At 41.1% G+C, this 144,179-nt stretch overlaps 2 protein-coding genes across 3 annotated transcripts; one reads left to right on the top strand and one right to left on the bottom strand.

Annotated features, from left to right (window-relative positions):
• Window positions 1-47,400: 47,400 nt before the first annotated feature.
• On the bottom strand, window positions 47,401-83,064 carry Abhd17b (abhydrolase domain containing 17B, depalmitoylase). Its single transcript, XM_006985404.4, has 4 exons — window positions 82,621-83,064; window positions 54,574-55,043; window positions 51,183-51,362; window positions 47,401-48,938 (listed from the first exon to the last, which is right to left on the bottom strand). Exons 2-4 carry the CDS (start codon window positions 55,038-55,040, stop codon window positions 48,719-48,721), a joined length of 867 nt encoding a protein of 288 aa, XP_006985466.1. The 5' UTR covers window positions 55,041-55,043; window positions 82,621-83,064; the 3' UTR covers window positions 47,401-48,718.
• Window positions 83,065-83,330: 266 nt separating this feature from the next.
• On the top strand, window positions 83,331-140,437 carry C1H9orf85 (chromosome 1 C9orf85 homolog). 2 transcript variants are annotated; one of them, XM_006985405.4, is made up of 4 exons: window positions 83,331-83,697; window positions 115,176-115,282; window positions 138,254-138,367; window positions 138,824-140,437. In XM_006985405.4, the coding sequence occupies exons 1-4, from the start codon at window positions 83,596-83,598 to the stop codon at window positions 138,960-138,962; spliced, it is 462 nt and encodes a 153-aa protein (XP_006985467.1). In that variant the 5' UTR covers window positions 83,331-83,595; the 3' UTR covers window positions 138,963-140,437. The 2 variants fall into 2 exon arrangements, with proteins under 2 accessions (XP_006985467.1, XP_076417301.1); XM_076561186.1 differs by lacking the exons at window positions 138,254-138,367; window positions 138,824-140,437 and adding an exon at window positions 117,995-120,277 and having other exon boundaries at window positions 83,476-83,697.
• The last annotated feature ends 3,742 nt before the right edge of the window (window positions 140,438-144,179 follow it).

The following is a 144,179-nucleotide window of genomic DNA, read 5'->3' as shown; positions in this document are numbered from 1 at the left end:
ATAAGTGTGCACCAAGTGCTTGGGACCCAGTGCTACCAATGTGTTAACTTCCTTCCCCATCATGAAATAACGAGGGAAGAGTGAGTACTCAAGTTAGTATGGAGCTATGGCTGTCGTTAACAAACATGTAACCTGTACACTGTCTCAGTTAACTGACTATGCAGGTGTCAGTGAGTGGCTACTGTCTGTCTAATATTTTGGTAATGGATGAATAGCTTCACCCTCACAGATGGAACCTCAGAGCCAGATCCCTGGAGATTTTTTTCTGGACCACACCACGTACTACACAAGAATGAAGTTACAGAAACTAGGAAGATGGCTGAGTGAATAGGAGTGACTGCTGCACATGCGTGAAGACCTCTAGCATCCACATAAGATAAGCCAGGCGTGGCCATAGGTGTTTGTAATCCCAGCACTGGATGGTTGGAGGGGTTGAGACAAGAAATACTGGGGTCGGCTAGTCAGCCAACCCAACTGAAAAACAAACTCCAGGTTCAGTAATAGACAGGTCTTGGAGGAATAAGGTAGAAAGTAAGAGATCAGAAACCTGATATTCCCCTTCTGGAATCTGCAGGCACATGCCTGGACAAGTGCACCTATACACACATGCACACACAAGCATATACCACACACAAACACTCATGCACCACCACACATACGCCAAAATGAAAAGAAAACAGAAAACTAATGGAGTTACAGATATGTCACTCTGAGCTAGTAAAATGTTTAATAAATAATGACAATGTGACTCTTTCTGCCAGCTTGGTACTTAAGGCCATTCATACTCTCTGTTTCTGCTGAGTCATCATTGAGCTGGAGACTATGATTTCCTAAAGCTACCTGGAAGGCTGGCTATGTCATCTCTGGGTATAATGGATCCCAAATATATATCCCACCCCCCAGGGGCCAGGAAGGAGAGGACTGAACTCCTGGGAAGTAAGACAGTGTTTTGTTCTAGTTTACGAAAAATAGCATTAGATTTCATTCCCAGAAACCGTCCCCTGAATGACTCAAGACAGAGCTAAGGAAACAGAATGCATATTTTTAATTGATTATTTTGTTGAGCCAAATCCCAAGGTGCCTGATAAATTTTTAAATTCTCAATGAGCTACTTGCATTCAGAATAACTCCAAAAATGATATTCTAATTTAGAATGCTACGGCATGATAGCCATAAATTATTGCACATCAAATTGCTGTTTTGACTAATTGTGGTCTGTATGAAAGGTGTCTTCTGCATCCTTCCTATCTGCTTTCTCCTTCTTTATTGTATATCGGTTCTCAAAATTAGGGACAGGATTCTAACCTTTCCTCCCATTAATAATTCCAACACTTAGGTCATAGAAATTCGGAGGTAGAGACTAAGCTGGTGTCTGCATTCCCCAAGATCTTAGGTTTTAGCTAATAGTTTTGTAACTGCAAGTATGCATCAGAATCAGCTGGACATTTGTAAAACACAGGCCACTGGTCTTCAGTCCTGGAGTTTCTGATGTAGTATGTGTAGGGTCTAGAATTTGTACTTGGAGCAAGTTTACAGATGTTATTGATGCTTTTGGTTCAGAAATCATACTGTAAGAACCAAGTATCTTAGTTCATTGTAGGGCGAGATGCAGTGGTCTATCCTTAGGTAACTCAGTAGGTTTTCCAGAGGGCTGCTCTCTAGAGCAGGGCTTCTTAAGCCTTGTGTGTTTTTCCTTTCTATTGTGTCCAGGTATGTTTTGTATGCTGAATGTATCCCCCACAACACACTATCCCCCTTATTCTTTCCTTTGTTCACCTAGACAGTTTACTTATATTTTTATGTATATGTGTATAATTTTACAAGGCTATATAAAACCTGGGCAACACAAATGAGAGAACACATGATATTGCCTTTCTGAGTGTGCTGGCTAGCTTTGAATGCCCATATGGCACAGGTAGAGTTATTTCAGAAGAGGAAAACTCAGTTGAAAAACTGTCCCTACCAGAAGAGCCCAGATCTCTGTGAGTGGGAACACCCCTGGGGCTGTGGTCCTGGGTGCTATAAGAAAGCAGGCTGAGCAAGGCATGAGGAATAAATCAGTAAACAGCATTCCTCCACAGCCTCTGCTTTCAGATTTTTGCTTTGAGTTCCTACCTTCAATGCTCTGCTGTGGGATGTCTTTCTGTACGCTGTGAATATGTTTTATTACCATTGGTTAATAAAGAAGCTGCTTTGGCCTATAGCAAGGCAGGATAGAACCAGGAAGGAAATCCAAGCAGAGATATAAGGAGAAGAAGGACAGAGTCGGGGGCAGACACCAGCCAACTGCTGGAGAAGCAAGATGTATTAGGACACAGGTAAAGACACAAGACACGTGGCAACGCATAGATGAATAGAAATGGGTTCATTTAAGTTGCAAGAGCTAGTTAGTAATAAGCCTGAGCCATAGGCCAAGCAGTTGTAATTAATAATAAGGCTCTGAGTAATTATTTTAAAGGTGGCTGCAGGACCAGGCAGCACAGACAAGCTTCCGTTTACAATGCCCTCAGTGATGGAGTGTAACCCGAGAGTTGTAAGCCAAAATAAACTCTTTCCTCCCCAAGCTATTTCTGGTCATGTTGTTTTAGCACAGCAATAGAAATAGTAACCAAGATACTGAGGCAATCTTAATTTCTGTGATATAATTGTCTTCAGTTATATCCACTTTTCTATGAACAATATAACTTCATTCCTCTTATTGCTGAAAACATCTATTGTGCATTGTACTGGTAAGTTTTTGTTCATTTGACACAAATTAGAACCACCTGAGTAGGGAGCCTCAACTAAAGAATTGTCCTGATTGCTAACTTTTATAGGAGGGCCCCCTACAATGAGGACAGAGCCATCCCTAGGCTGCCTATGGCCTGGACTGCCTGAGACAGCTGAAAAAGCCAGAGGGAATAATCAAATAAGCAGCCTTGTTCCTCGGCTGCTGCTTCGGTTACTGCCTCTCTGTTCCTGCCTTAGCTCCCCTTGATGAGGGACTGTCACTTGGATGTATACAATGAAATAAACCCTTTCAAGTCGCTTTCGGTCATGGTGTTTATCAAAGCAACAGAAAGCAAACTAAGGCATGCATATATACCACTCTTGCTTTATTCAGTCCTCTGTTGTTGGACACCTGGGTAGGTTCCATAACTTAGCAACTATGAACAGAGTTACAATAAACATTGATGTGCAGTGTCTCTGTGATACGTTGAATTGGAGTCCTTTGGATAAATACCCAGGAGTGGTATAGCTGGGTCATATAATAGATAGATCTATTTTTGTTTTATTTTGAGGACTCTCCATGCTAGCTTCTATAGGGGCTGAACTAATTTACTTTCCTGCCAGGGTGTGAAAGGGTTCTTCTTTTCCTGGCCAAATATGATTTCTGTGCTTGAGATCATTTATGTGATGTATTACATCTGTAGATTTGCAAATATTGAACCATCCTTGCATCTCTGGAATGAAGCCAACTTAATCATAGTGAATGATCTTTTTAATGTGTTCTTGAATTTGGCTTTTAAGTATTTTATTAAGAATTTTTGTGTGCATGTTTATTAGGGAGCTTGCCTTATCTTTGTGTGTGTGTGTGTGTGTGTGTGTGTGTGTGTGTGTGTGTGTGTGTGTGTGTATCAGGTTTTGGTACCAGAGTGATTTCAACTGCATAAAAAGAGTTTGGTAGTATTTTTTCCTTTGCTATTTCATGGAATATTTGGAGATTTGGTGTTAGTTCTCCTTTCTTATGGAATTCAGCGGTAAATTTATATTGACTTGGATAGTTTTGCTTTGAGAAACTTTAAAAATTATTGCTTCAATCTGAACATTTGTTATATTGTTGTATTTAAATTATCTTGTTTTAAATTTTTTTGGGGGGGGGCTAGTTTTGAGATAGTGTTTCTCTGTGTAACAGCCTTAGCTGTCCTGGAAATCACTCCGTAGACCAGGCAGGTTCAAACTCACAGAGATCTGCCTGCCTCTGCCTCCCAAGTGCTGGGATTAAAGGAGTGCACCACCACCACCCAGCTTGGTTTAATTTTTATAGGTCATATGAATCTAAAAATTTGCCAGGCGGTGGTGTAGGCACATATAGCTATAACTTTCCTCTTAGGGTTGTTTTCATTGTGTTCCATAGATTTATTGTGTTGTGTTTTATTTTCATGCCAATCTAGGAATTTTTAATTTTCTTCTTGATTTCTTCAGTGACACATTTGCTATCCCATAGTGGCCTGTTTAACCTCCATGAGTTTGTGTATGTTCCATAGTTTCTCCTGCTGTTGAGTTGTAGTTCTATTCCATTGTGACTGGACATTATCCTATATTCATTAAGACTCGACTTGTGTCCTGATATATAGTCTATTTTAAAGAAAGTTCCATGGGCTGCTGAGACTTGTATGTGTTCTTCAGTGCTTGCAACATTTGTTAAGTCCATTGATGTTATTTGAATAAGAATGGCCTCATAGGTTCATATATTTAAATGATTAGTCACCAGGGAGGGAGTGGTACTATTTAAAAGATTTGGAGTTGTGGCCTTGTTGGAGGAACTGTGTCACTGGGGGTGGGCTTTGAGGTATCAGAAGGGCCATGCCAGGCCCAAGCTGTCTTGCTCTCTCTCGGTCTGCTGCCTGAAGATCAGGATGTAGTTCTTAGTTACAGATTCATTGCCAGGGCTGCTGCCATGGCACCAGCCATGATGATAGCAGATAAGCCTCTGAAATTGTGAGCAAGCTCTCACTTAAATGTTTTCTTTTATAAGAGTTGCCTTGGTCATGTGTCTTTTCACAGCAAAAGAACAGTGCCTAGAGCAATTAACCTATGACATCATCTAACTGGTGAGAGTGGGGTATCAAAGTCCCCACTACTATGTTGCTTGGGTTAGTCAGTGACTTGATATCTTGTAGCATTTGTATCATGAAATTAAGTACACCTGTGTTCAGTGAATATAAGTTTAGAATCATGAAGTCCTCTTGGTGGATATTTCACTAATCATTACGAAGTGACCATCTTTTCCTTTTCTAAGTAGCTTTAGTTTGAAGTTTACTTTGTCAGATATTAGAACAAAGATATATACTTGTTTCCTGGGTTTGCTTGGAAGTTTTGTTTTGTTTTGTTTTCTATCCTTTTGCCCTAAGGTAGTGTCTGTATTTTGTTTCTTGGTGGCAAAAAGAAAGAAAGAAGGAAAGAAAGAAAGAAAGAAAGAAAGAAAGAAAGAAAGAAAGAAAGAAAGAAAGAAAGGAAGGAAGGAAGGAAGGAAGGAAGGAAGGAAGGAAGGAAGAAAGAAAGAAAGAAAGAAAGAAAGAAAGAAAGAAAGAAAGAAAGAAAGAAAGAAAGAAAGAAAGAAAGAAAGAAAGAAAGATGGATGCTGCCTTTTAATCCATTCTGTTAGTCTTGTGCTGCAGGAGAATTGTTCATACGGCCATTCCACTGTGCCAATAAAGCCACCTTGAGTCAGAGGACAGAGTCAGCAATTTCCATGGAATCCTTTGTCTCTCTTCTGTCTCTCTCTAGGAGTCCTCCTCAGTCCTCCAGCAACTCTACGGCTGGTCCTGGTCAGTCAATTGCTGACTCTGTCCTCTGATTCAAGGTGGCTTTATTGGCACAGTGGGGAGAAGGTCAGGCAATTGACTCTCTGCTATTCCTTGGATGTATCAGGTCTTTATCTCAATTCCTAACTTCTGAGTTTTTATTATACTGGAACAATTTAGGTAGTCATTTCATCTGGCATGGAACTTGGGGCCTTAGATCACACCCCAGGCCCCCCACCCATCCACCTGCACCAGCCATTTCTGATTGCTGGGCCTCCTGTGCACTAGCATGCCATCATCCTTGCCTCAGCCCCACGGCTGCATGGGTGGGTGTCTTCAGCCTGGCCACCAGCCTTGCAGAGCAGCGATAGCCAGCAGAGTACACTCCCAGCCATCCATGCCAACACTGCTCCTTGCAGGGCAGATTGGTTTTCTCTCACACTGTGTCCTGCCCTCCACCACTAGCTGCAGGCAGGGCAGTCCCAGCCCACACTGCATCCCAGCTGTGCCGATTTCTCCTATCAGTTTCCTTATGTTAGCTCCTCAGACAGCTCAACCCCTCCCCACAGGGTGCAGGAGCAGCCACAGTGGCCCACAGCTCAAGCCTGTGTTGTTACCTATGTTGTGAAACCCCTAGAGACCACCAAGGAGCCGGTTTCCAATGCAAGCACACAAGGGTCTTTTTAATGTCAGGTTTGAACCTATTTCCAGTGGAAATGATTCAGCAGTCCCAGGGCTCAGGGGTAGGAGGGTTTTTAAGGGGAAAAAAAAAACCACAAGTCAGAAATTACATGCCTTGGCACTTTAGGATTGGGTGAAAGGGATATGGAGCAAGGTGATTTTTTGAAACCATTGGTCTAGATTTTCAGCACAAAACCACATTTGAAACTATTGGGTTAGACATTTGGTGTGAAACCACAACCTGCTGACAGGATATCTGGATATCTGCAAGGGCCATAAACTGCCAACAGGATGTCTGCAGGAGCATCTGGATCTTGTTAAACTTTACTGCCCTGTTTCTTAATTGGCTGCTTCTAGGGTATCTGTTGGAGTTGTCATGGCACATTTCTGAGGTTCTTCCTGGAAGTGAGTACAGCCCCCAGTCTCTAGGTGGTCTCAGATGGTGGCCCTTACCTGAGATGAAATCTGCAAAGTCACATCTAGGCCTTCATATTGCCTTCACATGTGCAATTAGCATGGCTTGGGGCACCCTGTCACACCTGCCCTCTGTGCCAATATAGTCAAACATTATCACTGCAGCTGATTACCCTCCCATAGATTTGCCTATGCTGTCAGCATCATCAGATCTGGTAAGACACTTGAGTATTTTTAAACAGGCAATTAGATTTTCAAAAAAGGGGAAGGGGTCTTTCCCATGTTAAGAATCATAAATATTACAACACAGGGTGATTCAGACAATAGGCTCTTTGCAGCCTAGAGTTCCTTTGCCTTTTACCTAAATGATGGTCTAGAATGGTAATTGATTTAAAAGACTGCTTTTTTACTATACCTTTGAAAGAACAGGATAGAGAAAACTTTGCCTTCACAATGCCTACTTATAATAATTCCCAGTCTGTTAAAAGGTATCACTGGAAAGTTCTTCCATGAGGGATGTTAAACAGCCCCACCTTATGTCAATATTTTATACAACAGCCATTGGAAATAATTTGTAAACAGTTTCCTTAAATCTATAACTTACCATTATATGGATGATATCTAACTAGATGATTCAGATGTAGATACCTTAGAAAAATGTTTCAAGAAATAAAGAAAATTTTGCCTGTTGGGGATTACAAATTGAAAAAATACAAAGAGGAGATTCTATTAATTGCCTAGGATATAATATAGTTTTATAAGAAATTAAGTCACAGAAAGTACAAATCAGGAGAGATCAATTACAAACTCTTGATGATTTTCAAAAATAAAGAAAGATCTAATCACACTTTAAAAGATATACTTAATAAACAGAAAATGGGTAATAAAGACCCCTCCCAGAGATATATTACACAATGCTTTATTAACCCAAATGTTTTAAATGCTAATGATAAAGGAACAACAGCTGTGGAGAGACATTGGATAGAGAAAAAACTCCCTGAATTAAATCAGCCTGTATACTTTAAAAATGTATTGAACTCAGAATGGAAACCAAGATATGTGTTACATTGGGAAAGAGGTTTTGCTTTTGTTTCTACAGGAGAAGAAAAGCTATGGATACCATCAAAATTAATAAAGATTAGATTCAAATATGAAAGACTCTTGATTAGAAGAGGTGACAGGTCATCAAACAGTGTGGCCATTCAACTTGCCAAGAAGGGAAACTCCCTAAAGTTAAGGTTGGGACAGAGTTTTATTTTTGGAGTAGAATGAAAGCATCCAACTAGGGAATCTGAATTCCACTGGATAAATGAGACATTTGAAGAAGAAGGATGAATCATCCAGAGAAAATGTCCCAAGAAAAAGAGTAAATTGGCCGGGCGTTGGTGGCGCACGCCTTTAATCCCAGCACTCGGGAGGCAGAGCCAGGCGGATCTCTGTGAGTTCGAGGCCAGCCTGGGCTACCAAGTGAGCTCCAGGAAAGGCGCAAAGCTACACAGAGAAACCCTGTCTCGAAAAACCAAAAAAAAAAAAAAAAAAAAAAAAAAAAAAAAAAAAAGAAAAAGAGTAAATTGGCCTAATGGTATAGCACACTTCCAACAAGATAGAATTTCATAAACCTTTCCAAATGTTTGTTTCTGCTGTTCTCTACAGACACATAATGCAAATGATCTTTTTGTAATCCCAAATCAATTAAAAATTAAAGCTGGCATTGGAGTTGGAGCATGTCTCTCTCCTTCTCTAAACTCAACCATGCTTGTTAAAGGAAAATTGAAAATCTCTGTCTCATGGCAGAAGAGCCACCTGGTATGGGACAGAAGAAAAACCAAAATTAGGCAATATTCTGTGGCTACTAATCTCATAATCCTTTGTTTTTTGACTCTTTAAAACTTAAGGTATAAATATTATCTCAAAATTTATAAGATTAATAGATTATATATTCAAACCTTCTGTCATAATATTAATGGCTATATAGAACACTAACTAATTCTAGATATAGACTTCATCTAGCTTCCTGTATGTGATCTTGGGCTTGAGTCCAAAGCAGGTAATTAGGAACTAAATTTATGTATCCCAGATGTATTTAATAGATTTGTGTAACAGATCTGCTATCTGCTACATATGACATTTAAAATGTTTAAGTTTTCTGAAATGAACCATGACCATTCCTAACAGCAAACTTGAAAGTCTCCAAAAGGATGTTGGGGTCCCATAATGATGAATCCACCTGAATTGTGGTAACACCACTAAGCTGACAAACACCAAAGACTGCAAACTTCTCAGGACAACTTCAAAGCAATTAGCTAAGATGGTCCAGCCTTGTAGACTACTCTAGTCAGGACTTCAGATAAGCCTTGCACTCTCCCATCACACCAAGACTTAATCTATTTTAATAGTGAGTTTTTTTGGTTTACTTACTGCTTTATATTTCGAGTATTTCAGTGGTTTTTCTCCAATATTTCTATTTCTTTAATTCATGTTTCATACCCTGTATGGACTTTCTTATTTCATTCAGCTATTTGTATTCTCTTAGAATTCAAGAGTTTGTGTCTTCTTTAAAGTTTTTGAACATATTCATAAATTCGTTTGAATTCTTTAGTATTTCATATAATGTAATCTCATTGGAGGTGATTCCTGTGGGATTAGTCACTTCTGAGGGGCTGTTGGTTGCATAATTATACTAGGGATTTGTGCATCTGAGGTTTTCTCTTGGTTGAAATTCTTTGTTTCTTTTTGTATGTCTATGTGTATACATTCTTCTCTCTCTGTCTCTTTCTCTCTGTCTCTCTGTCTCTGTGTGTGTGTGTGTGTGTGTGTTTATATTTGACACTGAGTTGTAGATGGGTTTTTCTTTGGGCTACCAGCTCACAAAAAACCAACATGGAGAGATTTATTGATTATGAAAGATTGGCCTTAGCTTAGGCTTGTTTTTAACTACCTTTCATAACTTAAATTAACCCATATATATTAGTCTATGTTCTATCATATGGCATTATCTCTCTTCTATCATGCACCTCCTGTTTCCTCTCCTTGTCTCCTGGTGGCTCCACCTTTCTTCCCAGAATCCTCTCTGTCCCTGGAAGTCCCGCTTAACCTCTTTCTAGCTATTGGATGTTCAGCTTTTTATTACACCAATCACAGCAATACATTTTCATAAGGTGTACAAACATCTCATAACATTGAGTGTCTTCTTCTATTGTTCTCTACTATTTTTTTTTCTGGATGTAGTAAACTTTATTGATGGTATTTGTGAGAGTAGGGCTCCTTGGCCCTTCCCCATCTCCTGGAGGTCTGAGATAGAAACTGTGCAGAGAGATGTTCATTTGTGTTGAGTGCTGGGTTGAGGCAAGGACTCCACAGCAGTTGAGGATCCCTTTCTTCCTCTCATGTTCTTGCTGAGCAGAATGTCAGATCCTCATGTACACTGGCAGTGGGAACCTGGAAGGCTTCCCATTCAGCTCTCCAGTGACCTTGCCCAAAGATCTGAAGTATGAGTGGATACTGGGATGATGTTCTGGGCCATACAACACAATTTCCAAGAGAAGCAATTCACAGTCTTCTGGGTATTGATGATGATATAAACTATGGTCATGAGTCCCACAATGATGCCAAAGTTGCCATGGATGACCTTGGTCAGGGGAGATAAAAGTAGTTGTTGGTACAGGAGGCATTGCAGAAGATTTTCAGTGAGTCATTGTACCACTCCTGGTACATGCCCATCACAAACATAGGGCAATTAGAAGAAGGGGAAGAGACGTTGACCCTTTTGGCTTAACCTTTCAAGTGGACTTAGCCTTTTCTATGGATGTGAAAACACCAGTAGATTCCACAATATATTCTGCACTGGCATCACCCCATTTGATATTGGCAAAATCTCAGTCCAGGAAGAAGAAAATAGTCTTCCCATTGACAACAAGTTCCTTTTTATCTCTCTTTACTGTGTTACAGAACTTGTGGGTAGAATCATACCTGATTAAGGTCAATGAAGGGAACCTTGCTGACCAGGTATCCAATTCACTTCAACCTTCACTATCATGTCTCAGGGATGAACTGGTACTTCATGAGAAGATGCAGTTGTTCCAGGGAGAACAGAGCCTCTACCTTAATTTTTTGAGACAATATCTCTATTGGTGTAATTATTAAGGCCACTCCACATAGTTAAATGGGAGGTTTATTTAGTGGTGTAACTTACAAGTGAAGGGATAGGTGCTGTGGATATCATTCTATATAAATAAAACACTGATGGCCAGTGACCAGGCAGGAAGTAGGTGGGACAAGGAGAGAGGAGAATTCTGGGAAGCGGAAGGCTGGGAGAGAGACACTGCAGCCACCGCCAGGACAAGCAGCATGTGAAGACTCTGGTAAGCCACCAGCCACGTGGCAAGGTATAGATTTATAGAAATGGGTTAATTTAAGATAAAAGGACAGTTAACAAGAAGCCTGCCACGGCCATACACTTTATAAGTGATATAAGTGTCTGAGTGATTATTTTATAAGTGGATTGTAGGACTGCGGGGCTTGGGGAACCTGGAGAGAAGCTCTCCAGCAACAGATAGGTAGGTTGCAGGGTCTGGGAAAGGCATAGCACAGCTTCTCTAGAGAGCTCTGCTCAGTCTACCTCCAGCATCCAGGGTCCAGGAACCAAGAGATCCATCTGGATCTCGGGTCTTCAGGTCCCTCTCTTGGCCCTGCCTTGTAGATATGACAGTTAACGTAGCCTCATTGAGGTTTGGAACTTCTAGATCAAAGCTGGAATGACTACCCACTACATATCTCATTGTACCAAGCCACAGGAATCTTCTTTTCTTTACCTCCCCAGTTCTGGGTACACACCTGTATTGCCATGCCTGGATTTTTAACATGGATTTGGGAGATCAGAACTTGTCTTCATGCCTGTCAGCAAGCACCCCACCAACTAAGTCATCTCCTCAGCCCCTGGATTCATTTATTTTTTAATATTTTAAGTCAATCTTAGTCTTTCAGATGAAGTATTTTCAATATTGAAGAGGAACTAGGCTGTTACAGCATTGAGATGCTGTTTTTCACTGCTATAGTGGTGGCTGGGGAACAAGGCTCAATTCCCAGTACTCTTTTGAAGTTAGAATACCATCTGCAAACATGACTATTACAATGAAAGTACAATAATAATCATACAAAAAAATAATCATCCCAAAGCACCATTATTTTAGGAAATAAAGGGGTGATGATAATAGTATACAATATTAATATATTAGTTACTGTGGGTATGAGTGGGAAGGAAAAGAGGAAAAATAAAACAAAGCAATATAAAACAAACAAAGAAACAAACCACTGGGACTCAGAGCAAGACTAGTAGTGATTAGTATTGAATTGAGAGAAAAGCTTGGAAGCGGGACATGCATTTAGAAGAGGGAACAAGCCGGGTGGTGGTGGCACACGCCTTTAATCCCAGCACTAGGGAAGCAGAGGCAGGCAGATCTCTGTGAGTTTGAGGCCAGCCTGGTCTACAGAGTGAGATCCAGGATAGCCAGGACTGTTTCACAGAGAAACCCTGTCTCAAAACAACAACAACAACAACAAAAAAAAAAAAAAAAAAAGAAAAAAAAAGAAAAGAAAAGGGAACAATAGTGTGAAAGAAAAGTGTGGTCAGGCAGTTTGGGTAGAAGGTTGACAGGAAGGGGAGAGTGATATAAAAATGCTATCAAATGACAAAAGTCATTCCCGGCTTTCAGGAGGCGAAGACATAAAGACTCATAACCTGGTTAGCCTGGGGATTTGGGGAATGGAAAATGAAAAGGGAAGGAGTAGGGAGGGAGGGAGAGGGGGTGGGATGGGGGTGGGGAAGGACAGAACAGCCCAGAACTGGCCTGCTAAATTGGCACTGAGTTATTAAACAAAGGAAGCATAAATTGGAGGGAGAGAGAGCTCAATGGAGTGAAGGGTACCGAGGCAAGCTGGCCTTTGTCAACACAAAAACACAACTCTCATCTCAAAGAGACTAAGAGCTAGTTTATTCTGGAGCCAATTTTTAGTGACCATGTCCCAGGAACATAGATTTAGGTCTCCCCCAAATACCATGTTCCAATGTGGAAGCAGTTTCATCAAGTTTTTATAGCCACAAAACAAAGGAAAGTTATAAATCAAGGAAGCTTTCAAGCACATTGGTGGAAACATTAAGTAGTTAAAGCACAGTGGAGAAATCTCAGCTACAGGCCTCAGATATTATCTCAGCCCTTTGATTTGTAGAGAATAGGGTTTTGTTAATACATTCCAAAGGGTTTTATCTGCTTATCAGGGTTTTAGCGCCAACACAGAGGTGGGCAAGGAATGGCTCTTAGACCAAGAAAAAGTGTAATTAGCCCCTAGAACCGCAACATTCCAAACTCTCCACAGTCCTTGAAGTTTTAATCGGTTAGCTGGCCTTTGTGGAGACAGCTCCTTTCCAGGGTTGCTTGTTTACAGCCTGTTTCTTACTTTGCTGGATTCCATCTCAAATCTGAGTCTCTGGGCATCCTTTCCCTGGCTCCCAGGAGTCTGCGGTGCAGACGTTCCTACTCTCATTTCAGGGTCTCCCTGTGGGGGATCTGTTCACATCTGTGGCCTGGTCACCAGTCAGTGCTTCCCAGGTGGCTTCTCAGATGCTGGCCACATGTCCAGGTGCCTGTCAGACCACTGGGTGCCGGTGATGGTCCTGTTCTAACGTGATCTTTTGTTCATTCAGTGTTGCAATCCCTCTGCCTGAGAATTTTACACAACCTTGGGTAGACAGTATATGAAATATGTATGTAAGTCAAACCTTTACCGATGACAAATCATACAGTTATGTATATTATGTATCAATTTTTCTTTATTCTTGGGAATTTCATACAATGAAACATAGTCATATTCATGCGGAATCCCTCCAATATAGCTCCTTTCAGTTTCATGTCTAATTTTTTTCCTTTCTTTTTATTTTTTCGATAATTCACTAAGTCCAGTTACTGTTTCCAGTGTTTATATTATTATGGGGCCATTTATATTAAAGCAATTCTTTGGTATGCATATAATTTTACCTTGTATTAAAAGATAGAATCAAATTTCCATGGTTAATGTTTGGTTATTTCTATATAAAAAATAAATTATGGCTGAACATTTGATACTAAAGGATGTAGAGTAATATCAGTGTTTTTCACAGTTGACCTATATTTTTACTGTATAATTGTCAATGCTGAAAACCACACTTCCTGTAAACACAAAATGGCAGAAGTATGTTTGGCGCCATTTCAGAAACTGTTGAAAATTTTGTCCTAATCCCAAACAAAATTTACTTGATGTCCTTTTTATGAAACTCCTGTCAGCAACTCCAACAGCATCCCTACATAATACAATCCAAAGGCAAATGAACCTTACACATGCTGAGAATTGATGATAGGAAAGGATTAAGTGCTTTGATTTTTCTGTAAAAGCCATCGTGTTTCTATAAGAGTGGGAAACTGTATGTACAGTGAAAATGCTGCTATTTATAACATGTAATCATCTCAAACCCAAGCTGAGGTGCTTTAGGCCCAGCTCATCGGAGCTGTGTTGCCTGATGGCATGCACAAAGCAAAGTGCACATGTCATATGCTTAGTAAAAGGCTCCAGTGAAGTCGCATGATGCCACTTGGGCAAGCATTGCCAGAAGCACCTCAGATGCACGACATATTTGGTTTTGAATTCATTTTTAGCCGCACATTGCAAAATCTTTTGCCATTGCCCAATTTGTTGCAAGCCCTACATTCAGTTACACATTGCCATACGGGGTCATGACCCACAGCTTAAGAAGCTGGATTTTAGGGTATAGGTGGTTTCCCCTTTGTTGTTCTCTTTTCTAGTTCTAGAGATCAAACCCAGAGTCTCGTCAGTGCTAGCTGCCACTGAGCCAAACCACAGTTCTAGTCCATGCATTTTAAGTTCAGGTCGCGGAAGCCATGGGCTCATCTTTGCAATAAGGCGGCTTTTTCTCCACTAGGCCTGCTGAGAGGGGAGGGTTTCACTGGAGAAGCATGGGCTTTCCTATCAAACAGATCTGGAACAGGATCAGGTGACCCACAGGCTGGCCTTGAGATGGAAGGTAAATTACTTAAGCCCTGCTTTCTTCATCTGTAAGTTAGAAATCATCGTTGAAGATCTGAGGCTGCTGAAGCATAATGCAAAAACTACTTGACACTGAGACTCGAGAGTCCAAACTTCTAATTAACGCAACATCTCATTTGGCTTCTTTATTTTCAGATATGGAAACAAAGGTCCAGGGAAAGTATCTTTCTTAGCCCAGCTCTTGTGGCATGTAGCAAAGTGTGGACCAGAACTTGGCCCTCTACACAGGTGCTGGGAAGTGAATCCTGTGAATGCTAAACATGCACTCTACCGCTGTGTTCCATCTCCACCAGAACCCGCTGCTGGTTAAGCGGTGGCGCTGGCAGCCATGCCAACAGAAGAGAGCGCTGGATGCTGAGGTAGAGGAAGAATCACGAGCCATGGTTATTTTTCTAGAGCTTTATTAGGAGGGAGAGAGAGAGAGGAGAGAGAGAGAGAGAGAGAGAGAGAGAGAGAGAGAGAGAGAGAGAGAGAGAGAGAGAGAGAGAGACTGACTGCGTGGAGGACAGAGGGAATACGGGGTGGGGGGAGTACGGAAAGAGAGAGCACAGAGAGGACACGCCAGGGCGTCGGCGCAGGCTGGTGACGTAATGAGGACATACTCTTTACACCTGCTATTTTTGTTTTCTGTTATGAGGGATCGAACACAGGGCTCACAGGTGAGTACCCTAAGCTGTACCCCTAACTTCTCAGAGCCTGTTTAATTGTTTTTTGTTTTTATTTTTGTTTTTCCTCAAGTAAGACTTGTTTTACTTTAATCCCTTACATTGGGAAATATCTCTTAACATGTTTCAAAACTCAACATTTTAGTACTGAAAACTGATTTCTACAGCAATATAGAAATGGAGGTTTATGAAAAGCATTTCAAAGGGCCATTTTAGTCAAATGTGATTTAATCTACCTTTCAAGATAACCATTCTTGACCTGGGCCATGGAATCTCAGGACACAGAAGGCTGAGGCAGGAAAATGAAAAGCTCCAATCCGGTCTGGATTGCCAAACAAAGTGGCTCAAAAAACACACAAAGTAATTCAGCAGTCAACCGTCCATTTTGGCCCAGTGGGGCCGCCTGTCATCCCAGCACTTGGGAGGCTGAGGCAGGAGAAACCAGGGTTTCAGGCCAGCCTGGGCAACACAGCATGACAGTATCCAAAAACAAGACCAACAAAGTGAGGCTGGAGAGATTGCTCAGTGGTTAAGGGTGCTCACTGTTTTTGCAGGGGACCTAGGTTGAGTTCTTAGCACCCATATTACGGCTCCCATCTGTAACTCCAGTATCAGAGGAACTGATGCTTTCTTCTGATCTTCATAGGCTTCTGCATGCTCATGGTGCTCATAAACTCTCACAAGAACACATGAGTACACATAAAAATAAATAAATAAATCTAAAAAACAAAAACAACAACAACAAAAAAAAACACCCAAAACTCAAAACACAAAGCCTCTAGACATGGTGGCAGACACCTTTAATCCTAGTACTCAGAAGGCAAAGGCAGGTGGATCTCTATGAGTTTGAGGCTAGTATGGTCTACATAGGGAGTTCTAGAACTTTCAGAGCTATGTAGTGAAACCCTATCTCAAAACAAACAAAGCCACTCCTTATATAATGTTGGGAAGAAGCATCGTAAGTAGAATCAAAGTATAAAATTACAACCACTTAGCTTTAAAACTTAAGATCCCCGCTGGGATTCCTATTTGTTCTAGAACTGAGTGACACTGCTAAGTAGGAAGAGTGTTTGAAGGAGGTTGAAGACAGCTGAAATAAAGAGTAAAAAGTGGCCCCATCCAGGGGAAGGGCTGTGGTCCTGGCTAGTTGTAGTTCTGGCCCTGGGGAGACTGAGGCAGGAGGGATTCTGTGTAGGCGTTTGAACCCAGCCTGGGCTGTATACCAAGACCCTGCCTCAAAACAGAAGTGTAGGGGTCACTTTCATGTTACTTTCCTTGTAAGGAAAGGACAAATAACTGATTGGTGAACACGGAGTTGCTTTGGGTGACCTTTCTATGTAAAGATAAAAGCAGAGGGAACTTCACAACCATTCCCTTCGAGTCTGTCCTGTAGGGGAAGCTTGCCGCCTCTCACTTCTCCCATTTTTGAAAATCAAATGACAATGTTATTATGCATTTAGATCGATGGCTTCTCACAACTCTTTAGCTACTGTTTGAAGCTTAAGTACCCAGATTTCGTCAATGATGCTGAAAGTCATCCCACACAGCAGAGATTTTCACTTGCCTTAGAAGGACTTACTGAAATGTAATGAGTCTGTATGGTAAAGGAGATGTATTTACAGTCATTGGGGAGAGTGCTGAATGAATCAGAAAGCCCAGGGTATCTACCCAGTTGCTGATAATCTACAGGCCTCATAGATGGGAAGGTGCCTTCCCAGGGGGGCAATGGGAAATCCCCTTGAAGAGCCATTTTGATTGCGGCTACAGCTTGCAATGTGTCCTACTTCTGATGATTTTGAGCTTACTTTAGTAGGCCTGAACACTCCAAAAACAAATGATTTTGACACGATGACATAAATTATGCATGAGTATCAATTGAATATTCAAGCATAATGAGTTTATGGAATCCAAGAGAATGTTTCCTTTGAGATGCTGCAATGCTGCTATTGTTAGGTTCAGGGCCCAGCTGATCCCGTATAGGGAGCCTTTGTGCGAATCTGAAAGAGGCACCCCCTCTGGGTGATGCAGTCCTGTGGGTACATGACTTGGCAAGCAGAGCCTGGGCTGAATCTTAGCTCCCTTTTGTCCCCCTGGCCGGACGCCTTTGTGCAATGCACCAACTGCGCCCCTCTAAGCGGCAGTCCCCATTGCTGTTGGAGCCCTGGGCCAGCAGAAGAGGTTTACAGGCTTAGAAGTGCCTGTGCGGCTTGTCCCAGAGGGCATCAGGAAACTGCAGAAGTGACAGGCATTTTCCCTTAGCCTACCCCTGAAGGCATTTGCAAGCCCTAAAGTGCCAGGTTCAAACATCCTCTGAAAGTTGGTGAAGCCTTCATGATGGAGAACCGGGTTAGAATCCTTTACCCAGTCTTGGTGGACTGAGCCTGAGGGTTGTGCATGGTAGACGTGAAAAGAATACGGGCTTCGGTGTCCGCTGTGGCTCCTAGAATTGCTGCTTCATGGTGCCACAGCAGTGAGAGCAAAAAACTTGCACGGGGCTGGGGGTGGGGCGAAGAAAAAAAAAAGAAAAGTGATGGTAAAAATCATAGGAATTGGAGAGCACTTCCGGTTCCAAGACACAAAGGAGTAAATGTATATCTTCCCGTGTCTCCTGGTCATTTTGTGTCCAACAGTGCTAGCGAAAAGATGAGTTTGACTAAAAGAACACGGAAGCCTGGGACCCCCACCCCCAGCCCCCGCCCCCACCCCCACCCCACTTTGCCTAATAAAATCTCGACTGGGTGCTAGGAAGCAGGCAGTGTGAGAATGCTAACAGGTGCAGACAAGCAGCCCTAACAAAAGCCAGTTCTTTCTAGCTACAGGACAAGGAAAGGGGTGGCCTTGCAGAACACCTCAGTTTGAATTGCCCTCTGCTCTAGTTAAATACCACAGCATTAAATGTACCCTATCACTACTCACTACAGCAGAGCTGAGGAAAGAGCCTAAGCTTATGTCCTTGCTCAGCTGCTGCAAGGGCCTCTTCTCCGCAGCTCACCCCGTGAGATTAAGGAAGAACCAGTGGGGAGTCAGGAGTTTTTCAGGCGTCTGGCAGAAATGAGCCTCCAGCAACTTCTACCCCAGATGTTAGGGGATATGTGGGGAGTCAGGTCTTCTGCACTCAGCATTGAGTAGGTGCTGTTCCCAAAGCGGTGCTATCAGAGAGGACAGGGTGGGAAGCCAGTAAATCCTAACTATGTAAACGTCCTGGTTGTTGTTTTTGCCAACCCTACACAAGCTAGAGTTGTCTGGGCAGAGGAACCTCAATTGAGAAAAATGTCTCTTTACAGATTGTCCGTAGGCGAGTCTGTCTGACGTTTTCTTGATGGATGATTGATGTGGAAGGATCCAGCCCACTGTGGGTGGTTCCGTCCCTGGGCAGATGATCCTGAGCAAGCCATGGAGAGCAAGCCAATAAGCATCATTCCTTCACCGGCCCCAGCTTCTTTCAGTTTCTGCCTCCAGTTTCTGCTCTGACTTCCTTCAGTGATGGAGTGTGACCTGAGCCTTGTAAGATGAAACCTTTCCTCTCCAAGTTGCTTTTGGCCATGCTGTTTTATCACAGTAATAGAAACTCTAAGGCAGTGTCCTGTCCTGTCCTGTGCTACATGTACACTCCACTCCACTGTGCTGTCCTGCCCTACCCTGTACAATACTACACTATGCTATAATCTGGTGGCAGAGGCCTCAGGGTAGGGACTTGAACTTACTGCGCCCAGCAACAATGTGATATTCCTCTGCTTTTGTGCTTCAATGGAAGCCAAACAAGCAAGCCATATTCCACATCACCTGACGATAACAATGTGTCACAATGCCCCAGGATCTGAGAATGCTAGCAAGGGTGCTCAAGATACAGTGGAGAATCACTAATTTCATGAGTCAGGAAAAGCCAGGCATGGTGGCACTTCCTTGCAAGGCTGGGGAAGAATGACCAGGAGTTTCGGGCCAGTCTGAGCTACATAGCAAGACAAAATATTGTCTCAAAAAACACAAAAAAATGGGTGGTGGTGGCACACACCTTTAATCCCAGCACTCAGGAGGCAGAGGCAGGCGGATCTCTGTGAGTTCGAGGCCAGCCTGGTCTACAAAGTGAGTTCCAGGAAAGGTGCAAAACTACACAGAGAAACCCTGTCTCAAAAAAAAAAAACCACAAAACAAAAAACAAAACAACAACAACAACAACAACAAAAACCTAAACCAACCTGGTAAGTATTTTGAAAATCCCCACAGTGGGTAACTCCACTGATGCAATAAGCCAAATTAAAAGTCCAGATTTAATGAGCAAAGCACTCCTAGGAGGGCTCAGGGGAAGAGGAGAAACCTCATGGAAGGTCTGTGGACCAGACCTTAAATACCCTGTAGGCGGTCTTGAGGGGGTTGGGGAAGGGGTTAGATGCTGCTTGGCGGATTTCTGAGGGTGGGGTTTAGAATGGGAGGACTAGGGGCAGGTTCCTAGCCAAACATCTGGGCAGGGTTTGGAATGGGGCCGGAGCTGGAGATTCCCAACACAACCAACAACAACAGCAAAACAAAGAACCAGGAAAACTAGAAGAGACAACTAACAGAGACCAATTCCAAGATGATACAAATGCTCAAATTATCTGACAAGGGTTTAAGAGCTGTCGTCATAAAAATACTTTCACTAAGTAACCAAAACCCACTTAAAACAAATGGAAAAAGTGACCATTTTAGACAAAGGTAGTTGATATAGAGAGGAGCCAAATAGGGATTAGAGAGAAGGTTCAGCAATTAAGAGTATTGCTGCTCTTGCAAAGGACCTAAGCTGGATTCCCAGCACATGCATAGTAGCTTACAACCATCTGTAACAACAGTTCCAAGGGTCCAATGCCCCCTCTCTGTCTTTGGAGGGTACCAGTCATGCAAACAGTCTCAAGATGCACATACATACAGGTAGGCAAAGCGCTCAGACACATAAAATAAATAAAAAAGAAAAAAATTACAAAAGCCAAATAGAGCCAGGCAGTGGTGGTACAGGCCTTTAGTCCCAGCACTCAGGAGGCAGAGGCAGGTGGATCTCTGAGTTACACAGAGTCTGTCTGGTCTAGTCTACAGAGTTAATTCCAGGACAGCCAGAGCTGTTACACAGAGAATCCCTGTCTTGAAAACAAAAACAAAAACAAACAAACAAAAAAAGAAATGCTGGGACTCATGCCTTTACTCCCAGCACTCAGGAGGCAGAGAGAGGCAGGAAGATCTCTGTGAGTTTAAGGCCAGCATTTTCTACAAAGAGTCACAGGACAGCCAGGACTGTTATACAGAGAAACCCTGTCTCAAAACAAACAAACAAACAAACAAACAAACAAACAAACAAAGCAAACCAAAACAAAAAAACACTTCCATCAATGAGATCATGAGCAGAATGTAGAGGTCATAGTAAAGAAAATCAATGAACCTGAAGACAGAACATTAGAAGTTAAATTGTGTGATCTGAACAACAGAAAAAATAATAAGTTGGAAAAATAATGAACAGAAGCTTAGGGTGTATGAAACTATAAAACAGGTACAATATTCATGAGGGTTGGGCTTAATTAAAAGGTGTTTAAGGAGATTATTGTCAGGTGGGCATGGTGATGCAGTCAGAACTCTTGGGAGATGGAAACAACAGGATTCTGAGTTTCAGGACAGCCTAGGCTACATAGCAAAGTCTGTCTGAAAAACAGAAATAGAAAGTTTGCCTAAATTTCCCAAAACACAAAAATATTTAAGAAACAGAGGCTAAAACCCCAAACAGAAAAATGAGCTTTCTCTCTCTTTAGAAAGAGCTGAACACCAAGATCAACCATGAAGTCAGGTGAGTCACATTAAAAATAAATAAAACATGTGGTAACATGTAGCTAGAGTTTTCCTGCCTTGCCCACAGTCAGGACAAATCTTTGTCACCAGCCAGTCCCACAGCCGCTCAGACCCAACCAAGTAAACACAGAGACTTATATTGCTTACAAACTGTATGGCCGTGGCAGGCTTCTTGCTGACTGTTCTTATAGCTTAAATTAATCCATTTCTATAAATCTATACCTTGCCACGTGGCTTGTGGCTTACCGGCATCTTCACATGCGGTTTGTCATGGTGGCAGTGACTCCTTCTGCCTCCCTGTTCTTTCTTTTTTCTCCTCTCTGTTAGTCCCATCTATACTTCCTGCCCAGCCACTGGCCAATCAGTGTTTTATTTATTGACCAATCAGAGCAACACATTTGCCATACAGAACATCCCACAGCAGTAACACTGTATTACAGGTCAGTGTCATAGTACATTAGGTCACACTCACACCCCACTTGGGCATTCACAGCTGAGTTTCAGGAACGGTCATATACTACTCTAGTTTGGATCTTGGATATCCCCCAAAGGCTTATTCATTGAAGGTTTGGTCTCCACCCTGTGCCACTTTTGGGAGGTAATGGGTCCTTTAAGAAGTGGGCCTACAGCCAGGTGGTGGTGGCACATACCTTTAATCCCAGCACTTGGAGGCAGAGGCAGGGGGAATCCCTGGGTTTGAGGTCACCCTTGTCTACAAAGTGAGTTCTAGGCTGGCCAGAGCTGCACAGAGAACCCTTATCTCAAAAAGAAAAAGAGGAGGAAGAGGAAGAGGAGGAGAAAGAGGAGGAGGAAGAAAAAGAGGAGAAGGAGGGGCCTAGAGGCTGGAGAGATGGCCCAGCATTGGCTCCTCTTCCAGAGGGCGTGGGTTCAGTTCCCAGAACCCACATGGCAACACACAGCCATTTGTAACTTCAGTTCTAGGGAATCCAACACCCTCTTCTGGCCTCCACAGGCTGTAAGTGGTACAAAGACATAGAAGCAAAACACTCATACACATCATGCAATAGGGGAACTGCCAACATGGCCGCTCCATTACTGGGAAGGTTTTCATGGTGGGTAAGAGGGAGAGAAGACCCAGAGGACTCTGGAGGAGTCCAGAGCAGAGAGAAAAGAAGATTGGGTATGGCCAAGGCTAGGGAAAGAGTAGTGGAGACAGCAAGATAGAGTACAGGAGAGCACAAAGGATAGAAAGGAGTAAGTGGTGTCAGGATAGCCTGAGAGTGAGAGGTGTGGACAAATCATGCCGATGAGGAGGAGGACGAGTAGCTGGGGGGAGGGGACTACTTCTGGGGATGGTTTCACAATTTCCTAAGGAATGCTGGCTTCTAGCTAACTGTCAGAAATCCTATGGTCCAGCTTGAGCTCATTTCTAGATATACAGAGGGCCTGCGACCTAACACACGAAATAACATAAGATGGAAGAAATGAAGTGTGCCTAGAGAAAGAAAATTTTGTAGGTGGAGATATGTCCTTCAAGGTGCTGATTGGGCCCCTGTCCTTATTTGTCCTTTCTACTTCCTGGCAATTATAAGATATACAGGCCTTCTCTACCATAGGCTACTGCCATGACATTCTGTGCCAACACAGGCTCCAACCAACAGGGAAAAGGAACCAAGGGCTGAGACTGTGAGCCAGAACAAACCTTCCTTCCTTAAAAGGTGATCATCTCAGGTACCTTTGTCACAGTGATGGAAAACTAACACACATATGCCAATCCAATGCACGGTTATATAATTCATTCAACTGTCCAATCACTGAAGTTGTTTGGGGAGATGAACTTTGTATGGATGAACTTCATATGGGTATTTTGTCTGCATGCATGTCTGTGTACCACATGTGTGCCTGGTGTCTTGCAGGGGCCAGGAGAGGGCATCAGATCCCCAGTGGTTGGGGTTACAGACAGTTGTGAGTTGCCATGTGGGTGCTGGGAGTTGAACCCGTGTCCTCTGGAAGAGCAGCCAGTGCTCTTAACCTCTGCATCATCTCTCCAGCCCAGGAGATGAACGTTAAGAACCTTTGATTTTCATAATCTAACGACACGCCTATTCACAAACCTCACATGGATACATTTTTTTCCCCTCTGCAAAGCTTGGCAGCAAAATTAGGATGTGGGCGTTTAAAAATAAAGTCATTGTTTTAATGTGTGTATTATTTAAAGTTATTTAAATTAACATTCTAGTGAGAGTAACCTCCAGAAGTATTTCCAACAAAATACAATAACCACACAAATCACAATTTCCAACTGGAAATGGGCCAGCTCCCTCATCAGCTGGTGGAGCCAAATAACCGAAATGAATGAGATTCCGTGGACAAGCTATTTGAATGCTTTTCTGTATAGCAAGGAATGTTGCTAACTTTCCCATTCAAAATGGTAAGTATTTTTGGATCCCCAGCAGTAGGTTTCTCCATCGACGCAATAAGCCAGGTCAAGCCGAATCAAAATGACCAGGTTTAATGAGCAAAAGTACCCCCAGGTGACTCTTAAGCCTCCCAGAAGTGAGGGGGGGCGGCGAATCACAGGGCAGGTCTAGGGACCGGAGCTTAAATACCATAAGCAAGGTCTTGAGTAGCTGTCGGGGAGGAGCCACCGCTTGATGGGCTTTCTGAGAGGAACAGGGTTTGGAGAGGGAGGAGGTGGGGCTGAAGCAGAGCTCCCAACTGAACAGAAATGACATGTGAAAAACTCTTTCTTTACTGAAGTGTTTATTGAGTCGTCCCCTGTGGTCCTTGAAACAAACGGGAAGATATTAGCCTCCTTACGGAGAATGACAAAAGAGACCTCAGGAGGGGGATTTATGTTGGAGACCCCCAGCCTAGGGCAAGAGCAAACACAAATCTGATTACAATTCTGTTCTGGCCTTTTAAAGAGTGTACAGACTATTTTATTCTGGTCATAGCTATAGATTTATGATGGAGAATATCATCTATTTTAACTAAAATAAAATACTTTGTTCTTTGGCAGATCTATGTCTTTGACCAATCGAAATCATTTTAAAATTTGCATTTCTTGGTTATTTTTACTCATTTTAACAAATATTTGTGGCCCTATGTGCCAAGTACAAGATTGCTTCCTACTTTTGAAGAGAATGGGAGGGTTGTGAAACACTATTTGTTGTATTTTTGTACACAAGTCTATTATCAGTTTAATGTCATTAATCAGAGCTTTATTCCATGTTTCCAGGCCTTTGGATAATGTTCTTTGTTTTCCAGTTTAAGCCACAGAAATCAGCTATTCATTATTCAATTCTCATCTTAGTATCTAGAATACTCCTAAATATTTCAAACATGAAGTTAAAAACACCAAGTACCCTTCGTTCTTATAGTGTCTAACCTTCTGGGAAAGAACCTGTATTCCCCACCCTTCCATCCCGGTGAGATACAATGATACAGCTGGAAACTGTCAGAGCACAAATATAGCAATGTCAATAAGTGATGACTCAGCAGTTTAGAGCACTGGCTGCTCACGCAGATGACCCGGTTCAGTTCCCAGAACCAACTGTGACTCCAGTTCCTGGGGATCATCTGGCCTCTGTGGGCACCAGGCACACGTGTATACATACATCCATGTGGACCAAATACTCATACACATAAAATAAAAGTAAATATTTTTCTTTCAAAAAAGAATATATCAATCAACTAATATCCTCTCTCCTTCCCCTCCCCAGAAATCACAAGAACCAAAACAACCCCTTTTCTAATGAGTTTTCTTCATCCTTTTCTCCTCACATTTTTTCTACAGTCTGAACGTGTTTTACATTTAGTATCTTTCTGCCCCACACCCGCACTCCATTTGGTCACAGGAATTTTAAGAACAAGCTACAGTCCCAGGGGTATGCTCAGCTCTTTTCTGTTTTGTCCACCTGAGACAATCTAGGACAGCGGTTTGTCCCTTCTGACCCACGTCAGCCTGAACCTGGTCAGGCCTTAGCCGACGGTTTCACTGGAATGTCATTTGATGGGCTGGCATCTTCTTCAGAGACTACTGGCTGTCTATTTCGGAATGCTAGGGCTTGCGCGTAGCTAACCGTGTCTGAATGAGAAATATGTCATGAGTAATGGCTACGGTAGTGGAAAGGAACTGTTCCTGCACGTCCTCTTACTTTACTTGTAGACAGAGTTGAAGTTTGGCACTAAAAGAAAATTGATTCTCTTGGGACTGTGCCTAGCACACGCTTCCAGTGAGTGTTCCAGGGTGGGAAGCAAATTTAGGCAGTGAATTTAAACCAACAAAACCCGGATGAGCCCATCTCAACCAACTGTGTCTGAGCAGGTCAGTTTCTGCTCATTCCCATAATGAATCCACAAATCAATGCTTTCCGGACACCAGAGATTTTACATTTCATCCTAAGACAGTGACACTGGTTGCTTACTTGTGTGCTGGTTCATTTTTTGTTTCTTTTTGTCAACGGGACACAAACTGGACATACCTGGGTAAAGAGACCACCAGGTGAGAATTATCTCTAACAGACTGCCCTGTAGGCAAGTCTATGGGGACATTTTCATGATTAATGCTTGATATTTGAGGATGCTGGCACCCCTGGGCAGAATGGTTCAGAGCTGCATAAGAAAGGAGGCTGAGAAAGCCAGGTAGAGCAAATCAGGCTTCTGTTTCAGTTCCTGCCTCCAGATTCCTGCCCTGGGATCCCTTAAAGACGGACTGTAAGATGTGTGCTGAATAAACCCTCTCCTCCCTAAGTTGTTTTTGGCCACAGTATTGATCACAGTAACAGAAAGCAAACTGGAACAGTGGTTACTGTTTGCTTTGCTTTTCCCAGTTAGGATGCTATAACGGCTTGGTTAAGTATCCATCTTTCACAGAGAACGGGAAATACTGAATGGAACACAAGAGAGGAGAGGAAAAAGGAAGAAAGGGAGAGATAAGAAAAATGAGAGGCCAAAGATAAAACACATGTGGGAGGAAGACTATTCAGATACAAAGAACCACACAGAACCAATGCCCACACCACCTGGATACAAATTCATTTCTTTAAGTGGCAAAAATATGTTTCCCTTTTTTAGGTTTTCTAGACAGGGTTTCTCTGCATAGCTCTGGCTGTCCTAGAACTTGATCTGTAGACCAGGCTAGCCTCCTGGAATTCAGAGATCCTCCTGCCTCTGCCTCTCAAGTGCCAGGAATAAAGGCTTGCACCACCAGGTTAGGATTCCTTTCTTATTCTTATTAAATAGCACTAACCTTCTCTTAATATGCAAATAAAATGGTGGACTAATCGCGAATGCAAATCAGTACATTTGCATGCATCATATTGCTGAACACAGTCACAAACTCACCTGCAGGGTGGTGTGCAGCTCATCCATTAGCAGAGTCCTTACCTGGTGTGCTTGAGGCCTGTGCTTGATCATCACATCACAGAGAAAAACAAAAAGCCCAGGTGTAGCACAACTCTTAACAGTTCTTATTAATAAAATCAAACCCGGAGCCAGGTATTGGGGTGAATGCTGGAAGATCAGAGAAGCAGAACAAGCCACAGCTACCTTGCCTCACCAGTTCCTCAGCTGATCCTGTTTCCTCAGACTGGAAGCCTCTGAGTCCTCATACAAATGAATCTCAGATGAACTGCTTCTCAAAAGCCTGAATGCTTAACCAGCTAAAAGCTTCTAGTTTCTGGTCTTCACGCCTTATATACCTTTCTGCTTTCTGCCATCACTCCCTGGGATTAAAGGTGTGAGTCACCATGCCTGACTGTTTCCAGTGTGGCCTTGAACTCACAGAGATCTGTATGGCTCTCTTTCTCCAGAAGGCTAGGATTAAAGGTGTGAGTGCCACCATTTTCTGGCCTTCATGTTTGTCTAGTGGCTGTTCTGTTCTCTGACCCCAGATAAATTTATTAGGGTGCATGATATATTGGGGAACACAATACCACCACACCCAGGTATACTATACTTGATGAAATCCTATTCTCCTCACTTCCCCTGGACTCATGACTTCAGTTAGGTTCTGTAGTCAGCGATCTCCATTTCCAGGATGTAGTGGATTAGGGCAAAAGCTTGCATTCTAGACCAGTATTTACTGGATTGACTTACTCTAAGAATTGATTAATTTCTCATACCTGAAAATGAACTCTTCAGGTGAAAATCAGTCTTTTCTGGATCTCCCCACCCCTTTTCAATGGATGTCTCCTGGGAAAGGGTGAGCCAGAATTTCTTCCTGCCTCCATGTGTGTTTGTTGCATGCTGTGTTAGCCTGAAGTGAAGTGCCATTAGGAAGATATTCGTTTTCTGTCTTTTGATTTGTTTTTTCAGACAGGGTGTTGATGCTGTGTAGGGGTACAGGCTTAGGTCAGTTTTCTCTGCCAGTTAATGAATAGACAGGTAAGAAGTATTTCTGAAAATCTTGAGGAGTCCCAGCAGAGCCATCATGTGATACCTGGAAGTCTTGTCGTGGGCATCTTACTTATATTAATAAAAAGAATTACAAACAGACTCAAAGGCAAGATCAAGAACAATTTATAAGAGATTAAAATGAGGGGCTGGAGAGGTGGCTCAGTCCTTAAGAGCACTGACTGCTCTTCCAGAGGACCCGGGTTCAATTCCCAGCACCCACATAGCAGCTTACAACTGTCTGTAACTCCTGTTCCAGGGAGTCTGACACCCTCATACACATATACCTGCAGGCAAAACACCAATGCAAATGAAAAAAAAAGAGAGATTAAAATGAAAGCTCCAGGACAGGCAGGCTGTAAATCTCACAGCTGCCTGGGAGGAAGGAGAAGAATGGAGCAGAGAAGGAACACAAACCCTGCTGCTTGAGATAAAGTGGCATGGAGGTTGGCTACCTGGTGACAGGTGGAGGTCAGGTTTGCTTAGGAAAAGAATGAGACAACGCGAAGCATTAGTTAGAGAATTGGTTATTGTTCTATTGCTGTGATAAGACGCCTGACCAAAGGAAACTTCCAGAAGAGTTTACCAGCACTCACGGTTTAAGAAGGTTAGTGTCCATAATGGCAGAAAGGAGGAGGAAGCAGGCAACTGGAGCGGCTGCTCCATCTTGGAATGCAAGCAGGAGGCAGAGAGAGAGAATTTAAAATGGCAAGTCCTTTGAAACCTCAAATCACCCACTTATACTTCTTCTGGCAAGGCTGCACCTCCTCGTCTTCCCCTAAATAGCCACCAACTGGGGGCCACGCATTCAAATGTATGAGCCTGTGGGGGCCAATCTCATTCAAAGCACCATGGCTAGGCAGTGTTGAAGCCTACTTAGGCTCTGGCCAGTGTCGGAAAGAAAAAGACAAGAAAGAGAAATAGTTAAACCCGGAGATGGAGATAGGTGGCTACAGAACCTAATTAATGTCATGAGTCCAGGGAGGTAAAGAGAATGGGATTTCATCAAGTAAAGTGCACCTGGGTGTGGGAGTCTGTCGGAGTCCAGCTCCAACCTGCTGAAGGGTTCTTTGGGGGAGGAGAGAGGAATGAGGAAGAATTAGATGGAAATATAGGCAGAGATAGAGAGGAAGACAGAGACACAAAGACAGAGACACAGAATAGCTTCGGGAGGGTCCTGGGTCAATACCCAGCCACCTCAAGGTTTATTCCGAAGGACTTTTTATACAATACCAAGGGGCAAGGCAAAAGACCTCCCCCTTTCAAGATCAAAGCACAATGTACAGCCAAGTGTTGACCCGTCAAAACACCTGGTAACCATGCCTGTGACCAAATCATCCCATTATGTAGCCCTCCTGGGTAAAGCAAGCCCAGATTCGCTGACCTTGAGTAAGGTCTTACTAGGGAGCCCCTGTGGGCCCCCACACCTGGGCTTTTTGTTTTTCTCTGTGATGCTGATGATCAAACCCAGGCCTCAAGCACACCAGGTAGGACTCCACTAATGGATGAGCTGCACACCACCCCGCAGGTGAGTTTGTGACTGTGTTCACCAGTATGTTGCCGGCAAATGTATTGATTTGCATTGGATATTTATGGCTCAGGGACATGTAGGGACTGTATTAGGAGTGAGAATTCTGAGAAGGAAAAGTATATTATCATAAGAGGAACCTGCCTTCCTAGGGTTGGTCACCTAACCAGGTCCCTGATCTCTTCCACCATTAAGAGACAAAAGCATCTCTCTACCTAGCGGTGGATTCCATTTTTTACATCATTGCCCTGTAGTTCTGACTGGCCTGGAGCTTGCTGGGTAAACAAGGTTGCTTCAAGATTGCAGAGGTTTTCCTGCTTTGACTTCCTAAGTGGCAGATTATAGTGAGTATCATCACCCCCACTTTATGTCTTTATAGTTTTCATCTTATATTATTTCCCTTTAAATATTTTTGTTTGATTTTTTGCAGTAGTGAGAACTGTCTTAGTTAGGGTTTCTATTGTTGTAAAGACACCGTGATCATGGCTACTCTTATAAAAGAAAACATTTAATTGAGTTTGCTTATAATTTCAGAGGTTTAGTCCATTATCATGGCAGGAAGCAGGGCAGCACACAAGCAGACAAGGTGCTGGAGAAGGAGCTGAGAGTTCTACATCTGGGTCCACAGGCAGAGGAAGAGAGAGTGAACCACTGGGCCTGGCTTGAGCTTCTAAAACCTTAAAGCCCACCCCCATGACACACTTCCTCCAATGAGGCCACATCTACTCTAACAAGGCCACACCTCCTAATAGGGCCACTCCCTATGGATCTTTGGGGGCCATTTTTCATTCAAACTACCACAGGAACTGAACCCAGAACTTTGTGTCTGCTAGACAAGTGTGCTGCCATTGAGCTACATCCTTAGGCCTATTTTACTTTGAGTCAGTGCCGTGGGTTTGGCCCCTTCCCAATCTGCAGCAGCAGCTGTGGCAGCAGCCTATCTCATGACCCGATGCTGCCAGGTGCTGAGCATTTTCACTGTCGCAGGGCTATAAGAGTTTCACAGCGTTGCAATAGCAACATGCTCCCATTTAAAGCTGGGCAGTGGTGGTGCATGCCTTTAACCCAGCAGTCAGGAAACAGAGGCAGGCAGATCTCTGAGTTCAAGGACAGTCTGGTCTACAGAGCAAGTTCCAGGACAGCCAGGGCTACACAGAGAAACCCTGTCTTGAAAAACAGAGAGAGAGAGAGAGAGAGAGAGAGAGAGAGAGAGAGAGAGAGAGAGAGATATCCTGGCCACCCCAGATCATTCTGTCTTCTTCCTTCCCTCTGTCTCCAGGTCTGTCTGTCTGTCTCTGTCTCTGTCTCTGTCATGTGTCCCCACTGAGATGGTCTTTCACTCTCCCCTCTCCCCCCCGTAAACCTCTTGTATTAGATCTGTTTTGTGGCTTGATGTCTTAGAGGTACACCTTGGCCAGCCCGCCAAACATCTTTCTGCTGCTTTATCCTAACAGTCAGGGTCTCAGAGAACTGCCCAGGCTAGCCTCAAAGGACCAAGTAGCAGGGATTGCAGGCATGTGCCCACAGAACCTGCTCCATTTAGTCTTTGAGCATACCTATAGTAACTGCTTCAAAACTGGCTTAGGGTTATTACTGCTGTGATGAAACACTATGACCAAGAGCAACTTTGGGAGGAAAAGGTTTATTTGACCTACACTTCCACAGTACTGCTCATTGACCAAGGAAGTCAGGTCAGGAACTCAAGTAAGGTAGGGACCTGGAGGCAGGAACTGATGCAGAGGCCATGGAGGACTGCTCCTTCCTGGCTCACTGAGTCTGCTTTCTTATACAACCCAGGACCACCAGCCAAGGGGTATCCCCACCCACAATGAACTGGCCCTCTTACATCAAACACTAATAACAAAAAGCAGTGGTTCTCAACCTTCCTAATTCTGTGACCCTTGAATACAGTTCCTCATGTTGTGGTGACCCCCAACCATAAAATTATTTTCGTTGCTACATAACTGCAATTTTGTTACTGTTATGAACTGTAAATATCTGTGTTTTCCAACGGTCTTAGGTGACCCCTCTGAAAGGGTTGTTCCACCTCCCCCAAAGGGAAGTGACCCACAGGTTGAGAAACACTGTCCTACAGGCTTGTCTACAGCCCAACTTTATAGAGGTATTTTCTCATTTGAGGCTCCCTTCTCTCAGATGACTCTAACGTGTCAAGTTGACTTAAAAACTAGCCATGATGACCCCTCAGGTCATTCCATTCTGTCACTTTGGGCCCTGTGTCATTTTTTCTCCCAGATGTGGTCAGAAGCCATTTGTTTTTTGCAAGCTGAGTTTTATTGGATGCTGTACTTTATGAATGGTGCATTGTCAAATGTTGACATTTTGTTTTTCTCTTTAATAATCCCTTCCTTCCTGCCATTCAACAGGGTCTCTCTATGTAGCCAGGCTGGCCTCACATGATCTTCCTTCCTCAGGGTCTCAATGTTGGTGTAACAATTGCAGAGCACCTGTAGCCAGTTAAGTTACTTGCAAAGATTACCCTGATTTATTGAGACTTTAAAAACATTGTTAAATTTTGTTTTGTTTTGCTGGGGACTGAGCCCAGGGACTTTCACATGGTCAGCAAGAGCTCTGCCATGAGCCACACTGCCAATTCTGGGGATCACTTTAGATTTTTTTAAATATTGAATCTAGAGTTTTCTTTTATAGTATCTATAACCCCATATCAGCAAAGACATCCCCGAGGTCTGGATGGATGGGACTGAAATACCCCCAAGCTATGCGTGAATTTGGCAATGCTTAGTCTTTGCACTAGGGGATTTCATGCTATACATACATACAGAGTAGTATTGAGCCAAGAAATCAAGGAGGTCCTTGTGAAAATTTCTCCGGCTCTTTCATATGCAGCTTGTTCCACTCCATTATTCTGTTCTAAAAATTTCAGCTACTTCCACAACATGAAACTAGTATTTAGTTCTTCGTAGCTGTGTGGAATTAGCATATTCCATTTGGATTTTCTTTCCCTGTGTCAGAATCTAAATATTGCCTCTTACTAGGGTTGCCAGAATTAGAAAATAAAAATACAACCTTGTACTTTTACAAATACAACCAAAAAAAAAAAAATATCTGTTGGTTGTAATCTCAAGGCAGGATGGATAGACACAGACAATTATGGGGACACTGGATGGGAAAGGGGCCCCTGACCCTGGAGTCTGATTGAGCCTTCCCACCGGCTGGTTGCCAAGAATTCCAACACAGTTAACAACACTTGTTGTGAACATTCTATGCATAGAGACAATATTTCTCTTATATAGAATGTTACAATTAAGAATGTTAAAATAGCAACAATCCATGCTTGAGTCCTGAGCAAATATGGCCTTTCTTCTTTCCTGGCTGTAGACTTGTAATTTCTGGAATTCCCACGAGGAGAAACTCCATTACAGTATGTCCCATTAAAGTATGTCTTGATCCCTCTGCAATCCGTGTGGCTCCTGGTTTTACGTTATCGGATTGTAATCCCACCCAAAGCATCCTGATGCCACGCTGTGATCTCACTTACTGGAAGAGAGGGGAAAATGCTTCCTAACACCACAATCTCAGGAACGTCTTCATCTCTCCCTGAGCGCCTTTCTTTCTAACCTCTATGCCTAAATCTGTTGAGCTAACTTTCTAATAGATTGAATACATTCTGACTGTGCCTCTAACTGGCTCATCGTGAAATTTTTTCTGCAGAGATATCAAGGATCCAGCTGTACCAGAGTGGAAGTCCCTGGAGGATGAGGGGCTGCTCAGACCATGGACAGCTGTTCTGTGTAGCAGGAATCTTAAAAGTTCTTATTAATAAAATCAAACCTGAGGCCAGTTATTGGGGTGAATGCTGAAAGATCAGAGAAGCAGAACAAGCCACAGCCACCTCACCTCACCAGTTCCTCAGCTGATCCTGTTTCCTCAGGCTGAAAGCCTCTGAGTCCTCATCCGAATAGGTCTCAGCTGAACTGTTGCTCCAAAGCCTAAAAGCTTAACCAGGCCAAATGCTTCTAGTTTCTGGTCCTCACGCCGTATATACCTTTCTGCTTTCTGCCATCACTTCCTGGGATTAAAGTCTCACTTTCTGGGATTAAAGGCGTGGGTCACCATGCCTGGCTGCTTCCAATGTGGCCTTGAACTCACAGAGATCCAGACGAATTTCTGTCTCTGGAATGCTAGGATTAAAGGTGTGAGTGCCACCATTTTCTGGCCTCTGTAGCTAGTGGCTGTTCTGTACTCTGACCCCAGATAAGTTTATTAGGGTCCACAATATTTTGGGGAACACAATACCACCACAGTTCTGGGCAGTGTCTCCTGCTTACTTCCACTGACAAATTGAAATTTCTTGTGTACCTGACATTTAACAAGATTTGTCTAGCAACCCTACTTGTAGATGGAACTCTGGAATCAGCAGATGTGGGGCTGATTTCAATTTTCTGTCCAGAATAAAAATCTTGAATACGGGCTGGAGAGATGGCTCAGAGGTTAAGAGCACCGACTGCTCTTCCAGAGGTCCTGAGTTCAATTCCCAGCACCCACATAGTGGTTCACAACCATCTGTAATGAGATCTGGCACCCTCTTCTGTGTACATAATAAATAAATAATTCTTAAAAAAAAAAATCTTGAATACGCTGTAGCCACACTGTTGCAATAGAGCTGTTTCTTGTATGCTGTTGCGCTTCCTAGTGTTTACAATTAGTGCATAATACTGTACGAGTTACTCCTCAGTTAGAAGCGGAAGTCCATAGTGCATTCGCAAAGCAGCTGGGCATGAGTGGCGCGTATCTACAGTCTTAACACCCAGGAGGTGGAAACAGGATTGGTAGTTCCTGGCTGGCTTTGGCTACACAGCAAGACTTCTTCTCAAAACCAAACAAGCAGTACTGACCCTTCTAGAATTCTCTAAAGAAATCATTTCAAACAAGTACATGAAGCTGGGTGTGGTGGCTCTTTAGGGGCAGAGGTAGGAAGATCACTACAAGTTTAAGGTTACTTTGGTTTGCATATCTAGATGCTATCTCATTGTGTCCTTCATCAAAGGGGTAAATCAGTGTGTGACTTCCTGTGCCAGACTTTGAGGTGTCTGTGTGAGAACGAGCTAACTTAATATTCAGAGGCTCGGTCTGACATTCGGTGTTAATATAAAAATAATAAACATTTCTTCAAGACAGCTTCCATATGTAGCCCAGACTATCCTCAAATTTGTATTCCTTCTGTCTGTCTCTGTGTTCACCTTTAAAATAATAATTTCCCCCATGCTTTGTGGTCACCATAGGCTTTCACCTGTCCTCAGTTTTAGGTGGTCTGGGGAATGCCAAACCCGTGGGGTTTCCTTATCATTCCCTTCCTTCTGGTCTCTCCCGGCCCCCATCTCCTTCCCGTCCTATCTTTCCCTTCCCCTCCTTTATTCTCTCCCTCCTCTCCTTTTTCTTTACTCTTTGGGAAGACTCAGTAAAAAGTCAAGCTCTGTTCACAATGGGGAGGAAATGGAGCCAGCCTAGATGCTCATCAACAGATGAATGGATAAATGAAAGTGTGCCACATATATACAATGGAGTTTTTCCCAGAGGCAAAGAAAAATGCAACTATGAAATTTGCAGGAAAATAAACACAGCGTGAAAGTCTCACACTGAGCCAGGTGAAGGTCACCAAACAGAATGACAACTGCCACCTATTTTATTTTCATATGCACGTCCTCGATTTTTATATATGTGTGTGTGAATTGGTATAAAAAGGATCAAAAAGTAAAAAGGAGGCCAAGAAAAGGTATAAAGCAGGTGCCAAGGAAGTGGGGGAGGCAAAGGACACATGAACTGAAAGCCTAGGGGAGATTCCGGGGTGGCAGGGTAGAAATGTGAGGAGAACCAACAGTGTCTTAGTCAGGGTTTCTATTGATATGACAAAACGCCATGACCAAAAAGCAATTTGGGGGGTGGGATTTGTTTGGTTTACATTTCATCATTGCTGTTTATCACTGAAGGAAGTCTGGGCAGGAACTCAAACAGGGCAGGAGCCTAGAGGCAGGAGCTGATGCCGAGGCCATGGAGGGGTGCTGCTTACTGCCTCGCTCCCCAGGGCTTGCTCAGCCTGCTTTCTTATAGAACCCAGGACCAAGAGCACAGGGATGGCACCACTCACCATGGGCTGGGCACTGTCCCACTGATCCCTAAATGAGACAATGCCTTACAGCTGGATCTCATGAAGGCATTTCCTCAGCTGAGGCTCCTTCCTCTCTGATGATTTCAGCTTGTGTCAAGTTGACACACAAAACCAGCCAGTGCAAACTATAACACACTTTGTTTGGAACTACCATTAGGACAGCTAACTAACTTTGTATGGTAATTTACAAAGAGGGAGAGGGCGGTATGGTGGTTCCTGTAACCTTTGAAGTCAGGAGGCTGAGGTAGGAGGATCTCAAGTTTCTTGGGCAGCATTAGCTACATAGTGAGTTTGAGACACGCCTCTCGAGTAAGCATGGTGATCGTGGTGGTGGTGGTGGTGGTGGTGGAGACAGAAAGTGAAGTCAGATACATTCTTGCAAACACTTCAAAGTTGAGACTGGGAGGTTCAGAACAATTATGTAAAGTCCACAGGGTCAGGACCAGATTTAAAAACCAGTCATTTATTGCAGGATGCCTCCCTCTCTTTCCATTCTAGTGTTTCCCGGGCCCTCCCATGCAGATCAGAGTAGTCTGTGGTCCGGTGTTCTGTCTGATAATGATATTTCCTTTAATACAGTCCCTTTCAAGATGTCTCACAGATACAACACGAGACAAAGATTTGGGAGCAAACAGCTTCTCTGAGGAGGTGAAGAAGATGCTAGAGAACCTAGACGACAGGAGAAACAGACAAGTTCATGAAATCAGACTAGCGGAACTGCAAGGGCTGAAGTATGCATCCCGCAGGCAGTCTGTGCACCTGTGCAGGAAGCATGAATAATTTATCCTCTTTGCTCATCCCACGGAAGGGGATCAGGGTTTGGCCTGGGTCTAGCAAAGGGAAGTCATCAGAGAAAGCAATACCAAGTGCTGGCAGTTGGCAGGTGGGCTTGACCAGGCATGTAAGCGGTAGGGCAGGGCTCCAGCAAGATGGAACTGTACTGGGGCGCCCAATGAACAGCAATTGAATAGTTGTGGTCATTAGAACTTGAGATCATTAGAATTGGATTAGCTTTAAATCTTAAAGAGCCTTTTACATTCGTATCTTGTAGGGACATGTATAAAAGCAGTGTCAGAAAAATGGAAATGTCAGAAAGAAAAGTAATTTGGTCATTGGTACTGAACACCTTTTAGGACATATAAATCTGGTCTCCTCCATGAGAACTTGTGAATTTTCAAGTTTTCCTTTGTTTATTCAAAGTCCCAGGCATCCTTATTCTGGAAACGCACAGAACTCATTTGGTGGGACAGGCTTGGGAGTGGGGACATTTTGATGTGGGCTTTAGAGTATTCTGGGATCTCCCTCTAAAAGCCTCTTTTTCAGAAACATACAAGTTTGGACAGCATTTAGAACCTCATCAAAAGATATACTAGTGGAATCAGCAGAGTATTAATGGAGGGTTTAAGTCAAACAATTAAATGCATCCACTGACATGCATTTAAAAATTGGAGAGTTCAGAGTAGGGGGCAGGGTATGCAAGCCAGGAGGACCCTGTAACTGGTAGGGACTGAGCAATGCTGGGAGAACCTGGCAGCCAGGTCCACTTTGATATGTTAAATAGGCACTTCAGCTGTTTGTCCCAGGGACTTAACCTGTGTACACATATACGTGGCTAAGTTTTATGTGTGCCTGTGAGTGCGGGTTATGTAGAAGAGAGTGTGAGTCACCTGATGAGGTGCTAGGAGCTGAAGCCAGGACTCTGTAGGAGCATAAGTATTCCTAACCACTATGTCACCTCTGTAGCTCACATAATAGTAGGGGAGTGTTCCTTCCGACTTCTCCAAGGTCAGGTGAAGTGTGCTCATTCCCGTGAAGCCGCCTGGGCCAAAGTCCTAAGCGAGATCCTGGAGGCGAGTAGAGAGGGCTTGTGCTCCTCAGCCTGGTTTTCAGGACAGCTGAGTGAACAGTATCTCTCTGAGAACAGCTCTCAGAGTTCCTCCCTCTGAAACAGAACTGCTCATTTGAAAAACTCCCTCATGGCGGCCTGGCAGTGGTGGTGGCAGTGGCGGTGGCACATGCCTTTAATCCCCAGAGGTAGATCTCTGCCTCTGTGGAGTTCGAGGCCAGCCTGGTCTACAGAGTGAATTCCAGACAGGCTCCAAAGCTAAAGCAGGAAACTCTGTCTTGAAAAACCAAAACCAAAACAAACAAAAAAACCAAAAAACAACCAACCAACCAAACAACAAACAAAAATGAATCCCTTATTGTGGGTTAATGCAAAGCAGTGACCTCATGACCTCGCTGTCAGCACAGCAGATTGAGAACTGGGACTGAGAGAAACCCTGAATCTGAGTTGGGGAGGAGCACGTGGGAAGAGTTGGAGGAGAGAAAGGGAAGGGGCAAACCATGTCATGATATTTTAATTAAATCAAAATATAAGCATGTCATCAAGTCCAGCTGGAGTTGCTTGTCTGTTGTATTTTGGGGCCATTTTAAGACAATCTAATATTACAGTAAACAATTATTTACAATTAAATTTTTCTTACAACATATTAGATCTTAGCATATTGGTATGCTAATAATTAGGTTTTTAAACACCAACACCTTCTCAAATAAAATGCGAATCGCTATGCCGGCAGAGAAGCGCTGAGGTAGAAGAGTCAGGATTTTTCCTAAGGAAAAAGGAGCATGATTTGCCACATTAAGGAAAAAGCAGCATGATTTGCTACTTCAGAGGAATCTTTTGTCAAACCAGGGATGTTCATTTCATGTTCCAGGGCTGTCTTGCCTCTGGCCTCTCCAATTTTACCAGCAAAGCTAGGAAGACAAAGGCAGCATCTTTGGGGACAACAGACACAGTTGGAGACAAAGAGTCACCAGAGAAGGGCAGGATCAGAGCAGGGCAGGATTGGACAGGACAAAAGGTACATCTGCTCTCTTTTGCTCCGATCCCCCAGCCTTGGCATTCTTAGTGAATCATCATTGTACGGTTGCTTTCAGGCATGCAATGCTAATGTCTATGATATATATGTATGAATATATACAACACATACATACACAGCCAAAACTTCACCAGGACAGCTTCCCGATGGTTAGATGATTGTCGCCTTGAGGGAGTCTGGAGGAGAGCCTCTGGGTGCTTTTCTGGATTACATCAATGGAAGTGAGAATGGAATGTTTAGGAAGAGAACAGGCTGGCACTAGTAAGCAAGCATTCATTATTGATCTCTGCCCCAGCCGTTTTAAGTTCGGTTGCCTTGACTTGCCCACCATGATGGATTGTCCTCTGAATTGTAAACCGAAACAAACCCATTCTCCCTTAAGTTGCCTTTGTCGGGGCATTTTATCACAGCAACAGGAACAGATGGAAAGACAAGCTTTAGTTACAGAGACCCAGGGACTCAGTGCCTTTTCTGCAACTCTGATGTTAAACTAGCACATTTTGAAGAATAAAAATCTAGCTAAATCACTAAAAATTATTTGTAGCTTTATATATACTCTTGACTCCACATTTATATACCTATTATACATGTTACTGGGCACTGTGCAGAGAACTTCCTAGAACGAGCAGGTTTGAGAGATGCCTCTCATTCAAATCTTGGAACGAGGATGTTAGCATTTAGGTATTTTTACTGGCCTGCCCTTAGGGTCCTGATAGGATATATCCTCAGCACCCCGCCCTGTGCACATTGCCTTATAATTTTTGGTTGGGAGCCTAGCCTTTAACGGCTGAGCCATCTCTCCAGCCCACACAGTACCTTATAAAAGGCGGGCCTTGCCCACCTCCCGTCTCTTTCTCTTCCTTCACTCCCCTCCCCTCAATAAACCTCCGCGTGGGCCATGTTGTATGGTGTGACTCTTTCTCACCATTTTTAAATTATAGCATACGACTTGAGCAAATTACTTTCTGGAGGCACTGGTAAGGCACATGAGCACAGGGAACAGCTTAGCAAGCTGTGATTCTCCTTGGCTTGGGCTATGCACTTAATTATTTTAATTAAAATGCAATTACTTCATCTCCCCCCTTCTCTTGCACGTGGTAGCCTGATCCCTTTACCTGCATGTACTGTGCACACCTCTCCGAATAATGCACCTAGCAACTTTGGACTCCCACCAAACACAAACACACACAGCCCTCTCAGGTTTTTTACCTTGACAACCATCAAACTTAGATTCTATTCGAGTCTGTGCTCCTTATGTCTGGGTAGAATGTAAAGGATGACAGCCCTGAACTGGTTTTGGATGCATGCCCAATAAGGCAAAATTGTGGCAAATTAAATTTTAGGGACAATATCCCAACTTACCATCTTATATGCCTTTGCATAATTGGGCATGCATCATGGGAAGGGACATGCACTACAAATGATTGTGATCTAATCTATCAGATTAAACCCCTAGTAATCAACCAAATTCCTTCTCTTTAACCAAATATGAGAGCCCTAAGCAGTTACTGGACCCCTCGTCTATTTTTCTCACGTGGCCTGCCGTTATCTTGCAATTTATTTTCTGATCAGTCCTAGAGGTTTGCTTTGAATAGTTTGTTTGCTCCTTTGCAGCTTGGGTGGGCTTTTATTTTAGCTCTTTGAGACCAGGGACCTGGAAGCACTGGATCCCAAACCAGCCTCTCGCCACACTGGGAAGGATGGGAGACTGGGGCAGCCACCAGAATCTTCCTCCCAAGCCTGTTTAGATTCTCCCCATTACGGTCTGCTACTTCTCTTTGGTACTCTGGCTTCTCTGATGTACAGCACAGTCCAGATGTGTCTACAATATGGGCACAAACAGTGCCAAGTGACTGATTTCTGGTCAGTCCCCATCAATGCAGCATTTTAACCACTTAAGAGTTTCATTACAGTTTGAATCTGAAATGTTCCCCATCTGATGCTGCTGTTTGAGGGTTGGAGTCTTTGAGGCACGTCTGGCCGGGAGAGGATGGTCACACTGGGTGGGCCTTCAAAAGTCTAGCCAGCTCCTCAGTTCCGGAGTGCCTCTGCTTCCTGCTGTGCTGACATGTACACAGCTGCCACCCCAACCTCTCTTCACCATGCTTCCCCACCCAGGATGGACTGAGACCCTCTGAAAGTGTAAGACAAAAGAGACCCTTTCTTGAGTCATTTTCCTCAGGTGTTTTGTCATAGGAACACCAAAGTAACTAATACAAGTTTCAATTTTATTTACCCCACCCCCCTTTATTTGTGGGAGACACCTACTCACTGTGTAGCCCCATCTGGTCTGCAACTGTGTAGAACAGGCCAGCCTCAAACTCACAGAGATCTGCTTTTCTCTGTCTCTAGGGTGTCAGGATCAAAGGCATATGGATATGTATTCAAGCTTAAATTATTCAGATTTTTTTTGAGGTAGGGTCTCTCTATATAGCCCAGACTGTTGGACTCAGTATCCTCCTGCCATAATACCCCAAGAACTAGGATTAGATATTTGTAACTACAACTAATTTTGAAGTTGACTACATCTGGAATCAACTAAAACCTAAGCAGTTGCATATACCTGTGAAGGATTTTCTTGATTGGATTACCTGAGGTGGGTCACCAAATGCAGGCCACACTTTCTGGTAGCCGCCTATATAGACATGGGAGAAGGAAACTTTTGCTTTTTGCCTGTTTGCCCTTACCTCTCACCCCAAGACAGCCATCTTTTCCCATTGTGTTTATCCCTTTGTAGGATAATTCCACTGCATTTGATGTTATTTCATGCTTAGGTTTCTCTTCCTTCACTGTGTTATACTGGGTATTCAGGTTAATTATCACACTTTTCTTGTGGAGCTGGATTATCAATCCAGGGCTAAGCTTAACCAACACACACTTCATATGTCTACTCCAGTTTCTCAGGTTTGTGGTGGATTTGCTTAGGGCACACTATGCTTAGGGTACTCTACTACAGAATGTCTCACCCAGCCAGACTTAGTGATGACTCTTGACAGTGTCATATGGACTCAGCTATTCTATTTTCTCACAGTGGATCTAGAAGGTTTGGAGACCTGACTTTGATACTCACAGGGCTTGAAATAATACAGTCTTTAATGGTAGTATAGATGGCTTCTGATATTTACAAAAGAAACAATGTACTTAAATGCAAATGTTTCATCTAATTTATTGAAATATAGAATGCTAACTAGAAGTTTTGATTTCTAGTTTATGTATCCACTAATTATGAAAGGAATAATTCATCAAAATTCTTTTGTTCTTTTTGCAACAAGGTGTTGCTCTGAAGGCCAGTGTGGCTTGGAACTCATAGCAATCCTCTCATCTAAGCCTCCCTAGAGGCTGGGATTACAGAATGAGCTACCATGCCAAGTTCATTTTAAAATTCTGATTCAGACTGCCCTATGCCCACAAATTTGCCTGCTAGCCTCTCCACACCAATTCAAAACGGACTTAAGCTGTTACTTTGGAATATATTAAATTTTCACTTTTGTGGTGTTAGGATCAAATGCAGGGGGGATTGTACGTGTACAGCAAGCACTCTTCCATGGAGCTTTCACCTCAACCACTTATCAGTTATCTTAGGAGAAAAAAATCACTCTCGATTATTACAAAATAGCGTTTCCCTCTTCTTTCCAGTATAAGAATTTGGTGTTTTCCATGACAGGTTCTACTCAGCTCCATCTGGCCTTGAACTTCTGTTCCTACTGCCTTTACCTCCTATGTGCTTAAATTACAGGCGTGTACCTCAGTGCCTGGCTGAATTTTATTCTTAAATCATACTATTAAAGCTTTTTCCTGTGAGTGTTCTAATTGTATTATGCATGTTTAGTCATGGCGGCCAAGAGGAAATAGAAGAGTCCAGTCCATCTGGATCCACACAAGCCAATTAAACAGCTGAACAACATTTGTAGACTCTATTCTTCCTGTTTTTTCTTTTTCTGTTTTTAAATCTCAAATGTCAAGCAGGTCACTTCCAGGCTAGTGGTGCTCGCTTCCTTCCTCGGCATTACTCATCCCCTATTTAGTCACAGGCATCATCTATTTAGAAATGGGATAAACGCTGCCTCTCGTTTCTGCAAACTATACCTCAGTCAACTCCTACTGTAAGTATAAATTGTTCTCAATATGTCATAATTTGTAGTAAATGTGATAAACTCTTATTTATTCATGTGGCCATACTTACTAGGTGCTGACATCTAAAAAGCTGTTATTTCACCTAGTAAATAAAATAAGTCAGCATTAATTAAATACACAATTCATTGAGAAACATGAAAGGAACAACTTACTGCTATTGAGTGAATATCCAATATTGATAATGAAAAACTAGTTATTTAAAACACAGAATTAAGCACTGGAGAGCAAATACATTTGTGCTACAATATCCAAAAGGGTCACTGAGCAACCCCAGCATTCAGAGTGAGGCAAGAGGACTGCAGGGTCAAGCCAGCCTCAGTTGTGTAGCTAGAACCCAAAAGGATCACAGCTATATTGTGGGATCTAGGAGTCTTACCACAGTGCTAATGAACTCAGCCCTAGAGCAAACAACTACCTCATCTGGGTTTGTTTCTGCATTTGTAAAATGCAGGGTCAGGCTTAGAATGATCACTAAGCTTCTTAAGATTTGCAGGTTTATCTGGCTTTCTGTAATGTAATTGTTCAGGGAAAGTTGCTTGTAAGCTAAGTTTTGGTCATGTAGAATACATAAACGTACCAAGAATATGACAATTGCTATCAGTTACAATTTCAAAAGTTCACTTTTATTTACTTATTTAACAATTCATTTCTTTTTAAAATTTTATGTGCATAGATGTTTTTGCCTGCATGTACATCTGTGTGAGAGTGTAGGATCCACTGGAACTGGACAGTTGTGAGCTCCTATGGGGGTGCTGGCAGTTGAACCAGGTCCTCTGGAAGAACAACCAGTGCTCTTAACCGCTGAGCCATCTCTCCAGCCCTCTTTTTGATTTATTAAGCTCTTAAACTGAACACCTATACATATAATCCATTAAGAAAAAATTGACAATATGTATGTGTACACACACACACACACACACACACACACACACACACACACACACACACGAGAAAGAACTGGCAAAAATCACCAAAGGCCCAGGTTCAGAAAAGCTGAACCCTGATAAACCACTTTATGCTGAAAATTTCAGATCTACCAAGAGGTAAGTTTATAGTTAATAATGAGCCTACATAAAAAACCAACCAACCCATAAAGATTTAAAATATACGACTTAACATCATCTCTCAAACCACAAACCAAATAAAAATTAGCAGAAGGAAACAAATAATGATTGAGATAAATAAGAGACCAAAGGAAACAACAGAAACTACTAATAAAACAGTTGGATCTTTAAATTTATCTGAGACAGGGTCTCCTTATGTAGCCCAGGCTGACCTAAAACTTAGGACACATCTACTTAAGCCTCATGAGTGCTAGGTTACAGGTATGGGTCTCCATAGCCTATTAGAGTTAGCTTTTTAAAAAGACCGACAAACCTTTACCTGGACTAACCAAGAAGTAAAAAGGGAGACATAGTAACTCACATTATACAAGAGCTCATTAGGGACTATTCTGAAGAATTATATGCTAGCCAATTGGAAAATATTCTAGAACAAATTTCTCAACACCTATGATCTACTGAAATAGATCCATAAGAACACAAAACTACCTGAAGACCAATGAACAGGAATTGAATCACAGTTAAATCTCCCAACCAAAGCCCTATCAGATGGTTTCATGAATGAATTGTTGAAATTAAGAGAGTTAACATCAATTTCTTTCAAGCTAATCTAAAGGAATAAAGGGGAGGGAACATCTGTTACAGTTTAAATGGGACCCCTCCCCATATATGTGAACACCTGGCATCTAGCGGAAGTGCTGTTTTTGGAGATCTTGGGACCTTTAAAGAAAGTATGGCCCAACTGGAGGAAGTAGGTCACAAGGAATGGGCTTTCTGGGTTACCACCCCATCTGAGTTCTGGGCTGAGTACTCACTCACTGTGTTTCAGTGATGTGACCAAGCAGCCATATTCTCCTACGGCCACAAACTCTACCCTCCTGGCTAAGATGGACTATACTCTCAAATGCCAAGCCAAAACAAATCTCCCTCCTTCAGGTTGCTGCATGTCAGGTATTTTGGTCAGTGACACACTTTCCAAACCCATTCTAAGCAGCTGGTACCAAAGAAGGACACACACAACACAAAGAGAAAACACCAATGTTCTTTATGAACATAGATGCAAAAATTTCGCACAAAAAACTAGTAAGACAACCAGTGATGCACATAAACAGGTATGATGGCGAGGGGCTATGAAAGGATCCATGGAGCCAATGAGAGGCCTCATAACACAACCTAACCAATACCTGCCCTTGGACATCTGGTTTCCAAAAGTAAGAGAATATACAATATACAATTTTGTTGTCAAAAACCAAAATGCTAGCAAGTTGAATTCCACATCACACTTTTTTTTTTTAAAAAAACATTTTTAAGTGGTTTAATCCTAGGGACATGAGCTTGTTTCAACATATGCAAATCCCCTAATTAGAATGAAGGATTAAAGATTATATGATCATCTCAACATGCAAAGAAAGGATTTGATAAAGTTCAACAATGCATTGTGATAAAAACCCTAAAACAGCCGGGCGGTGGTGGCGCACGCCTTTAATCCCAGCACTCGGGAGGCAGAGGCAGGCGGATCTCTGTGAGTTCAAGGCCAGCCTGGGCTACCAAGTGAGCTCCAGGAAAGGCGCAAAGCTACGCAGAGAAACCCTGTCTCAGAAAACCAAAAAAAAAAAAAAAAAAAAAAAAACCCTAAAACAATTAAGTTCAGAAAGATCATTTTAACCTAATTAAGTACATATGACAAACTCTCAATCAATGTCCCAGTGAGTGGGGAAAAGCTAAAAGCATTATCAACAGCAACTAAAGGCATCATGGACACTGTTCTTACTCAGTACAGCACTAAAAGATTTAGTTAGAAAATTACACAAGAGAACAATATAAAAAGCATACAATAGGAAGGAAGTCAAATTATTCCTGTGTGCAGATGATGATTTTATAGTTAGAAAAGCCTAAGACTCCACAAAAAGGATAAACCAATTCAATAAAGTAGGATACAAAATCAATAGTTTTTCTATACATCAGTAAGAAATCTGCTAAAACAGTGGGCAGTGGTGGGGCACACCTTTAATCTCAGCACTCAGGAGGAAGAGGCAGGCAGATCTCTGAGCTCTGGGCTATCCTGGTCTATGGAGTGAGTTTCAAGACAGCTAGGGCTACAGAGAAACACTGTCTTGAAAAACAAAAAACAAAAACAACAACAAAAAGAAATCTGCTAAAATTATGAAAGGTATATCATTCACAACAGCTATGACAAAACAAAATGATTACAACTTAAAAAAACTTAAGTAAAGAAGTGAAAGTCCTCTATAATGATAATTATAAAACACTGATGAGAAAAATCAAAGACACAAAAAGAAAAATGCAAATACTTTCCATGTTCATGGGTTGAAGAAGCAGTAAATAAAAAATGTCCATATTACTTAAAATGATCTATATTTCAATGCAATCCTCATCAAAATACCAGTATTATTATTCAGGGAACTAAGAACTAGAAATAACAATCTTGAAATTCATATGAAAGCACAAAAATCTTCAAATAGCAACGTTGGGCAAAATGAACAAAGCAAGGAGCATTACAATACCCTAAAAGACAAGTCATAGGGCTCAGAGGTTAAAAGCACTGGCTGCTTCCAGAGGTCCTGAGTTCAATTCCCAGCCACCACATGGTGGCTCACAACCATCTGTAATGAGATCTGGTGCCCTCTTCTGATGTGCAGGTATACATGCAGGCACAACACTGTATACATAATAAATAAATAAATCTTAAAAAAAAAGACAAGTCATAACAACCAAAATCAAAATGCTATTATTACCCTAAAAAAAAACACACCCCCATCAATAGAGACAGAGATCCCAGAAATAAACGTCTACACCTCACAGCCAGTACATTCTCAACAAAAGCACCACACACACATGCACTGGAGAAAGCGCAGCCTCTTCAATAAACAGTACCAGGAAGCTGGATGGCAAAAGGCTCCTTTCTTCTACTCCATGTAAAAAGCAACTCAAGGTCTAAAAGAAAGAGCTGGTACTCTCAAACTACTAGAGAAAATAGAAATGAACTATTCTAGAAACTGGTACAAGCAATGGCTATCTGGATAGGACCACCAAACACAGGAAACAATAGTAAGAACTCCATGTGTGACCATACTGAATAAATCTGTTCAGCGTTAATCTGGCTCTTTTAATGGGCTTGTTGAGGATGTATGCCAAGCCTGGCTTGTTAGGGCTGCTAGGAACAGACTCTGACCTTAACTCTGGCAAGTTTGAGAGAGTCAGGAAGGAGACTGGAGCTGAGGCAGTGATGGGCTGGACCACAACTTAGCTGGTAATACTTAGCATACTGCTAGCCCTCTACAAACTTAAACCTAATGTCAGGACACCAAAAATGGACTTAAAAGAGGGCTTATTGGATTTCTTTGCCTCTCTTCAATGTGGCCGCATTGACCACTCCCTCCCCTCCCCCATCTTACTTTTTACTATTGTTTAATTGGCTTATTGAAGACTTGGCTTATTGGGAGCGTCAGGGCTCAGGCTCTGACTCATTAAATAACTACAGTAACAAGCAGATTAGTGAACAAGTAAAATGTGTCACACACCCACAACAGAGTATTACTTAACCATAAGGAATAAAATCCTGCCATATGCAGTAAAATGGATGGAATTAAAGAACATTATGTTAAGTAAATAAGCCAGATACAGAATGATAAGCATGGGATTTTCCTTTTCTATACAGATGCTAAAAAAACTAACCTGAAAGTAGAATACTGGAGCCAAGCATGGTAATGTACACTTTTAGTCCCAGCACTTAGGAGAGTTGCAGAGGCAGGTGCATCTCTGAGTTTGAGGCCAGCTAGGTCTACATAAGAATTCCAGGACAGCCAGAGTTACATAGTGATACCCTGTCTCAAAAATAAAATAAAATAAAAAATAAGTAGATAAAATAGGATTATTATATTTAGAAACCAGGAGGGTGGTGGAAAATCAAAGGTTGTACCTGATCAATCCAGCCATTCAATTTGTGGGAATACCAAACTAACCTTCTTAAATGGACAATTTGTATGTTACTACAATTTTTTAAAAATATAGAAAGCTTTAGAAATGTCCCATAAAGGAGTTTGATTGTTACTCTTTTAATGTGGGGATAAGGAGTTCAGAAGAAGGCAAACAAGCACAGCTGAGTGATACATTTGTTGTTTTACTGTTAATTTGACATATCTGAACCAAAGCATTCACAATACTTGATATACTTTGAAGAATCATATACTATAATCTTAGACATAACCACAGAACAAGCAGAACAATGAAAACTACATAAGGCCTTAAAAACATATCCACAGTGTGTATTATTTCAATTCTCATTCATTACAAATTAGACTACATACCATTAGTTTAATTTTTATTTTACTTTCATTTATTCAGGCAAGATTCATTCAAGGAAAGGCAACTTAGTTTTTGTGTGTGAGCTTTATTTATTTATTTTTTTACTATAATGGTTAATATAAAATGTATGACATGTTTTCTTATCCCCTGTATTCAGGAGTAAACCCATGACATTTTCAGATAGTAATCCAAAAGAACAGGCCCTACTCTTAAAAACAGCCAAGGTGGAAAGGGACCAAACAGCGAGTCTGTCTGTAGTCTTGAAGAACAACTAATGGAGTTTCAAGTATTCATATAAGGAAGACTACCACAATTCTAATATTAGTCAAAATTGAAAACAACATTGCATACAAAATCATTCTTGAAGCCCTAAATGTCTTAAATAACTGAATGAAAATCTTAAGTAGTTGTCTCACAGTACCAAACATAAATCAGAACTAGTTAAAATTCAGCGCCATCAGGACTTCTCATTTACATGATGAATAGCTGGTAAGTTAACAGATGGCATAAAAATTAAGACTTCATTGTTTTTTAGGCTAATGTACTATAATCGGAGAATACAGAAATCTCAATGTATTTGGACAATAAAATAACCATTTAAGCCTCTATCCCTGTACAACAGAGTATAGGTCAACTCTAGTTAACTTGGGTGTTTTCATACAGTTTTGTTTTTTACAGTTTATTCTGAGTACTTGAATTGCTTTAGATATACAGCTTTTTGAAAGAATATTATATTTGTATATCAGGATATTTAGTACATTGAGATGTTTAAAAATATTTATAAATTTGCTTTTGATATGCAAAAGCATTTGGCAATACTTTTACAGCATTTGATTTTATAGAATTAAAATTTCATACAGTACTCATCTTGATGTTTAAAAAAAATTCACAGAAAAAATATAAATTACACAGCCTGACTGCATGATACTGCTATTTCCAGTTTCTAGTTCTGGTAATTAAAACCTTCATTAAGTCTGTTAACAAATCATTACCTGTACAGTTATGAAGGCAACATACATGATTTGTAAACACAACCTTCAGGTTTTAGGTTCTTTACCAAGGAGTGCAGTTCAGCAAGAAAAGAAAACCCAGTATGCAAATTTACAGAGTAGTTTACAAATTTACCAGTTCCTGTGACACAAACTGTTTTAACCTCTCAAGGTATTGTCCGTAAAGCTCCACGTCATTGTGTCCTGCCCCTTCAACCCACAGAGGCTCCACAGGTCTTTGGCAACGCTCAAATAATGCGAGGCCATGCGAAAAGTCAATGACTTCATCTTCAGTCCCATGAATTATTAATACTGGAGAGGTTATCTTAGAGATTTTGTCAATACTGGAGAGCAAAAGAGAAAGGAAGAAAAAAAAATCAATGAACTATATAAAAAGGAAAGAAAGTTTCCTGTGTTAGAAGAGAAAGTTCAACCATTAGAGGTGTACAAATCAGCTTTAATGGAAGTCACTTAGGTCTGAGTAGGATTTCTGTGAACTCTTACGGGTGGAGGAAGTCACCTTTGCACGGCTCCTCTGCTTGAGTCACTCGCTGTCACCCTTACCCTGGAACGCTTTTCTACAGTGCTGAGCTTCCCCTAGGTTTCAAGAAGCACAAACCAAGGATGACACCTGACCGCACTAATTTTATTCCCTGCTGCACTCATTTTATTCTCTCAGTCACTAAAATTCAAGCAAAATGGTTTGGTTTTTGTTCTGGTTTAAGGTTATAAACTAACTAAAAAACAGGGAGAATATTAACATAAAAAGTTTAAAGCTGAAAAGCAAATGAATGCATGAGATAACGGATTTAAAAGATAAGTAAAAACATAATGTAAAGTAAACAGAAGGCAAAGTGAAGAAGCAAGTTGGCCAGAAGGCCAAGGCATTGCCATGGAGATGCGGGAGGGGACTGAAACATGAAGGAGTCCTTCAAAGTCTGTTTAAAGTACCATCAAGTCGCTCTTTCCCAGACTTCTTGGAAAAGCTAAGTAACTTTCTTCCTTTAACTTTGGAAGTCTGTAGATGCAGGACTCCAGTTTAGGGAAGAGGTACCATAGTCTGTCTGTCTGTCTGTCTGACACACACACACACACACACACACACACACACACACACACACACACACACACACACACACACACGGCTGGCTCTGTGGGGCCTGTTTGCTTCTGAGAATGCTAGCTGCTGAGGTTCCAGTTTTCTTTGCATAGTGTATCAGAGTAGCTCTTTGGTTCTCCTCTCTTACATAAGAACAGACAGCCAAGAATGATGAAATACTGAAGAGAACACTTCAAATGTATGATAGAGACCAAAACAAACAGAATTTCAGAAAGGTAACTTGGGAGGAGAAACTATGCATAGGAAATTTTACAAACATGTTTCCTGCACACCCCCCCCAAGAGAACACTTTAACTACAAAATAAGATGAAATATCTTATTACTCAGTGAAACTGCTAAGTAATCTCTGCCCTCTCAAGGCTCTATTTTCTAGTAAACAATACAGAAATGTTCACCACAGAGTAATTCAAGATTAAAATAGTGTATTTTCTTTTTCACCTAGCTTATGTCTGGGAAATGTCTAGGTATGTCAATCATAAGAAAGATAGAATGAGTGAGTTATACATCACCCCAACCAACTCTGTAATTCCCATGACTCAGCTAAGCACTATGTTCAGTGGCCAGGGAGCCCCAGGGATCTACCAGTTTTTATTTCCGACCCCACACCAGCTCTGATACTCAAGTATTTATATGTGAGTACCACTACTTTTTTGTTTTGTTTTTTTCTTAATTAAAAATGGGTTCTAGGGATTGATCTTAGGTCCTTATGTTTTTAACATCTCTCTAGCCCAACACTGAATAAATACTGCTTTTGAAATAACTTTGTTCTTCTGCTAAAGAACCAAGTGATAACTTGGCTTCTGGCCTTCCATTCACAAAAATATCCTTTGTATTCTTGCCAACAGAGGAAAGAAGACCGAATGAAAACTACCAGCTTTTGCTTTTGCCTTCTTGCCTGCTCTGTCCTTGAGAAAGATAGGCCATAACTTTTTTTTCAAGTATGAAGAGGGCAGGTGGCAAGCACTCGTCGCCTTGGAAAGCAAGCAGCAGCCCCTTTCAAATCTATCCAGCACTATGTATGTCAGCAAAACGTACTGGGCCACTTCACAGTCAACCTCCTCTGTAGGTTACATCCAACTGACTGCCGATCAGTACCCATCTTCTCTCCACCCATTCTTCTTTCCTCATGCTGTGCAGCTCACTAAACTTCATATAGTTTTAGCACCTCAAGGCAACAGCCTGGGGCCTTAGTCAAGTTGTTCTCTGTAGAATCCTACCTCCAACCTGCTGCTCTGTTCATTTATATTCAGATTTGTTCTCTCATTTCCAGCACTCCTTTCTGCTCAGGCTTAGGATCTAAGGCCATTTCACACTCAAACATTTCAGCATTTGTTTTTTATCAGTCATGAGCTAACACTCTCTTCAAGCTAGTTTCCCACAATTCCTATGTGATCAATTACATGAAGCAGAGGCTCAATGGTATACCTTACTGGTTCTTGGAAGAAATGATTTTGAATATTGAACTTACTTTGGGAATGCATCAAAACAGTAGGTCTTCTTGGTATCAGGGAAAGCCACTCGCATTCCTGAGGTCAAAGGAGAATGGAGAATAACAGCAGCACTCTCATACCGAGCAGCAAGATCCACAGATGGTACCGTCCCTATGCTTTGGCCATATATAATCACATTTTCAGGACGAATGCCGTATCTAAGAAATTCACAAGTTCAAAAGATATAGTTGACTGGAAGGAAATATTCCATTATTCTAAAAATTTGCTATAGAATGTCTCACAATAAGACAATGCCAATGTATATTTAAAAATTTAAGCCGGGCAGTGGTGGCGCACACCTTTAATTCCAGCACTCGGGCGGCAGAGGCAGGCAGATCTCTGTGAGTTCGAGGCCAGCCTGGGCTACAGAGTAAGTTCCAGGACAGGCTCCAAAGCTACACAGAGAAACCCTGTCTTGAAAAACCAAAAAAAAAAAAAAAAAAAAAAAAAAATTCTTAGCCATCATTTTTAATGTTACAATAAGCTCTTTAATCTGAATTATTTCATGCTCAATTCTAATCTTTTAGCAAAGTAATTTCTAAGGTCTTTTACAACTTCAACTGTATGAAAAAAATTTAAGACATTCATTGTGTTTTAGAAATTTTAAGCTTGGACTGTATAGTACCATTTATATTTATTTCACTGGACTAATGGTTAATATTTAGTGTTTATTTAGTGTTATTTTCTATTAATAAAAACAGATGTTACTGATTGCTCTGTGCATCAAGAGTAGGTTGTATGATTTTTTTTCTAAACTGGCCATAGTGATGAGATGTTGCATAAAGTTATGGTATGGAAAGAATATAGAACTTATACTTTTAGTCAAGATCAAATTACAGTAGTTCTTGAAATCACCCTATGGTTATTCAGAGATGGACCAAAACTTACAAATATAATCAAATGACGTAGAGTTTCAAATGGCATTGTTTAATTAAGTAGGAATAGAATTCATGCTAAAAACATTAAGAGTATCACTTTATCCCCTTTGACAGCACTACACACTTAAGTATGTGAACTCACTAATTCCTAAGATGCTCCAGGAAGTGTTACTTGTTTACAGTGTAACTGTTCCAACTGTAAACTACTTTAGATGTAGGTGAGGTGTCATAGGAGCTAATGAATGTAAGGGCTAAAGGTTACAGAGATTTTCAGTATGCTTTTCCACTTAGAAGGCAGAGTGGTTATTTCTGGCAGCTAAGAGTAATCTGGACAGCAGTGTCTAATCTTTTGGAGAGGTTAGGGAGAGTTTTGAGAATGTGACCATTCACCAGGAGCAAGGAAAACTCTTCCTATGTCCTCTTCCAGGTACTCCAGACCATTTTTACTATCCAGACAATGACGTACCTCCCCACAGCTTCTTCAATCCGTCCTTCCCAAGTATACAGGGTACCACTAGAGGTGGGTTCCACCTATTCCTAACTGACTGGACATGCTATTTAACTCAGAAAAGCTCTCAGTAGCCAAGAAGCTGGGAGGATGAGCATTTGCAACATCAGCATAACTTCTGAGACCATACTACTGCTGTCAGCTGCCTAACAGCATGTAGTAACTGGAGGTTTGGGGCTAAAGTCAGTAGTATCAAAACTCAAGAGGACCAAGACTCAAGAGGTTCTAGTTAAGCAATAATAATCTGAGAATAATGAATTAAAAAGAACTTTAGACACCATTCAATCTACTTAAGCTGCTTAATGACCAGCTACTCAAAATCATAGCTGAGTTGATAGTAAACCTATTATGCAGAACACAGATAAACTGACTTTCAATCCATTAGTCTTTCCAGAAATGCACACAGACAGAGGATTGTGGGAGAGGACTGCATAGACTACCACACTCACTTTTGTCCCTGTTGATCCATCAGGTCAGAATCTACTATTATTAGAGATTCTCAATTTTCTTAAAAAGATCATTTAAACAATAAGTTCATATTGTATTTCCTTTCTTTTGGTTACTTAAATAAAACTGTATAAAAACAGAATAAAAAGCATTTTAACACACATGCACTGAACTACTTTAAGGATATACTAAAGACTTGTTAAACTTGCAGAATTTTAAAAGAAATTCAAGGCATTCATATTCTAATTGAGGATAAATTTCTAGAATTGGACAGGATCTTAGATGCCATTTACCATAACCTCTTCACTAAATAGATGAGGAAACAAGTTTAGAAGCCTACTAATTTCCCAAGACTACTTACATTACTAGCAATTGCACCGTATTTACAGTTTGTGGTGGTTTGAATAGGTATGGCCCCCAAAGACTCATGTGTGTGAATGCTCGGCCCATAGGGAGTGGCACTATTAGGAGGTGTAGCCTTGTTGGAGAAAGTGTGTCACTATGGAGGCAGGTTTTGAGGTCTCATATATGCTCAAACCACACCCAATGGGACAGTTCACTTCCGGTTGCCTACGGATCAAGATGTAGAACTCTCAGCTCCTTCTCTAGCACCATGTCTGCCTGCACGCTGCCTTGCCATGACGATAACGGACTAAACCTCTGAACTATAAGCTGGCCCCAATTAAATGTTTTGCTGTGATCATGGGGTTTATACACAGCAATAGAAACCCAAACTAAGACATGGTTTAACATGAGAGAAAACGTAAAAACCCTTTTAATATTTTTTAGTCTGTGGAATTATTTGACTTTTTAGAGACAGGATTTCCCTGTGTAGCTTTGCACCTTTCCTGGATCTCACTCTGTAGACCAGGCTGGCCTCGAACTCACAGTGATCCGCCTGCCTCTGCCTCCCGAGTGCTAGGATTAAAGGCGTGCGCCACCACTGCCTGGGCCTGTCTGTGGAATTATTTAAGGGTTTATTCAGCTCCTGTTCTTCATTAATACTGGAAATTGGATATATTAAAAAGATTAAGCGAGGCATAGTAGTGCACACCTTTAATCCCAGCACTGGGGGAGGCAGAGGCAGGTGGATCTCTGAGTTCAAGGCCAGTCTGATCTACATAATGACTTCTAGGATAGCCAGGGCTACACAGAGAAATGCTGTCTTAAAAAACAGAAACAGAAGCAAAATAAAACAAACAAAACACAACATACATTCACATTGGCACTGACATCCACATATAAATCTGAGCTATTTTTAGACTGCTTTGGCTATTATACAAAATTTCCATCTGCTTGATACTTAGTTTAATATGTATATATATTTAATACATAGAGTGTATATACATATAGTAGTTTATATATGTACAGTTAGTTTAATATATATATATATATATATATATATATAATACATACAGGCAAATATCCTCATATTGTAGTTCAAGGCATATATATGTTAAAAATGCTTTCCATTCTGCTGTTCTACAATATAACTTAACCACCATAAGTGTAAAAAGTGATCCCCATAACGATTACCTTGTCCGAAGAGCCAGCCAGGCAGCTTCAACATCTGCATATAGGTTCTTCTCTGTTGGCTTTCCAGAACTAGCACCATATCCAGAGTAATCATATGAGAATATATTACAATTAATCCGGGACCCCAGACCTATGTAAAAGCTGCTCATCTGACCAAGATCAACAGCATTTCCATGTGAGAAGAGTAAGGTATATTTAGCATTGGGTGAACAACGCACAAACATACAAGCAATTCTATTGCCTTTACTGGTTCTTGTCATGAAACACTCAATAGCATCTTTTTCTCTGGAAGAGTATTGCCAGTCTGCTCGTTCTGACAGGTGTAAAGTCCAGCGGCTTCCACTTTCATCACACATCAGAGTGTAAGTTGGATCAGGTGGCAAAAATGCTAATTTTGAAGCAATTTTCCCTGGACAAGGTGGACAGCAGAAGAGGCAACATAGCTCGCTAAATGAAAGATTATTCATCTTCTGAAAAAGAAAAGGAGACAACAAATATTTTAATAACTCAATATGGACTCTGCACTCTCATACAAGAGGCTAAAACAAAGACATCAATAAATATATTGGTAGTCAATGTCTATTAACTGTAATCAAGATCCCTCCCAAATAGATTTGCTCACATTGTTCTGAAAATACTTTAAATCCTGGAGGGAGGCAAACATTCCCGGGAATAGACAGACTTAAATACTATATATTTCTAAAAGTAGTGATTATCCTACTTAACAAAAAAATTTAAGTTTATCTACAAATAAGATACAAGGTGTGTTTAGGTTAGTTGGTAATTTGTGTGTAAGTTGATGAAAACTCTCAGAATCTCACAGGAAGGTAAATAAACAAGAGTATTTGGAGACACTATTGGTCAGCAATGTGTGTGTGCGTGTATGTATTTATGTTTACATCTTGATACTCAAAAACAAACTTGTATATAAATATGAGAAAAGAAATTTGTACAAGTGAGCCAGGTAAGACACTAGTCACTGCTACATTCACACAGAAATAGGGTTTTGAGCCCTTGAAGCGGTTTAATCAAGTGATATAATCCTTTCACATCACAAACCTATTATTTCAGTTTATAATTTATGACTCACAAAAAATTCAAGAGAATTCAAATCATAATGACAAATAAGCACAGAGAAAAAAAAGAAAACATTAACACAGATACTACTGAAATAAAGAACAAGAGCAAGAGAGAGCCAAAGCTAATTCTTAGAAGAGTATGCAGTATCAACTGAACCTACTCACTTTACTCACTGCCAGGGAGTTTATAAACAACTTTCCCCACAGACACTAACTCATTTAAGCATTTTCAAAAGTGCTTTGACATAGAGACTATGATCCAACCCACTTTGCAAATGAGGCATGAACAGTTATACAATCTGCCTATGGTTGATTATGATTGAATAAGAAGGCCAAAGAAGCTGGGAGCTCAGGACACACTGCAGAAGAGGAAGCAGAAAGAATTTAAGGGATGGAATATAGAGAGGAATGCTGGGAAATCCTGTCTTCTGGACAAGATATGGCTGTTAGATCATGAACTCACAGCAGCTGCAGTTACTTGTACAAGGCCTACACAAGACCAAGTCAGTAAAGATCCCAGCATGCATGGTGTGGCAGTTTTCAAGAAAATGGCTCCCAAAGGGAATGGCACTATTAGGAGGTGTGGCTTTGTCACTGTGGAGGTGGGCTTTGAGGTCTCATATATGCTCAAGATACCACCCAGTGTCTCAGACCACTTCCTGTTGCCTGCAAGATGTAGGACTCTCAGCTACTCCAACAGCGTGTCTGCCTACATGCTGCCACGTCCCACCAAAATGATAATGGACTAAACTCTGAACGGTAAACCACCCCAATTAAGTGTTTTCCCCTAAAGAGTTGCTGTGATCACAGTGTTTCTTCACAGCAACAGAAACCCTAAGACACATGAGGTAGAGGATCTCCAGCCCTATTCCCTGCCTACAGTGAGAAGCTATTGACAGTGTACAGTTGCTGATGGGAGGGAGAATTACTCTTTATTCAGGATATGGTCACGTATAGGTTTCCCATGACCGGTGGATCTTCAAAAAAGAAAAACAAAAAAGAAAAAAGAAAAAAAAGGATATGAAGTTCAGAGAGGGCATTCTGGAAGAGGGAAATGGGGCTAGATAGGATCACATTTCATTGTACACATATATGAAATTCTCAAGAATAAGGAATTTATAATCATAAGATTTGGTTCTTTTAAAAAGATTAACAAGGTTGACAAACACTTAGCCAACAGACTAAGAACCCAATTTAATATAATTAGAGGTGAGAGGCTAGAGAGATGGCTTGGCAGTTAAGGGCACTTCCTATTCTTCTAGAGGATCTGGGTTCAATCCCTAGCACCCACAATGGCAGTTCACAACTTTCTGTAACTTTAGGATCCAACATTTTGAACACAGATATACATACAGGCAAAACACCAATAAAACAAACAAACAAATAAAACAACACTAAACTTGAAAAACAGCTGGAGAGATGGCTTGGCAGTAAAGAGCACTTGTTGCTCTTGCAGAGGACCTGGGTTTGATTCCCAGCACCCACAATGGTTGGCTCACAACCTCCTGTAAATCCAGCTTCCGGGGATTCGAAACCTGGCTGTCGTTGTGGAATCATCTTTTTGTACACTGTAAAGATGTGTCTTTGCCAATAAGAAGGCTAAGGTGCTGAATGGCCTTTAGTTAGGCATAAAGAGGTTAGGTAGGACTTCTGGGCACTAAGAGAGGAAGAGATAAATCTAGGCACCAGAGAGATGGCAGAGGACATATGAGGTACAAGAAGAGAAAACAGGAGGTACAAGGTGGAAGAGAGGTAAAAAGCCATGAGGCAAAATGTAGATTAATATAAATGGGTTAATTTAAAATAAAGAGCTAGTGGGATAAACTTAAGCTATAGGTTTCACATTAATAAGTCTCTGAGCTGTGATTTGGGGGCTGGTGGCCAAAAAAATCCATCTATATCTGGCTTCCCCACTGATATGAACTTATGCACACTCACATACACATGCACAACACACACACACACACACACAAGTAATAAAATAAAATTAGAGATGAAAAGAAAGCCATTACAATAGGGTGCACCTTGAAAACATATATTCCACTAAATTGGAAAAAAAAATGAATGCATTTCTAGATAAACATGACCTCCCAAAATTAAATCAAGATGAGATAAAATTAAACAGATCTATAACAAGCACTAAAATTGAAATAGCTATTAAAACTCTTCCAACTAAAAAAAGTCCAGGCCCAGATGGATTCACTGGTGAATTTTATCAGACCTTCAAAGAATTAAAACTAATGCTTAATGTTTCTCAAGCTATTCCATAAAACAGAAAAGGAAGGAAAATTATCAAACTATTTTTACAAAGCTAGTATAAGGCCTGACACCAAAATTAGTAAAGATGGAGGGAAAAATTACAGACCAGTTTCACTGGTGAAAGATACACAGGCTGATCTCTGTGAGTTCGAGGCCAGCTTGGCCTATAGAACAAGTTCCAGGCAGGCTCCAAAGCTTCAGAGAAACCCTATCTCGAAAAACCAAAAGAACACATAGTATAGATCACTGACCACTGATCAAGTTTGAGGAATTTTATTCCAGAGATGACTCAATACATACAAATCAATAAATTTTATTTTATATGAGTGGAGAGATTCAACAACAGAAATTCTGTTGTTATATCAGTATCAATAGATTCAGAAAAGGTATTTGACAACATTCAAAATCTGTTCATGTTAAAAGTCCTGAAAAACTCAGAATAGAAACATATCTCAAAATCATAAAGGCTAAGTATGACAAATGCACAGCCAATATTATATTACATGGGGAAAACAATAAAGTACTTCCAGGAACAAGTGTCTATATATCTAACACAGTACTGAAAGTTAACAGCTAGAACAATAAGACAAGAGAAACAAATAAAAAGGATACAAATAGGAAAGGAAAAAGTCAAATAGGAAAGGGAAAAGTCAAAGGGTCTGTATTTGTGGATAACATTCTATATATGGAGACCCTAAAGACTCCACTAGCAAATTTTTAGAGCTGGTAGAACACTTTCAGTAATGTGGCAGAATATAAAATTAATACATAAAAACCTACATACAGTCTTCCCACATACTAATGACAAAAAAGCTGAAAAAAAAAAATCAGGGAAACAATTCCATTATCAAATACCAAACAAACAAGTAAGAACACACCCCAATAAATAAACACCCCCCTACCAAACCCTTGGACTAAACCATAAACCACAGATATGAAGGACCTCTATGATGAAAACTTAAAAATACTTAAAAGATAAATTGAGGAAGACACCAGAAGATGAAAAGACCTCCCATGCTCATGGATTGAGCTAATCAATATTGTGATGATGGCTATCTACCAAAAGCAAATTATACATTGAATGCAATCTCAATCTAAATTCCAGTGACACTCTTTACGGAAAGAGAAAAACAAAACAATTTTAAGATTCACAAAGTAGCACAAGGTATTTTGGATAATTAAAGCAATACTGAACAAGAAGAGCAGTGCTGGATTATCACCATACTTTGATTTCAAGTTATACTACAGACCCACGCTAATAAAAATACACAGTTCTGGCACAAGACAGACATGTAAATCAATGGACTAGAATAGAGGATTCAGCTATAAGGTCAGTTGTTAACTACAGTCACCTGATTTTTTGACAAAGATGCCAAAAAATATACAATAAAGAAAATATGAAATCTTTAGCAAACAGTGCTAGAAAAACTGGATATCCACAGGTAGAAAAATAAAACTAAATTCTTGTCACTCTTAACAAAATCAAAATGGAACAAGGGCCTCAACACAAGCCTTTAAACTCAAACCTACTAAAGGAAAAAGTAGAAAGTGTACTTCAAGATACAGGTAATGGTAAGGATTTTGGCTTCTCATGAAACAAGGCCAATCCCAACAAATGAGTATTTCTCATGAAATTAAAGCTTTTGTAGAGGAAAGGAAACTGAACAAAGTGAAGATACATCCTACAGGGAATGGGAGAACACCCTTGGCATTACAGTCCCAATAGAGGATTGGTATTTTGAACACAGAAATGAACAGTTTTTGAAAAAAGAAAAGAGTGAAAGAGAAATGATTATATATATTTTAAAAATGTCAACATCATTAGCTCTGAGGGAAATGAAAATTAAAATTACCTTGAGATTACATCTTACCCTAGTCAGAATGGATATCAAGAAAACAAGTGACAGCGGATGCTGGTTAGGAGGTGGGGAAAGGGAAACGTTTATACACAAAATGGAAATTGGTTTAGCCCCTATTGAAATCCTTGGGGATGCTTTCCAGAAAGTTAAATACAATAAGTCAATTTATACCTCTCCTGGGCATCAAACCAAAGGACTCATCCTCTTTACACATCCATGTTCACTGTCACTCTATTTACAGTAACTAGGAAATGGAACTAGTCTAAAAGTCCATCAGTTAACAATTGGGCAATGAAAATGTGGTATATATACACAATGGAATTCTAATCAGCTCTAAAGAAAAATGAAATTATAAAATCTTCAGGAATTTGGATACAACTGGAGGACATCATATTAAGCGAAACAACCAAGGCCTAGCAAGACAAATGTCACACATTCTCTCTCATGTGGCTCCTAGCTTTGAAGTTTTTATTTGTGTGTAATTTGGAGTGTCTATAGAGATCAAGAAGCTAGAAAGAGCCTATTGTGGGGAAGACGAAGCCTTGACGGGCAAGGGGACAGAATGCATGTGTTATGCAAGTACGGTGTGTGTGTGTGTGTGTGTGTGTGTGTGTGTGTGTGTGTGTGTGTGTGTGTGTTAATTTAGGGTTAAAAGTTTAAGCAGGAGTGGTGAAGGGACAGGGGAGAGAACAGGGTGGAGAAAAGGTTAACCAAAACTAAAGATGCATGAAATTGTATCCTGGAAACACACTACCTTACTTGTAAGCTAATTAAAAAAATACAATCAAAACGAGTTTGAACATAGGAACCCTGTATAGCTGGACAATGCTTCCTCCAAAAAACATGGTTATTAAATGAAAATCTCAGTGCCAGGCATGGGATACTGCTGTGGGATGGTCTGTATGTCAAATTGTTCTGATTGGTCAATAAATAAAACACTGATTGGCCAGTGGCCAGGCAGGAAGTAGGTGGGACAAGGAGAGAGGAGAATTCTGGGAAGCGGAAGGCTGAGGCAGAGAGACTGCCAGCTGCTGTGGGATGTTCTGTAGGTCCTGTGGGAGCCCATTCTCAGGTTCTTTGTGGCGTTACCCAGCAGGTCCGTATAGAGGATGATTAGGACCATGGGCCTGAGTGCAGGTGTTTGAGATGGTCTGCACTTGGCTGTGCTGGGGGATGGTCTGTATGTCAAGTTGCTCTGATTGGTTAATAAATAAAACCTGATCGGCCGTGGCTAGGCAGGATAAAAGGACAGAAAGGCAGAAGGAGACGCTGCAGCCGCCGCAATGACCAGAGAGGCTGCAGCCGCCGCCATGACCAGAGACACTGCAGCCGCTGCCATGACCAGCAGCATGTGAAGACGCCAGTAAGCCACCAGCCACATGGCAAGGTATGATGTATGGAAATGGATCAATTTAAGATAAAAGCACAGTTAGCAAGATAAGGACAGTTGGCAAGAGGCCTGCCACGGCCATACAGTTTGAAAGCAATATAAGTGTCTGTGTTTATTTGGTTGGGTCTGAGCGGCTGTGGGACTGGCGGGTGACAGAGATTTGTCCTGACTGTGGGCGAGGCGGAAAAACTCAAGCTACAGCCAGCCGCCGCCATGACCAGCAGCATGTGAAGACGCCGGTAAGCCACCAGCCACGTGGCAAGGTATAGATTTATGGAAATGGATTAATTTAAGCTATAAGAACAGTTAGCAAGAAGCCTGCCACGGCCATACAGTTTGTAAACAATATAAGTCTCTGTGTTTACTTGGTTGGGTCTGAGCGGCTTTGGGACTGGCGGGTGACAAAGATTTGTCCTGACTGTGGCAAGGCAGGAAAACTCTAGCTACAGGATACCTTCTTTTGAGTTATTGGTCACTGAGGCCTCAGAGGACCCGAAAAATAACACTGCTCTTTGTTGTCCACCATAACTAAGTTGTGATACTCCACTGTTGAAGATACAACATACTTCTGTTATAGGACATAAAGAAATCAAGTACAAGTGGCTTGAAAACTTCCTTCTTCTGGTTACTACTCATAAATTAGTGCTGTTCTTCATTTTGCCAGAAGTTACTTTCTGCAGTTAATGCACAGATTCATAATGGTCAAAGTGCTAATAAGTGACTGCTGAGTATTAGGTGAACAAAAAATAAGGAACTAAGAACTGCTTATGTCATTAACACAAACCTACATATATATGTCTGTCCTAAAGATACAATTAAAAAAGAAAATGAGCAAGCCATGAGGGGCAAGCCAGTAAGGAGCATTCCTCCCAGTTCCTGCCCTGACCTCCCTGAATGATGGACTTGTAAGATGAAATAAACCTTGTCCTTCCTAAGTTGCTTATTGTTGTGTTGTTTTATAGAGCAATAGAAACCTTAACTAAGACAATCTATTTAACACAGAAGTGATCTTATCTTTTCAAGAGGTATAAAATTTCCTCCCTGGAAGACTGTCCTGCTTTCTATAATGCACATCAGTCTCCATCCTTATTTCCCTTTCTATAGGCATACACTCTGAAATACACATCCTTAGATATCTTAAGACAGATCTGAGTTCAAGACCAGCCTAGTCTACAGAGTTCCAGAAGAGACAGAGCTACATAAGGAGACCCCATCTCAAACAAAATAAAATAAAATACAGAGTTGAACAACGCAGCCAAGTTAGCCTGCCTTAACCCTTGCTAAGCCTGCCGGCCATTAGTTTTGATCTTAATATTCTCTGCAGGTGCATGTTAAGTGCTCTACCACCACGCTAAACTCCAGAACACATGGACACTTTGGTGACAAAAACTGATGCCTGGGGCTGGGGAGTTGGTACTTGCCATGACCTTAATTCCTTCTTGAGCCAGAAGTCATGTAAAAAATGTGGGTGTGGTGGTGTGGCATGTCCTTGTAATCCCCTGGGGCTGGGGAGGAGGAATGGAGGATCCCTGGGGTTTGCTGGCCAGAACTGCCAGGGCCAAATCTGAGATCCTGTCAAAAAGATAGATTAATAGATAGATAGATAGATAGATAGATAGATAGATAGATAGACAGACCTACCCCTGGCATGCACCTACATGTTCAATGCACCTCCTAAATACCCACAAAAATACTAAAGCTTAATGATTTGAATGGGCAGCTGAAGACACCAGAAAAAAAAGTATTTTTGAGTCTACCTACTCCAGTAGTGGACAAACAGAATGGATATTTGTTAACAAGAGGGGAACACTGGAATGGACAAAGTGACAGCAATTTATCAAGTGGCGCTGGGAACCAAACCCGGGTCCTCTGATGAGAGCAACAATTGCTCTTACGCGCTGAGCCATTTCTCCATCCATCCACTGTATTTTCTGAGGCAGGGTTTCTCACTTCACCATGAGTAGGCCAGTGAGCTCCAGGGATCTATCTCCATCTTTTCCAATGCTGGACACTAAGCCTGGGACTTGGGAAGGTGCCAGCAATCGAACACAGGTGCTCACGCTTGTAGGAGAAGCACTTCACCAGCCTACAAGGACACTGATTTATATTTAACAACTTAATGAATTGTAACTTTCTGTAGTAGTGATGAGGTAGGTAATGAGGTGCAGAGAAGACAGAGGTGTCACTGGTAGGATAACAGAACCTGTCATTTCCCAGAGCTGTTTTCCAAACCACTGTGCTGATAACCCTGGAACTGGACCTGCCATATAGGTGGGAAATGAATCCAGGTTCCTATGTATGAACATAGAGTGCAGGTATGATGGGTGACAGACACACACACACACACACACACACACCATTCTGGAATTCTGGGCTATAAAAAGATGGTAGGACTAGACATTTTGAATGTGGTAAAGGAAGCGTGGCACTGGAACACAATGGCAAACCAACAAGCCAATTCTGGCCTTGGTGCTTACACCACACAGCTCTATTGCTCTTCTCTCCTGAGGATTCTGAGAATGACTTTTTAAAAGGAAGGCGGTCTTCAAATGTGCCCAGATCCTAGCAAGTCACATGATTCATACTGTTCAACTTCCATTTGTAAAGCGTACCTGAGACAGAGCACGGGCTAGGGCTGCAGCTCAGTGGCAGAGCGCTTGCTTATGACATTTGCTTACCTTACCAGAGGTCCTGATCTCGAGCACTGCCAAACATGCTCCTGTGGTTTTCTGTCTTTTTTTTGTTTGTTTTTTGCGACAGGATTTCTCTGTGTAATAGTTCTGGCTGTCCTAGAACTCACTCACTCTGTAGGACAGGCTAGCCTAGAATTCACTGAGATCCGCCTGCCTCTGCCTCCTGAGTGCTGGGATTAAAGATGTGTGCCACCACTGCCCAGTCCAAGCTCCTGGTTTTAAGTGTAAAACAGACGTAGCTTTTTCTTTCCCTTTGAGACACAGTCTTGCTATGTAGTCCAGGTTGGTTGCCACCTGGAAAATGTGGGGATTACAAGCATGGACCACAATATCTAATGGACAGTTCAAGGATAATTTTTTCCATAGGATTTTAAAATGAATATCCTTTATAATTATAGGAATTTGGGAGATGGAGAGATGGCTCAGAGGTTGAGAGTACAGGATGTTCTTCCAGGGGAGCTGGGTTCAATTTCCAGTTCCATGGATCTGACACCCTCTTCTGGCCTCCACCGACACCAAGCACACACGTGGTACACAGTCAAATATGTAGACAAAACATGCATATACATAAAGTGAAATAAAAAAAAGAAATTAAGGAAGTGTCTTTTCTTTTTTAGTTTCCAAAGAGTTTTAATGGGGTAAATGATAGAAAACCAACTTTCTATTCTTGAAATAGCTGTTTTGGTAATAATATGTATAATAACATTTACACATTGCTAGATTTGCTTTGCTAATATTTGCCCAAGATTTTTGTACTTATATACATGGTTGAGAATGACTTCAAGTGTGTCCTTATCTCTCTCATTACATTTTTCTATTAAGGTTATATTAAACTAATACAACTTAGTTGGGGAGTTCCCATACTAAAAAAAAAAAAATCAGTTTCTTATGACCAATACTTAACATTATTTTCATATTCCCCTACAGTTTAAGGGCTATGTCTTACTGTTTTCCCCTCTTTTAACTTTTGTAGTAACCATGTAATGATATACACCCATAATCCCAGCAGTGGGGAGGCCAAGGTAAGATTCCACGTTTGAGACTAGGTTGAACTGTATAAGTACATCCTATCTTAAAAACAACAAAAACCCTCTGTCACTATTGAAATGTTAGAGAATGAAGTCAGAGAAATGGCTAATCACAAAAGGAAGCTGTTTAAGAGACACAAAAAACTGAATATTAATTGCACAATGTTTGATATGTATTCAAGTTTTGAAATTTAACATTCACTTTCAACTTCCAGAGGACACAGATAGATATGTGAGCCCTGAATAATGTATATAATGGAAACTACTGACCTTGCAAAGCTGGCCTGAGAACTAAGCAAGGTCTAACAAGTATCTGAAATATAAGTTACACTGCGGCAGTGAGGACTGGCAACTCAAGTGCCATCAGCCAAATGACTCGTTTCCACGACAGCCTGGAAGACTGCTTGGGCATGCTTAGGAGAGTAGGGGAGTGAGAGACAGTGGCACAGAAACCACCTTTGAAGCTGACCCAGCTTCCAGCCCTTGAACCTGGCCCCCATCTCACGGCCTTATCTCAGGCCTCTACATTTTACTTTCTTTTGAACCCTCTTGTTCTAGTTTAACATTCCGAGTCTCTGCTCAGCTGCTTTCCAGCAGTCCCCCTGTCTTCTACCGAGACACTACCTTCAGTTTTGACATTTTAAATCAACCTCAGATCCATGCTCAAAGCACACACACCATCTACTCTGCGCTGACTTTACACCTAGACAAGACAGTAAGTAACAGAAGGCACTAGACCCAGAGCCAGACAAACTGGCTATCTACTGTACACTGGTTAGATGAAAGATTAGTCACCAGGCTGAAAAATCTTTGGATCCACCAGGGGACCAGTGTGCTTTGTACCTGAAAATGGTACTTTCTTTTTTAATGATTAATGATACACTTTACATCAGGAAATAACGTCTTTTAAAACATTATAAGCCACGGGCAGGCTTATTCCCAAGCACTGGGAAGTTTAATAGAACTAATGCTGATGCAAGAGGCACATTCAGAGTGAGAGTGAAACATCACTGTCCAAAAGCTACCATTAACGAGAGTAAGTAGATAACCGCATACATGCTACACAGGAAATCTAGCCTGGAGCTGTGGGAGAGGCTTAGGAGCAACATGTATTTATGTTCCTCCCTTTACTATCTTTTGGTGAGTGCAGGGCTCTCTGGGTAGACATCAGTTCCATGATTACAAGCTACTGCTTACAAGTTTGAGCCTTTATCTACCCACAACTTCAACAGTATACTTACGGGTTTCACAGGCTGCCATCAGGGAGGTATTCTTAGATCTGGACTTCAAGAACTTATAACTCCTTAAAGACTGACTAGAGCAGTACTCATATGTCTAAGGCTCATGCCCCATCCAAATGAGTAAATATATTGTACATATATCATTCGTTGAATCTTATTCTCAAGAGGCTTCTTTCTGCCTTTTGTAAAAACAAATGTGGAGAACCTCCACTCCACTGATTTTCCTTTTCTTTTTGGCGAATAGCCATGTCAAGTCAGGGGGATAAGTATTTCATAACACTCCCTAGCTGTGGAAGAGGTTATATAGATGCCCCACTGAAGGCCGAGCATTCAACAGTCAATTATTTTCATCACTTTGACCAGTATGAGTTTGTGCAGTTACTGCTGATAATTGCAAAATAAAAAATCTCATGCCAGGTGGATCTCTGTGAGTTTGAGGCCAGTCTGGTCTACTTAATGAGTTCCAGGACAGCCAGTCCTACATATTGAGACTTTTTTCACAAACTAACCAACAAGGAAGCATCTCTGACAAATGCTGGCAGCTCCACTAACTAATCTATGGGCACAAATATAAATATTTTGGAGACATTTAGGTAGGTACAATATGTTCAATTAAAAAGCAGAAGTAGTACCTTGCCCCGTAGGGCCGCGTATGACCTCTCCAGCCATAAGCGTTACAGTATCAGATATAAATTTGAGGTGGAGCACACCTCAAACCAAATTAGAAAGGATTTGGTTACCCCTACCACAGATTTGTCACCATTGTGCTAGTGGGCACATTTTGCCTAGCCAGATTTAGTTTTATATTTAAATATGGTATTACTTCAAGATTTAAGTACAGCAATAACATATAGAGACTCATGTAATGTTAAATGTAAATAACTTCACATCACAAAATTTCAAACTTAAATTTGAGTTTGTTCTACAGTCTCCCTTTAAAAGGGGTGAGAACACAGCAAATATATTAGTTTTTCTTTTAGAAATGACTACTAGCGAAGTTCTGAAAAGTATTTTAGCCAGAGCTGATAGAGGCCAACAAAGTGTTCTAAACTGTTGGCCAAGTATGGCAACAAGGGAAGAGTGGGGTGATTTGAATTAAATGTTCCCATTAGTCTTGGGGAACTTGGCTCTCAGTTGGTGGCACGATCTGGGGAGGTTTAGGAAGTGTGGTCTTGTCAGAAGAAGTGTGCCACTGCAGGCAGGCTATGGGAGCTTAAAGACTTGAGCCATTTTGAGTTTGCTCTTTCTGCTTTGTGTTTGTGATTCAAGATGTGAGCCCTCAGCTTCCTGGGGCTATGCCTTTACTCCACCACCACGGGTTCTAACCCACTGGAACCTGTCAGCTCAAATAAATCTTCTGTTAAGAGTTAGTTACGTGTCTTACACAGCAATAAAAAAGTAACCAATACAGAAGTTGGTACCAGGGAGTGGGTTACTGCTATGACAGACTTTGGAACGTCGAACAAGAAAAGTGGTTAAATGCTACAAGAAGAGCCTAATGGGTTACCATAGTAGGAGCTCAGAAGACAGTATTGGTTAAGAGTTACACAGACTATGGAGGCCTAGCTCAAAAGGTTTTCGAAGGGAACAATACTGGCAATCAGACTAGAGACATTCTGTGATAGCTTAGCAAAATACGTGGTTACATGTCCTAAGAACTTGCCTGGGGCTATGGACTAGTATCTCAGGGAAATTTCAAGACATCATAATATTAACTAGTTGCATGTTTATTTTGAAGAGGAAACACTGGCAATCTTAATGTTACAGCCAAGGCATGTGCTCAAAGAGAAGCTGTAATTGTTAAGGAGAGTACAACCATTAAGAAAATATAATTTGCACTGGTTATTAGCTGTTCTACTCTTCTGCAACAGTTCCTGGTTTTGACAAAAAGATTAATAAGTAAAAAAAGGAACAACTTAAAATATAAATAACAAATGAAAAACTTTTGGAAAGTAAATGTGAATTTCTTCTACTCACAAGTCCTCTGAATCTGAACCTATACTTTCTTAAAAGTAATGAACTCTGTGCTTTAAAAACACCTTGAGTGGGCCTTTACAGATCTTTTGAATTTGAGGCCAGCCTGGTCTACTGAGCAAGTTCTAGGACAGCCAGGGCTACCCAGAGAAACCCTGTCTCAAACAAAACCAAACCAAAACCAAAAACCCACCTTGATAGCTTCCTTCTATACTTCAAATAAAACTGAACTCTCTACAGGTTCTCAAAGGTCTTGTATGAATTGGGCTTAGATCACTTCTCAATTAATCTTGGCACTTTTAACTCACTGCTGTAGTTTACAGGGTTCACATATGCTTTTATAGCTGAACATGGTGCTCCCTGGCATACATTTACATGTGGGCTTCATTAATACCTGCACATTTGTAATTTGTTATTTTTAACTATGTGTTTGTGTATGGGTATGTGTACATGAGGATATGTATTCAGAGGCCAGAGGCACCCAAACCCCTGGACCTGGACTTACAGGCAGGTGTGAGCCACTTGATGTTGGTGCTCAGAACTAAACTCTGGTCCTCTGCAAGAGTATTATGTGTTCTTAATGGCTGAGCTGTCTCTCCAGTCCAGTGTCTATTGTCTTTACTAGATTGTGCTTATTCCATGAAGTCAGTCGCCATATTACAAAGACTACACATACTACAAGTAGAGATAAAGCCAAGCAGGTTTTCAAGAAGGTTATTTTGTTTTTTTTGATTGGCGTTCTAAGCACTAATATATACATATTTGTGGCTTAAATCTTTTCTGAAAACTAGCACCACTGTGTTTTGTTTTATCTACATTTCACTCTGTGTATTACAAGAAACCTACTTTCTGAATGCTTAAAATCTAGAAGGCAATCAAGTGAACAGACAACTGAGGTGAGAATTACTATTAGAATAATGCATTACATTGCTACACAGAGACATATATTGTGGTGGTATTGTGTTCCCCAAAATATTGTATACCCTAATAAACTTATCTGGGGTCAGAGAACAGAAAAGCCACTACATACTTAGGATAGGCAGCGGTAGCACAAGCCTTTAATCCTAGCATTCCAGAGGCAGAAATCCATGTGTTCAAGGATACAGCCGAGCATGGTGACCCACGCCTTTAATCCCAGAAAGCGAGCCTTTAATCCCAGGGAGTGGTGGTAGAAAGCAGAAAGGTATATAAGGTGTGAGGACCAGGAACTAGAAGCATTTGGCCTGGTTAAGCTTTTAGGTTTTGAGCAGCACAGTTCAGCTGAGAGCCATTCGGATATGAGGACACAGAGGCTTCCAGTCTGAGGAAACAAGATCAGCTGAGAAGTTGGCCAGGTGAGGTTAGCTGTGGCTTGTTCTGGTTCTCTGATCTTCCAGTGTTCACCCCAATACCTGGCTCATGTTTGATTTTATTAATAAGAACTTTTAAGATTCATGCTACAATATATTACCTGGTTAAGTCCATTAACTATAGCATATAAAAACCAATTCTATACCAACTCATCAATTATAGCTCTAACATTACTTACTATATAATTTTATACATCAAGCTATGCTATGTATTCTTCATAAGGCATAAGTCTTTAAAACATTTCATTTGAGGGGCTGGACAGATGGCTTAATAGTTAAGAACTTGTACTGCTCTTGCAGAAGATCTGAGTTGAGTTCCCAGAACTCAGGTCAGATGGCTCCCAACTCCAGTTTCACGGGATACAATGTCTCTGACTTCAATGGGCACCTGCATTCACATGGACACACTCACAAATACTAGCACATAAAAACACAATGTAAAATATAACAAAACATATCAAAAAAGTGTCATGGGAATGAGGGGCTGGAGAGATGGCTCAATAGTTTAAGAGCACATAATGCACTTACAAGAGGACCTGAGTTCTAGTCCCCAGATCCACACTGGATGGTTCACAACTGCCTGTAACTTCAGCTCCAGGGAGAATTGACATATCTGGCCTTCGTGGGCACCTGACACTCACATACACATATCCCCTCACATTTATAAAAATAATAAAAAAATGAATCTTTAAATTACAATGTGCTGCCGGGCGGTGGTGGCGCACGCCTTTAATCCCAGCACTCGGGAGGCAGAGCCAGGCGGATCTCTGTGAGTTCGAGGCCAGCCTGGGCTACCAAGTGAGCTCCAGGAAAGGCGCAAAGCTACACAGAGAAACCCTGTCTCGGAAAACCAAAAAAAAAAAAAAAAAAAAAATTACAATGTGCTATCTGGGAGGGGGAGGGTGGGCAACAAGATAGCTCAGTGGGTAAAGGGTTCGCTGTACAAGCTTGATGAACAGAGTTCAATGCCTGGAACTCATAAAGGTGGAAGGAGAGAATCATCTCCACAAAGCTGTCATCTGATCTCAAGAAGGATGCTATGGTACCACTCTCCCCAATATCATATACATACACATATAAAAATAATAATAAAAAAGGTCATTCAGATGGTGGGAAAGAGTCAAGGGTTGAGGGTTCTAAATATAGTGTTCAATGACTGTAATTTAGCACTTGGGAAACAGAAACATGTGGATCTTGAGTTTCAGGTCATCTTGGGCTACATAAAAAAAAAAAAAAAAAATCCCAGACAAATCTCATCCTTCCAAGAAAGGACATGCCTCCACCTGGTGTGTGTGTTGCCATCTTGGTCAGCTTAGTCTTTGAAGAGATAATTTAAAGGTTTGAACTGGCAAAAATTACACATTCCTGTATGCTTAAGAGTTTTTGAGATGATGTAATAACTTTGAAATGTGTGCTTACAGGCAAGATTGATCTCCCTGAAGCATTCATTTTTAAATGGCTGGGGGCCATTTAAAAACTGAATAGCTTGTTCATGCAACCCTAGGGATAGCACATGTCCCTTAGTTGATGCAGTATTAACTGATGCCCCAAACATCACAATAGCTGTACATGTAACTTTGGAAGTGTCTTCCCTGGTCATTTACTCAAGATGGTCAGCTTTAGCTACTGGAGACCTCAATTGCAGTAGCTTAACTAAAAAATGTCTCGTCAAGAATCCAAGTTCTTCCCTGAAGATGGAATGAGAAGGAACAGTTAAGAGTTGTTATTTTTCAGGCACTTCAGTTTGTCACTATAAATTTTTTTTTTTTTTTTTTTTTTTTTTTGCTGTTTAACGATGAACAGAATTAACAAGAGAGTTAGATGTGGTGGCACAAAACTTTAATTCCAGCACTCAAGAGACAGAGGTAGGCAAATCTCTGAGTCCAGCTCCGTGCATCCCCCCAATAAATAAAAAAACCCCACAGGAATACAACAGTTTTTATGAACACAGTCAAATCTTCAGTCATAATGGATTTTGTTTGGAAACAGTAATGTACTGTGCTTTTACATACAGAGTTGCTATTTTGTAATTATTTCTAGGCAGTGGTGGTTTGAAGATAGTGCTGGTTTGTGATAAAGTTTTCACCATTCTTTGGCAAAACAGAGTTACAGACAAATTAGATATGGCAAATAAATTTAATACGAATATAATTTATTTACTTATTTGGTCAAAGACAGAGTCTTGCTAATGTGGCCCAGACTGGCCTCAAGATCAGGATCTTTGACCTAAGCCTTTTCAGTGCTGGGATTATGGGCATGGTCACCAATCTTAGCTATTTTTCTTTATAAAGCCAGTTATGTTTAGAAGTGGGGAGTGTATATCAATTTTAAGCCAACATATTTTTATTTAAAGAGATGCCTTCTATTCTGAGGTTGTTTTTCCTACTTTTATAATGTTAAATGTTATTTGAGAAAACCAAAACATTTTATAAAAAAATTAAACAATGCTAATAGGTATTGTTTTTATTTCTTTGAAATGATTTTACTAGGTAAAACCTAAATAGCCTTTTCATCTTTTTTTTTTGCAAATAAAAATTATTTTAAATTAAGGCCGGGCGGTGGTGGCGCATGCCTTTAATCCCAGCACTCGGGAGGCAGAGCCAGGCGGATCTCTGTGAGTTCGAGGCCAGCCTGGGCTACCAAGTGAGTTCCAGGAAAAGGCGCAAAGCTACACAGAGAAACCCTGTCTCGAAAAACCAAAAAAAAAAAAAAAAAAATTATTTTAAATTAATTACACTCATTTATATGTTCACATAGCTGTGTATTCATGTGAACGTGCATGTGTCTCAGTGTCCATGTGAAAGTTAGGACATATGAGTTCCCAGAATGCAACTCTAGTGATCAGTTTTGACAGACTTTTTGCAAAGAAACTGGTCTTGCCGAAAGGTGGTGGTGCACGCCTTTAATCTCAGCACTTGGGAGGCAGAGGCAGGCGGACCTCTGAGTTTGAGGCAGCCTGGTCTATAAATTGAGTTCTGGGACAGTCAGAGAAGAAGGAAAAAAAAAAAGAAGCTGGTCCTAATACACCAGTTTTTAACCTGGGGCCTGACCTTTGGAACTAGACACACGCGCATTCAAATCATACCTTTAGTGACCCTGTGTATGTGACCTTAGGCAATCGGTTTCTTAGTGCCTCAGTTTTCTCAACTGTGAACTACAACTCTGCTGGGAAGATTCAAGTCTAAACATTAGAAATTGATCAAATCATGACTAACTCCTTTCTCCTGAGAAAGTTTCACTTATAATGATCAGAGATTCTCCATTCATCAGTCATATGAGCGCGCACGCGCAGGTGCGCGCGCGCGCACACACACACACACACACACACACACAATGAGAGACAGACTCCCATATCTGAGTTTCTTCAGCTACAAATCTCTACTTTTCAGGCCTAAAATGAAGTGTCATCTAGTATCTCTTCTATTAATTTCTTATAATACCAAGTGCAATGACTTTTTATTCAACTTTAATGTATCATCTTGGTATTATTACTATTGTTCTTTTCTTCCTTCTTAAAGCTAATCTTCAACCTCAATTTCTGCAGTCTTCAAGTTTTTTTTTCTCAGACAAATTGGCTATCTTTTTATTTCACTCAAACTCTCGATTCCCTTCCTCACAAAAGCTATACCTCAACCTTGCTACTACCCAAACAAGGCTAGCCTCAAATAATTCTGCTACGGTTAAAAGAATGAGCCACCATGCTTGGCTAAACTCAGGGCTGTCACTTACACACTAAGAACACCAAAAACCTATCTAAATCTTACTTTTTTAAAAAACTCTTTCCATTAAACTCGACACTCTAAATATTTCAGTCTGCATTTGCTTCCTTGTACTTTCTGCCACTTTCAACCAACCCTTCTTTCCCTTGTAGCCTCCATCAAGCCTCTCGGCCATGTCTTAACTATGTTCCACTAGGCACCCTAAAATCACCGTGCAATTTCTACCACATAGCTATTGAATCAATCCTCTGCACTGGCCAGGTGATGTCGCCTTCCTGTTTACATTTGTCTATCTGCCTGTAGGCCCTCATCAATAAGCCTACATTTTTTAGGATGCTCTAGAGGAGTCCTTGTGAATCCTGGCCTCTACTCTTACTTACTCATTAATTCTCCTGAACATGCTGATCTTGGAAACCACACATGCTCGTTTTTTTGTTTCTGTGCATTTGCATATACTGTGCATGATCTATTGATAACATCTCTATCATTCCCCTCCAAATACGAACTCCACCTCCCCCACAACAAAGCTTTTATGTAAAGTTTACTTCTTTCTCAAGGGAAAATAAAAATCTGCCCTGAACTGTCTGCTTTAGATACTCTCTTCAAAGTTTCACTTTGATTTTTTATTTCCATGTTATGAAAGAAAATGTTTTATGGTTCCTAACAGATAAAGCTAGTACCCTAGTGGTTTATACTGGAATGCCCTTTATGAACAAGAAGTCCTCACTAATACTACCTTCTTGCTCTAAACATTTAAGTAATAATAGATATACTGAAGTTTCTTAAGCTCCAAGTAAAATGTAACCAGCTATTTGGGTGTCTGAGACAGGAAGACTCAAGGCAAGCTTGAGATAAACAGCCAGAAACCCACACCCCACTTTAAAGGTACATTGTATTATTTCAGATACAAGATACCAAATTTTACACACACACACACACACACACACACACACACACACACACACACACACACACACACGGGGGGGGGGGGGGAGGAGAGAGGAGTGAAAGGAGAGGGAGAGGTTACCTTTATCTGTACACTGTGTAAGATACTAATCAGAAACAAAATCTAGGTCACAATCTGGGGACAGAATTCTTTGGAGGTTATTACACAAACTGTGTCAAATTATCTCAGTTTTCAAAGCATACTTAAGGACACCCTAAACTCAGAAGCTAAGCAAGTTTATTACAACCGACTGATAAATAGCCTTCCATTTTTGTTCCCGGAGGCCTATACTTTTGTCTTATAGGGATTACCCACAACAAATCAATGAGGCTGTTTCAATTCTTTCTTTATCCTGATCTTCAGTAAGTATACTCATTTCCCCCTAGTGCTAGGGATTATACCTAGGGCCCAGTCATGACTATTCAAGACTACTTTCAACGAGCTATTATATTCCCAACCCTGCATGTATTTTCTAATTCCTATCATTTCATGTAACTATATACCCTCAAAATAAATCTGAAATTCCCCAACAGAGCCATACTAAAAAGAATTCATTAGCCCCAGAGACACTATATTTTTAAGGATAAAGTCTTGCTACTCTATGATTATTTCTAACACTTCTCAAATATTCTGAGGAGCTCTATGAGGGAAAAATTAAAAACAAAGTCATAACCAGAATATTAATTTCACGTTTCCTCGTGATTTTCCAAAAGCTAAACCTAATGATTTATGGCTTATGTGTTTTTGCTTTTAAGTGAATTTTAGCAATATTGTAGAAAGGGGGGGGGACCTAAAAAATGACCCAATGTGGTCCAAATTTGCTTTGATTTTATGGCACTATGTGATTCAGCATCCTCAGTAGTTTTAAAGTGCAGGATGAAACATACCTACCGCTTTCATCACACTGAGATGTGTGGTGATTAATAAGCTAATGCCTGCAATACAGTCTAAAGCTCTAATTCAGAGACTGTATAAACACAAAACACTCAACTAATCTGTAAAGGGTAACTTCCAAATGCGTACAGGTTTCAAGGTTGTCTGTGATTGTAAGTTGATGAAACAGTACTGCACTGACTGGTTCTTCCCATCAATATCTCAGAAGGGGTGAGATAAACTTTATCTAACCACGATGCAGATAATTATAAGCTGTGACATATACTATGAAAACAAAGTACAGAGTTCCACATGAGAATAAAGTGAGGGGTGGGTCCTTTTACTTATCTCTTAATCTTAATAATACTTTTCTTATATTGTCATACTTTTATACACGAGAACACCAAGACTGTAAGTTTTTAAGTTAATTAACTTTTCTAAGCTCACACAATTTCCAAGTGGGAGAGCCAGGCACACAGGCCTATTATCAAGACTGTTCTGTCCACTCTTACTGGATTCTGCTACTATCGGAACGGCTGATTCCTTCACTGCTGGCATGACTAGGCTCATTCTCCCCTGTTCAATGAAACCTATCATGACCACCCTACTTAGTAGGTCAAATTGTGTCCTTTGCTCTCCTGGACCCTCTTCAACTTACTCTGAAATATCTATCACTTTCTAACATTATGAGATATTTTATTTGTTATACATATTAACAGTGATCCTCTGCTAGATGCTAAGTTCTGGGAACAAGTTAGGTACCTTTATTTATTTTGCTCATGAGCCTCCCTTCACCACCAAAATCAACCCTACAATAGTGAACAGTGCATATGCAGTGGACACATTCCCACTTTTCCTCTTTAGCTGTCCAGAAGAAATTGTTTAAATGTTGTTTTATTTATAGTTCCCAAGGAAACAAAACAGGCCCTATATCTGAGCCAACTTACACTTAAATATTTTAATTTACTCTGACATTTTATTCTAAAGAAGCAGAGACCAGAATTATGGGTATTATTTAAAAAAAAAAAACCTAACCAAAATGAAAAAAAGTAAAGCTGACTGTGAAATCAGAAGGATTCAGATACTGAACAGTGACAAAAGTGCTTCCATATTCTATGCATCTAGAAGCTGAATGTGTGCTAGATGGAGCATAAGATAGAATATAAGATTCGGAGTACAGCTTGAGCATACCATGTGAAATGAGTCATCTATTTTGAAATATTTTTTCTTAGATTTTACTAGCTGAGCATTCCTAACCTGAAAGTCAGACATCCTAAAATGCTTCAAAAATCTCAAACTTTTGACCATTTATGTCAGTAGTCAAGAAAGTTGTGCATTTCAGAGTGCAAATTTTCACATTAGGGATGTTCAATCTGTACTCTAAAGGAATGGTTGCAGATTCCAAGAAACATTCCCTCTCTTAAAGAAATAGTGCAATGATAACAGTTACCAAATTGTATTATTTTTTAAAATTTTATTATTCATTGTGTACATGTGCATGAATGTGCTTGTACCCACACAGTACCCATGGAAGCCAGAAAAGGATGTCAGATCCCCTGTAGCTGGAGTTTCAGGTAGTTGTTTGCCACACAATGTGGGTGCTTGGAACAAAACTCATGTCTTAAATCCAGCCCAAGAGTTGCCAAATTTTAACTTTCGATATTGGGATACTAACAAAATACAATGATCACCACTATAATGTCAACAAACATTTAAAAAGGCAGTTTCAATAAAAAGGTAGTTTCTTTCAATGAATACATTTAATTTGTAAGTCTTTTATTACAGAAAAAATTCACATGAATTTCAGATCTTACTTTTTTGTGATCAAGTACTATTGACAAAAGTAGCTAAAAGGGAGAAAGTTAATTCTGGCCCATAGTTCAAGGGACAGTACATCCATCATGGTGGGAAGTCAAGATGGCAAGAGCTTAAAGCAACTGGTTATACTGCATTCGTTCACAATCAGAAAGCAGAGAGGTAAACACACTGGTGCCTAGTTCCCTGCTGGGTTCAACAGCTCAAGACCCTGCCTAGGGAGTGGTCTCACTTGCAAGTAGGATGGGTGCTCCAGGATCAATTAACACAACCAAGGCGATCCCTCACAGGCATGCCCAGAGGCCCATCTCCCAAATGAGTTTAGATTCTGTTAAGATGACAACTAATCATCACAAGATCTAAGTGTGAAAATACTAAAGTCTGACACTAAAATAAAAAATTCTAAACGACATGTGGTGTGGTAACAATCCCAGCACTTAGTAGGCTAAATCGAAGACTGCTATTAATCTGAGGCCAGCCCAGGCTTCATAGTAGGACTATTTCAAAACATTGAATAAATGAAATCATTGAATTAAAAACTATTAGTAAAATGGATATTCAAAGTGGAAGCCACCCTAAAGAGTGGAAGAAGGTATCTTTAAAACCCCAATATGTTATGCAGAAAATAGAGTAAAATTGAGGAAAAAAACCCACAGAAAAAGAATACATATGTCCAAAAATAAGTCAAACTATTACAAACAATAATACAAATAATTGGAAGATGTGAATGAAACTGGAATTAAAGTACTATTCCATCTTCCTTAGAATGGCAGAAACCACTAAGTCTAAAGTAGTAATAAGGTAGAAAAACCTATCGCATCTTACTGGCACAGCCACTCCAGACAAAAAACTGGCAGTTATTTAATCAAGAGAAGCTCATACTCTGTGGTCTAGTAATCTATGACTAGATTTATGGATGAGGGTAATCTTTCTTACTGATGGCCTTCAGGTACAATGAATGAGGCACCACTAACCCAAAAGCTAGGTAGAAGGTACTTTCTTTCCCTGTAGGAAGATAATGCTGTGGTGCTAGACTTGGTGAGATCAGTAGTTCAAGGCCAGCAGAGGATACACAATGAGTCCCTGACTCTACACCTCTCCAATCAAACCAAATCAAAACAAACCAAAAAGATAATGCTTAGCCGGGCGGTGGTGGCTCACGCCTTTAATCCCAGCACTCGGGAGGCAGAGGCAGGCAGATCTCTGTGAGTTCAAGGCCAGCCTAGTCTCCAAAGAGAGTTCCAGGAAAGGCGCAAAGCTACACAGAGGAACCCTGTCTCGAAAGACCAAAAAAGATAATGCTGCTCCAAGTCCCATGAGTTTTAACTGCTCTACTGGACATTCACTGGGAGAAGAGGGAGGAAAAACAATACCAACTCCAAGTTCATATATTTCAAAAAATGTACTCACTCCCTAGTTATATTAACACAGATGATAACAAATAATTTATCTTGTATGAAAAGGGAACTGTATTCTGTTTTGTTCAAACTTTAAGGGGAGTATAATAGTTCGAATGTAACCGGCCCCCATAAACTCACAGGCAATGGCACTATTGGGAGGTGTGGCTTTGTTGGAGTAGGTATGGCCTTGTCAGAGGAAGTGTGTCACTGTGGAGGCAGGCTCTGGGATCTCATATATGCTTAAGTCATGCCCAGTATCTCCAGTTCACTTCCTGTTGCCTACGGATCAAGATGTAAATATCTCAGCTCTTTTTCCAGCACCATGTATGCCTGCGTGCCATCATGTCCCACCATGATGAAAATGGACTGAACCTCTGAACTATAAGCTCGCTCATGCTGGGGGATGGTCTTTCTGTATGCTGTGAATGTGTGTTGCTACCATTGGTTAATAAAGAAGCTGTCTTGGCCTATGGCAAGACAGGTTATAGCCAGGTGGAAAATCCAAGCAAAGGTACAGGGAGAAGAAAGGTGGAGTTGGGGAAGATGCTGCCTGTCGCTGGGGAAGCAAGATGTAATGGAACACGTGTAAAGCCACAAAGACCTGGCCATACATAGATTAATAGAAATGGCTTAAGAGCCGGGCGGTGGTGGCGCACGCCTTTAATCCCAGCACTCGGGAGGCAGAGCCAGGCGGATCTCTGTGAGTTCGAGGCCAGCCTGGGCTACCAAGTGAGTTCCAGGAAAGGCGCAAAGCTACACAGAGAAACCCTGTCTCGAAAAACCAAAAAAAAAAAAAAAAAAAAAAAAAAAATAGAAATGGCTTAATTAAAGATAAAAGAGCTAGTTAGCAATAATCCTGAGCCACAGACCAGTTTGTAATTAACATAAGCCCCTGTGTGTTTATTTGGAATGGAGCAGCTGCTCGATACAGGAAAACTTCCGGCTACACCCTCAATTAAATGTTTTCCTTTATAAGAGTTGCCACGGTCATGGTGTCTCTCCACAGCAATTGAAACCCTTAGGCAGAGAAAATCACGTGTCAACAGTGCTGCTTTTTGTGTCTGAAGGCAATTCAGTAGACCAATCAGAATGGCAGTGGCAGCAACTGTGCCGACAGTGATGCTCCCCTCTGGTGCGGAGTACCTGAATCCAGCAATCTTTTCTAGACTCTAATGTGGATGCTGCAACCCCATTAACCTTCTGCATCAGAACCAGTGGGAGAAGGCCTGAGGCACTGAACACCTAACATAGTCCTGGGTAGCTTAGATACTGTTGATATGAGCAAAACCTGAGCGTAGCTGTTCTAGTATTGATCTGTGAAATATGCATTTTTAATTATTTTGGTATTTTACTAAGAGCGGTTTAAAAAAAACTGTTCAAGAATTTTTTTTTTTTTTTTAAATAAAAAGAGGATATAGGGCCAAGAACCAACAGGTGGAGACGTATTGAGTACACACTTAAATACACATATGGGAAGACATACTGGTAGTGGTGATGTTCACCTCTAATCCCAGCACTGGTGAGGCTGCGGTTGAGGATCTCAAGTTTAAGGCCTATTTAGGGTCTCCCTGTCTTAAAAAACAAAGACGGTGAGACCTTTTCAGAAACCTGTTGCTAAGCTATCTTCTTGTGCAAATGCCAGAGTATATACACAGAAAGACACCAAGGACATCATCACTAAGCAATATAATTTTGAGACTGCTATTGTACACATAGTTGGCTATAGAACTATTTGCATGAGATAGCAGTGAAAACAAAACAAATATGAAAAATTATGGATGAATGTTGGCCAAACTGAGAAAATAAGTTACAGAAAGATATAAACATCATGCTTAAATAACTTAAGATCATCAAAATTAAATATATATATTTAAGTAGAGATATAATGCTCAGGGATCTGGATGCTGTTTACATGACAGCAAGAAGGCATGACAATTTAAGGTTAATGACTGGAGTAGGAGAAAGGCAGTAAGACTGGGGAAAATTTACAATATATAGGGAAAGTGTCCTTTTGATTTGCAGTTGCGTTTCTTCAACTAGATGAAAGGCACATGGATCCTCACTACATTTTATGCAACCACACTGATACTGCTATATTGTCACCTTACAGAGACTAAAGAAAAACTGCTGGGTATAGACATGGTACGGAAGACTGCTTCAACACCAAGGATTGAGGACAAATCAAAAAATTTGGGTTCAAGTCTCAGTTCTTATTGTCTAACTTTAGGCAATTTAAGTAATTCATTTCTCTGATTTTTTTTTTTTTGGTTTTTCGAGACAGGGTTTCTCTGTGCAGTTTTGCGCCGTTCCTGGAACTCACTTTGGAGACCAGGCTGGCCTCGAACTCACAGAGATCCGCCTGGCTCTGCCTCCCGAGTGCTGGGACTAAAGGCGTGTGCCACCACCGCCGCCCGGCTCATTTCTCTGATCTTAATCTGTAAAAGCCAGAAAGTCATTTTTCTAGCTCACAAGTCTGGGACAGACAAGGCAATGTATATGAGAGATCCCTAACAGGGTAGGAAAAGGAGATGTTATTTTGAGAATTACAAGGAAAACTGAAGTTAGTGTAGAAGTGAAATCTACTGGTAAATAAATTGATGAAATTAATAAACCCTAAATTTCCTTGTTAACACTTGTTAGAACACCAATACAAACACAGACACAAAAGTTTGTCAATTAGTACTCTTCTCTTAAAAACTCAGCAGGTGGAACATTTTTAAATTAAAAGAAATTTAGATTTCTTTTTATATGTGTATGAATGTTTTGTCTGCATGCATGTATATGCACCAGGCCTGGTGTCCATGGAGATCAGAAGAGGGTGACAGCTTGCCTGGAACGGGAGTTAGCCATGGTTATAAGCCACCATGTGGGTCCTGGGAAGGGAACACAGGTCCTCTGCAAGAGCAACAAGTGCTCCTCCTAAGCAGGTGGCACATTTCATTAGTTTTATATTCCTAATGTAGAAACTGATTCAGACTGGAACAGCATGCCTGGAGTTGTAGACCAATTTGGTGACCGAATAGGACACTAAATGCTTCATTCTACTGGGCTTATTATGCCACTAAAAACATATCTTGTCCTAGTACTTTATGGTGATTGTATGTGTTGGGGGTGGAGGAGACTGCTTTTTCAGTTGTCCTTTTATTCACATACAAAATGGGTGATGGTACTTAGGGAAACAAGCCACATATCAACCAGGGTATTGTACACCAAGAGACAAATTTAAAGCTGCCTAGCTTGCTGAAAATCTAATCCTATCCTTGCCAATTAACCTTATTAATACTAGACTAGGAGAAAAGAGAGGTCAAAATATGGGTGAGGGTGCTACTTTTTCCCTCCTAGATTTGAAATAGTAATGAAGGCACAAGAGAGATTTTGTCCATTTTCAACTTCCAACACGACTGCCTTCTCCGTTTTCCTTTTGTAATGCCCTTCTCCCAGAAGAAAATTCAGTAACAAGCATGGACACCGACAATAGTGGTGATGTTCAAAATACTGCATTGGCTACGAGGAGGTATGTTACCCAGCTGAATTCATGCGCCAAATGTATGGACACAAATTCTCCTCAAAATAAATGTTCATTAATCGAAAATCCCCGTTCAAGTAAGCAAATGAATGTCACCACAAACCGCACCCGATGTTCTACTCAAGACTCAGTAGGTAGTTTCAAATGCTGGCCCAAGATGTCCAAAATTCTTTTTACACACTGAAGGCTTGAAAATGTAAATGAATTATCTTAGGGATCAAGCACTACATACTGCATAAAGAATACCTTTCATCAACTCCTAGGCAAAATTTAAAGGTCACCCTTTCCGCACCCCGTTATTCTTACTGAATCGGCTTCATATTCCCTTAAATCAGAGCACCGTTGATGGAACGCAATGTTCTGCTTTTGACAGAAATCTCACCTCGACTAAGGCTCTGAACGTTTTTCGTTTTTTTAAAACAAGAAGCCGAGGTTAAACTCTCCGGACGTCCTCCACACACTACGGTCTAATTTGACACAACTTTTTAGGTTCAGTATTTAACACAATTTCCAACAGGACCTCTCCAAGTTTCAATTCAAAACCCAACCTCCTCGAGTTCCCAACCACGGAGGATAGAAGTTCAAGCCATCGAAAGCAGCTCCCGCTCCGCCTGTCGCGGGATACACCGCTCCAGCTCCCGACAGACTCCATTTGAAATCGAGGCTGCCTGGCCCCGGACACCCACCGAGCCGAGCGCTAAGGGCCCCCGAGTGGCCCAGATCCAGGGAGGGGATCTGCGCCCGACCCCATCTTGCGGTCCTCCCTGCGGGAGAGGAGGCCCGGGATGCGCCGGTCTCCGCTCGGCAGCCCCGGGTCTCCGAAGCCTCCCGGCCTGATCCCCGGCGCAGAGCGGCGACTCCCCCCCGGTGGCCCAGCAAACCCGGGCCCCACGCACCTGCAGCTGGGCGGCCGCGGCCGCCGACGCGCTGTCCTCCGCGGGGCGCCGCCCGCCGACTCTGCGCGCGCGGCCCGGCCAAGCCCGGCCAAGCCCGGCCCGGCCCGGCCCGGCCCGGCGAGGACGCGAACGAGCGCTGCGGTGGCCGGGCGCGCTTCGTGGGGGGGTGGGCCCGCCACGCGCGTTCGCGTTCTGCTGACTAACGGCCCCGGCGCGAGGGGCGGCCGCCGCCGGGGCTCTCCGGCCTGGGGTCCCGCGCGGCCGTGGTCGCCGTCCGCGCAGCGCAAGGGCCGCCGGTGGCTTCTCCGCAGCCCGCCTCCCTCGGCGCCTCCTCTGAGCCCGCCAGGCGGCGGAGCGCGCGGCCGCGAGCCGGGAAGGACGCGGGGAGAAGGGGGGCGGGGGACGACGGCGCGAGCGGCGCGCGCGGCCCGGCTGGAGCTGGTCACGGACTAGAAGGAGGGCGCCGAGGCTGACCCGGGCTCCGGGCTGCAGGCGGGCAGGGTACCGGCCTCGCCCGCCTTCCACCAATCACAAACCGCGCAGCCGAGTCGCTACGCTACCGAGCCGCCGACAGGCTGGGAGCGTTCGGCAGGAGGCGGGGACTGCGGAAAAGAAGAGCCAATAGGAACGGCGGGTCCCCGCCCCTCCGCTGTGATGGACAGCCGCGTTCGGGCCAATGGGGGAATTCTAGATTCGAAGAAAGCCGGACTTGCTCCCTAGGTCTTGAGGGTGGCTTTCCGCGAAAGGGGTGGTCGGAGAGGCGCCGCGCCGCGCCGCGGAGCGTGACCTCCGGGATGAGTCACGTGGGGCCGACCCGGGGGCTAGGGGGGTGGGGTGGGGTGGGGATGGGACGGAAAGAGTTGAAGAACTTCTTCCGGGTCACTGTGGAGAGTCTCAACCTGGGGCGGGAGTTTCTTTCCGCTTCCCTGTAACTTTAAGGCTGCTGCACCGACTTAAGGTGCTTGTGAGTTTGTGATGAGTTCCCAGAAAGGCAACGTGGCTCGGTCCAGGCCTCAGAAGCACCAGAATACGTTCACCTTCAAAAATGACAAGTTCGATAAGAGTGTGCAGACCAAGGTAGGCTTCTGCCTGTTGTACTGACTGCTGCGATTCCAGGAAAAAGTGATTGGAAGGGGAGAGAGGAAACGAGAGAAGTTGGCCAGGGTGAGCGTGGATTGCAGCCCAGTTAGTCTTGGCTGCATTGCAACCCGGTCTAAAATATTTTTCCCACGCCCTTCCTTTGACTTGGCTGGGTTCCGTGAATACATCCTATGGTCAGCACATTTCACTAGTGGCGCCAAGATTGGACAGGGCAGCCTTCATCCAACCTAAGGTACCGATGGGGCAGTGGAGCCCTTGGATGCTCCCATCTGGATTACGCCCCTGCAGCAGGAAACTGAAGATTATTACATGAGTGTCTCTTTGCAGTTCTTCTCTATGTCTGCGCAGCGACTGTTTTTTCGAAAACTCCAAGCCCATAGGTTTATAGGGAGTACGATCTTAGCATCACTGTCCTCACCAAGAAAATGTTATTTCAAGTTTTGTTGAGGTTGTAAGAGCAAACTGTTTGGCTTCTGTAAAAATGGTTGCTTGCTGTTTATACAGTTATCTAATTTAGCAGAATTTGTGTAAACTGGAAGAAAATTCAGACTTGAGGTAACGAGGTATGCATGACTAGTGATTTTCTGTGGATAGATATCCCCTTCCCCATAACAGTATGGAGAACAGATAATCGGCTTTAGTCATCCTGGAGGCCAGCTTTACATGAGATAAAGTTAATATTTACATAAACAAGAGTTGATGTAATTTCCTCAGTTTGTTTCTTGAAGTAATTTAATAATTTCTGTGACGTTAGCCTCAAATGAGAAATCTGGTAGTATTGTTTTGAAGCTAACAAAGGAGTAAGTCTGGGACATAGGTGGTCAGCAGGTGATTAATTTTAAAATGTTAAGAAAGCAATCCATTTATAGTAACTTATACTCTCTTTCCCCCTTTCTTTGGTTGTCACATGTTTAATAAACACCTTTCATGTGCAGGGCTCTGTACCCATGGGGAGGGTGGTCAGTGCTCAGAAACATTGATTCTATCTTTATGGAGCTTGTAGTTTTCTGAGTGATATGGACAGTAATTAAGCAGATGGATCTGTAATGACAGATTTCAGTAGAAGTTGCTAAGGGGAAAGGCAGGCAGTTCAGCGAAGAAGAGTAAAGAAGGGTATTTCAGGTTAGGCCTTCAGAGCACATGCTGGTTAGCAGGCACTGGGTCCATAAACCTGCCACCCGCTTTCCCTGTGTTCTAGAAGAACTGAGGGAATAGAAGTTGGTAAAGAAAAGCGGATCAGTCCACAATTTGGCCCAAACAGCAGTGGGGGTAGTAGAGTATAATTTCCTCCCACTGTCCCTGTAGCATCTTAAAATCTGTAGAGAGCTTTGAAAGGAAGACTAGACCTGACTTAAATAGAATTGTGAGATACACTAATTAGTTCTTTCCCGAGAGGAAGAAAACTGGGACCCCAGGTTAAACAGTTTTTAAATTCAAGACTGGTCAGACGAAATGGAGTGTTAGGGAACCTTCCCCCTACTCCCACACTGCCTCCACTTGTTTTTAACCTTTTGAGACAGTCAGGCTGGACTTGAACTTGCAGCGATCCTCCTACCTCAGTCTCCTGAGGTGTGTACTACCATGCCTAGCCATGCTAGACGTTTTATTAGGATGTGTTTCTAGATAAAGTGTCTGCTCTCATATTTGAATATATTGTAGAACAGGAAAGGAGCTTGCTCAAGTCTTCCAAAGACCTTTCAGCTTAATATGAGGATTATCTAACAGTAAAGTGGTACGAACCAGGCTTTGTGACCTCCCATTTTCTGAGGCCGTTTTTTATGGTCACTGATCAGCCATGCCATCAGGCCAATTACAGGTTTGAAAAAGGCAGTGAGCAAAAGAGATTTAAATCTCATTAAATTGAGATTCGTTGCATTGTTGATTCTGTCTGGATATCTTCCCTTCCTTTACTGGAGAGGAGATGGTGTGTAATGAAAATAATACTGGTAATGTGGAACGTCATCTTCTGGGAGCGACCTGGCCAGTGACCTCCTGAACCTTGGCACCGGTGATTACCTGTGAGACACATGCACGGGATTGGGCCCATTAATGGTCTGTCATGGAGTGGGGAGGGACTTAGGAGGCATCACCTCTACCTGAGTGTATGTAAGGTATCCATGGTTGGCCGATGGATGCTGAGAGACATATTCTTTGTGGGATAGCCACACACCAGTTGTCCTTGCTCTTGTAAATAACCCATGTTTTTGTGAGATGATAATTAAAATTGAACTCACTGGTTCACTGAGCTTGACCCAGGAAGAATTGTTTCATTGGCCTGTTGTTTCTTCTTCTCCCCAGAAGTTCATGCAACTGGTTTAGCAGAAGAGAGACCTCACATTAGTTCTGTCGTTTTTACACTATAATGCGGGGCTAGTACTATGTCTGCTCTTAACATTACTGTCAGGATGGTTGTGTGGGTCATCAAAAAAGTTGTTCTTAAGAAATAGAGATACAAATCAAGCATGGTGGCTTTCCTAAAGGACGCTGGCTTTCCTAGAGGGTGCTGTGATGTATGAGAAGACAGGGAATGGATGAGTGGAGAGTTCCAGAGTTCATTACAGAGCACAAAGGGCTGCGTAGGTTTTTTTTTTTCTCTTTTAATTAAGAGAATGGAATGAATGTTGATCAATGAATGAATGGAACTCATAAGCATAGCTGTGCAAACTAGACACCATGTCTTTCTGAAATGATGGTAGGAAGTGGTTGTGAAGGATTGTTAATGCCACTGGGCGTAGTGGTAACAGGCCTTTAATCCCAGCACTTGTGTGTGGCAGAGGCAGTGGGATCTCTGAGTTTGAGGCCAGCCTGGTCTACATACTGAGTTCCAGGACAGCCAGGGATATGTAGAGAGACCCTGTCTCAAAAAACCAAAGAAAGAAAGGAAAGAGACAGAGAGAGATACAAGTATGAGCCAAGCGTAATTATATGATAATCTGTGTAGATTCGAAGTTGCTCCAAGCCTCAGAAAATGAGGTAGAAAAGAAGGACATGCTTTTAAAAATCATCGTAACAATTTATAGAGTATACAGATTACTTTTCTGGGGTCAGGTGTGGTCATTGTTACAGTCACATGTATGTTTGTAGATCTCTGTATGATACAGCATGCGTGTAATAAAATACACCCCCCCCCCTTTTTTTTAAATGTTCTTTCAGGACAGTCTGTATACTAGCTAGAACTCACTGTGTAATATACATAGTTCTGCCTCAGCTCCCCAGTTGCTGGGGTCACAGGCCTGGGCTACCACACTCAGCCAAGTTTATGGTTTTTAATCATTATAAGACATTGTATAATACAAATATAGAGTACCTTATTTAACCAGTTTCCTATTAATAAACATTGAGTTCTTCACAGTTATTTGCTGTGTGTATAAATAAACAAACAAACAAACAAAAACCTGAAGCTAGGAGTAGTGGTATGTGCCTATTATCCCAGCACTCTGGGGGCTGAGACAAGAGGCCTGTGAGTTTAAGGCCAGCCTGAACTACATAATGAGACCACTCTTAGTGTCTTGTATCAAACATTGTGCTAGATGCTGTGGAAATACACACACACACACACACACACACACACACACACAACTTTATATATATATTTAACTGAAACTTAAAATTTCCTGGGAGAAGTGACAGAAATTAATCAAATAGTCTTTCACATTTCTCAGCACCTGTGACTGTATTATCTATGAAGGTAAAGTCTACAGAGGTATTAAAGTCTTGAGTTTGAAGAGTAAAGGAAGGCCATTAAAATCTGTTGGGTGAGTAACTGTAACTAATGTAATGAAATGGGAAGAGCATATGCCGTTCTCTAGAAACTGCTTTTTGTTTCATACTTATAATCAGCATTCTTTTTGTTAGCATTTCCCAAAGTGTATATTTTTAGATCTCCAGTGCCATTTTATGGTCAAGTTGCTTTGGAAATATTATGCACTGTACTTGATTTTGTTGTGGGGACAAAGTCTAAGTTTGTCTAGCACTGAGATGAGCACTTTTGGCTTCATTGAGGCAGGAGGATTGCTTGAACTCTAGACTAGGCTGGACTATGTAGTGAGTACCAGACCATCCAGAGGTGTACAATAGTACGCTGTGAAACAAGCAAAACCCAAAAAGCACTGGGCTGTTTTACAACTTGAAAAGGTAATTGTGTGATTAAAACTTTCTTGGAACTGTTTGGTTTATAAAGTGTCCAGTGAACTGATTTATTGTGGAACATACTCACTTTTGGAAACTGATTGTCATCTTGGAGATGAAAAATAGAAGTCTGTAGCTCTACTGTCTGAGTAATTTTGAAATATACTTGTATTAATGGCTGGTAGTTATCTACTTCAGTGTGTTACATGTTATGCCATCTTGGTACACATTATCTAATCTTCAGAATGACCCTGGGATAAATGCTATAATTATTCCATTTTACATACTGGGAAATTAGGGCTTAGGGGAGTGAATGGTGTTCCCAAAGTTCCATAATTAGCATGTGGCTGTCCATTAATTAGAGCTGTATGATGAGACTCAGAGGACAAGTCATTTGAAAGCTCTTTTTTGAATGTGGGGCTTCCCCTTCAGTACTGGGGATTCTTACCTCCTCAGCTGTTTTTTTAAATTTTCAGACAGTCTCACAGATGTATCTGTCCAGCGATATATAAGCTGTGAACTCTGGCTCTTTCTGCCTCAGCCTGCTTTGTAACCTGAATTACAGACCTGTGCCACCATGACCAACTTTTCTTTTGTGGTTTTGTTTGCACTAGAAGCAGTGTGACCCCGAGATGACCCTCAGAGCAGAGGTGTCTGAACCATGTGCTTTGTTTCCCAGAAGTTCACATGCAGGAGCTTTAATCTTTCACTATGAGGGAGAGAGATGGCGGGGATTTGAAAAGATGAGGCCTGGTGAATTTGATGGGGCCCCCAGGCAGGTGCTGGGGAGGAGTCGGTGTTGATTTCTCAGAATGAGTTCTCTGTGTGCTTTACTTTGAACTCTGCTGTAATCAGAAGGCCCTGGGCTTGTGTGTGGTTGTTGTTTTTGCTGGCTCTGCATTAACCACTGGGAAATCAGGACATTTCCGTTGATTTTGGTACACATCCTATGCGCATGTGGTCCTCCAACCTTGCAGAGCCCTCCCGTAGCCCTTCCTCTTTGCCTTCCGTGATGTATAGTTCAGTATCAATCAGCAGAGATGGTGCTGGAATAAGCATTTCTTAAATCTCTTACCCCTCCTGCCCTTCCCTCACAAATGAAGACATTTTTCTTGCCCCCCATCTTCACCTTTCTCCCTTTTGCTGCCTTAGTCAGTTCCTCCTCAGGAAGGAAAAGTCTAGCTTTAGAAAACCACATACTGTCGGACTAGTGTCCCTCCAGGTGACCATCCTCCTTGCAGCTCTTCACTGGTGCCTGGCTTACTCCATGGCACAGTCCTTCTCATCATACTTAGTATCGCTTAATCACTGTGTACCCCTGGGTAATCCTTCCAGCATCTGACCTCAGCTTTAGACTCCACTCCTCAGAAGTCTACTTCCAGGGTCAGACTCTAACCTTTACCGTGGCTGGTAACACTTCTACTCACAAAGTTTTGTTTTGTTTTGTTTTATGAGGCAGGGTCTTTCTGTGTTCTGGAACTCATTACGTAGACCAGGCTAGCCATAAACTCAGAGAGATCCACCTGCCTGTCTCCCAAGTGCTGGGATTAAAAGCATGCCCTAACATAGCTGGCTTATCCAGAAACTTTAAAAAAAAAAAAAAAAAGTTGACTAGCATTTATTTACATGCTTCCTTTTCCCTCACACACATTTTTGTTGTTGTTGATCTCACTGGCTATTTTTATCTGTTAACCCTTCCTTTTCACTGTACTTTGTATTCTCACGTGTCCATACCAATCTGTGAGTCAGGCTATAACTGCCCCCTTGCCCTTCTTTCTCCTGTGGCACACCCTTGACAGACTTTAAACCCTGCTCAGGTCCAGCTTCGTACTTTTCTATCACTACGTCTAACAAACTACCCGTGCCTGTCCCTATCTACATATTGTACTTTCTTATTGCAAAGATGAAATGCCTGTCTCTCCCTGTTCTACTTTGGTTTCTGTTGCTGTGATAAAATTCTCTGACCAAAAGCAATTTAGTGGGCAGGTAATAATAGTGCATGCTTTTAATCCCAGCACTCAGGACACAGAGGCAGATGGATCACTGTGAGTTTGAGGCCAACCTGATCAATAGAGGAAGTTTCAGGACAGCCAGAACTACACAGAGAAATCCTGTCTTGAAAAACAACAACAAAAAGCTATTTAGGGAGAAAAGGATTTATTTGGTTTTCAGGTTTATTACCCAGTAGTTACCGCCTTGTAAACAGTCAAGAAACCATTCTTCACTGCCTTTGGCCCATGGCTTAAAGTACTATCTATGGTACATAGAACTCCTGGACCTCAGCCTCCAGCTCAGCCTTTCTGTGGAGCTTCAGGATTAAGTGTCTAATGACCTGCTTGACCTCTGTCCTTGAGTGAAGCATGTGGTAGCAAAGAAAGAACTGCTTTTGTCCTCTCTAGTGTTTTTACCCATTGAGACAAGTCAGGGCATGTCCTTAAGCAGAAACCATGGAGGAATGCTGCTTTCTGGCTTGCTCACACACTCATGCTTAGCTAGCTTTCTTCTACAACACAGGACTACTTGCCCAGGGACTGGGACCACTCATAGTAGACTAGGCTCTCCTGTATCTATTAACAATCAAGTCAACCCCCAACAGACATCTTCACAGGCCAGTCTGAGCTGGGTAATAATTCCTCAACTGAAGATATGCCAAGTAACAGTCAGTTAAAGTTAAGTAAGACATTCCCTAAGGCCAGCCCTCATTTTGTACCTTAAGTTCACCCTCTCTTGCTTGTCTAGCAACTTGAAGGCACAAGACTCCTTAATTACTCATCCACCCTTAATAGTTTCACCAATAATAGTTTATCTATTATTGGCTTATTATGGTTTCTTTAAAGATATCCCCGAGAGAGGCTGGAGATATGGCACAGTTTGTAGAGTACTTGCCCAGCACAAAGTCCTAGGTTTGGTCTCCAGTACCACATGAACAGTATCGTGACATATACCAGCAATTCTAGCACTTGGGAGGTAAAGGCAGAAGAATCTGAAGTTTAGGCACATCTTTGGCTGTAGAGTCTAGTGGGCAAAAACTAGAGTTGACTAGGTCAATGGTCTTTGTGAAATTGTTGGTTAAAAATAGTCATTTGGGTGCCAGTGAAATGGCTCAGTGGGTGTTTGCTGCACAAATCTGATGACCTGAATTCAATTCCTGGAACCCACGGTGGAAGGAAAGAACCAGCTCTCTAGAGTGGTTCTCTACCTCCACATGCACTCCTTGGAATGAGTGTGCCCACATAAGCACACTGTCACACACACATAGTAATAAATACAAAGCAAGTCTGAGTGCTCCATGTATGTCAGAATAGGTTCATCAATAGTAAGGAAACGTACACCTCTGAGGATGTTGGTAATGGAGTAGGTGTGCATTGTGGGGTAGTGGGTAAATGAGAGGGCTCTGTACCTCTCAGTTTTGCTGTGAACCCAAGACTGTCCTATCATATGAAGCCTATTTACAAAAAATAACAGTATCCAGTCCTCGTGTTTATACCCAGTAGTTACTGCCTTGTAAACAGTCAAGAAACCATTCTTCACTGCTTTTGGCCCATGGCTTAAAGTACTATCTATGGTATGTATAACTCCCAGACCTCAGCCTCCAGCTCAGCATTTCTGTGGAGCTTCAGGATTAAGTGTCTGATGACCTGCTTGACTTCTGTTCTTGAGTGAAGCATGTGGTAGCAAAGAAAGAACTGCTTTTGTCCCTCTAGTGTTTTTACCCAGCAGTGTTCTCTAGTTTCATTAATGCCTCCACCATTATGCAGTTCCTAAAACCAAAACTATAAGAATTATCTTTAACTCAGGCTTGTTCTAATGTACTGTGTTTCAGTTGACAACAAAGCTTAAGTCCTTAATTTTCATAATTGCTGACTTAATACTGTTTTTATTTATAGCCTACGTTAGGATATAAGAGACACAAAAACAAGGGTCGGTGTGTTTGCATGTGCATGGGTATGCTTGTTGTGGGTGCATATGTTTCGAGTATCTTAATCTGTCACTCTTTACATGCATTATTTTTTTTTGTTTATTTTTATTTTATATGCATTGGTGTTTTGCCTGTATGTATGTCTGTGTGAGGATGTCAGATCTTGGAGTTACAGACAGTTGTGAGGTACCACGTGGATGCTGGGAATTGAACCAGGGTTCTTTGGAAGAGTAGCCAGTGCTCTTAACCGCTGAGCCATGTCTTCAACCCCCATACATTATTTTTGAAAACAATGTCTCTTACTGAGCCTAAAGCTCACCATTTTGGTTAGACGTGTTGCTCAGCCTGAGGAATCCCCAGTGCTGGCTTACGGGCACACTCTGCTGCCTCACCTGAATTTTACATGGGTGTTGAGGATCAGTTCCAAAATCCTTTGTGACTGAGCTGTCTTCCAGGCCATGATTTTTGTTTTGTCCGCAATACTGAGGCTGTGGACATGTACACAGATGGTATTCCGTAAATGTCATACATTTGACTGTGCTAAGTGCTTTGACAAAGATAGGACCATTATAATTCAAAAATGAAAAGGGAAAAAAGGAATAACTGATAAATTTATAATCCTCTGAGAGAAAGATTGGGGATTAGAGAGTAAGAAATTGAGTAGAATGGAAGAATCTGTACTGCATTAGTTACTTTGGCATTGTTGTGACAACATTACCTGACAGAAACCATTGAAGGGATGAAGGATTCACTTTGGCTCAGTTTCACTGTGGTTTCATTACACTGTGGCAGGGAAGTAATGACTGGAGCAGATTGGTTCATGACAAGTGGAGTGGGTGGAGGAGGCTCCTCACATAAGGGTAGACCAGGAACAGAGACAGTAGCCAGAACCAGGTGTGGTGGTTTGAATAGGAATGGCCTCCATAGACTCCTGTGTTTGAATGCTTGGTCATAGGGAGTGGCACTATTAGGAGGTGGGGCCTCATTGAAGGAAATGGGGGTGAGCTTTGAGGTCTGAAATGCTCAAGCCAGGCCTAGTATGACCGTATCTTCCTGCTGCTTGTGGATCAAGATGAGGAACATTCAGCTACCTCTCCATAATGTCTGCCTGCATGCCGCCATGATTATGATGGACTAAACCTCTCAACTGTAAGCCAGCCCCAATTAAACATTTTCCTTAATAAGAGTTGATGTGGTCATGGTTTCTTTTCGCAGCAATGGAGCCTTCACTAAGACACCAGAGAAGAATTTAACTTTGAAGATCTCACTCCTAATGACTACTTTACCATAGTCAGATCCTATGTCACATCTCAACAACCTTCAAAATAGTACCACAAGCTTGAGACCAAACATACAAAACATTAGCCTATGGGGACAGTGCAGACTCAAATCATAACTGGCGACTATGAGTTCTAGGTCAATTTCAGGTATGTCCAGACCATGAAGTCACATGTGCCCAAGGAGATCTGTGAGTGTGATCCAACAGAAAATTGCAAACTTACTTAAACATAATTTATTTTTTTGTTTGATTTTTGTATGTGTGACTCAATTGTGTGGTTCCAGAGCATAAAGTTTGTAAATGCCATCATGTCAAAGGTTGGACACTCCTGGTAGTTTAATCTGAAAATGAAACTAAATTAAAAGAATCGGCTAAGAATATTACTTCATGCAGTCTTTTGAAAACAGGACTTCCTTATGATCTTTGAGGAAGAGTTCCTGACTCAGAAATACTCAAGTAAATGACCAAAGGCCTAAGAGTATGTGAAAGATTTTTGTTTTTCCTAGTAATTCCAAAACAAGAATACAAGCAGATATTTATGCCTATTGCCAAAGTGGAGACAGTACGTTGTCTGGTGGCAGAAGCATAGGATTGAAGGCTTCTGCAGCTTAAGCGGCTCTCTAGGTTTATTTGGGTATATTTACTAGCTGTGTGATGTTTGTGAGCAATTTGCTTGAACTCTCATGGTCTTGGTGGGCTCATCTGTACTGTAAGAGCTTGTTAAGTTTGTGAAAATGCCCCCCATCTCAAACCTGACCTGGTGTTAAGCTTTCATAAATGGTATTCCAGTCCTTTAAATTACTAAGATGTTCACCATGCTCATTTGCTACTGACTCAGTTATGCTTTTTCTGGCTCATTGTGTTTGGAATAGCTCTCCTTACCTGTCACATGTATTGCCCTCACCATGCATATGATGCATGTTTTGTTAGTTACTAGTGCACATATCTTGACTTCTTTCTTTTCCTCACACATATACACAAATGCTCTCTATTGCCCACTGATGGAGGGTCCAGCATTAAAAAAATAACTCATTGTATATAATATGTACTGTAAGAACAGTCCTGTGAGGTGGCATGAAAGAATGGAACCATTGATTTATTATCATTGGTTACTGGTCTATGTCTATCTACCTGTGTAGTGAGCCACTATTATGTGCTAAACACTGAAAACAATGAGTAGAATGTGTATCCCCCATTCTAATCTCAGTCTAGTAACCAAATTTGAAAGTAGAAAAATTACATATGCAATGTTTTTACTTAATAAACTTCTATTGAAATGTAACATACATATAGAAAAGTATATAGATTATGAAGCAGTTTAGTGAATTTTTACAAATGAGGTTATGTAACTTTGTAGAACCCATTTCTCCTAGTCAACATCAGCCGCCTTTCTTGAATGTATCCATTAAGGAAATATGAACTATTTTTTAAATAAACTTTGCGTCATAATTTGGGGAACCCACAGAAATGGTGTTCAGTGGATGTAGAACAGCATCCTGATGCTTCACTGTTCATGTGTATATTATAGCTTCAAGTTATCCTCCTTTGGCCAAAAAGAATGTGTGTGACTTGCTTTTTCAACAGTGACCAATTTGTCCATTTTTAAGCCTGGACTGTCCCATAGCTTTGGAGGTGAATACATAATTAAAATCCTAACTCTTGTGATTTACCTGTATCTTCGGGATGTCAAAGAACAATTCAAAACCTTATGTTAGATAGTTCTTTAATATCTTAGCAAGTTTATTCTAGTTGGAACAGTTAGAACACTGTAAATTTAATGTAAATATTCAGTTTTTTGGGGAACAAAATTGTATGGTATATTTTTTGTTTGGTTTTGTTTGGATGGAGTCATGCTATTAACAGGAAGAACTCTTATAGATGATGGAGCTGTTTGTGTATTTTAAATTATGGTTCATCATTAGAATTCTGTTATACCTTTATAATACTCAAACCCCACTTTGAAGGTCATTTGATATTGTAGGTCATTTACAACATCATGGGTCTGAAATTCCAAGCTAAGCTAGGGATTACTTTAAATGCTTTGTTATTCTGTGAAGGTTTATTTGTTATTTGCTCAGCCCTTTCCTACCAGGTGGCTGACTTGTTTGTCTTGAAGTTACTCATGTCACTGAAGTCATCGATTTGAGTAATATGATTGACATCATGGTATATCCTTGTGTAGTGAATATTCTCTATACCATCAGAAGCCTTTATCACAAGATTCTATAGTAATATGACCTCAAGTTTCTTATAAACTGGATGACATGATGGCACTGATTGTTTCTTATAAAGTTGTAGGAGTCATATGGGTTAAGTTATCATCTGTTATCTGTATAAAAGAGAACATTGTGGTTATTTTTTTGTGTGGAATGTATGGGCAGTTATTTGATCCTGCCCATGGTCAGCTGTTCCCTGGGATGTTTGAACAGAGTCATGGCTTACTGTGGTTTCTAACTCTAATTTAAGGTTTCCCTAGAGATGTGTTTTTTAAGACTTGGTTTTTACTGTCCAGAAAAAAATTTTTTATTGATGTTTCTAATTCAAAATGGCTAAGTGAACCCCCCCACACCATGAAATGACAGAAAAAAACTGGGATCTTAGACAATTGAAAAAGATGCTTCTAGCAAAAAAATGTTATGGAGAGTGTCACAATGACAAGAACTGTCATGAAGCCAGAGGCTGTGTGTCCTCTGACTGGCGAGAACTAAGGAGGAAGCAGAATGCTGGAAAATTGGACGTATGTTTGACTGAGACTTTTCACAGAGGTGGTGGCTTGTGACAAAGGTTACATCACTCATAAAAAGTGAACAAGTGCTTTTATATTGTTTAAATATGGAGACCTTTATAATACATGCACTAAACAGATAAGCAATAATAAAATTCGGTCTTTGGAATAAAAAAAATAAGAAAATTCATAAGGCATAAGGTAGATAGACAACTCCTAAACTTACAATTGTGTGATATAATATGGTTGGTAGTCAAGATTTTTCTAGTTGGATTTCAGAATAATGCAAAGACAAAGTCAGAAGAACAGCTGTCTAATGTGAGAGAATGCCACAAAAGAGAAAGGCGGGTCCATGGAATGCCTGTACCTGGAAGCAGCGTGAATCCTGTACAAAGTAAAGCCGAGCTCTACTGCCAGTCAAAGGCAGGGATTATAAAATGTGAATTCACTTCCAGGGCAGTAGTGATTCTCAGATCTGATGCATCAATGCAGCACTACCCAGTAGACCTGTCTGTAGTGCCGCGGGGTCGTCTTTCCAGCGCCATCCAGTGTGGTCACCACCTGTACTGTTCTCAGTGCAGCTGGGGACTGGAACTTTAACTTCAGTTCATTTAAAGTAGCTGCCTCTAGTTGGTGGCTACTGTATTGCGTAGTGCAGAAATAGGCTTGCATACATGGGTTGAGCAGATTACTCATCGGCTCTTAAGCATTTTAGGAAAACTCCAACCGTGAGTTGCACAACTGAGGACTTTATCTATTGTGTCCTGGTAAAGAAGCTGTGCAGGACTCCACAAGAGAAGGTGTGTTTGATATTGTCAATGACTGAAAACATCTTAAAATCCCCAAAACAAGGGCAGAATTCTGTAAATCAGACTCCTGCGTGCTGGTTCCAGAAGTTTAACCATCCTGGTAGGATAGCTGTATGACAGCCATGGACAGAACTGGAGAATGACTACAATTGTGATTTGGGGGATTATCCTGATAGATTGTTTAAAACATAGAAGTCCAAAGTAATGAAAGTGAGATGGAACTTGAGATGTGAAGGACTTAGCTAAGCAACCAGTTTATGTAAAGAACTAACCCCAGAAGGCAAAAGCGATGGGAACGGAGCTTTCCTGAAACACTGACAAAGGCCTAGACTTCGGATAGAAGGATCTGTCAAGAGCTTTACAAGAGCATTATGGCAAAGGAGATGCCATTGGGAGTGAGGTTTCACTAGCTCACAGGGGTGGGGTAAATACTCCTAAAAAATGTATAGATTCTTCTCGGTTTCAAGGCTTCAGGGTTCTCAACATGGCCAATGGGTCAGTGTCTAAAGATCGTTATAAAGGAAGTCTTTTTTACTTTGAATTCTTTGTAGTTCTAGGCTGTGACTTAGATGTCAGAGTTAAAGAGTCACCCAGAAGCAAGGCATAATGATGCATATCTGTAATGCCAGAGGCTGAGGCAAGGGGATTGTGAGTTCGAGGCCAGTTTGGTAAAAATATACAAGCGCCTGTATCAAACCGTGAAGTATAATATTAGTGTTGTATTGAGTCATACAGGGGATGCAGAGCTGGAAGTCAAATATCCAGTTCCAGATTTCAGCTCACCCTGAAATCTAAACAAATGGCGGCTGAAGGTTGGGTCTGTTTTAGGGGAGTAGGAATGCCACAGCAAAGAAGCATCAGCGTTGCCAAGGCACTTGTTAGGCCGTACTGTCAGCTGTGGCTTTGAGTCCATGCCAACATGGTGGAGAGGAAGGGAAGAATTGATGGGCTGGCTGGTTGGTAAGGCCGCCGTCTAAAAAACAGGGGTGAGCAATTGCACTGGAGGTCTTTTTTAAAAATATTATTTATTATTTAGCTGTGTGTTTGTATTTTGTGTGTGCGCAGATATGTGCCAGAGCATATGTGTGGATGTCAGGACAGTACGTGGGAGTCAGTTATCTCCTTCCACCATGCATGTCGTGGAGCTCATACTCAGGTTGTCAGGCTTGGTGGCAGGTACCTTTATCAGCTGAGCCCTCTTGATGGTCTGAGAGTGGCGGATTCTTTTCTTAAATTTATTTTAGTTTTAAAAGTATGTACCTGTTAGCCGGGCATTGGTGGCGCACGCCTTTAATCCCAGCACTCGGGAGGCGGAGGCAGGCGGATCTCTGTGAGTTCGAGGCCAGCCTGGGCTACCAAGTGAGCTCCAGGAAAGGCGCAAAGCTACACAGAGAAACCCTGTCTCGAAAAACCAAAAAAAAAAAAAAAAAAAAAAAAAGTATGTACCTGTGTCTGTGTGTGTATGTGCATGTGAGTGCAGGTGCTTGTGGAGGCCAGAAGAGGGTTTTGGATTCCCTGGAGCTGGAGCTGGAGGTGGTTGTGAGCTGTCTGACAAGGGTGCTAGGAGCCAAACTTGGGTCCTCTGCAAGAGCAGTATACGAGAGCAGTATGCACTCCTAACTGCTAAGCCATCTTTCCAGCTCCCTGAAGACTTCTCGTAATAAAAGTGTCTGGGGTATTTTGTTATTGTTTTTGTTTTTAAATTAAATAGCTGAATTGAGGATTAGAAATGAAATTTCAGTTGGGTTAGTACAGAGTTAAAATGCTGGGCTGGGGTTATATCTCAGTAATTGGGTGCTTGCTTGCCTGGTATGCTTGACGTCCTGGGTATGAACTCTGGCAGTGCAAGAAAGAAAAAGTTGAAGTGCAACATTGTTCCTGTATCCTAGCATTTATTTTTTATTAATTTTTAGTTACATGCATGTGCTTTCGTCTCTCTGTGGGTATGTGCATGTGTATGATGGTGCCTACTGAAGCCAGCGGGGTCAGATCCCTTGGAGCTGGAATTATAGGGGCTTGTGAGCAATCCAATGAGAGTGCTGGAAACCAAGCTCAGGTTCCCTGCAAAAGCAGTATATGCTCTTAATCATTGGTCCGTCTCTCCAGCCCAGTCCTAGCATTTAACTCAGGAATGTATCCTCCTGTAGAAGCAGCTGTCTGAAGTACCTCATTTGTCTTTATCAGGTCACATGCCTTTCGGGAAAGGCTTCCAAGTTTCCTTTCCTGTTCTCTTTGTGCATGAACCTTATTTCTAGTTTGACTTTCTGACTGAAGCAGTATAAGGAATACCCAAAGGAGATGTGTTGTGAATAGTCTGTGCAGCTCTGTAGGCTTCTATCAGAAACCTTTTGAAGACTTGAGCAGAACAGTGGTCGCAGAAAGCATAAAATGCGTTTTCTATCGTATAATGCCTTGCAGATTTGTCGCAGCAGTCGAGATGCTTTATTCCTGGGAGTTGAGTGCCATGAGGTGGTAGTTTTTGAGTCTTGAAGGCTGTGAATTAGCCAGGATCGGTTGTCTAAACCCTCCTGAGAACCCAGTTTGAAGAAGCCCCCAGCCAACCTCTTCTTTTAAGCACCATAGGAACTCCTCCACAGACACTGCTTGCTCTTCAGATTCCTTCCATATGCATTGCTTTAGTTTCTCCGTGGATATGAAGCCCATTAGGGGAGGACTGGACATGATCCATCTTTGGGATCTTTAAGGTACCGTGTGCAGTGCCAGATACATATTAGGTTTTACTTTGAGCTGTTCCCATGAACAGCGGAGATGGTCATGGTACATACTATCTTTAATTCTAATCTGTGACACATTTATAGTTGATACAGTGGAAAGAGTCCTAAATTTGGAGTCAGAAAAAACCTAGCAGTCTGCTACTGTGGCTACTGAGTCACTCTTTCTACGGCCCTGGATGAGTTACATCAACTCTGTAAGTTAGAATACCATTAAATAACAATGCCACTTTCTTCACTCCATACACGGATGATTCGAGAAGACAAGGAAAAGGATTATACTACAAAATGGAAATATAGAAAAACTCCAGGAATAAAATGTTGTAGTAGGATAGTTATTATAGATAATCTGCATTCTTCATTAAAATCTACTTTTTTTCCCTTGGCTTTATATATTCATTTGCTCAAAAATATCTTTGTACTGTTTTTCTTTTAACAACAAGAAAATGTTCTCAACTGAACATTAATTAGGGAAGTCATATGTGAAATGAGTTTTAAACCAAGTGAATCACAGAATAAACCTAGTTTTTCCCACTCAAGTGACTTAGCTCTTCACCCCATGCCAGTGACATAAACGTCATCAGAATAAGGCAATTATCTTTGAAGATGTTGCTGGCTTCCAGGTGGAAATTGCTCATTCATTATTGCCTCCAAGTGTATGACTTAATGCATAGATTTATTTTTAAAGGTAAGTCATTTGGTTTGTGGCTTGCTTGTTTGTTACTTACGTGAAAGAGTTAAATTCACACATTCTTAGTATATGCCATTAGGAAGGAAAGGGTATTCCAATCTGTTTAAAATCTGTGTAACAATGGTGACTAGTTTGTCTCTTTAAAGATCACTAACTTGGGGCATACCTTACTGGTTGGACAAGATCTCAGATTGTGACTAAGTTCTAATGAGTGGCTATAAAACTATGAGTGTTGCCTCGTGACACTTCCATGTTGCTGTTTGAGTGGGGCTCTTTGCATTCCAGTTGAATTGTACACAGGTTAGTCCATATTTACTGACCCTTCATTGTTTGGCTGTCACAGGGGATTGATCTGTGAACAGCATGGTGAACAGGTGTAAAAGTCCTCCTCTTCTAGAACATTGCTTAATGAAGATAATATTTTCTTCTCTGAATTAGAATGTTCTTTACAGAAATAATTTACTGTATACTGCAAAGGCTCCCTTAGGTTTGGCCCTATTAGCAAAGCAGCTAGCATACCAGGATAGCAGTTTAGGGTCAAGTTATAACACCTTACAAGTGGAAATGTGTGTGCTCTGCAGAATTGGGTGCATGGTTTCTATTGTTTCATTCTTAACACAAAGAAGACCTTGAAAGCTGTAGGGGGACACTTTCCCCTTTTAACTTAATTCCACGCCCTAAGCTCAGAGTCATCTTTTGATGAGTTTAGTCTCTGATGTTCCTGACTAATTTTATGACCTCAGGTAAATCTCTTAATTCTCTGAGCTTCAGGTTTCTCATATGCAAAATGAGGATAATTAATGCCTACCCCTAACCACAGGAATGTTGTAAAAGTGGCAGGGAGAATTTTTATAAAGGATTAGGCATGTGGTTTATGAATTTATAGTAGCAGTCTTTTGTACTCAGTTTATTTAGTTTACTAGGTTTCTTTTGATAACAATTAAGAATGCTGGTGTCATAGTTGCTGTGGTTTGAGTGTGAAGTGTCCACCATAGGCTGGTGTGTTTGAACACTTGGCCCCAGGCTTTGGTATTGGAACCTTTAGGAAATAGAGCCTCATTGGAGGAAGTGGTTCACTAGGGATGAGCCTCAAAGATCTCTGACTCTACTGACACTTGTGCACCCTCTGCTTCTTGTCTGCCAAGATGTGAGGTTAAGAGACCTAGCTACACATTCCTGCAGCCATGGAGCTGCCTGTCTCCATGCTTTCCCCACCACGATGGTCTGTAGTCCCTCAAACCATGAGCCAGAATAAAACCTTCCTCATTTAAATGGCTTCTTGTCAGGTCATAACAAGAAAAGTAACCAGTGCAGTACCTGTTATAAATAACTACATTGAGATATCTGAGTAGTATACAACAGTGTAGAATACTGGTGGTGTAGACCTATGATCCAAGCTACTTGGCAGAATGAACTTACAGAGTGAATTCAAGTCTACTTAGTAAAGTCCTGTTTGAAAATAAAATACAAATGAGCTGATTGATAATCTCAGTGGTGGAGCACTACTTAGCAGGCTCTAGATTTAATTTGCAGTAGTGAAAAACTAGAGTTTAGCTGTCCAGCCAAATGGCAGAGATTGGTGAAATGGATTTAACGATGTGATGCAGCTGTATAATGTCTACAAGAGAATATCTTGAGATTCCAAGTTAAAGGATGGAAATAATAGTCCATGCAAAAGAGAGTAGAGGTGGTTTTGCAAATGTCAGACAAAATAGACTTTAAATAAAAAAAATTAGAAGAGACAAATACATTGCATTAAAAACTAATATGATAAGATATAATAATTAAAAACTTTCATGTACCTAATAATGGACCACTAAAACTGAATGAAGCAAAAATCTAGAGACTTGATGGGAGAAGTAGCTTAGCAACAGGTGACACCTTTGGTGAAGACCTTGAATAAAGGATCCAACTAGACAGAACATAAGCAGGAACAGAGGCCTTAAGTGCACAGTCAGCCTGTGAACTCATAAGGAACACTACCCCACAGCAGCAAAATCTACCTTCTTCTTAAGTCTTAATGCGATGGATTAAATGATAGAAATCCTACTGCTCAGTGTAATTTCTCTGACTATAATGGGTGAAGTCAGACATTAGTAATAGAAGACAAACTAAAAATATTCACGAATTTGTAGAAATGAAACATATCCTTGTATTAAATAGATCAATTGAATCGTGAGGAAAAAGAAAATATGTATGTAGATGAAAATTTGTAGATGAAAATTATAACATACCATGAATACCCTGAAGCAGCACTGTGCCAGAAACCCATGTGCAAATTCAGAAGCATTCCATGTCTGCAGTGCAACTGGCAAAGAACTAGAAGAACCGAAACCATCCCAAAAGACACCAGAAGGAAGGAAATAGATTAGACAAATAAAATGAAAAGGAAAAAAAGAAAGACACAAATCAATGAAACCAAAAGAGTTTTCAGGTTATATTTATGTATTTAGCAACATACACACACACACACACACACACACACACACACACACACACACACACACACACATACACACACACACACACACGTAACCATGACAAATGAAAAAAAGAGGCTATGATTTTGAAATAGAACAAAGAGGAATATATGAGAGAGGGTTTGGAGAAAGGAAAAGGGGAAATGATATAATTATATTAATCTCAAAAAAGAAATTATTAATTGGCAAACTTTTACGTAGATTAAATGACAACAAGAAAAGAAGATTCAAATGACAATAACCAAAAATGAAAGTTGGCAATTTTATGCAAATTCTACCCAATTAAAAAGGATTATAAAACGATGCTTTCAACAACTGACTTGAAGGAGGCGGCAGGATTCTAGAAGTACCAAACCTAGTCTATTGGAGAAATTATTTTGGCCACTCCACGTAGTTAAAAGGATATTTATTAAATGGCGTAACTCACAAATTAAGTAATGGGTAGGTCGCAGGGTCTGGGGAAGGTGTATCGCAATCCAGCGGTGTTCTCCGGAGCTCTGCACAGTCAATCTGCACCGGTCAGCGTTCCGGCACCGAGAGAGCGCCCAGAGCGAGCGCTGGCCCATCCAGCCCTCGGGTCCCCAGGCGCCTCCCCTCGCCCCGCCTCGTAGGTGTGACAGTTGCCAGAGTCTCAATGGGGGTTGGAACTTCCAGAACCAAGCTGGAATGGCTACCCACTACACTAGTCTGAATCATGACGAAATGGAAACTGAATCAATATAGTTGATAGATTGAATCAGAAATAAGAAAAATCCCCAATGAAGAAGCACTCTAGACCTGATGCTTTTACTGGGGTAGTCCACCAGGCATTTAAAGGAAAACTCATTGATCTCCCCAAGCCTACAGGAGACACATCTTAACTCATTCTATGATGATATTACCCATATCCCAGCCAAATGAAGACACTACAAGAAAACCACAGAGCAGTCTCTCTTCTGAGCTCTACTACTGCCTGTGGTGGTTTTGATGAGAATGGCCCCCATAGGCTCATATGTTTAAATGTTTGTTCCCTATATGGTGGAACTGTTTAGGAAGGATTAAGAGGTATGGCCTTGTTGAACGAGGTGTGTCACTGAGAGTGGGCCTCGAGGTTTCAAAAGCCCACACCAGGCCCAGTCTCACTCTCTACTGCAACTTGTGGACCAGATGTGAGCTCTCAGTTACTTCTGCAGCACCATGCCTACCTGCCTGCTGCCATACTCTTTGCATGATGATTATGGATCAACCCTCTGAAATGGTAAGGAAGCTTCCATTAAAATGCTTCCTTTTATAAGTCATCTGGTCATGGTGTTTCATCACGGCAATAGAATAGTAACTAAGACATCACTGGAGTCTGAAGTGTCCTGCCCTAGGCTGTGTTAAAGTCTAGGCCCCTAACTGGTGGTGTTTTTTAATGAGATCTGTAAATTTTAGGAGGTGGTATGTAGGTGAAGGAAGTAGGTCACTAGGGGATTATACGGTGTCTTTTTTAAAACTCTCTGCTTCCTGTTCTCCATAAAGTGAATATCCTCTATCACATGCTACTACCTCATCATGGAAACAGAATCAACATAGCTAGGACTGTGGCTAAGCTGAGTCCTTTTCACTTACGGTTATTGTTGCCTGCACTTTATCATGGCAATACGATAGGTATTGTAAGCACCAGGCAGAAATCCTCAGGCAAAAGAAAATGATAGCAAATTGAATTCAGCAGGTTATAAAAAGGATTAGATAGACTAGGGCTAGGGCTAGGGCTCAGTGGTTAAGAACTGCTCTTGCAGAGGACCCGTGTCCAGTTCCCACACCCTCATCAGTTGGCTCCCAACTGCCTGAAACATGAGCTCCAGGGGATCTGACGCCCTCTTCTGGCCTCTGTGGATAACCTCCACTCCCACAGCATACATTTATACAGACATACACACGTAAATAAAAATAAAACAAGTAAGTAAATAATAAAGGATTAAACATTAAAGTCCAGTGGTATTCATTGCTAGAATATAAGAATAATTCAGCACTTGTACCACATGAACAGAGTTCATGAAAGAAAAAAAATCTGTATGACTATTGGAACTGAAGTTATAAAAGCAGTTGACAAAATTCAATACTCACACAATAAAACACTCAACAACTAGGTATAGAAAGGCTCCCTCAAAATAAAAAAGCCACTTATAAAAATCCCACAGTGAGCAGCAACTTAGCTGTGAAAGTATAAATGGGTTTTTGGTTTGGTTTACTTGTTTGTTTGCTTGTTTGCTCTGAGCTGTTGGGACAAAGTCTAGCTGTGTGTGAGGCTGGCCTTGAACTCAGGATCTTGCTGCCTTAGCCTTCCGTGTGCTGGCATTACAGATCTGTACCAACACACCCAGCCTAAACCTGGCTCTGGAAAGTGTTGCTGCTTGTCTGCTTTTGTCAATTAGTGCTGAAAGTTGGAGCCAGGACAGTTATGTAAGAAAAAGGACATAAAATGCACACAAATTAAAAAGAGGTAAAAGTAACCCTATTAATAGCTGTTATGACCTTATATGTCGAAAATTCCCCAGACTTCATCAGTTAAAACTAGTAAATGCATTCAGCACAAGAGCAGGAACAAGTCCATGCACAAACATGAGCTACATGTGTGGCCACTAAAAATTAGTACTCTGAAAAGGGAATTAAATAATTCCTTTATAATAGTTTGGTGAAGACTGGAAACGTAGAATTAACTAACAATAGAAAAGACTCACAGTGAGTATTGTGAGCCATTGCTGGATTTGAAAGTAGAAGGCATTAGATAAATGAAAAATACCTCATGTTCATGTTCATTGAATGGAAGATTTAATATTAAGATATCAGTGCTACTCAGGTTATCTACAAATTCACTTCAGTCCAATTTGGAGGTTCAGGGATATCTGTACAGATAATGAAAAACTCTAAAACTCACAAAATCCCAAGGAATCCCAAATAACCAAAGGCATCTTGAAAAAGAACTAAGAAGGAGAACTGACATTTCTCTATTTCAAAAATGATGGCAAAGCTAATAAAAATAGTGTGGCATTAGCATAAAGATGTATGGGCCAGTGCTGCATTTTAAAAAGTTAGGAACAGGATCATCATAAGGTCCTAAAACTCTGCATCTGATTCTGTGCCCTAAAGAATTGAAAGCTCGGTCTGTTTATAGCAGTATTGTTTCTGACAGCTAAGACAGAAGAGTCAGAAGAGCCTACAGAGGTATGACTGGATAAGCAGAGTATATTAACGTCGTAGTGGAACATTGTTAGCATTTTTAAGGACAGAAATTCTGAGGTATTCTGCATCTGTGACCCTTGAGGATACTGCCAAGTGAAATAAACTAATTTAAAAATGACGAAAACTGTGTATTTCCATTTGTATGAGGCACTTAAGTAATTCGAGTAGTCAGAAAGAATGTTCGCTCATGGGGTGGAGGGGAAGAGAGATCGAGTCACTGTTTAGTAACAACTTGCAGAATGTAAAGAGTTCTGCAGATGTATGATGGTGTTAGCAAAGCAGGAATTTAACACCACACACACACACACACACACACACACACACACACACACACACACACACACGACAGATATTTTACAATGAGAAACAACTCTTGGTGATTGGGTTTTCCTTTTCTAAGTCCTGGCCTCCTGTGTTTTGTTGTTGTTCACTTGCTTTGCTTTAAAATGATGAGGATCAAATTTAGAGCCTTACATTTGTTCTGACCGTGCTGGGTCAGAAACATAGATGAACATGCCTGGCATTTCTGTGATATCAAAATTTATTGAATAGCAATAAATTCACAGGTACGGCAGCGCTTTGGCAGATATTTCTGTTCTTCTTTAGTATACCTGGCCAAGGCCATGAAGGAGTGAAAAGTGACCTGGAATTTGTTTACTGGAACCACGGAGGAGCCTTTTCAAAGATGACATTTGGGACAGAGAAGGAATGGATCTGATTGCTAAGATAGTGACTGCTTTGAATCTGGGAATTGACGGTATCAAGGATTTCTGCAGGAGACCTGCTTCCTTCTGTGCAGTTGGCCACATCAGATGATATCACATCAGTTGGAACTGGAGTCTGGTTGCTAATGCTGAAGTTATGCATTCTGTTGACCTTGAGTAAACAGTCTCAGAACAAAGGATGACTGCACAGGCACCTGCCCTGAGAAAGAGGAAGTCCATGACTAAACCAGGAAGTCTCGGCCAGGGATCCTGAAAGGAGAGATGGGCTGAAGATCTTTGAGGCCCTTCCTTCTAAGATGAACCTTACTTTCGAGAAAGACAAAACATCCCCAAGTGGAACTATGGACACTGTCAATGTTTACGGTGAAATCTGATGGAGAAAAGGATTGTGCCCCATGAAGCCAGAACTTCAACTGTTTGTTTTTTTTCGGAGCAGTTTTTCTTGGATGATTTTCTTGCTGAAAATGTCCTGGAGTGAGTAGTGAAGGTAGCTTGGAAATAACCAGTTAGGGAAATAGGTTGAAAGTATTTGTTACATTGCGCATCCCATCTTACTTTGTTTTCCTCACCAATGAGTGAGTAGAGCTGGGGATCATCAGCTCAGTGCTAGAGGGTTGCTGAGTATGCAAGGTGCTGCCCTTAGATCCCCAACACCTGAGGAATAAAATGTGAGTTACATGAAGTGGTTGTAACGGGTTTCTTCTACCAGGAGAACATCCCAGCACATTTTCCCACCTGCAGGCCAGTGGTGTGCCTTTGAAGTGGGCGTCTATGAAGTTCTCAGTGAAAATCAGAGCTGTGTACTTTGCTGCCAAAGTAAGCCAGTTTATGCACAGGCACTCTGTTTAATTGCAGCTGACAATAGCTCTGCCAACTTGGGAGAGAATAGCCCATTGTTTGCAATGACCCAAACTCATTTTATATTCAGTTTCCTGGTGAAAATGGGATTGTTTATTATTCTAGATGATATTGAGTAAACAAGGAAAGTGGGAGAAGAATCGACATTCTTTCTTGGCTTCTAAGAAAGGACTTAGGTTAGAGGCTCACTGAGCGAGAGGAGCATCTGAGAAGTAGTGTACATACATTTTTGCCTCTCTCCTATTGGTGTTTTAGACTTGTGATAAATTTAGAGTAAATAAAAGAAAGATGGGCTTTGTGGAAAATGTTATTCTATGCCACAATAGAGGTGGGCCTCACTTTATGCTTTAGATATCTTTAACTAAAATGATACATGCTAAAAACCAAACATTTATGTATTTGGTACATACATACAAATTAGATATTTTAGAATACTAGAGTGTTTTGCTAATGGGAGACTGGGCATTTTTTTTTTAAATAAAACTTAAAAATATTTATAGCTAATCTCTAATTAACAATGTTGCAGAAATAGGAGTTTCAAAATGTTTATAGCTAATCTCTAATACTGTTCGAAAAACATCATTTTCTTTAAAAATGGAAACTAATAGTTACCTGTATTACATTTCTCTGTAGATACTTCATTACTAGAATTCACCTGGGAAGTATTTCTGGGTTAATCATATTACTGAATCATTTTCTGGAATAGTAAAACATAAACTCAGTAAGACTCAGTAACTTACCCAATTAATCCTGAGAGTGGCAGACAGTCACATTTCTCATCATCACATTAAAACTGTATATGGTGGTGGCACACTTCCTATAATCCCAGTATCTGGGAGAATGAGGCAGGAGAATCACAAGAGTACTGGGCTCTGTAAGGAGTCTCACGCTAGCCTGGACTCATAGACATCCCCGTCTCAAGCAAATAAACAAGCTAGTTTGAAAATTTGTACCTGTGTATATATGCATATTACATATATGTGAGTGTGTGCATGTACGTGTGAGTATGTTTTGTATTTGTGGGTGTGCACATGTGGAGGTTAGAGGTCAAAGCCATGTGTCTTCTCTCTCTGTCATTTTTCACACTATTAATATATTATTGAGACGGTGTTAGAGCTTGGAGCTAGATTGTCTAGGCTGCCTGTCCAGCGAGACCCTGCAATGGCCTGTCTGTGCTCCAGTGATGGGTTGCAGGTGTGCCCCCAGCCTCGCTTTGTCACGTGCTAGGGATCCATCCCTCTCAGGTCCTCATGCCTGTGCAACAAGCACTTTTTCTGATGTTTAAGGAAGCAGTCTCGGTGTCCTGAACTGATCAAGTTGTACAAAAATGAGCATACCTTTTTTTTGTGAACATAGGAAAATGTGCATACTGTCTTAAATCTAAATATGATCAATAACATTATTTTCATCTATAAAGTGATACATTCTAGCCATAACCTTACAGAAGTGGATACTGTTGTTAATATACAACAAAAACACGGAGAGACAGAGGCATTTATAGACTATTGAAGGTGTGTGAGATACTTCCGTGTGCCATTTGAGTGTTTTCCTCCCTGCCCCAGTCATTTTATCCACAGAAGAAGTTGAATCCTGCCAGGCAGTGGTGGCACATGCCTTTAGTCCCAGCAGATTAAAGCAGGAGGCAGAGGCTAGTGGATCTCTGAGTTCAAGGCCAGCCTGTCTACAGAGTGTGGTCCAGGACAGCCAGGACTACACAGAGAAACCCTGTATCAAAAAACCAAAAAGAAAAAAAAAAGTTGAATCCTAAATATGTCTAAGTATAATCAAGCTAGGGGGCAAGCTATTTACCATGAGGAGTTTCTTTAGTTAATACAAATATTGAGGGTGGTGGAAGTATGACTAAACCATTTTGTATTTATAAACGTTTAAAATTATGGATTTGAATGTATTCTCTATTAGTTTTTTTAATGTAGTATTTTGAGGTATATAAAACCTGTTTTAAGTCCTTTCAGCTATTGTATATGAATTTACTAGTAACTTAAGCTAGACACCAGAACTAGGCAAAATTATTTTTTTAAAAAAAGTTCATTTAACTATGTATATCACTTATGACATAACAGAAATCTCCCACAAATGTCAGCATGGTGAAAGTAGTGAATTCAAAGGATAATATCATAACAAACTGTGGTTTATTCTGGGTATGCAGTATTCATGTATTATAAAACCAGGACAGGGCCATCTGCCTCTAGTGTGACAACCTGAATTCAATCCCTGGGACCCACATGGTAGATGAAGATAAGAAACTCCCAAAAGTTGTTCTCTCACCTCCAGATGCATGCCATGGCATGCAGCATCCTTCACTCACTTACCACACAAAATGAATAAATGATTGTAAAAAATTGTTTTAAAAGAAAATTCAGTATTGTTAAGATGCCAGTTCTCCCCGAAATTGACTTATATTTTCAGTGTGATTCCAATCGAACCCATAGCAGGCTTTTTTGTTTTTGAAATCAATAAACATTCTTAAATTTAAATAGAAATTTAAAAGAAATTGTAATAGTCAAACAATTTTGACAAAGAACAAAATCAGAGAACTCGATACTGATTCACATCTTACTGTAAAGCTGCCATAATCACGATGAGGTATTGGAGAAAGAATGGTCACATATATTAATGACAGGATGTTTGTTGAGTGCAGAGAAAGCCCACATGTACTTAATTTTTTAATGCAAATAGAGGCGATCCAGTGGTGCTGGAACAATTGGACATTGTGTATAACTGAAAAAGAACCTCTCTTAGTATGCTGTACTGTACAAAAATGAACTCACAATGAGTTATAGACTAAATGTAAAAGTTAAAATTGCTGAACTTCTAGAAGAAAACAAGTAGAAATTTTATGTTATTCTCCAACAAAAGTCTCTTAGATTTTAGAAAGTATAATTCATAATTCACAAACTTACTGTCTTGCTCTTCATTAAAATTTAAAGACATTAGCTGCTAAGAAAATAGGGGTAATAAAAATACATTCTCACATCTTAGGTTGTGAGAATATATTTTCAAAACATCTATCTGACAAAGGGCTGATATTCAGAATAAGTACAGAACATGAAGAGTCTGATAAAAGACAACTGGGCAGAAGACAGTAAGCAGATGAGATGCTTCAACAAGAGGCTGCATTGCAGAAAAGAAATGCAGCGCTGTGATGTTAGAGAAATGCAGACTCAAGCCGCAGTGAGCATGCTGCATGCCTTTGCAGATGAAACAGATTTTACAGTTCCAAGTTCTGAAAGGCATTTGGGAAAACTGGTCTTCACAAAATGTATGGCTACTCTGAAAAATGCCTCCGTGTCTGTAACTTTCTGCAAGTGTGTACACACATGGAAAGGGGAAGGACAGACTCCGTGCTTGTCTTTAGGCATTGTGCCTGTAGCTAGATGTAGAAATCAACCCATGTACGTACGTACGTATACATATATTTATCTACATACATAAATACACATATATTTTTGAGATCGTCTCAATTTGTAGTCTAGCTGGCTTTAAACGCATAGCCATTTTATGTCTCAGTCTCCTGAGTGTTAGATCACAGGCATGAGCCACCACACCAGATTGTTTCAACTTTTGTGCAGATTTGACACTTCCGTGGTAGAAGGGCTCAGTTGATAATACTATTTCTTCAAGATGGTCTTGTGATGTACTGGGCCTTCTTTATAGACCTATGACCAGAGAATTTAAGGCTTTCTCATGCTTCATCCTCACCCCAGGGAGAAGGAAGGCCTTGGAATTCCTTCATGGGCCTGAGGCCATGCCTATGTGAATAACACATGCACTCAGGATGTCACTCCCCAATACCAGAGCAAGCACATACACTCGCCCTCTCTCCTAGTCTCTGCCCCGCCCCTATAGAGCACTTGAAATATAATTAACATTAAGGTTCCTATTTCCAGAGTAGCAGTAATGTAGCTAGCTATCTCTGAGTAAAACTCCTTACTTACCTGCAGCAAGGTTGCCAGGACCATCTATGGTGATCCCTGTTGGCAGCAGTTGGAATAGACATTTTCCTTTAAGAATTTTTTTCCAATCAAGAGAAATGAGACACGACATCTGCAATTGTTTTCATTTTAGCACTGCTGAAATAATTACCTCATACCAAAAGCATCCTAAAGAAAAATTACGAGTTGTTTTAAATTCCTTTCCTCTTCCAAATGGTGTATCTTTCTGTTAAGTGATACTTTATAACTTGTGAAATGCTCATCTACTTGTTGATACATGTTGTAGTTAGTTTGCTCTTGTTACCTTCCAAGACTCTAAATGCTTACCCAGTTCCTAGTTGGGATTCCATTATGGAAGATTTGTTGTCTGGCAATGGACTATTCATAGCAGAGATAATTACATGGTAACATATGCTTGGTATGGCTTGATAAGCAAAGGCATTTTAAGACATTATCTCTATGTTCCACTAGGAGTATCTTTTGATGTGCTACATTTATTTTGACTTTTAAAAAGTATTCACTTCATTTTTCTGTACCTGATTCTCTGCAACTAATTCCTAAGTATGTACAATTTTACTCCTTTAAAAATCTGGAAGTTACATGTGCTGGGGTATACCTGTGATCCCTACACTTAGGACATTGAGACAGGGAGATTGCCATGAGTTTAAGGCTAACCTGGGCTATACACCAAGGTCTAGACCAGCCAGGACTACTACATAGCAAGACTTTTGTCTCAAAAAAAAAAAAAAAAAAAAAAAAAAAACAAATAAAAGATCTAGAAAGCAGCCTGTTGAACAGATTGATCTTTCTTATAAACCAAGCTTGCTAGTGCTCGCTCTCTCTCTCTCTCTCTCTCTCTCTCTCTCTCTCTCTCTCTCTCTCTCTCTCTCTTCTCTCCCTCTCTCTCTCTCCCTCTACACACACACACACACACACACACACACACACTTATTTATTTTGGTTTCTCAAGACAGAATTTCTAAGTGCAGCTTTGGCTGTCCTGGAACTCACTCTGTAGATCAGGCTGGCCTAGAACTCAGAGATCCACCTGCCTCTGTCTCTGGAGTGCTGGGATTAAAGGTGTGTTCCACCACCACCCAGCATAAACCAAGTTTTAATTTATATTTGCACAGTAGCCTGTGACCGTCTACCTTGAGGGGCATACTAAAACAAGTTGCCGAAGGAGGATTAGACATAAATAGGAGTGTGTGAGGTAAGACTGCCATCTCCTTTGCCCGACATGGAGCAATTCCTAGAAGTAGGATCTGGCTGTCTCTGCTCACCTCTCTGGAATTGCCCTCTTTCTGTATGCATGTACTTTTAAGTGAACATAGTCTTTGTTGCCAGCCTCATTCATTTCTTAACACATAAAAACCAAGTTAATTTTGTAGTAGTTCCAGTTGGTCACGTGACCCCTATGCAAGATTTCTGTTTATACTACCTCACTGATCACTCAGAACAAGTTCCCACAAAGACCTGTTTTGTTCTGCAGTTGATCCACCCTAAGGAAACCAGTTTCCAAATTACGCAGGGCTTCATAAATCAAGATGAACTGGTCAGAAATTGTATAGAGAAACAAACAAGAAACCAACTAATGCTTCCTGGTTGGCAAGCAGTGTATGTTAATGTACTACAATTGCAGCTAATGAAATTTCCTGCATCCTCAGATACTTACTCTAGTTAGAAAGTTTGTTTCACATTGTGACTTTGGTTCAAAGCCATTAACGTAGTCTTAAAATTGTTAAAGGACACAAATACAAGTTGTAAGATTTTTCAAGCAGCAGATGATGTAAGACCATTGACAAATTATGAATTTGAAGTCTGCCCCTCTTAGCCATCCCTGTATGGGTCAACTAAGTGCCAGGGGGCAGAGGAAGAGGGGCTTGGTATGTGGGCACAGAACTTTCTCTGTAGTATATAGCATGGTGACAGTGAGCAGAGGGCTTTGGTGTGGGCATGAAGCTTTCTCTATAGTATAGCATGGTGACAATAAACAGAGGGAGACATGCTGAACTTTCTTTGCCTGGGTCTGTCTATTGCTATGCCAGGAAGGAAGGAAGGGAGGGAGGGGAGGGAGGGAGGCAGGGAGGGAGGGAGGGAGGGAGGGAGGGGAGGGCAGGGAGGAAAGAAAAAAGGAAAGAATAAACCCATACATAGTTCATAAGTAACAGTGTACTCTTCATGAGAGTTCAGCTGAGATATAAGTATTTAAAGCATACTTTATGGATGTTGAAAATGCCCTTGAAATATATTCCCTTATAATAAAAGTTTTGTCAGATTACTTCACCTTCATCAGCTTTTATTTTTTTTAATTTATTTATTTTTATTTTATGTGCATTGGTGTTTTGGCTGCGTGTATGTCTGTGTGAGGGTGTCAGATCTTGGAGTTAGAGACAGTTGTGAGCTGCCATGTGGGTGTGCCTGGAATTGAACCTGGGTCCTTTGGAAGAGCATCCAGTGCTCTTAACTGCTGAGCCATCTCTACAGCCCCTAGCTTTTTTTTTTTTTTAAAGATTTATTTATTTATTATGTACATTGGGATTTTGCCTGCATCTATATCTGTGTGAGGATGCCAGATCCCCTGGAATTGGAGTTTCAGACAATTGTGAGCCGCCATGTGGGTGCTGAGAATTGAACCCAGATCCTTTGGAAGAGCAGCCAGTGCTCTTAACCTCTGAGCCATCTCTCCAGCCCCCCTCATCAGCTTTTATGGCTAGCAGGGCCTTTCCAGTTGTTTGCTTCAGCTGACCTAGTCCAAATACTGTTTTAACTCATTATGGAATAGCCACCCAAAGAATCTGCATCTTGTGTGATGTGCTTTTTTTTCCCCCTTGGAGAAATTTTACCAAGAAAACAAAAAAAGAAAAAGAAAAGAAAATGCCCTTTACAATGGCAAATATCCTTTCCAACAATGGGCAAAGACCAGCCTTCCTCTTTCATCAAAAGAAATGAGAGAATTCTCAGAACCTAAATCCTGTAGCATGTGAACATGTCTTACATAAGATACGAAACTATTACAGAGGACCTAGGGTACATTTAAACTTGCCTATTCATACAAACACATTTTGATAATAAAGTCTTAAATGTTTTCTTTCCTCATGAAGTCCTTCCTTTACTAGCTGTCCATGTTTACATCATGTGTACATTCATGTTGTATTCTCATAAAACCAAGAGAGCTGGAGGAGTTCTGTTTGTTTAAGGCTGGGCCTCCAAGGAACCTTTGTAAAACATTTTCCTTACTTAGGAGCAAAAAAAAAAAAAAGAAAAAAAAAGAAACAAAATGCCGTTTGGCTTCCTGCTTGCTTCTCACTGGCACATCTTAACTTTCAGTTACTGCCATCCCAAATAAACTGATCATTCTGATTTTTCAGTTTAATTCAGAGTCATTGGTAAAATTTGAATTGTTGAAATAATAATCTTGTGTTTCTCTTATTAGATTTTTATGTAGGTTTAGTTTACAAACAGTAAGATCCATGTGTCTTAATTATCCAACATTCATATCATTCAGGGCCAATGAGGAAGATGTTGTCAATGTCACCTTGGAAACTCTTTAACATGTTGACAGGTTAGGAACTATGGGCTTTTAAAGAACCAAGTTGAATAATATACATAGAGCACATGCTATGTCATGGACTATTATATAGATAAAAGTTAGGTTACTGCATTTAACTTTTTAATTGTTTTTATTTTTTGTGTGCACGTGTGGGTGTGTGCTCCATCACATGCACTTGGAAATCAGAAGACAACTTGCAGGAGTTGGTTCTCCTTCAACCATGTAGGTTCAGGAGATTGAATTCAGGTCCTTGGGCTTGTTGGCAAGCACCTTTACCTGCTGAGACATTTGCCCACTCAAGGCTATTTTTAAAACATTCCCATGAACCTTTTTAATGGGACTTGCCATATTGGCTTATGGATGTGATTCTTAATTTATGTATTTTTATTTGTTTTTAGAAAATTAATGCCAAACTTCATGATGGAGTGTGTCAGCGCTGCAAAGAAGTTCTTGAGTGGCGTGTAAAATACAGCAAGTACAAACCATTGTCAAAGCCTAAGAAGTGGTGAGTTCTTTCCCAGTGATATGTGTGTCATAGTGTCCATTTTCTAACTCTCAAATTTGTGTTTAGATAAACTTGAGAAAAAATAAAAACAATCCTCTCCTCTTCTGTAGAATTTCATTTTGAATGCCAAGTCTTAGTTTATGAAAGCAGACAGATGAAAAAGTAGATTAATCATTCTCTGACTCATGGTTTTGTCCAATTTTTATAGAAACTTCCTAGTAGGTGAGTTGAGGAAGAGTGGGAAAAGCCTAGTTATTATAAAATGTTACTTTTCACTGATTAAGTAGTAGTATTTACTATAGATTGTGTTTATGATTTTTTTTTGAAAGGGTGTGTCCTTGTGTGATCTAGACCAGCTTCCAACTGACCCTCCCACCTCAGCCTCCAGAATGCTGAGATTTATTGGCCTGTGCCATTATATACAGATATTATGCCAATTCTTTAAAGGAGTCTGACCTCTTAATTCCATGAAGATTACTAAAATTGACTATCATATATGAATCACTGGTTTGTAATTTACAGTTTCCTTCATTTGGAGACTTAAGTCAAGATGAAAAGATATTCAGCTTAGGGGCTAGAGAGATGGCTCAGTGGTTAAGAGCACTGGCTGCTCTTCCGGAGGTCCTGAGTTCAATTCCCAGCAACTACATGGTGGCTTACAACCATCTGTAATGAGATCTGGTCCCCTTTTCTGGCCTGTAGTGCATACATGCAGCTACATATCCAGCTTAGTTTCTTATCTCTCTTCCCCTAACGTTTCTATAATTCTGGGTCACTTTTGTATCATCCTTTATTTCAGCTGAGTAAGAACAATTTGATAATAGCTGTATCAAAGAACATGACTATATTTACTATAAATATTAGTGTATTCTTTTTATATTATTTAATTTGGTGTTTCATGTAGTAGTTGTTAGAATATACTTGGTCATTGTTGCTTTATATATGCATATGTAAGGCAAAAGTACTAAAAGTAGTTACATTTCTCTTTTTTTCACTTGGTATCTATGTATCTGTGTACCTGTCTGTCTATATCTAATCTATCTATTAAACCATGTAAGTTAGTGTTCAAAGTTAACAGGTCTCGTTACGGCATTTGCACATATTTGTGTCGTTATACATTATTCTAGTAGAGGGTCTTCCCCTTCTGTTGCCCCCTTCTTGCCCACCCTCTCCCTCCCTCCAAGCAGTCCCTACTTGTGCTTTCATACTACAGATATTCCATTACCCTCACCTTTCTCCCTCCCCCGTCCCTTACGATTTTGTCTTCCTCTTTCATGGCCCCTTTCTAATAGCACGGCATACACACACCTAGATCTATGTGAGAGAGAGAAGACAGGCAATATTGTAATTGTAGTATTGTATTGTGTTCGTAGTATTTCCTGGTTCCATTCATTTTCCTTCAAATGTCATTTCATTTTTCTGTGTGACTAATTTTTCATCGCGTATATGTACCATGTTGTTGTTTTTTAAACCTGTTCATCCACTGAAGGTCGTGTAGTGTACTTTCTAGCTCTTATGACTAGAGCAGCAATGAATGTGGATATGCAAGTATCTCTATGGTGTGTTGACTTAGTTCTTCAGGAATATACCCAGGATTGGTACTAACAAGGTCTCCACTTGTTAGGTTTGTTTGTTTGTTTATTTCAGTTTTGAGGAACCTCCAAACTGATTTCCATAGTGGCTGCACAAAGTTTACATTCCTATCGGGAGTTTATAAGAGTTCTTTCATCATACCCTTGAATTGTTGACGTGTATTCCCAGCCCTCATTTGTGTTTTTTTTTTTGTTGTTGTTTGTTTGTTTGTTTGTTTGTTTGTTTTTCTTTTGGTGATAGCCATTTTGACTTAGGTAAGATGGTTCCCCATTTCCACTTCCCTGGCACAGGATTACAGGCAGACACTACCTTTTCTGTGGGTGCTGGGGATCTGAACACAGATCTCCATGATTCTGTGTGGGCACTTTCCTGATTGAGCCATCTCCTCAGGCTGTGACTATTGTTTTATACTGCTGACTTTCCTTCCTAGGTCCTGGGTTGAATTAGTCTGGTATTTGTATTCATTTTTGCAGCTGTTGATTTCTTTTTTTATTTGAGACAGGGTCTCACTGTGTAGCTCTAGCTGTTCAGTAACTCACTGTGTAGACCAGGCAAGCTTTGAACTCATAGTGATCCACCTGTCTTTGCCTTCTGAGTACTGAGATTAAAGGCATGTGCCACCACCACCCTGTGCAGTGTTCATTTCTTACAGTAAACCTTAAATCTCCTGGCATTGCACCCACTCTGGTGTTTCTGAAGAGTTGTGCTGTGTAGATTTCACATTTCTTCCTTGTGATTTGATCATCTGCTAGAATGTCCCTTTTGGTTGTATTTGAGGATCTCATTGAGCAGTATCCTCTCGAGACCTCAGTGAGACCTCAGTTAGCCGTATCACTCAGAGACGTCCAGGTCTGTGTACAAGGGTAGGAGCTGACTCGGTTGTGGATTCTTGTCTTTACTGTGGTTTATGCTGTGATCAAGCCTGTCTGTCACAAATGTTCAGTGTCCTCCAGAGGTGTCTTCATTTTAGTAGTTGTGGTGGTTTGAAAGAAAATGGCCCCCCAAAGGAGTGACACTATTAGGAGGTGTGCCCTTGTTGAAGTAGGTATGGCCTTTTAGGAGGAAGTGTGTCACTGTGGGAGCCGGCTTTGAGGTCTCTTTTGTTTATGCTTCTCTCAGTGTGACACTCAGTCCACTTCCTGTTGCCTGCAAGATGTAGGACTCTCAGCTTCTTCTCCAGCACCACCTCTGCCTGTACACCCTTGTGTCCCACCATGATGTTAATGGACTGAACCTCTGAACTGTAAGCCACCCAATTAAAAGTTTGCTTTATAAGAGTTGCTGTGGTCCTTATGTCCCTCCACAACAGTAGAAACCCTAACTCAGACAGTAGTGCACCTTCTTTCTGTATCAGGAGCCTGTGTTAACACAGTGGACCCTGCAGTCTGAGCCAGACAGGGTCTCACCCTCCTGAGACTTCACTGATCATGTCCAAAGTGGCTTATGTTTTAGCTAGGGAGTATCTCACCAGGGCATCAGGAGTGGGGAAGCACGCATAGCCCTGAAGTCTGTACAAACGTCTCCTTTAAGCCTTTGGAGTCATCAGTCACGCTGCAGGTGTGTGTCAGGTATCCCACCCGGGCTGCTTCTCTCTAGCTTTAAAGCAGTGAATGACAGGTGAGTTGCTCCAGAGGTTGACCAGGACTGTCCATTTCCAGGGTTACTGTCAGTTGATAAAGTCTGGTCCAGGACTCAGGAGAGAAGGGATGCTTTTTTCTGTGCCCTTCTGTTCCCGGGCCAGGCTTCCTTGCTCTCCACAACCAACCCATAGGACTGTTTCTGACCATAGAACCATGGCAGGCTAATTTAGCCTCTCTGCCTTGTGGCAGCTCTCTGTTCTCAGCTGCCCACAGTTGCCCAGTTTTAAGTACTTGCCCTTTTAAGGTGGCCTTTGGCCACTGCACTCCAAGTGATGTAGTGTGATGAAAAATGGGATTCCTCTGCACCACCGACCCATCTGCTGGAGATGGGTTTGAGGTTTGTGAGGGCTGTTGGCTGTTCCTGGGGGCCAGGTAACACAGACAGTCCTGACCCACCATCTTACTTGCACGTGCCTTCTCTCTTAATGGGAGGAAATCGGAGGAGTTTGTGATAGCCATCTGACTCCAGTGGAGGTTATCGCAGGGTGTTAATTTCCAGTGAAAACTATTTTAGCCTTTTTACAAATCTAGAACTACAGGTTTGGAGATTTTGTTTACTTAAAAATATTTAATAGTGGTGGGCATGATAGCACATGCCTTTATTCCAGCTCTCATTGGGAAGGCCGAAGCAGGTGGATCTCTGTGACTTCAAGGCCAACCTGGTCTTCATAGTGAGTTCCCAGACAGCCAGAGCTACCCCATCTCCAAGAAAAAAGAAAAAGGATATTTAATAGCTGTGGATGTTTTAATTTTGGCTATTTATTTTGCATATCTATGTGTTTCTTGATACTGTTAAAAAGCCTCAAGAAAGGGTCAAAACTAAATTAGCTATTTAGGGTTTTTTCCCCTGTATTGCTTTCTCAGTATTTCTTTTTTCATTGTAAGTATTGCTGAGTGTAGATGTAACCAACTGTCTTATTAAATAAGAAACACAGAACCAATACAAAGAAGAAAGCCAAGAGGTCAGAGCTAAGAGCTAAAACCTTACCCTTCCTCCTGCGTGGTCCTACCTCTCCGAACAGAGCTACTTCCTGTATTAAAGTCTTTATATAGTGTTTCTGTTCTGCCTTCTCATTGGTTGTAGACCCAACCACATGACTGCCTCATCACAGCCTGTCTGTGTAGACCTCCAGGTCTTCTATGGTTGGTATTGAGATTAAAGGCGTGTGTATCCAATGCTGGCTGTATCCCTGAACACACAGAGACTTACCTAGCTCTGCCTACCAAGTGCTGGGATTACAAGCATACACCACCACTGCCCTGCTTTCCTATGGTTTGCTAATAGCTCTGACCCCCGGGCAACTTTATTTATTAACATACAAATAACATTTTAATACAAATAAAATATCACCATATTTCCCCTTTTCTATTTTAATAAAAACAAAAAAGGAAAAATCTTATAACTAACATAAGAAAAACTATATATAAAAGTACAATAACTATATACAATATATACAAGTAATAAATACCTAAACAATGTCTAGTTCACTTGTATTTGACAAATTCAGAGAAAATAATTCCATTATCTATCCTATTGTATCTAATTCACTTTTTATCCTGATTAATCTTCAACTATAACTAACTAATCTTCAACTCCCTCAGAGGCCCAAGAAGGAAATAATATTAGCTAACAAAAATAAAAACAGGAAGTACATGTAAGCAACTTCCAAAAAATTGTGAGTTGACAGAAACAGCCAGCTGCTTGGATAGTCATCTGAGGTTTCTCCACAGTGTTGGGGCATCATCTTCAGCCTATAGGCTTAGTGTATCTGACAGACTCATTTGTGAAGGATGTACACAAGGTCAACAGTTCAACCTCACATTGGGTGAGAGCAGTCTATACACCGGAAACACCTGAATTCCACTAGTGTCATGTCATGATTCAGGATTTTAAATTCTGGAAATTATTGATGTTTTTTGAATTCAGCTGTCCATTCTTCTTGGCTATGTGTGTATGTGGCTTCATCTCAGCATCCCGTTCTTCTCCACATCCCTCTATTAAATGCCATTTTACTATTGAGAGGCGTGAGTTTAATTATTCTTCAAGAATAACTGTTTCAGCTGCTGTCCCATTGCACATCAGAAGCCATCCACCCACTGCCTGTTCAGCTGCCTTCGAAGAAAAGGGCACTGTACCTTTTCCGGATTGCGAAGGCCACTTCAGGGATTGTGCCATATTGTCCTGACCTCAGAAGATGCCTTTTGATAAAGCCATAACCACACTTGTTTTGGCAAGAATCAGTAGTCCTTTGTTTGGTGTACTATCTGTCTTGTTTGTCAGCAGTTGATTCGAAGATACTTTGTTGTCCAGTGGCTAACTTTTGCCACAATGAAAGTTAACTCCAATTGCAGTTTTTTCAATGCCCATATTTCTCTGAAGTAGATTGGTACTGCCAGGAGCCGACATGTCTCATAGTCATAACAAAAAAGAAAAATTTTCTAAGTTATTAAAACATTCTAAATGCCATATTCTGTAGATCTCTGAAGGGTTTGAAGATGACCTGTCTATCTAAAATATATCTGCTCAATCTTGAAAACATACCTAATATAACCACAAATTCTATTATAATGTCTAACTACTAACTTTCATTTCTTTATATCCTAATAGTTGGTAATAACAACATTCAAGGATCAGAAAATTGCATTGTTAAATGAACAGTATAAGTACAATTAGAAATATACATATAGCATTTTCTAACAATATCAATTTCAATATATATAATTTGTATACAATATAAAACAATCCAATCAAATGTAAAGTATTTACATTTTTCTTTTCTGCTGAGTCTTTTAGATAGTGCTATACATGTCTTGGGTTTTCTTTTAGTGTTTTCTTCCCGTTCTCTGGCATATTTGCTAAAGAAAATCCTTCCAGTGGCTAAGAGTGTGTGCTTAGTATGCTGACATCCTGAATTCAATCCCCAGAATTATAAAACCATAAACCATCACTTATAAGCAAGCCTGTTGAATCTTATGTTAACTAACAAATTGGCAGCAGGGAAATTAAGCTGTAAGATAGGTGGTTAGAGCATCCAACTTTAGCTTTCCATGAATGAATAATTGTTTTCTAGGTAGCAATTAAAAACTAGCTATGTAGTAAGTCTTGTACTTTTAGTTAATAAGCCAAACACAAGGTATGTGCTTTCAGAGCATTTCCTATAAGGTTCCTTTCCTATAAAGTGTGTAAGGTTTCACCACTGCTTTCCATTTCCGCTGGCAGCTTTTCTCCCAAAGCAATTTGAAGAAGACACAATGGACGTTACAGTGTTGCCTTTAGCAGACATTGTAACAGGTGAAGTCACTTAACTGTTTCTTCCATGTCCATTACTTGTATTCTAATCTTGGTAGTCTGTGCTATGTTCCCGTGTGCTTGTCTTTGTTAGGAGTATGCCACTATGTGAAAGATAACTTTCAGACTTCTCTAGAAGTGGTTATTTCTCGTCTGTCTCATGAGATCCATTGTTCCATCAAGGGAGATGAGGGCTAAAGAAGACTCAGGGCCTGCTGTCTATCACACTGAAGGTCATGTCACAATCTCAGAATGGAGGAAATGAGGTATTATATAAATACAGTATTGTATAAAAACAAAATATAGATAAGTCATTATGGTGGTTTGAATGTAATTGTACCCCATAAGTTCATAGGGATTGGCACTGTGGCACTGTTGGAGGTGTGGCTTTGTTGGTGTAGGTATGGCCTTGTTGGAGGAAGTGTGCCACTGTGGGGATGGGCTTTGAGATCTCATATATACTGGAGCTATGTCCAGTGGGAACAGTTCACTTCCTGTTGCTTGCTGATCAAGATGTAAAAATCTCAGCTCCTTCTCCAGAACCATATCTGCCAGCATGCTGCTATGTCTCATCATGATGATAATGAACTAACTCTAAAACTATAAGCCACCCTATTAAATGTTTTCCTTTATAAGAGTTGCCGTGGTCCTGGTGTCTCTTCACAGCAATAGAAACCCTGACCAAGACAGTCATCAAGGGAAATCACTAATAAGGAAGTTTAAGCAAATGCAAAGGAAAGTGTAACTCACAGGAGCCTGAGAAATACTAGTCAAAGCAGAGCTTCAGGAAGACAAGGGAGGAAAAGCCTTTTTCATCTGCCCTTCTGGATCTTAGCTAGGATTCAGTATCTAAAGCAGAACAAGACCCAAACCTGCAAATGTAATTGATACACATTTTATATAGCATGACAACCTTCATAAGGAAATGAAGAAATGATTAAGTCCAAGCTAGGCCTACACTTGGAAACCCTGCACTTGGGAAGCTGAGGCAGGAGGATCACAAGTTAAAGGTCAACCTAAAATATAGGGAGTTCTAGGCCAGCTTGTGATACATCATTCAGTCCTCTCTCCAGAAGGAAACCAGAAGGAAAGGGGGAGGGGAAAGGAAGAAGAGGATTAAACCGGAGTGTTTCACACTAGGTGTGCTGAAATGTGGGAAGCCATGGGGGGATGTAATAGAACAAAGCAGTGCTGCAGTGAGTCATAAGCCAGTGGGCAGGGGTGGCCGGTACAGGTGGTGTGTGGCTTATTTGTTCAGTTCCTCCTGTTTCTTTGTGCATAAGGATGCTGCTGCCTTTTAGGTATCAGCAGAATTTTTCACATAAGGGCCTTCCTATACCTGCTGTAACTTGGATTCTGGAAGTTTAAGATAGTTCTTAATCCAAGGCACCTTCTTGGTTAGAATGTTTTAAATTCTTGTAATCTAAAAGTGTTACTCATGGGGTCAACTGTCTAGTCTTAGAACACCATGAGTTTCTGATTATACTGACATATGGCACATTAGGCATTTCACAGTCCAGTCCATGACTGTAGTGTTGTAGGAATATACTTCACCCTTATCTGCTTTGTTTCACTGTGTATTAAAATATATCCCATATTGTAAGAAATTTGAATCTGTTGATGATGCTGACAGTAAAACTTAATTCAAAAATGTTAAATACTTTATTCAAGCCAACCACCTAGAAAAATTATCCTTTAAGATTTATAGTCCAAATACACAGATGTTCCTCAACTTAGATCCTAATTAACCCATCGTATAAATGGAAGTACCTCAGCTTGAAAATACATCGAGTGTATCATGCTATCATATTTTCCCTTTATGTACCTTAAATTGCTCTGCACCTCTAGCGTATAGTAGAGCAAAATCACCTAGCACAAACTAAATCATGATCAAATATTGAATATCTTAAGTAATTAGTTGAATGCATCCAACTGTAGTCCAGGCCCAGGCTGTGATTGGCTGCCTAGTCTATGTCAGCTTCTTCTGTAATACTGGGACAAAGTTAAACATGGGCTAATGCAATGCGTTATTACTGGTGATTTTGTTTAATGGATGAAAAGAGAAAGAGAAGTAGCTTAGAAATTCTAATAGAAATGTTAATAGAAATTCTAATAGAAACGAGTCTAAACTGATACCAGGGAAAGGTTGCTTGGTGGGTGGTCTGGGTGCTATGACATGCGCATGAGCATGTACACAGGTGCTCTCTCTCTCTTAATAAATAGATATTTTAAAGGTTTTTTTTTTGTTTGTTTGTTTGTTTTTTTTTGTTTTTCTAGAATGTTGCTTGGTTACCTGAAACAAAAGGCATTTCACAATCTAAAAGTAAAACCTATTTGTCTTTCTATAAATACACATATTTAAAAAGAAATGCACAGGGTGGTTCTAAGCAGAGTATGTTATACTACAAGTACATGCAGTTCACAGTTCCAGACCATTTCAACATTTCAATAAACAAGATTGGTGACATTTGAAGATTTAATGAAGCCCCAAGCTTTTGTTGAGTGGAGGGAAGGGACCTTTGGAAGGCTTAGTGCTGGCTCTGAGAGAGCAGGAAAACAGGGCTTTGGGATTAGCTGAATTTGCATTTGAATCTAAACTCCCTGTGCTTTACTTTGTCTTGAGTTAAACATATAATTCCCCTGGCCCAGGGCATTTAAAAAACAGAATTCATTTCATTCCTGGCCTTCTTTCACCTCTTGAGAAAGGGGCAAAATCTTTTAACCGTTGATGTAAATTTAAAAGGTGTCAACATTTCTTGACACCCTTTAGACCAATTACTTTATAAGATCTCTTGCCCTTACTTCATACTTAATTGCATTGAATAAATTTTACTATTCCTTTTAAAGTTATTGTTGTACCTCGTCTCACCTGTTCGCAGACATGTCTGTTGGACCAGAGATAAATAATCCTGTGGTTTAACAACTAAAGAGCGGCTGGAGAGATGGCTCCGTGGTTAAGAGTCCCTACTGCTCTTGCACAGGATCTGGGTTCCATTCCCAGGACCCATGTGGTGGCTCATGATCCTGTAACTCCAGTTGTGCTGGCATGTGATAGCCTCTTGTGGGTTCTGTGGGCTCCAGCAGCTCATCATGTCGGCTCACATGCTTTACACATAAGTGGAAAGTGAAAACGAAAAAGATCATAGGGTTAATCCTCTTGTTTTGAGGAGTCTAGTAGGGAAAGATAGATTGATCTGTCTGCTGCAGTGTTAAGAACAGGAGATGGAGGGGCGGGAGGAGGCTTCTATAAGGCAGGAGAAGCCAAAACAAGTCATATTTGGAAGACATTGAGAGGGGGCATGAGTTGCTGCCAAGAACCTCATGATACCATATTCTTGGGACCTGTGCCTTCCCTTTAGTTTGGTCTTTTGAGACAGGTTTGCCTTGAACCTCTGATCTCTTCTCCACTCCCAGGTGTTGGGGTCTCAGAGGTAGGGTGCCACACCAGGAGCTCTTCCTTTCTAATCAGATTCTAAGACTAAGACCTTAACTGTACTCTTTATAGACTAATCCCTTTGTTTCTTCTGATTAGTGAATTAGTTTCAATTTTTCTGAAATAGGGTCTCACTATGTAGCTCAGGGTACTTTGGAAGTCCTTATATATCCCAGACTGGTCTTAAATACATGATCCTTCTCCCACAGCCTCAGTCAATCATCATGCTTTTAAAAGGAATCCAGTGCAGAAGACAGATTATTATTACTCCAACAGAAATAAGAGATAGTCTTTCTCTTTTTTTTCCGAGCTAAATATGAGTGCCTGTAGACTTGAGTTGCCCTGAGTGGCATGTTCACCCATGGAGGTGTTGACATTAACTTTATAGTCACAGAACAAAAGAAGGAAATCAAGACACTTCCAAATCCACTGGTGAGGACAGTGAGTAGGCAGCTACCTTGAGGCCGGGGTCCCTTCTATAGGTCTCATGCTAGCTGAGCACACTCCTAGCCTTTGGGGTGGTAGAAACTAGTGGTCTATCAAGTTAATACCTTCCAAAGGTGTTACCTGACAGTCAAAGGACATTAAGTCAGATACAGAGATGAATGGCAGTGGCTGTTGACTAGGTATCTTCAGGTAATTTTGGCTTTGTCAGTTAATCCTCCAACTCTCCACAATTCCCCAGTTCTAAATGTGGTGGTGTGAGCCTGTCCTCCCAGGGAAGGAAGGCTGATGCAGGAAGATAGCTTGAGCCCAGGAGTTCGGGAACAGCCTGGTCGAAAACCACAAAAGAGAACTAACAGGAAAGAGTAGCACTGCCCTCGTTTTTTCAGAGGAAACAAGTCATTGGTTCGCAGAGAACATGGTCATTAGTGCCAGTGCCTTGCTTGTCTGGCTCCGATACTACATTCAGTACCAGCCCATTGGCACTCACTAATTATATGCGTTGGCTGAGCAGACACTGCTGCAATACTGGTCTTTCTGACACTGTAACCCTGTATAGATAGGCAACTTCCATGGCACCCAAGGTGCTTTCCCTTCTGTTCTTAGAGCTGGATGAATGACGCGTGCCATTGATCAGTGCAAGCTACCCCTCATTCTCTGTGTAATTGTAAAGTGCTTAATTCAGGTGGCAAAAATTGGATGTGTATGTGCTTATGGCTTTAGGACTGGCTTTCTATAGATTGTTTTATTTTTACCAATTAAATGTAGCACTTGGGTTATTTGTCCAATTTGTAATTTCTGTTTTTACATTAGGGTCTTAGACTAAGTGGGACAAACAATATATTTACTATTTAGGCTTGGGAAATGATATATCCTCTAAAATTAGAAATTATTTTCAGTTGATGGGTAATCATAAGAATTATTTCAGTAATTCTTTATAGAGAATTGTCAGGAAACTGACACAGTTTGGGGAAGGAGGGGAAAGAGAAATGAAAAGATCTTGAATATTTAGGGCTAGCCTACCTAAAGAGGTTGTCTTAGTCAGTGCTTATCTATTGCTGTGACCAAACACCACATCACAGTTCATCATCGAAGGAAGTCAGGACAGGAACTCAAACAAGAACCTGGAGGCAGGAGTTGATCTGATTCAGAGGCCATGGAGGGGTGCTGCTTAGTAGCTTGCTCAGCCTGCCTTCTTATAGAACCCAGGAGCACTAGTCCAGGGATAGCACTCCTCACAATAGGTTGGGCCCTCCCCCATATATTACTGATTAAGAAAATGCCATACAGGCTACCTTCAGCCTAATCTTAGGGAAGCATGTTCTTAATTGAGGTTCCCTCCTCTCAGATGACATTAGCTTGTATCAAATTGACATAAAACCATCCAATATAATACCCTTATATTAAACATAGTATCCTTTCAAAACTGTGTCGTAGGAGTGGAGCCTGGTGGCACACACTTGTAATCCCAGCACTTTGGAGGTAAAGACAGGAGAATCAGGAGTTGAAGGTTGTTCTTGGCTGCATTGTGAGTTTGAGGCCTGTCTAGGCTACATGAGACCTGGTCTGAAAGCAAAACAAAAAACAAAACTATCACATCACTGCATTTTAGTACCCACCCCTTAAAGGCACCTGCTAGAAAACCATGTCTTATGTGAACAAGTTTTATTTAACTATTAGAACCAAGAGACTGAGCTGAATTTAAAGACAATTATATAACTGTTTTATGAGGAACAATAAATATCCCTTGGAAAAGTCCAGGTTAATAGAGATATTATCCTAGACATAGCTCTTTAATTTCTAATTGAAAAAAAAAATGCAGGGATGCCTGATAAGATGTGGTTCAATTCACAATCATTTTAAACAGCAGCTTCAGTGTACAAGACATTGTACTGTATATGATAGAAAATATGAAGACTTTCTATCAGCAAGAATTCATAATCTCTCTAGAGATATGGGTCCCCAGGCAGTTTTTGAGCAGATGGCTAGAAGTGGTAGTTATTAGTAAAAGGGGAGACTTATTTATTTGTCGGTGTTGTTTACCAGGCTCAAGAGAACACAAGGTACAATAGCACCCACTATAAGAGTTTTTACTAGGGAAGGGAAAGTATAGTCATGAGTAGGCCTACCGGAGGGGAAACTGTGGCCTTCTAGCTACACCACGCATGCGCATAGATGACCACTTGAGCTCAGATTATGTAGTGAGGCCCTGGAGTGACTAAGCATTTTGCCTGACCGCTGATAGCGAATGCAAGGTCATGTGACTCCAGAAGTGGCTGGGAATCGTAACAGAGACCCCGGGCATACAACATATGATTGCAGAGGAGTAATACAATACGAACAGGAGAGAAGGGTTCAGAAAAGTCGTGGAATCTGACTGGGGCAGTGGTGTGGCTGATGCTTCCAGGAAACCGCGTAGAGAGTAGCCTGGGAGAGAGGGAAGAGGAGCAGAGTCGCTCCCACCCTCCGCCCCTCACAAACAGTGCAGGGGACCACGAGCTGCTGCTCTAGGTCCTCTCACATTTGTTCTGTTGTTTTGCTGTCTGCTTGTTTGCTAAGACCAAGTCGCATGGTGCCCTTTAGACGACCCTTGGACTCACTCCTGCCACCTCAGCTTACCCAGGGCTGGGATGACCGATGTACACCAGGTGTCTGTTTCCTGCTATTCTATCACTTTGGTGGTCTATGAATATGAATAATACTATATGCAAGAAGAGGTTTTGGTTGACCTCAAATATATATGTAACAAAGAGAAAACTAGACTTAAAAGTTTGTTTTGTTGTTCAATTTCTAACATCAAAAATACTGAATCATATTTTTTATTTTTAATTTTTAATCAAAATAAACATCTATCACCATTTATGTAAGTATTCCATGGCCCAGCTCCACCAGTCCCTCGCCTGGAAAGCATGTGAAATAAGTTGTACAGCATGAATGTTGTAGAATATTAGTTAAAGATGTGTTACATTCTTTTATGCTGCAGGACATTTATTTAATGATGTGAAGATGTGCTGCTTTTGTGTTACAAAAACCAAAAAAAAAAAAAAAAGGTTTATTTATTTATTATGTATACAGCATGTATGACTGCAGGCCAGAAGAGGGCACCAGATCTCATTACAGATGGTTGTGAGCCACCATGTGGTTGCTGGGAATTGAACTCAGGACCTCTGGAAGAACAGCCAGTGCTCTTATTCTCTGAGCCATTTGTCTAGCCTGTGTTACATTTGTTTAACTTTGTAAAGCTGTGTTTGCCTCTCTAACCCCCCTGATTGTTCTAATAAAGAGTTGAATGGCCAGTAGCTAGGTAGGATAGAGAAATAGGTGGGGCTGCCAGGCAGAGAGAATAAATAGGAGGAGAAGGGAGGAGATTTTGAGAAAAAAGGAGGAGGAGAGGAGGACACCAGGGGCCAGCCACCCAGCCACACAACCAGCCATGAAGTAAGAAGTGAAGAAAGGGATATAGAATAAAGAAAGGTAAAAGCCCAGAAGCAAAAGGTAGATGGGATAATTTAAATTAGAAAAGTTGGCTAGAAATAAGCCAAGCTAAAGCTGGGCATTCATAATTAAGAATAAGTCTCAAGCCGGGCGGTGGTGGTGCACGCCTTTAATCCCAGCACTCGGGAGGCAGAGCCAGGCGGATCTCTGTGAGTTCCAGGCCAGCCTGGACTACCAAGTGAGTTCCAGGAAAGGCGCAAAGCTACACAGAGAAACCCTGTCTCAAAAAATCAAAAAAGAAAGGAAGGAAGGAAGGAAGGAAGGAAGGAAGGAAGGAAGGAAGGAAGGAAGGAAGGAAGAGAAGAAAAAGAGAATAAGTCTCTGTATATGTATTTGGGAGCTGGGTGGTGGGCCCCCAAAGAGTAAAAAACAAAAAACAACTACAACAAAACAGCCTTTCACCAGTGAGGTGCTACTGACTGATGAGTCACAAGAGAGCTGTGTCCCTACATTCCATAGCATTGAAAATCACCAGCCCTAAACATTTTTCATTCTTCTGTTAATAAGCTGCTCTTGGCCAAAGGTGAATGTTTTGTATTGTTTTAAGAATTATCAAGCCAGGCATAGTCGATCATACCTTTAATCTCAGCACTCACGGAGGCGAAGGTCTCTGTGACTTCAAAGCTAGCCTGGTCTACAAGGCTAGCCTTGTAAGTTCAAGGACAGCCAGAGAGACCCTGTCTCAAGATGATGATGATGATGATGATGATACCCTATCTCAAGATGATGATGGTGGTGGTGGTGGTGGTGGTGGTGGTGGTGATAATGATGAGAGGCCCTGTTTCAAAATGATGATGGTGGTGGTGGTGATGGCGATGATGATAAATTAACCTACTCCAGGCTATTACTGCAGTAAGGGGAGGTAGTATTACCTGTCTATTTAGTCTGGAGTGTATAGTCTAGAGACACCAGGAAATGAATTGTAACTACTACATAAGTTTTTGGAATAGGAATAGGAGGTAAGTGTTTTCCTTAAAAAGTTCTTAAAAATCTAGTAGAAGCTAATCCCATAGATTAGTTTTAGACTCTCCTTATTGTAAACAACATAGGTTGCTTATTGCCACTGGAGGGAAGTACCTGGTGAATCTGCCAATATTGAGTTTCTCATTTGCATACCAAAGGGTGAGGTGCTGACAGTCATTGTTTACCCAGGTGTCAGTCATCCTGTGTGCATATACCACAGAGGGCTAATGATGGCCACAGTCAGAACATAGTAACCAGGAAACTAAGGCAGAGTTGCGAAAGCAGCAGAGGGAAATTTGTTTCTATTTTGGCCCACTGGTTCCACTCACAGGTCTTCCTTCTACTGTCAGGACAATGCTAAGTCCTGAGGTTTTTGTTTAATGTGAGTTTGCTGGGGCAGTGGACACAATGTCATTCAGATGCTGTAGAACCCAGGACTACTGACTTGTCCTGCTCAAGTGTCAGCTGTTCGGGTGCCCATTATGAAGAGGGAGACTCAAAAAGTTCTAGTGACTTTTAAAGGTAACAGGGAAGTGTCAAAACTGAGCTAGTCGCCCATTCCAAATCATGTTCTTTTCTACTGTTTTATTTTCAAGATATTCTCTAGAGCTTGCCATGATACATTGAACACTCCCCGTCTGTTCCTGATTTCAAGTAGTCGGCACTTGTTTTTTCTTTTGTGTTTTTGCATTGTAAACAAATTATGTTATTTTTCAAGATTTGTGTTACTGATTGCTTTATCAGTCAATATGGCTTATAAGAGCAAATCGTGTTTTAATTTAGCCAGATTTTCCATTTAAACTGATTAGTTGTGATATATACATAGCCAAAATAACTTGAATGGTAGTTCTCTCTCTCTCTCTCTCTCTCTCTCTCTCTCTCTCTCTCTCTCTCTCTCTCTCTCTCTCAGACAGACACACACAGACATACACACACACACAGAATATAAAAAAGGAGGAAAAACTAAGATTAACACCTGTGATATTTCCTTAATGCAATAATTTTCAGGGAAAATTAAGAAAGATAAATATTTAGGTGAATTTAAAGTTATTTCATACTACAAATTTTATAAGGAAAAGTACTCAGGAGTGATTAGAGATTGATAGCTAGTTTTAAAGATGTTTTAAAATACTTTATGGGTTTTATGCAACTTGGAATGGATGCCAGTTAAAGTGCTATGTAAACTATTCTCACACTTAATGATCAAGGTCCTTTGGGTTTAAAACTAAGTGTTGTATTGAGTTTTGTTTTGTTTTTTTAATGCAGATGTGTTAGCTAGGGAACTCCTCTCTTGTACTCACTGCACATGCACAAAGCCTGGATTATGTGTTTTGAAAGAAAGGGCACACTAGCATTCCTCTTGGGAGATAGAAAATAGAGACTGTAAAGAATGTTGTCATTCATATTGTCCAAACATACATCACCTCTATAGAAAGTGAAATGCTGTTTTAAGTGAGTCTCTTCCTATTTTCATTCAGGGATACCATCCTAAACAAAACTTGTTTTTCAGAAAGAATTTCACTAATTGCTTTCAGACTTCATTCTGTTCTTAGAATTGGTCATTGTAATCACTACCAGGGCCAGGAAACCCCATTTATTATTATGGATATCAAGAGTTCTCAAATGTTTGTGGGCATAAAAATTTCTTAAAGAGTTTAGCAGATTCATGGGGCTCATTCCCAAGCTTTCAGTTCTGTAAACAATGCATGGAGCCGAAGGATCTGCATTTAACAACTGAGTGTAACATGCTGATGTGTGATTCCTAGGAGTCACCTTTGTTGAAGCAGATGGACTAGCTAAAGGATCAGGACCCCTTTGGCTGTGGACTGTAAAACAAGAGAGCCATTTTCAAGATTTATATGTAAATCTTAACATTGAAAGTTCCCATGAATACAATTTGAGCCCTGTATTAACTACTTAAAGATCTGTTGTTTCTTGAAATCTCTTATGGTGATATTTTATTTGTGCTGAAATGTGATTTTATTTGTATGTTAATAAATAAAGTTGGGGGTCAGAGCTAATAGCAAGCCATAGCAGAAGCCAGGTGGTGGTGGCTCCCGCCTTTAATCCAGTGACGTGGCAGGCAGAGTCTGTGTGTTCAAGGACATAGCCAGCTTGGAGATACACACCTTTAATCTCAATACCAACCATAGAGACCTGGAGGTCTGTATAGACAGGCAGTAATGAGGAGGTCAAGTGCTTGGCTTTACAACCAATGAGCAGGCAGAACAGAAAGTCAATAAAAAGACAGACACACAGGAAGTAGGTCTCTCTTTCTCAGGGGAAGGACGGCGGCAGCAGCAGCGAGGGGTAAGAAGGCAGTTTGAAGTCTCAGCCCTCAGCTACTGCTCTGACCTCTTGGGCTTTTAACTCTGCATTTGGCTCTGTGTTTCTTATTTAATAAGACGGTTACATCTACATTCTCTAGCATGGGACAAATATTTATCAAAAAGAAAAACACTCTGTCATTTCCTTGAATTATCAGATGACCCAAACCAAGAGAGACTTAGCATTATTTTAGAACTTTAAGAAATTAAAGCTGGCCTGGAGAGACGGCTCAGAGGTTAAGAGCACTGGCTGATTTTCCAGAGGTCCTGAGTTCAGTTCCCAGCAACCACATGGTGGCTCACAACCATCTATAATCAGATCTGGTGCCCTCTTCTGGTGTGAAGGTATACATGGAGACAGAACACTCTCTATATAATAACAAATAAATCTTAAAAAAAAAAAAAGAAAGAAAGAAAGAAATTAAAGCTAAAAGTGTTATGGAAACTTTCATAATCCATTGGAATGATTGAGATTTTATTCCTTATGATCCTAACGGTGTGATCTTTAAATCTATTTTTAAATACAGGATAATTTAGTAAAGCTTTTTGAAATGCTGGAATCCAAGTATACCAAAACAGTTTACCACAGAAATTTAGTAACTGTTTTCATTTAGCTCCTATGTCAAAGGTTTTTATTATTTTAAGTTTTGTTTACACTCTAATTTCTCACAGTTGAAGCTCTTGGCGTGTAATTTGTGTACTCTAAAATCCACCCTTTGCCGTGTACAGTGGGAGTTTTAACCTATACAGATGTGAGGTCAGCACTAAAAGGAAGAGAAGAAATTGTAATTACCCACGACTTTCTCCTTGATACTTCAGTCAGTCCTACCCTTTGCCAAGTGCTGGCAAACACCCATCTGTTTTCCTTCTCTGTACATTCAGGAAAGCCTGAATGCCAGATGTGGGAAATCTTACAGTGGAGATGTGAGTACCATTTCTGAGGCCAAATGTGATGTTTGAAGTTCATCCATATTGTGTGCCCAGGGCTGCTTGCTGAGTAGGAGTCCATTGAAAGGGGCACAGCAGAGTTTTATGCACTGACCAGCTGAGAAACATTTAGAGTGTACTATGTTTTACCACTTTAAAGTTAAACCATTGTTAATATTCAGACAGGGTTTTGTATGAACAGTCATTTTCATTTTCCTTGAATAAAGATCTCAGTGAGATTATTGGGTTGTAAGCTAGGGATATATGTGTTGAAAATATGTGGGCTGCAGGGGTAGAGGGATGACTCAGTGGGGGAAGATCACTTGATGTACAAGCGGGAGCATCACAGCTCTGATCCTAGCAGACAGACTTTTATATCCCAGGCCAGATCTGCCTCCTGCCACTGACACTAAATGTAGATTTTAACTAGATCTATTTATCTATTTATCTATTGTTCTATTTATCAATAAGACTCAGGAGTCAGAGGCTGGGGTGAAAATCTGCTAGCTCAGAGAGGTTGAGGAACAACTAGCTGGCCTTCCCTCTTTGCTGGCATCTCAGAAAAGAGAACATCCTTCTGTACCACCAAACCAAAAAAAAGACTGCCACACTCAAAGTCCCTCCCTACTACTTTCTTGTGCATCTCTCTACACATCTTCCAGACTCCTTCTGACTCCCTAGGATTATTTTCTGTCTAGTTGCTGGCTCCACCTCCTGGCCCTGATTTTATTTAATTTATGCAAACACATGCTCAGGTTTAACAGTGTGATCAAATATCCCACAACACCCATACCCTCAGTCCCTTACTCCATACCTAACCTCTGTGGTCTGTGCTTTGCAGCTTGGTTATCATTGACTTAGATTTAAATTCATATATAAGTTAATACGTAATATATTTGTCTTTCTGTGGGTTACTTCACACAGGATGATTCTAGTTAAATCTTAAATGGCCATTATTTTTTCTTAGAACATTGTTTTATGAACCTTTATTGGGTTTTAGTGCTGAATCAGCCTTGTGTTCTCAGGATGAACCCCCTGTCCAAGATGTATGTATCTCAAGATTTGATTTGTAACAGTTATATTTTTTTAGAGAAAATAATAATTTATTGCTCACAGTAATTAAATCTGTGTGTTTTCTATGCAATTTATTGCTTCTTAATATCAAATAAAAATACATCACCTGCTTCTGTTCATGTTTTCTTGACCAGTTCTTTATTTTTACCTTACAAAACATGTGCTACATCTGAGACAAATCAGTGTTTTACACATCCCTTGTTAGGGCTGATGTAGTTGGTGATGAGCTGTCCCAGTGCCCATTTACCTTCTGGAAATCCTGGAGCCCCTCTATTCTTCCGCTTCAGCCTCTGCTCGGCATTATCTAAAATGATAACTTTTTCCAGAGGGTTTTTTTTTTTTTTTTTTTTTCTTCTCAGATCCATGGCAAGAATTGTCTGGCAGCTGTAGCTTTACAAAATGCATTTCTTAGGTCCTAAGAGTTGGCAGTTGACACATCTTGATGCATGAGCAGCAGAGTGGATGTTGTGTTAGCAGGCATGAAAATGCACACATTTCATTGTCTGTATCAGCACTCTTCCGTGATCGGGGCATTCCAGATGAGCAGCAGATCTCTACAGTGGGCTTAAATATTCCCTAAATGACCTTATAAACAGCTGTGTCCTCATCCTAGCTCTGTTGTTCCATTTGTGGAGCACAGCCAAAGCACATTTACAGAACCCCAGGATTTTCCAAACGGTAGGTGAGCACTGCCCTTTTGTTTAAAGTCAGCAGCTACTCTGGCCCCTAACAAGACAGGCAGGCATTCCTGGCAAGCCTTGGAACCTGGAACTGACTTCTCCCTATCTGCAGAAAGGCCTGGGCCTCTTCTTCTTCACTACTGTTTACATTGGGAATCTTCAGTGGAGTGTGGCCACCATCGTCTGTTATCTTAACTAGATCAGCGGCATTGCTGTGGTCCTAGAGCAGACCTTGAACTTACATATTGTTTAAACTTCATGGACCAACATCAGCCAGCTTCAGACTTGCCCTCTGCAGCTTCCCTTTCATCCCTTAGTCACTGTAGAATTAAAACAAGTTAGGGACTTGTTCTGGATTAGGCTTTGGTGTGTGAGAATGTAGCAGATTGGAACTTTCATCTTCACCAGTGTAGTAATCTCTACCACAGGGCTGTTCCTGTCTTGCCATTCCTGTGTCCACGAGAGTAGCACTTTTAATTCCCTTCAGGAACTTGTCTTTGCCTTTACAGTCTGGCTAGCTATTTAGTTCTATCTCCAGCTGTCTCGGCTTTCTGTATACCTTCCTCACAGCGTGGAATTGTTTCTGGCTTTTGATTTAGAAGAGATCAGTGACTTCTATTCATTTGAACAGTTCAGGGCCACGCAGGGCTGTGAGTGGCCTAATTTCGATACTGTGAACACAAGTAGGGGGAGGAGGGAGAGGAGGAGGCCGTGGTTTTGCCTGGTAAGCAGAATTGTCAGAACCCATGTGACACACCAGTTGCTTTGCTGTGTTATGTATCACAGTTATTGGTGTCCTGAACCAGGTGTAACAGCAACACACAGATTACCAGATTATCACAACAGACATAATAATAAAAACATTTGAAATATTAAGGTCAGACAGAATTTTAGTAGACATTGCATTGAATCTGTAGATTTGTTAGAATATTGCCACTTTATTGATTACCCCAGTCCGTGGGATGGTCTGTATGTCTAATTGCTCTGATTGGTCAATAAATAAATCACTGATTGGCCAGTGGCCAGGCAGGAAGTAGGTGGGACAAGGAGAGAGGAGAATTCTGGGAAGCGGAAGGCTGAGGCAGAGAGACACTGCCAGCCGCCGCCATGACCAGCAGCATGTAAAGACGCCAGTAAGCCACCAGCCACGTGGCAAGGTATGGATTTATGGAAATGGGTTAATTTAAGCTATAAGAACAGTTAGCAAGAAGCCTGCCACGGCCATACAGTTTATAAGCAATATAAGTCTCTGTGTTTACTTGGTTGGGTCTGAGCGGCTGTGGGACTGGAGGGTGACAAAGATTTGTCCTGACTGTGGGCAAGGCAGGAAAACTAGCTACACTTGGGGCATTTTCCCTCATAGCTAGGTCTTTCAGTTGTTTTGTTTTGCTTTTTTTGAGACAGGGTTTCTCTGTGTAGCTTTGGAGCCTGTCTTGGAACTCACTCTGTAGACCAGGCTGACCTTGAACTCACAAGAGATCCACCTGCCTCTGCCTCCCAAGTGCTGGGATTAAAGACATGAACCACCCCCACCCCGGGTGGTCTTCAATTTTTTTAATTAAAAATTTTCTTTGTATGATATATTTTGATCATGTTTCTCTTACCCCCCCAACTCTCCCAGACCCTACCCACCCAATTTTATGCCACCCCCCAAAAAAATAAACAGGAAACAAAAATAAAATTAACAACAATAAAAAGCATGAACAACAACAACAAAAAAAAAACCCACAAAGATGAAAATCAAAACAAAGAAAGCCAAAACAAAAAGTTTACAAAAATATCATTGAGTTCATTTTGTGTTGACCAAGTACTCTGGGCATGGGACCTGCCCTGGGTGTGGTTGATATAGCCAATGTAGGTGTTCATTTCTTTTAGTAATGTTTCAGTTAGTTCTGTATATTAGGTTTACTGTTGTAGAATATTATTTTAAGATGTGTTACATTTGTTTATGCTGTGGTACATTTGTTTTAATGATGCAAAGATATGTTGTATTCTTTTATGTTACATTTGTTTAACTCTGTGAAGCTGAGATATTTTGCCTGTCTAAAACACCTAATTGGCCTAATAAAGAGTTGGAGGGCCAAAAGCTTGGCAGGAAAGGATAGGTGAGGCTGACAGGCAGAGAGAATAAATGGGAGGAGAAATCTGGGAAGAAAAAAGGAGGTGGAAGAGGACAAGGAGTCGAGGATGCTAGGGGCCAACCACCCAGCCACACAGCCATGGAATAAGAGTGAAAGTAAGATTTACAGAAGTAAGAAAAGGAAAAAGCCCAGAGGTGAAAGGTAGATGGGAGAATTTAAGTTAAGAAAAGTTGGCTAGAAATAAGCCAAGCTAAGACCACACATTCATAAGAAATAATAAGTCTCCATGTGTGTTATTTATTTGAGAGCTGTTGGTGGGCCCCCAAAAGAGCAAAGAGCCAAAAAAGTAAAATAACAACCAACAGTAGTTCAGAATTTTTGCTCAGTGCTTTATTCTTTGTGTGGATTGTTATTGGTAGTGTATGCAGTTGGGATTTGCATATAGATATTATTTTAACAAGTTTTGATGACACTTAAAAACTTTAAGGAGGTGGCCAACCATCAGGTGCTGTTTTGCAGCTGTGAGTTTTGATCTAGAAATACTCCGTTACTTAACATGATATAAGATAAATGTCTGAGCTTGACGTTAGGGTCCAGGGAGACAGAGCAGCCAGTGAAGTGTTTGCTGTGTAAACGTGAGTGTCTGAGTTCAGTCACAGAACACACATGAAGAGCCAGGTGCAAACAGAGCTGTGAGCTGGTCATTCCCAGTGTTGAGGAAGCGGAGACAGGCAGGTCTGTGGGTTGCTGACTAGCCAGCCTGGCCTACATGGCAAGCTCCAAAACAGTGAGAGACTGTCTCAAAGAACAAGATGATGGTATCTGAGAAATGATACCTACCTCAGGTTGACCTCTGACTTCTGCACACACATATATACACACACAGAAAAGACAAATATCGGAGCTTTAAGTCTAGTTTTCAGCCTTTAGGCTTTGAACCCATACTTCAGCCACAGCTTCTCTTATCACATCAAGTAGATCTTAAGTAGTAAAAATCAGTATTTAATTTTCCCTCCTTCTTTCAGTGTTAAATGTTTACAAAAGACGGTCAAGGACTCTTACCACATAATGTGTAGACCATGTGCCTGTGAACTTGAAGTTTGTGCAAAGTGTGGAAAGAAAGAAGACATCGTTATTCCGTGAGTATTTCCTCTTACGTTGAGTTTGTTTTTAGCAGTTCATCCACGGGCTTTCTCTTAGGCAGCGCTGACTCAGTTTGAAGTTGCATATCTCCCACTAATACAAGCATTTTCTACCTAGCAGGAAAAGGGTCACAGTTTTGTTAAATTTTTCTATTAGAGTATAAAGTGACATATGTTTAAGAAAATAACTCTTTAGCCTTGGGCTTCGTCTTCATTATGTAGAGCTTATTTCGAAGCATTCGTCCCTAATGGACTCCTTTTACCAACTCCTGAGCCGGCTCTTCTCACAGCAGTGTTAGAATCTGCTGACTCGGGGAAGCTTGTCTTTAAAGAGGTTCTTCTCTGTTTCTTTCTGTAGGCTCCTGATAGGCAGAGACAAGTAAAGGCCTTTTTAACCTCCATCATTTAATAATGAAAGCCTGGGTAATAATCATAAATTTTTCTTCTATTTAGGTTTAATAGAGAACCAGAAACTTCAGCAAATACTGAAAATCAAGATTCTAACCATAGAAGAAGCTGCCAAGGGAAGGAGGACAGTGATGAGGATTTAGATGATGACACCCACTCAGATGGCGAGGATGGAGACACTTAGGTGGCCTGGTGACAGCACGGAGTCGGCCGCAGAGGGCCCAGCAGACACACTGACATCCTAATGGGGGTGTCAGAAAAGGCTGTTCAGAATCGGTAGAACTGACCCAGGAGCAATATAAATTATTTATAACACTTGAACAACAGAAACTTTCAGGTTTTCACAATAGAACCTAAGCTGCATATACAGAATGTGTGTGGAAACTCTTACTGTAGCATGTTCTACAATCTATGGAAATTGTTTAGAAAAACATATTATCTAATGTCAAGCTATCCAGTGTTGAGAATTGGTGATTGTATTAGAACTATCTCTTGGAAAATTAAGATGATTAGCTCACAGTGAGTACATTTCCATAGCCTAACCTCGGGTGTGTGGCTTCCTTAGCAAAAGCCCCCTTATACCTTACAAGGCAAAACCATTTATTTTTATACATGCACACACACACACACACACACAAAATCATGAGTAGTGATTTTCCCTCAAAAATATTTTTATATATGTTATCCCTTTTTTTTTTAAACCTTTTCCCAGTGTGGAATTATGTACTCAGAAAAAAAAAATGTGTGGACTATAAAATATTAATAACTAGAAAAGAAACTCCAACATTAATACTTGAGTGGAGGTATTGCAGTATCAGAAGCTCCTGCGATGTTCTCCCTCACAAGGTTATCCTTCCCATTGTTCTGCACTTTGCTGCCAGTGTTTCTGCGCGTAGGTGGTGTAGGTTAGCTCTGTGTAATTACTGAGATGTGTGTCCTTATATTTAAAATCCTAAAGCTACAGAAAGGTAGCAAGGCAGGCAATACAGTGAACTTTTCCACACTCTGTACTTTGATTCCCAATTTTAATGTTTTACTATGTTTTCTTTGTGTGTTAATCTACACACATGTTACACGAATTGTTAGAAGGTCTTATTAATAAAAACAAACCTGGAGCCAGGTACTGGGGTCAACACTGGAAGATCAGAGAAGCAGAACAAGCCACAGCTTCCTCACCTTGCAATTCCTCAGCTGATCCTGTTTCCTCAGACTGGAAGCCTCTGTGTCCTTATTCAAATGAATCTCAGCTGAACTGCTGCTTGAAAGCCTGAAAGCTTAACCAGCTTTAGTTCCTGGTCCTCACACCTTATATACCTTTCTGCTTTCTGCCACCACTTCCTGGGATTAAAGGTGTGAGTCACCATGCCTGGCTGTATCCAGTGTGGCTTTAAACTCACAGAGATCCGAATGGATCTCTGCCTCCCAAGTGATAGGATTAAAGGCGTGTGTGCCACCATTTTCTTGCCTCTATATCTAGTGACTATTCAGTTCTCTGACCCCAGATAAATTTATTAGGGTGCACGATATATTGGGGAACACAATACCACCACATGCACACACACACACACACACACACACACACACACAACATTGTATATATGTGTGTATATATTTTCTGAACCATTGAAATAAATGTGAAACTCTGGTTTTGTACTTGTATGTGTGGCTCTTTTGTTGTTATAAAAATTTAGAAATTGACTCACGTTCTTATAGAAAGTATGATTTGCTCATCTTACATTATTGTACATAGTTCTAATGTTGAGAGGCATTTGGGTTTGATGGATTTTCCTGATGCACACAATACCCATGTCAAGTGAAGCAGGATTAGAAATTTTATTGAAGATATTTTAATTTAGGCTTAAACTCAGAGGAAAGTAAGACATTCACAAGAGTACAAGTGTGGGCTTCTTTAAAAGAAGAGGCACAGAAAGTAGGTGCGGCCAAGGGTGGAAATGGGCTTCACAAGGAAGAGTGATCAGTCAACTGGCTTGGCATTAGCCATATGTACTCATGGGTTGCATCTCAAGTTTCCTAAGTGTATTAGTTACTCTCAGTTGCTGTGATAAAATACTATGGCCTACAAAACTTATAGAAGAGTTTATTTGGATTTATAGTTCCAGAGAGATAAGAGTCCATTGTGGTAGGGAGGCATGGCAACAGGCAGGCATGGCAGCTGGAACAGGAAGCTGAGAGCGAACTGGTAATGGAGCCAGATTTAAACTCTCGTAACCTGCTTCCAGTGACACACTCCTTCCAACAAAAACACACCCCCAAACTTCCCCAACTGCCTCCATTTGGGGAATCAAGAGTTCAAGTTCAAATATCTGAGTCTATGTTCTCATTCAAACCACTGCAGTGTTTTTTTAAAAAAAAATGCCTCTGTCTCTTGGTGAGATGGCTCTTTCATGAATGGGATCATAATCTGATCATGTAAAAGCAGAAGCCACTGCATAAGGAGCTTAGTGCATGCCCTTCCTATATAAAGTTTCTGGTGAAACTAATAGAAACTGACAGGTTTAGGGCTGGGAAGGACAGACCTCCAGCAATTGTGGATTGTGCTGGGATCCTTGCTCTGCTGCTAGCAAAGGCTTCAACTAGATTCCAGGGCAAGGGGGTTTTCTCTGCCTTTGTCCCCAATTCTCCCTGTCTTTATCCTGTCTTAGCCAGTTTGAATGTGTGCAGCAGTATGTATTATTCCCCTTTTGTTTATCTACTAGGGGTTTTGGTAGTAGATGATACTAGGTTTTTTTGGTAAATTTCATAGTGGTGTTTTACAAACACATATGGAAATGTGTGTGTAATGTGAATTTACTTTCACATGCTGGGATTAAAGATGTGCCACTGCACCTGGCTTCAGCTATTTCTGATTTTTTACCTAGAGAGAAATGTGTAAGGAAGGGTGTCACCTAGAGGCACAAACCACAACTACAGTTTATCTCTTTAGGAATAGTTGTTTTGTTTGCTTTGGAAAGTGGACCTTGATATATTTAGTACCTTTATATATATATATATATATTTTTTTTTTGGTTTTTCGAGACAGGGTTTCTCTGCGTAGTTTTGCACCTTTCCTGGGACTCACTTGGTAGCCCAGGCTGGCCTCGAACTCACAGCGATCCACCTGGCTCTGCCTCCCGAGTGCTGGGATTAAAGGCATGCGCCACCACCGCCCGGCTTATATTTCTTTAAGAACCAGACATGTTGGCAAACACCTTTAATAGTTGCACTCAGGAAGCAGATGCAGATGGGTGGGTGGTATCAAGTTTGAGGCCAGCCTGGTCTACATAGTGAGTTCCAGGATCGCAACAGCTACATGGGGAAACCATGTCAGAATTATCCTTTCTAGCCTACAAACATTTACGGTAAGTAAGTGTAGCTTATGGAGTACAGCTCACTGGTTAGCACAGCTACATTGAGTGTACCCCAGAGAGGCAAAACCCTGGTGTATGTGTGTGTGGGGGGGGGGTTGTCTCCAGAGTGCCTCTTGTTTCTGCTGGCTTCTGCTTGCTGCTATTATGTTCTTACTGTATTTCTCATGGTGTGATTGTTGAGTGGAATCCTACTGTATCTAGTATAATATGATTGTTCCATGGGAAAACCCCACTACTCACGAGGCAGTTTACTTGCAGATCATAATGAAGATGATTTTTATAAACCAATGACACTTAGAGCTGTGAGATTTGCCGAGGATAGAAAATGGAAACAAGGAAGTTTCATGCAGTATAGACACCTGAATTCTGCCTGTGGAAAAGCAGGCTGAAGATCAAAGAAAGCAATTATGTCCTTGCACCCAAGGTTAGGTCTGAATTGCTCGATCATGTAGCTTACAGAAGTAGTCACAGGTTTTGGTATGCACCTTGAAAAAATAAAGTTGTGAGAGGAAATTAAATGACCCTATTGTGTGTAAAGAAAGAAAGATGGTTAGCTGGCCACTTCCTTATAAAGTTCTGTAAAGTAGAAATAGAATAGGAATAGGAATTAGCTACACTGGAACTACAGACAGCTAGTACAAAGGAACTGACTGAAATACACTCTGCTTGCTTAAACCTTTGTTAATTAATAATAAAAGAATTATTGCTTTGGGGTGAAGATGTTATGGTGACAAAATTAATACAGAGGAAAATGTTTAACTACATGTGGGCTTCTAAGAAAAATATGTAACTTGTGATCATAATGTGGTTTCTTCCTATGTAAAGATTTTAATTTGGTTTTGGAAAATATGTAACTTGTGATTTCCTTCTTGCATAGAGATTTTTTTCTTAGGTGGTATAAAAGGACTAAGGGAAAAATAAAGAAAAAGGGAATTGGGGCTGGAGAGATGGCTCAGCAGTTAAGAGCACTTACTGTTCTTCCAGAGGTCCTCAGTTCAATTCCCAGCAACCACATAGTGGCTCACAACCACCTGTAATGAGATCTGGTGCCCTCTTCTGGCCTGCAAGGATACATGCAGGCAGAACACTGTATACATAATTAATATTAAAAGAAAATGGGAATTAAGTTTTGCTCCCTCAGATAAATCTCCTTTGTGTGTTTAGCTACCAATTCCACATCTCCTGTTCAGTTTCTCTGATCTGCTGGAGCTGGACTCTGGCACTTGGGAATCTTGAGCCTACAACCTCCCAGTTCTTGTAAAGTAAATAAATGTTGTTTCACAAGCTACTGCCAATCAGAAATCCAGAGGCATTCCAGCTGATACAACAACAATTTTGCAACACCTAAAGCACTTATCAGCTGTGGCAGCAAGAAATAAATTGATGTTTTAAATATGATTGATTGGCGGTCAAGGCTTCTCAATTTGACCTCTTGCCTTCATTCTACAAAAGAATTAGCATAAATAGCTACTAATCATATGATAGCAATTGTACTCATAGATTCTAAGCATTTTTATACATTAGCACATTTAAAATTGCCCTTGTAGTGATGAGCTGTTAATGGAGACAGATAATAAGCAATACTCTATGAGACAAAATAAAGCATGGGAGAGTAGAGGGGTCAGGAGTCAGAGCCCAGTGGGCTAGAGGTGGGGTGCTCAAGTAAGTGAGGAGTGAAAAATGATTTTTAAAGTGTCTCATTGAAAAGCCCATTTGTGCAAAGAGGGGGAAGAGACATGAGAAGAATGTTTGTAGTGGTTTGAAAGAAATGGCCCCCAAAGGGAGTGGCACTATTAGGAAGTGTGGCTTTGTTAGAGCAGGTTCAGGCCTTGTTGGAGGAAGTGTCACTGTGAGGGCGGGCTTTGAGGTCTCATGTATGCTCAAGCCACGCCCATTCTCTCAGACCGATTCCTGTTGCCTGTGTGTCAAGATCTAGAACTCTCAGCTACTTCTCCAGCATCACGTCTGCCTGTATGCCACCATGTCACACCATGTTAATGGACCAAATCTCTGAAAATGTAAGGCACCCCAAT

The sequence above is a fragment of the Peromyscus maniculatus genome, chromosome 1 (assembly GCF_049852395.1).
Source record: "Peromyscus maniculatus bairdii isolate BWxNUB_F1_BW_parent chromosome 1, HU_Pman_BW_mat_3.1, whole genome shotgun sequence".
NCBI classification, from domain to species: domain Eukaryota; kingdom Metazoa; phylum Chordata; class Mammalia; order Rodentia; family Cricetidae; genus Peromyscus; species Peromyscus maniculatus.
Note: the sequence above shows the minus strand (reverse complement) of the source record. Positions and strands in the feature narration are given on the sequence as shown.

Coding starts and splice junctions, on each gene's coding strand:
- Abhd17b (XM_006985404.4), bottom strand. CDS start 55,040: ATGAATAATCTTTCATTTAGCGAGCTATGTTGCCTCTTCTGCTGTCCA. Junction 51,363..54,573: donor TGGCTGGCTCTTCGGACAAG/GTAATCGTTATG, acceptor TGAATTTCTTAG/ATACGGCATTCGTCCTGAAA. Junction 48,939..51,182: donor TGTTTTGATGCATTCCCAAA/GTAAGTTCAATA, acceptor TTTGCTCTCCAG/TATTGACAAAATCTCTAAGA.
- C1H9orf85 (XM_006985405.4), top strand. CDS start 83,596: ATGAGTTCCCAGAAAGGCAACGTGGCTCGGTCCAGGCCTCAGAAGCAC. Junction 115,283..138,253: donor TTGTCAAAGCCTAAGAAGTG/GTGAGTTCTTTC, acceptor TCCTTCTTTCAG/TGTTAAATGTTTACAAAAGA. Junction 138,368..138,823: donor AAAGAAGACATCGTTATTCC/GTGAGTATTTCC, acceptor TCTTCTATTTAG/GTTTAATAGAGAACCAGAAA.